Below are 131432 nucleotides of genomic sequence, written 5' to 3' on the forward strand. Positions count from 1 at the left end.
GGATTGGAACTCATGGTGCTGGAACGGCTGGGCTACCTGCGGGAGAAATCTCTCTGGGACTACGAACGCTCGTGAGTTACTAGTGATATCAGCTCTGGAGAGGTTTTTGCTACCCTCTCTTTCTCTCTCTCTGGGTTACCACGTTGGCTGCTAGCCGTTGGAGGTGTCTTGATTCGCGCCAAAAAAAGTGAGCGTTAGTGACTCTCTACAGCGCTGTGCTGTGATTCCTACTGGCTCGAAATTCAAATGACACCCGTTTGAATTTCGCGCCAAATGCAGAGCGGCTGCGGCTCGCAGCGCTTCACTTTCCCCGTAGCGAGGCTAACAAGCGGCTACAGACGCTTCTAACTATTTGACTCAGACCGCTTTCTCTGGCTGCGGATCTGCGTTTGCTCTTTTTGATCGCTCGTTTCGCTAGCTGACCGCTCTCTCTGGCTGCGGATCAGCGTTTCCCTTGTTGCCAGCCGATCGCTCTCTCTGGGCTGTAGATCGGTGGCTAGTGACTCAGCGGTTGCAAGGTGCTTCTGGTAGCCATCCCACCTTCGTCGCCAGTGTTAAGTTTGAGCAATGAGAGGCTGAACCAGAGCATGAGTGCAACAGTACTTTATTTACAAATAAAGGGCTGACCGTGCTTGCCAAGCCTGGAACTGGCTCGCAGCAATCAGCAGCCAGTTGGACCCCGCAGCCTGCTTTTATAGCTGGCTGCTGGGGAGAACTGACCAATGGGAATGGGGGAATAACGCCCACACAAGTGAGTGGACCTGAGTGAGAACTCCTTGAGTCCTCAGGACATAACACTATTACTATTACTATTAATCTTTCCACCCTTCCTTTCACCCATCTCCTTCCACTTATGACTGTATGACTGTAACTTTGTTGCTGGTATCCTTATGATTTTTTTTAAAAAAATTGACTGTTTCCTAGTATGATTTGGTTGCTTATTATACATTATAACTGGGGATGGGCTTCAAAAAATTTAGCAAAGGGTTCTCTGCCCAGTTGCTGGGTGAGTGTGGCCATGGTAGGCATGGCCTAGTCGGCCTCCTGCACCATGGCGGTGGTGTGTGTGTGTTTTTGCCTTCCCTGGGCTTTGGAGGTTTTCCTTGAGCCTCCGGGAAGGCAAAAACAGCCACTCCAGGCTCCGGAGGCTCTCTGGAAGCCGGAAATGGGCCCATTTCCAGCCTTCTCAAACTTCCAGGAAGCCCGTTTTTCACCCTCCCTGAGCCTCTGTGCATGCCCTGTACTTATTTGCATCTAAAACAGGCCGTGTGGGGACTCCAAGGAGGGGAAGGATGGACATGGCCAACCAGGAGTGGGATTTGGGTCTTCTCTGAACTGCACAGAATCTTAGCTAGGAGCTTTCCTGAACTCCTGCGAATCCCCAGCAGCCCACCCCTGCCTATGACTATTATTAAGTATTGAACCTTATGATTCTTGACAAATGTATCTTTTCTTTTATGTACACTGGGAGCATATGCACAAAGACAAATTCCTTGTGTGTCCAATCACACTTGGCCAATAAAGAATTCTGTTCTATTCTATTCTAAAATGTGTGTGTGTGAGTCCAGAGTCTTACTTGCTATTATTCTGTTAAAGTAATATACTCTAATAATAGAGATGCAGGAAGAACATTAATTAATTAGAAGTGTGTATGTATATGTGCCAAAAAAATTGCAGTTAAGTGAGCTGTCACAATTTAGCCATTACCACTTCCAAAATAAGCTGGTCATTGATGTTCACTTCCTTAAAGAATAAGCATATCAGAACTTAATATTCAATGGCATATGTAACTCCAAAATGGGTCTCAGTGAAATAAGTAAATAAACATAAAATCACATTTTTAAACATGGACAAAACACATTTTGTAGCATATTTTAGTTTGTCTGTATATTAATGTGGGAATCAGAGAAGAGCCATATGGGGGAACATTAAGAGTAGCACACACTATAACTCATTGAATTGTCTGTGCTAGTCATAACAAAAAGTTCTAACATTTGCAGGCTCAGAACTAAAGGATCCCACAGTTAAAGATAATGCAGCTCAGGATAATAAAAAACAATAATTAGTTGGACTAGGTAGAAATAAGCCAATTACGGCAGCATTTGATAAATGATTTATTTGAATCATTAAAAATCAGAATAGTAATGAAGCAAATAATTGTGTTAGTGTACTAGATAACTGCATTGGTCATTCTTGATGAGTATCTATTGTTCTTATACTTCTCAATGGCTTCTTATCCCATCAACCATGACAACTTTCTGGCAGTTGGAGGTATTGTCAGTCAGTCTTTTAAAGTAGCTATAATCAGGTACCATAAACTCTGTGTTAAAGAGCATAGTAACAGAAAATTGAAACAGAGTGGTCTTGAATTTTGTTCTTATTCACTCATCCCTTTTAGGATGAACCTGATGTTTATGTAATGTTGATTTCCTTCATCAAGACCATCTCCTGTACAGTATTGTACTGCAATGATTCTAATTCTAGCTGAGTGGGCAATTTCAGCCAACAGAAATGGTATATGAATGATTAAGCCCTATGGTACTCCTTTATAAGGTGCCAAGAACTGAAACTTCTTTCCTCTAATATCTATATAAAGCTTCTGGGAGAAGTCATTTGTGATGAGATATCATCGATAGACAGATACTGAGTTGTATATCTCTACTTCAGGAGGAGTCTTGACCTAGATAAAATAGAATGACTCATGCTGAACTTAATCCTAGGAAAACTGAACATCAAGACATTGTCTTGTTCTCTGGAAGGTCCCATTTGGCTTCTCCTGAATGAGTCTATGATTTGGGGTTTTTCCTAGAGCCATTATTGGTGTGACAAATGTAGCAAATATGAGCCAAAAAGTTCTCACAGCCTTAAGAAAAACATTACTAGAAGATGCGGGTCTTATAGTTAAGCCCAGATTTTTCGTAGAACTTTGGTCAGTTTTATAGGACAATTTAGTTTTTAAACTTTGCAGCTTGTTCATTCTACTGACAGAATCTCATCAACTGTTTATTGGAAATCCTTTAAAACTCTGTTTGTTTGGTTTTTTTGCTTTTATCTATGGCATGTTACATATGGGTCATTACCAGAATTCATAGACACACTTCCAAGAATTAGCAGGTAAAACAGGAAGTATATATTTAATTTTTCCGTAAATTACAAACTCAGCTTCATGGATGTTTCATTGTACCAGCATTTCTCAAGAGTTTTAAATGTAAGCACCTTTATAGTTCATCTCTTCAGGAAATCTATATATCATAGAGATCAATTTGATATTCTGAAATGATTTTACAGTCGGCTGTTGCCTTAGGAAACTGATTAAGTTTTCAAGTACACTAAAAGTAAAATTATGTTAACACTTGTCAGTCCTACTGGGTAAAGCAGACAGATAGATTAACTAATTGTACTTTATTGTAAGGCTACATTAACAGAATCTTGCTTTTAACTGCTTAATGCATTAGGGTGGGTTCTTCCTAAGTTTCTTTCTCCAACTGTTAAGCCACTAGGGACTCCTGCCATCTTTATTTATTTATTTGGCAATCGCTTACAAGATAATAGGTATAAGTATAATCATGAGTAAGAATACAGGAAATAAGTATGAATAAATGGGAACAATAGGACAGGGATGGGAGGCATGATGGTGCACTTACAGACCTCTTAAGAATGGGGTTAGGTCAATAGTGGTTAGTTTGAGGTTAGTTTGAGTCGTACTTTCTGCAATTGAGTTTGAAGCGGTTTACATTGAGTTTGTATCTGTTGTGTGCTCTTGTATTGTTGTGGTTGAAGCTGAAGTAGTCATTGACTGGTAGAACATTGTAGCAGATAATTTTGTGTGCTACACTTAAGTCTAACTATAGGCAGTGTAGTTCAAGGTTGTCCAAGCCCAAAATCTCAAGCCTGGTGATATAGGGTATTCTGTTGCGAGCCATTTTCTGTTGCAATGTTGTCTGATAGTTTCCTAGGCAAGATTCCTAGGAATCTGTAAACCAGTGGACTTTTCAATTAGCATATTGATGAATTCTCAACAGGTCACAATTCATTAATTATAGAACAAAGTTCTAAAATTGTTATTGAGTGAAAAGTTGTTTTAATTTTTAATTCTATGAGAATTGTAGCCAAACATTTTATCTCATTTAGCTATCTGAGAGTGACTGCTCCAGAAGTTTGCAACTGTTAGTGCTGACTCGTGTGTCAGTATATCAAACTAAGTTCAGCCATTTGAAACTGAAGCCTTTCAGCTAACAATTCTGGTTTGCTATTAAATTGATTTCAAATGATTATAGAAAGATTCAATTTTTTCATGAACCTTATTATTAACATAGTAATCATCGTTTTCTTTGTACTTCTCAATTTTTTTTTCTGATTAAATAAAGTGAGAAAATAGAAAATAACTTTTCTATTGTGAGATGAGCATATACTGTATTTAGATGTTACAAAAACTCAAAATACTTGTTTAAATATCCCTCCCTTGCCTATCTCAAAAATAAGGCTACCTGGGAACTATTTTGAGAATCATCTTATTAATTCTAAATTTGATGCCAAACTTGATATCTGTATTCCCTTATTAGACTTCCACATTTAGTAAATAATATAAGTGATAGTAGTTCTAGTAAGAATTTTGAGAAAGAAAATTAGTAAGAATTAGTCAAAATTAGTAAGAGTCAGGGCCACAGATGATGCACCTAATCCTTGAATACATACCCTAAATCCCTTCAAATTTATCAGTCTTTATTTTTTGTGCATATTTATTAAGTCCATGGGAGTAATTGTATTTATTCTTTTAAGTTATACCAAATGAAGGGTTTTTCCTTTTTCTGTATTTTTTTATATCTAGCAATTTTTATTTCTGATCCTACCCACATTTTTGGACTATAAATAGTGAGACATCACTCAAAGGTTCAGGAAAGTTTATGAATTCTTTGTTCAAAGAACTGGTTGTTTCTTCAGCTTCACATTTGGTGGCCTCTTTTTGGAAGATACATTTTTGCTTTTTCTTTATCCAAAAGGAAGGCAGAGTCTGACTCTCAAAAGCAGCACAAATGTGCCAGGCAATGCATGTTTGAAATGCACATCCCTGAACAATAACCCTGTTACAATAGGAAGGATGACAATGTTGCCTCTTCTGTAAGTTTTAGTAAACCAAAGAACAGAAAATCATTTTCTGTTTGAGGTATCTTTTTGTTTAAGAATAGAAAATGCATAATAGTAAAATTTGAAAAAATATGTTTTATGAGTTTTGTTTAACTATTAAAATATATAAAACATCTGGTGAGTAAAATATATAAATTGACTGACCACTTACATAAAATGAAAGATTAGAAAAATTATAGACAGATTGTGTTTATTTTCAACATTAAACACGACTGTATTGGCAATACTGACATTTATGCAATCTAAGCACTATTCATATTAGTGTGCAAAACATAGTAATGCATGCATGTATGTTTGCATATACATATACCTACATGCACAAAAAGACAGACTATTTGCAAAATAAAATATATTACAAACTGCAAAATCCAAAATTCCACATAACAAAAATATGTTTAAAAACACTTAAAAAAATTCCAGAAAGATGTGCAACTGAGAACAGTCTTCTGAATCTAGCCATGTACTTGAATGATTCTTTCCTCCCGTTATTCCACTATACATCATCTCATTTAAGTATAAAATCATACTTGCAAGGACATAGATGGTTCCCTGTGCTGTGTTGGCTAAACTAGAAAAAAATATTTTAAAAAGGCAACCCCATCAGAAGTGACAAAGAGCTTAGCTGTAGCACACAAAGCTCAAAGCAACACATCATCAATTAATCAAAATATATTCCAAGAGTGAAACAAAAAAGCATATCTTGATTCAAACTCAAAATACTTTAAAAACCCCTTTGAGGTTGGGATGGCTTAAGATGGCTTAAGATCAAAGCCTTTTACTTTATGTAATATCTCCTTCTGCATCACCACTGCCAGAATCTGCTAATTTTTTTTAAAAAAAACTATTGGTTATCATTAGATGAATATGCTAATAAGAGAATATTAAGTGTTAAATTACACAGATTATATTCAGAACAAAGAAAATCAGACTGTTAGAAGCAGTAGAACAGTGCAAAGGAGTTATATAATCAAGGATGGCCAATATGATATTTCAGGAATTCTGGATAACACTTCATTTGGTGACCTTCACACAAAATGACCAACTGGTCAGGATATAATAATAATAATAAAACCACAAGTCTGGACAATTTGATTAGTTTTTCCTAATTAAAGAGGTGAAGAGTGTCAAGAAAGACAAAAATCTGTGAAACTTAGTCCCCAAAAATAATAATAATTCAAAGAATCAGTACATGTAGAACAAGTTATAATATATTTAAGACTAAACTTTTGTGATTACAGAAAACAATAAAAATATAAAACAGAATGGCCATTTAATTTCTAATAATCCAAATTAGGCTGTTGTATCCAAAAAGGAAAAGGTCAGTTTCTTGTTCCTTAGCATCTTTTGATCAACTTTTACTAAACATATGTAACCATCATGCTCTTCTTACTTTTGTTGGTCACATTCTTTGCTAAGTAAATTTATTTTGTTTCATTCTAAGTATTGGTTAGCTTCTATTCAGAGATGCATGAGCTTAAGATGGCCTGTAGATCAGAAAGAATGAGGAGACTGTCCTGGATAGATAAAATTGGATTTTCTCCTACATTCCAATTTTTCCTTTTCTTGCTAAGCAGTGGGTCACTCTACAAGGAATTTTTTAAAAAAAATCTGTAAAAATAATCTTCATTCAGTAAACCTCACACATATAAAGTTGCTAAAGTCTCCTAAAGGTATGCAATTTATAAAAGATTTTATCCTCATCACTTGACAGTATTATGTGCAGGGTTACCAAACATATTAAAAATCCTCCTGTCCTAGAGCTTGATAGTGGATAAGAAAAACCATGGGTTTTCCAAGAAACATAGTCAATGAAAGCTAGCATGCCAGCTCTTTCAACCAGAGCACAGCTTTTTTCACTAGAGAAACAATCTGGAAACATTTTTTAAATGAACAAATGAGGCCTCCCACAGAGTAATTCCATTGGGAATTACAAAGAATTATACAATAGGAGACCCCCAAAATTGAACTATTATTGATAATCAATAATAATTTATGTAACAGATTTCAGTCTATTAGAATGTAAAGCAACCAAATAACCATTTCATGCTCAATAATATTAGTGAACACTTTGTAAGCTAATGCTGAGATCTTAAGCTATTAATGGTCTGTGGTGATTCTAATGCATTCAATTCAATGAGAGAAATGGCTCTAAATGGCTAAATTAGAGAAAGGCAGAGTAAGCAGAGGATTTATTTTAATGGAACATACAGAGTTCAAGGAAAGACAAAGAAAGCAGAAAAATAAAATTAGAAAGGTATAGTTTTAAGGCTTCCTGCTTCAGCAACAAATAGTTGTAAAGCATAGACTTCAGTCATTAGACTAAGAAGTAGAAAAATGAAAATAAAAAGCATGGCTTAAAACATTTTACACAGTGAAGAGAGAAACAAAAACCTCTTAAGATTTTTTTTACAGACAAGAAATCAATAAGGATACAGCTATAAAGGCCTCTTACCATAGCAAGTTATATCACTACAGATAGTCCTTGACTGGTGATGGCAATTGGGACTGAGGTTTCTGTGCTAAGCAATGTGTCCGTTAGGCAAAAAGTCACAGAACTGCACTGCTTACCAACTACACTTTCAGTACTCTGAATTGTGGCAAGGGCGATGCTGTCATTAGGTCAGGACTTCATGTTTCTCCTGACTACCAGGCTCATGTTTGTTTCAGTTGCCCCAATCTACCTAACTCCTTCCCGTCTCTGCTCTTTTGGATGCCCTGCACTCTGCCAGTAAGCCCTACAGCCACCACTCCTGCTGCTGGCTAGGATCCAGGCATTGGGCAAGGGTGTAGCCTTGAGATGTTTATGATGAGCACGGTAGGGTGACAGAGCCTGCACCCTCACCTTTGCCTGGATCTCAGGCCAATTGCAGGAGGAATAAAATGGCAAAAGTCAACAATGGGCCGTGTGAGCATTGGCAAGGGGAAGTAGCATTATGTGGGTGGGATATAGCGCACCCAAAAGTCAGAGAAGGGGTAAAGATAGGTAGGGGAGAGAATTGAAGTACCTCTGCAGTTCTAATTCTGGTTGGGCTGCCAAATTTTGATCAGATGCATGAGGGGGGAACTGCAATAGCCATTATTTGGGAAACAAGTCCTAAGTCCATTTTTCCCCATTGTCATAACTTTGCTCACTCACCAAATTGTCATAAGCCAAGAACTAGTACATTCACATACATACAAAATGGATGCTGAAGAATATGACAAGGCATAGCTTGGTTTAGGAACAAGCAGAAAGAAAGAGATTGCTTGCTTCTTAAGAAAGATGAGAAGGCAGAGAATTTTGATATTAAAAAAGGCACAAGACAAGGGTGTCCACTGTCTCCTTACAATTTATATTGACATTGGAAGTATTAAATAGAAATATTAGACAAGATATAGAAATTAAAGGTATGGATATTAAAAAGGAACAATATAAATTACAGGTATTTGCAGATGGTTTGGTTTTTATCTTGGAAGACCCAGAAGAAAATAGACTTAAATTAATTAGGAAAATAGAAGAATATGGTGAAGTTGCAGGACTAAAATAAAGAAATAAAAAAACAAAATAATAGTTAAAAATGTTACAGATACACAGGATTAATGAAGAAAATAGGTACACAGATAGTTAAGAAAGTTAAATATTTAGGAATTCAATTAAGAGCAAGGTGTGGAGAAGACAACTAGTATAAATTGGTGCAACAAATTAAAATGGATTTGGAGAAATGGGAAATTTTACAATTGTCATTGATGGGAAAAGTAGCTACTATAAAAATGAATATTACCAACAATACCAATAAAACTGGGGAAAGTATTTTGAATACTTAAATAAAACAATATTAAAATATATTTGGCAAGGGAAAAAAAGCAAGGATGTCTGAAAACATTGCAAGACTCTAAACATAAGGGTGGTTTTGGGCTACTAGATTGGGAATTGTATTATCAGGCCTCAACACTGGAGGAATGGATTGAAGGAATGAAGGAATGGATTGATTTGAGGAACAAAAGACTACTGACCTTGGAGGGAGACGATCTTGAACTAGGTTGGCATGCTTTTCTATAGTAGAAAAGTATAGTATAGTGGAAAAAACAAAATACATAGCTATTTTCAAAGATATTATATTAGGAATGCATTATTAGTATGGGAGAAAATCAAAGAACAATATTATTTGAAGATACCGTGTCAACTCATAAAACATTTTGCATACACGTTTTATAGCTGACAACAAAAAGAAGGGAGGGGAATTTCAAAGAGCAGGCAACATGAGATGGCTGAGGCTTCTGCTGTGAAAAAATCTAATTGGCAAGCATGACTGATGACTCTTGACTATGGACATTTTTTGTTGGATGATAAACACCCAGAGGGGTGGGGGAGAAAGCAGGATAAAGGGTGACAGTGAATTATATATCTCAGAGTTGGCTACACCTAGATTAGTGCCAGACGTAGAATGTTACCTTCAAATAAATCCTCTTTAGTTTTGGGAGTGTGGCTCAAGGTTTAATTGGAGTAACTGCCGGAACCCTGACAGATAGCCCCTTACACACCCTAGTTCTTTAGAGAAGCCACGATGCCAAACCAGCAGGCCACTGTGGTTTCTTAAAGACTTTACACTTGGCTTGGAGGCAGCTCTGGTGGCCTGGCATAAGGAAAGATGTAGACAGTTTTGTGAATAGTTGCACCATCTGTGCCGCAATGAAAAAATGACCAGGAAAACCCCCTGGACTGCTACAAACAATAGTGGAGCTGATGAGGCCATGGGAGGAGATTGCAATGGACTTCATAGTGGAATTGCTGAAAAGTGGGGGAAACACAGTGATCTGGACTGTAATAGACTTATTTTCCAAACAGGCGCATTTCATACATTGCAGCAGACTACCCTCAGCCCACCAGTTAGCCAAGCTGTTCCTGAAGCACATCTACCGCCTGCATGGAGTACAACGGAAAATTATCTCAGACAGAGGGGTCCAATTCACAGACAAATTTTGGAGGGAGTTCCTGAGGTCTATTGGGTCATACCAGGGTCTTAGCTAGGCCTTTCATCCAAGCACCAATGAGGGGGAAAAAAGAGATTGAATGCCATGGTAGAGCAGTATCTGAGGTGCTATGTGAATTATCAGCAGTCCAATTGGGTGGACCTTTTGGCCTTTTGTGGAGGTTGTGTACAATAATGCTGTTCACAGTAGCATGGGACTACTCCCTTCAAGGTAATGAGTGGCATGGACTTTGTCCCAATGCCTGAGTATCCAAGGGACCCCCCGCTCCTCAGTCAGCCTGACCAATTAGATGTCAACGCTGAAAGCAACTTGGGAGAATGTCAAAAAAGCATTGGCAAAAGCAGCACAGACCTATAAGGGACAGGTAAACAAACACCGAGCCCCGCAACAACCATTCCTGTTGGGGGAGAAGGTCTATTCTCCACCAAATATCTGAGGTTAAGACTCCCTAGCAAGAAATCAGGGCCAAAGTTCCTAGGACCATTCCCCATAGTAAAGATCATCAACCCAATCATGGTACAATTGAAATTGCCCCAATTGTTAGGGAAAATACACATGGTATTTCATAGTAGCCTATTAAAACCCGTGGTTGGATCAACGCTGAGACCCCTACCTCATGAGCCCCAGATCCCATGGTCATAGGAGGCCAAACCCATTATAAGGTGTAGCAAATCCTTGATTTGAGGTGGCACAGGAGACAACTCCAATATTTAATCAAGTGGAAGGGCTACCCCTTATCAGAGGCATCATGGGTAAAGAGTAGGAATGTCCAAGCCAATCGCCTTGTAGCAAGGTTCCATGCAGAACATCCAACCAAGCCTGGGGGGTGGGTGTTCATGAGCATAAGCTTCCATATCTGCAATCAAACTAATTGTGTGTGTGTTGTACAGGTCACCTTCAAGAAGTGAGGGGAGCCGAATGTCAACTCAGGAAAAAATTTGTATACACGTTTTATAGTTGACAACAGAAAGAAGGGGGGGAGTTTCAAAGAGCAGACAACAGGGTAAAATTGAAAGTACATTCCATTCATATTTTCTTCTAAGACTGATTAGTTGGCTGAAGCTTCTGCCACAAAAAAAATCTAATTGGCGAGCATGATTGATGGCTACGGACATTTTTTTGTTGGATGATATATCTGGGGGGTGGGGGAGAGCAGGATAAAGGGTGACAGTGAATTACGTATCTCAGAGTTGGCTACGCCCAGATTAGTGCCAGGCATAGAATGTTACCTTCAAATAAATCCTCTTTAGTTTTGGGAGTGTGGTTCAAGGCTCATGATTTAATTGGAGTAACTGCTGGAACCCTGACATAACGGTCTGGCTCTCCACAATGGAGGCATTGATTTATCCAAATGTTATTGGTATAGAGAATGTAACCAGATATAAAGATATTTTAAATGAAAAAGGGAAACTAAAAACTAAGCAGGAAGCGAGTGATCAGGGGATTGACATAACACAGTGATCATATTCAGTGGTGGGCTGAAAAATGAGTGGGGGCGGGGCTAGCCAGTGATGGGATTTGCCAGTTCACTGAACTGTGCAAAATCTTAACTACCACCTGAACTGAGTGAATCAGTACTTAAGATTCTGTGCAGTTCAGTGAACCGGCACATTCCACCACTGGTTGGCCCTACACCCACTCATTTTTCAGCCTGTTTTCTGGGCAGGTTTCTGGCCAGTTTTTGGACTGTTTCTCAGCCTGAAAAATGGCCTGAAAACGGCCAAAAAATGACCCCAAAACAGGCCCCCAAAACGGCCTGAAAATAGCCAGAAAAATGGCCAGAAAACAGCCGGAAAAATGGCTGAAAAACAGACCCAAAAATGGTTGGGATGAGAGCAGCCAGTGGTGGGATTAGCCCCAACTGGCTGAATCCTTTCTCTGTCTTTGAGGCAAGTGGCCAGGAGGTGGGGCTGGGTGTGATGAGTGACATCTTTTAAAAATCAAATACATCCAGAAACAAGATTCTCTCAATTTCTTTTATTATCAAATTATTGAAAGGGGAAAGGTTTTCACTTTTAGGGCCCATTTTTATTTCTGAATGTGCTAGGGTGAAAACATTCACTTTTTACCAACCCTTTGTTGAACAGTACTGTTAACCATCCATTTTCTAGATAATAGAAATATTGTATATGCAGATGAGAGAAGAAGAAGAACTTTATTGTCATTGTACAAGTACAACAAAACTGTGGATGCACCCCAGCAACTGTTTGCAATACAATAAAACCAGAGCACTTAAAGATGAAGATAAAAAAAATAGAGTACCTGCGTTCTGAAGTTGTAAAGATTTCCAAACTGCCCTCTTCTTTTAGAGTACTAAGAAAACTGTAACAGCTACAACTGAAATAGAGGGGAAGGAGCTGAGGATGGAAAAAAGATACCCCTACTGTGAAAGAGAAAGTAATGGGAAGAGAAAGAGAAACTAAGTCTTTAAGAATTTACACAAAAGAAAAAATGTGCCACACAAAATATGAAATAGAGTAGACTTTTATAGAAAAGCTATGACCTGAGGCATAGTATTGCATCTTCAAGAGAGCCCAGGAATAATGGAAAGGTGAGAAAAATATAAAGACAGAAAGACCCTTTAGTGTGTATTTCATAAAACCAAAATTGAACATGAACATTATCTGTGGTATATTACAATGCTGTCCCGCTGAAAAGCACATATGATACTACGATTCCAGCAAATGGCATCAACAATTAGACTGGGTCAATTTCTTAATTATCCCATATCAGTAATATGGGATATATACATAAGCAGATTAGAATTGCCTCTGTAAAATGGATAGCATAGAAGTTTAATAATAAATAAATAATATGCAATTACACCATTGATTCAAGGACATTATAGAAAAAGTTATAGTACGTCCTATTTCCCCACGTTGGCATGTTTAAAATTTTGGAACTCCTCCTGATAGGAAAATCATGTTGGCTTGATTAAATTCGACAAGAGGATATCACTGAAAATTGGCAATCTTTGTTGCTAAACAAGCTTTTATCAAAAGCTCCTAATATTTTCTATTATTTTATCAGCTGTAATAATACTCCTTACTGATTTGTGCACATTTTAATGGAATTTATTAATGTTTTGCCACTTATATAGGTTTTATCCAGTGATCAAAACAATAAATAAATATTTTGATTGAAGAAGACAGAATGGTGGAAATTATGTCAGGTGATTGTGTGTTTTATGGTTTTTTCTTGCAATAAATAAAAGGTTGCAAAAGCAATACACCAACTACCTACCAGCCAACTTGCTGTTACAAAATGACTTGCCCAAAAAGAGACATTCCTATGCAGATGTACTTCAATTCAGTCGTTCATCATTTTATCAATATCCAACAATGTACACTTTGCTAGAGAGAAGTTCCCTGAGAATGGGCTCCAGCATGAGTCCAAAAACTCAGAAGAATAAACCTTTCTCCCCAATGACTGACCCAGATTGGATCCTGGACATGTATAATTGCCTTCATTCGTAATGTATTTGTCAGCCCTGGATCCATTTTTAGATGGACAAGGTCTGCCACAGTGAGGGAAGGGCAAGCTGTGGGAATGGGAGAGTAGCAAAGAGAGTATAGTCACAATAACATTCTTTCAAATGAGATCAAGGACAGGCTGCTGGCACCTGGAGAGAAGTGACTGAAGGTAGCTGAGGCAGGAGATTGATTTAGTCATGTGGTATGAATGTCACTGGACAGGGCAAGGTGTGAGTTTTAGTGTGGGTGGGGGAAAACACAGGATTTCAGATTTGGGTTTTCCCCAGATATGCCAACATGATTTCTCTAATAAATTCTTACTTTGATGGACTTTGTCTCAGAGTTCTGAATTGCAATGAGGGTTTACTTGGAACACTGACAGTATTTGTATCTTTGGAAGCATAGAGCTATTTGAAAAAAACTACCAAGGGTTTGCCTTGATATTTTATTCTACAAAGTTAGCAAAGGGTCATAGAGAGGGCCTTGAAAGCACCCAACTCTACCAGACTAGGAATCCTTTCAAGATGGTATTAACATAAAGCTTCTTCTGGATTGTAAAGATGCCAGATTTCTTATAACAGTGAGATCTTGGGTGCAAGTCATGGTTTGGACTCATTTCTTATCCAGAGCATTGAAACTGTGTAAATATTGAGCCAAATTTGGAATGCAATTCAGGAAGACTGATAGCAAATCAAAGCAAACTGAAGTATCCCATGGTAATCCTGTATTAAAACTTTGGAAATTAAAGCTACAATATTTCACCAAAGTTTCATTTAACAAACGTAGTACATTACATTTCTTTTTCTCCTTACTGAAGAACGTGCCTATAATTATAAAAAGAAAAAAGGAATGAAGTTTCTGATTTTTAAAAATACTTACATTATCAAAACGGCATCAATTCTTCCATTGATGTTGACTTAACTGTACAATGTTTAATAAATCATTGTCATATCACATAGTCTATGTACATCTGGCTAAAATATGATCAGTGAGACCAATTAAGTTCAGTCTATCATATCTTCTTTTTGGTATCTTGTATGAAGCTCAATGGCTAAGATGCTGAGCTTGTCGATCAGAAAGATCAGCAGTTTGGTGGTTTGAATCTCTAGCATTGCATAATGGAGTGAGTTCCCATTACTTGTCCCAGCTTCTGCCAACCTAGCAGTTCAAAAGCATGTAAAAATGCAAATAGAAAAATAGGGACCACTTTGGTGGGAAGGTAACAACGTTCTGTGTGCCTTCAATGTTTAGTCATGCCAGCCACATGACCACGGAGATGTCTTCAGACAGTCTTTGGCTTTGAAATGAAGATGAGCACCACCCTCTAGAGTCAGGAATGAGTAGCATGTATGTGCAAGGGAAACCTTTACTTTCATCTTATGAGATTGCAGTTTTAAAGTGCAATTTTTTTTGTCTTAGCAAAGTATTGCAGTCGTAACTCCAGACTAGGGTTATTTGACTGAAATTCTAAATATCACCCAGAGAGATTATGTCAAGTGGTGGGACTGCCAAGAAAAATAAAATCAATATTCTATGCATTTTAAAAATGCATTGAATACTGTTGCTTCCAATTCCTCATCCAATAACTCTCCTAACTATTTCTGAATCTGCTTTATTTTCAGCAAGCATATGTAATCCCCCAGCATTTGACATTCTTACATTCTTACAATAATTTAAACCATTTGCCCCTAGACATCAGCTCTGTCATATTTCAAAAATGTATGGCTATATCACCTACATAAAACTGTATTTCTTAAAAAAACAATATGATCCAATGAGAAATACTCATGAGCCAAGTAATCTAGGATCTGTAATTTGGAATGTACCATTGATCACTTTTGAAAATATGATGGTGTATAAGGAAGTAGCTGATACTCTGAAAAGCAAAGAAGTATTGTACAGAAACTTGCAATTTATAGTCAGGAAAATTAAAGAAAAATGAGACATCAACAAAATTGTTAGTTTTATACTTTGGTAGCTGTAACTTGAAAGACTATAGCTTGCTTATTGAACTAGAAAGCTGCAAACCCTATGAATACAGCATACTTCTGTTTTTAATTGCCAAATGTGTAAATTATATTTTAAATATATTAATAGCATGCTATTTATTTATTTGTTTGTTTAGGACCTTTTAATTTTAGACTTTATTAGAATTCTTTTGCATGCTTATGTACTGTTTGCCATTGGTTCTATCTCACTGTTCCCATTGTTCAACTCCAAATCAACTCGCAGTATTTAGCTGAGCCTTTCTGTTACACATTTATTACATGTTTTATACTTTCCTTGACCACAGAAGGAAAAAATGCCTTCCTTCCATTTAGCATTAATGCAATTATACACAGAGACACAGAAAGAGGAAGAGGGAGAGAGAGAGAGAGAGAGAGATTTATAGAACACACAGAGTCCCACTATATCCATTAGTGATTATTTGCAGGTAAGTAAAGATAAGACTCAAGCATTAAGTTCAGGAAAAAAATTCTTGCTATCTTAGTTTTCACAAACTATTTTGGGTTCACCAGGGGTGGGGTGCAAATATTTTTACTACCATTTCTGTGTGTGTGGCTAGGTAGGAGTGGCTATGTGGGAGTGGCCATGTGACTAGGTGGGTGTGGCTTCTTTTTTTCTGCAGCACCCCACTGCACCTGTGCTCCATTTTTTTTCCTCCTGGGCCTCAGGGAAGCCTCCTGGGAGCCCGTTTTTGCTCCCAGGAGGCTTCCCTGAGTCCTTCTTCTTCTTCTTCTTCTTTTTCTTCAGCGTTTGTCTCGCGCTCGGGCGAGGTCCGCTAATGTCCTTGAGTACTGCTTCCACACCTCTCTGTCTGCCACGTGTGTCGGGTCTGCCTTTGCGATCTCTAGATCGGCCTTGATCGTGTCCATCCAGCGTTGTTTAGGTCTACCACGCGGTCTCGCTCCTCCGACAGTCACCTTCATTCCCTGAGTCCCAGGAGGAAAAAAAAAAAATGGAGAGAAGGGCATGCAGTCCTCCGCTGCATGTCCCCTTTTGCCTCCTGGGCCTCAGAGAAGCCTCCTGGGTGAAACAGTAAGTCAGTGAGGGAGATCCTGGTACAGCTGATTGTCAGAAGAGCTGATTGTCGAGAGGAAGGAAAAAAAAGAAATACTGGTTCAACCGAAACAGTAGCTGTTTTTTTGACTACCGGTTCAGCTGAACGGTAACATTTTTTACTATCAGTTTGCCTGAACCGGGCCAAACTGGTAGAATATCGCCACTGGATTCACGCTGAAAAAGAAGATGGAACATATTATAATTCCATTTTTGTTTGTTTATTTATTTTCTGCAGATGTGAAGCTAAGTGGACCCCAACAATTGAAACCCACAAATTATCCTTTTGCACTACTGCATAGAAGAGCAAACTAATTCTGCATTCTTACTGAAGAAGCATCTCCTGCTGAGGAATATTTTTTCCTGTTATTCATATCTAGCTTTGAAACAGCTTTCTATCAAAGAGCAAAACAAAAAACCCAGCACTCACTTTTTAATTGTCGTTCTGGCATCTGGAATGAAGTAATTAAATCAGGAAATTGGCATCTCAATTTGAAAACCATCAACATTGCAGAAATATAGGAAATAGCTTTTAAGGAAGACTTCATGGATGCTTTTTCTTAATTTTGAGCAATGAACTCAAGAGATGGTTTTAGTAAGTGGGAGAAAAAGGTTCTGTGGTAAATGTTAATAATACAGTAATGTCTTTTTTCTCAGAAGGCAAATGAAGAATCAGTCAACATGCATTAAGAGCATTATTAGATCAATATAGTATAATAGTGAGTTGCAGAATGATTTTTTTTATCAACTTCAGTAGACATAGGAGGGAACTATAGGAAGGAATATAAAGATAAAGCCAGATGATTCTTTTGACAATAAAGCAGACAGCATAGACTTTCCTTCATATGATAATTTGCAAGTTTTGTTGGTAAATTATATAGTTTTTTCATCTTCCTACAATTTTATAGAACAGTTTTTCAAAGCAAGAAAAGGGGAGGCTTTTACTGAGAACGACATGGACACTTTGGACAAAACAACACAGTGAAAGTATACAATATAATAAATTAGTTGAACCACTTTCTAAAAGCAGATACTAAATACTTCACATTTATTTGAAGCAGAGCCAATTCAACACAGACAGCTTGGTCTAGTAGTTCAGGCAGAGACTAGAAAGTGGGAGACTGTGAGTTCAATCCCTTCTTAGCCATAAAAGCCAGCTGGGTGACTTTGGGCCAGTCACTCTCTCTCTCTCTCTCAACCCAGCCCACCTCACAGGGTTTCTATTGTGGGGCAAAACAGCAGGAGAAAGTGTGTTGGATATATTTTCTGCCTTCAGTTATTTGTAAAAATAATAAAATTGGTGTACAAATAAATAAATAATGTTTATAGTCCAAATAATGTAATTTAGACTAGATGTAAACTATCCCATGATGAGAAGTGCTTAGTAGTACAAACAGAAAATAAGTGTGGCCAAGTCAAATTAAACCTGCAGAAGATAGCAAATCAGAATTCATTCAGGATGTCTATGCAACTAAAGCTGTTGAGATTTCAGGATGACAAATGCAGTAAGATCCTGAGTCTACTCATAGTTTTGTGGTATTAATAAAGTGGAATAAGATTCTCAAAATTAAATCTGGCTTTATTGAACTCAAATGGATATGAAATCTATTTTTTTTAGGGATATCACATATTTAATCAAACTACTGTGAGTCAATACAAATATGCTTGTCTCAAGTAGCTTGAGTTTGAATGGAAAAAGTGGACACTTGAAGGGTTCTGTATAACGTACACGCTATACTGCAGGCTTTATATATATGGATTATGTGCTCTGTGATTCAGAGCTATTCTCAATTCCAATAGATTTTAATGTCTGGCATTAGAAAAGTAGGGCAAGAAAGGCTTTTAAAAACAATATTTTAGTAACTGCAGTTCAAAGTGTAACTTCATGCTTCAGTGCTGTTTTGTATCTCAGTTGGAAAAAGTTAAAGAGCAAAATAGAATATCAGGAATAGAGACTTACAAAGAAATATCCACATTTGTTTGCTTTTCTTTTGTACATGAAACATCTTTATAAATTAAAATTCAAAACTCTTCTTTATTCTGGGATTATACATTGATTTCAATCAAAAATGTATAGCTTGATGCCCCAGGACTACATACAATATCTCGATGCCTTGGACAAAATCTTTAAATATCTCCAATAATTGTTGCTGACATGTCTTCAGTATAGGTGTTAAATTCATGACTGAAAGTTTATTCAATTTAGTTAAAAAATAGGTGAGAATGTTCAAATAACTAATCTTTTCCACAAAAATCTGTATATGCATCTAATCACCTATATTTATCTTATTAAATATATATGACTTAACAATTATTGGATCATTTTAAATGATTGCTTTCTATTTTCACTAATATGAATGCTAGAAAACTCAAGCAGAGAATGATTTATGCAAGACCACCTGATATATGCATAATGAATATATGAAGAATCTTTGGTGTTCTCAGAGCTTGCTTGTTTTCTTGCAGCTGTTTCATTACCCTAACTAGATAACATCATCAGTGCTTCAACCCTGAGCTACAGATATTCTTCTTTATTGATAATGAATACATCGTTTGATAAGTATAGCATATACTTGTGTATTATGTTTCATTAAGATAATTATTTGTCGTTACATGTTAAGTTTTGTTTGTTTACTTAATTCGTTTGCCACCCATCTCACTATAATTTCCCTACTGCCCAATCTTATGATTCTTGGCACTAAATAAGAATCTCAAAAGAAATATTATAATATAAAATTGCATCATTAAAACAATCATAAAAGGAACAATTGAAAAGGACCACCTTCCTTCATATATTAGTAAAAATGAAGATGTTAGGATATATGCAAGCAACCTTAAAATTTAATCTTTCTTTTAATATTACAAAAGAATGTTGTATTGCCAGATAATTAAAATAAACTTTCAATAAACCTAGAAGTATTTTTCAAAATAGGAAATAAAGTATTTTCTATTCCTTTCTAAATAGTACTATAGTCCATCCCATTTTATGTAAGTCTATAGCGTATAAGTGTATAATTGAAGAAATACATTTTCCCTTTTAAATAATCATTAGGATTTCCTCTGCAGCTCCAAGAAATAAGATCTAACTTCTTCAAAATTAAAATTTTCAAACTACAAGAGGGAGGAGATAGACCTAAACACTATTTTTTTGTTTAGTATTATTACACTTTTATATTGCAAGTCAAAAATCAAATCAATTGCTTCAAATTTGCGTTAAGGACTCTTTATTTGCAACCTCATGAAAACAATATATCTATATCTTTCTATTAGTTCCTGATGAATGGTTTCAAAAGTATGGCAATCTCCTAGGATGAATAACACCTCTAAATTCCTGCTACAGGAAACTTAATATGATATTTTTTGGTAGTATTTTATTAGGAATGAAATGGGAACAGGGAAAGGAAAGGCTCCTCTAGCAATTTGCTTTAGAGCTGAAAAATTCATACAGTTATAATAAAAAGTTATAATAAAAGCACATCTGTAAAAATGAAACCTAGCATGGCTTCTTACCAATCTGCTCTTGGCTTACTGATGCAGGGATAGCAAATTCTACAACCATTTGCAAGAACTAGGATTGGGGACAAGGGGTAGTTCTTATCCTCTTACAGTGGATAACTTAGTCCATCCTTTCCAGTGGTGGGATTCAATTTTTTTACTACCGGTTCTGAGGGAGTGGCTTGGTGGACGTGGCAGGGGAAGGATACTGTAAAATCTCCATTCAGAGGTGGGATTTGCTGGTTCTCTGAACTACTCAAAATTTCTGCTATCGGTTCTCCAGAACTGGTCAGAACCTGCTGAATACCACCTCTGAAGCATGGCAATATAGATTAGGCTAGAAACAAAACCAAAATGTTTCCTTCCTGCCATCCTTACAGGATTAGCCCTGTAAAGTGGGAAAAAAAACACAAAAGATTTCTTCCAACAACTGGTTCTCTGAACTGCTTATAAAATTAACAACCGGTTCTCATGAATAGGTGTGAACTGGTTGAATCCCACCACTGATCCTTTCCTCTACCATTGAATATAGATATAATTTAATCTGAATATTGGAAAGAAAGAAATAAGTATAAATGGAGTGTAATTAGAAGGGCCATCAGATCTAGACTTCAAAAAAAAAAAAAAAAAAAAACCCACCAACCCTGAATAATCTCTTGGAAACAGGAAAAAAAATTAAAGATTTTCCCCCTATATATCTATGTTGCCATCTAGTGGAATCTATATTTTTTTTACAGCCCAGATCTGCTAGTCTTCATTTTCAAAGCAGGTACAGATAATTTTTTGTGTATTTTTCAAAAAAAATCATTTGTATTGAAAATCTTAAAATCTACAAAAGTACATTTTTTTAAAATTACAAAATATGTGAATAAAATTTAATATATAAAAATAATATAAAATATATAAAATTAATATATAAAAATGGAAAAATTGAGGGGGAAGAGGAAAAGGTGGGGAGACAGTGAAAATTTGATAGTGGTCTACTTTTCTGCAGTACAAAAATAGTACTTTTGTATTTATACAATTACTACAAAACAAATTATAAATATCAAATTAAATTTAGAATTAACAAAATTATTTTCTTTAACCTTTTCTTTCCATTAATAACAAGTCAAAAAAAGAGTTTAAGATTTCATTAAGACAGTCTTTGAAGTATGGTTCACACATGCCCTTCCAGAAATAGCTAATCAGTCCAGGCATAATATGTCCAATATTTTCTATGCTTTATATTACTAATAGGGAGGGAGAGGGTAGTTAGTGAATACGAAAAAAGAAGGGAGGGAGGGAGGGAAGGAGGGAGGAAGTGAGGGAGGGAGGGAGGAAGGACATATGAATAGAAGTGAAAGAGAAAAATATCTAATTTACCTCTTGAAAAGGTTACTGTTTTGTTCTCCCAACAAAAAATGCAACTAAAAATGTATATACTGACTGAACTAATAGAGAGTGCAAAATTAACTTGTCCAGTTAAACAAAGATGAACAACTATATTTATCTGTGACTGTAAACTGCTTATGGATTTGCTAAACAAAAAGAGAAAAATGAACTTGTGATTTATGGGATTGAAGACTAGAAAACATAGCTTTTGGAAATAAATAAATAATGATGTAATCTTACAAGGAGATAGTAAGTCATAAATGCACTTATAACCACTGTCAAAAAGATATTTTTTCTTCTTCTCTAATTCTTTTTCTTTCCCAGTTTTTTTTCCTTATTTCCTATTCTGTCTTATTTCACTTGTTTCTTTTATATTGTTTGTATTGTTTTTCTCTTCAGTTAAAATGTCTTCAGTAAAATTTTATTATATATACATATGTGTGTGTGCATGCATTTAAATTCACAGAATGATCAAAATATGGAGGGAACTGTACACCTTCTCCAGCCCCTATTCTTTCAACAGGGAGCTGATTAAGCATAAGCACACGACAGCCTAGTTTACAGGGAGAGCTAGAGTACAAATCAATGTATCTGCCACTCAGATTTCCTGACTGAATGTAGGAGAGAAGCCAGAGTGGAATTCTAGCTCTTCATGCAATCAAACAAATATCTGAAAGGCTCAAGGTGAGTTGATGTTAACTGCAGTTGCCCATTGAATAGACAGCAGTAGTGAGATATTCAATAGGCATTGAAAGCTGCGTGTTGCTGCTATCTCAGCTGTCTGTCACACAGTCATTAAAAAAAAACAATGAAAAAACAGAATCCTTTTTCTCTTCGCTTCCTTCTGCTTTTTTTCCCCAGATGATCTTTGCCTGAAAACAAGGAAGGGAGGGAAAGGAAGGGAAGGATAGGGAAGACCTGGCAAAATTATATATTACTTGGAAGCCAGAATGATCACATGAAAATACAATATCCTTTGCTTCTTCCCCTTCCTACTAATAAATAATTTTCTATCATATAAAGAAGAAAGAAGTGTATCTATATAACACTGAAAGATTTGAAGGTAATATGATGGAATTACTGCTCAGAATCAAAACTTTGAAGGGAATTGTGGAATTGATTTGCAGCCTCAAATTGAATCTAGAACCTTTAAATAAACAACAATGTTTTTGTAGTTCACTCATCTTGATTCAGACTGAAAACTCTAATAGGATTGTGTTCTACTTCAAAATTTAAAGAAACAAAATTCTTGGTATGATCAGAAGAATGCATAATGTACCTGTTGGTAACTTCTGAAACCAAACATGACATTTTCCAGCAACATGCATAGAGAATCTATAAAATAAGCTCTGCAATTCATTGAAAAGATACAGTTCTAATTAAAAACATTACAAGTATCAATTTCCAAATTATTTGTAAAGGAAACCTCTGTTATAATTCAAAAGCGAATTCAAAGGCATGAATAACAGAACATTTGATGTTTCACACACTTCAAAGTTTAGTTCTCATTTAAATTGAAATTAATTTTATTGAAGCAAACTTTGTATTCTTTTGACAATTTTGCACATTAGAGAGAAAGTAAAGGTAGCACTGATGATGTTACCTAGTTGGGTAATAAAATGTCTGCAAGGCAAGCAAACAATCAGATTCAAAGAGCACCAAGGACTCCACATGTAAACAGGTACCTTATGAATTTGTTATCTTTCATCCACATTGTTATCCCATTGACTGGATATAGAATTGTACACTTGTAGAATGTTACGTTGATCTTATTTGTCATATCCGAAGTAACTTTAGCTAGTGTGGAAGGTTCTGTAGTGTATCATCTCATGAAGTATTTGTCAGATGTTTGATTCTTAGCTTGGCCTGACAGTTTGTTTAAAGGAAGTATTACCCTCTCTGTTTTACTGTCTAATCAAATACATTGCAACAGACATTTTATGTAATCAGGTGGGCTAAGATGCCATTCTTTCTAGTCAAAAGCAGCTGTGCACCTACTGTGATTAAGCAAGTTCCTTCCTTTTGAATGGAAGAATCTGACATTTTCAGGCTGAAAAGGCACAGATTGTAATCTCATATGAAAAACAATAAATCATCAGTAACAAATGCAATCAAAGAAGAGTCACTACGTGAAAAACAATTCCACTATTCTTTGCTTGAACCTGCTATTGGAACTTGAACAGATACATTATCCTTGTCAAAAAGGGCATATGTGTGAAAGTGACAAACAATTTCTCAAACTTTTGGCCTTGGGATTACCTTTTGTGATATTTCAATGTTCATGTGCAAGCCACATTTAGCTAGACCATTTGCTTTCTCCAAAGCAACTGCTGCTGATATGCTATTGCTTACACCATCATTAGCCTACAATTAAAGAAATCAAGTGAATCACCTAGAAGAAATAAAATCTTAACCATTGAAATTTGTGCAGAAAAAATAATTTGCTTTTACAGTAATGTAAATTGGGCTGGCAAATTTATAATTTGGCCTAACCTCTCATTCCATAGTCTTCAACTCTATTACCGCTGAATAGAAGCTCAGAAAATAAAGCAGATGTATAGAAGGAAAGCCATGGTTTCTCTCCTTTAAAACCAATATTAATATTTCTAATAAAAAATATTTTGGTAAAACAATATTGATCTAGCTCTTCAATTTCCAGTTAATTAGAAATGAGCTCTTCCATCTATTTATTTATTAGCGCTTGGGCCATATCAAAGTGCAGAGTCCCAGAAACAAATTATTACTGAAATTTGATAAAAGCAATTTAAAATGGAATTGGATAAGATACAATTTAAAATGAAATTGGAATAAAATATAATTTAAAATGGAATTGGAATAAAATACAATCTAAGATGAAAATCATTACTAGACAATTCATTATTGCTTTGGTCCTCCTTTCAGACATATTTTCTTACCAGATTCCTCAATACTTTCAACAATGGTAGAACTTCTGATATACTGTTTTCATCAGAAAAGTTGGTATACATTCAGTGATGTATCTGCCTTGAAAATAGGCAAAGTTGAATCATATAGCACAAACATAAGTAAAGGAAATGTTTTATGACATTTTGTAATATCTCATGTTTTGTAATAATTTTATGCCATAAAATGTTTTATAACATTTACCAAATTTCAGCTCCATGGGTCTCAGAGGTCCCAGATTTTGGATGTGTTCTGTAAGTTAGCCCATTTGAGGTACTTTGAAAGAGTTTTGCCCTGTGATGCACTGTTTCACCCAGTTAAAGGTTACAGGAATCAAAATTGTAATAGTATATAGATGGACAATTCAATTTGGGCTCCTGATATTTTTTCAGTTTCTAATATATGTTTTATATATTTAGACTGCTCTTTTCAACCATTCAACAGTTTGCTTACAATGCTAACAAATCCAATAGACAGTCTCGTGGCACCTAGAAGATAATTTTATTTATGTTAATGAATATATAAAATACTGTACATTCATAAATTTTCATCAAAAATCTTCCATAATACTGTTTGATATATTTGTTTGATTTGTTGATATGTTAATGACTGAACAAAGTAATATGTATTCAGAATGCACAGGGAATAAATTCTCAAGTAGTTCTAAGTGTTCTTTACTTAATATATTGTAAAACCTACAGCTGGTCACAAGAGAACTGTGTGGACAGAACCATGATCTGGCTCAAAAGAAGGCTGTTAAATATATCCATAAAAGAGCAACTATAAATATTTTCAGAGAAAATGAAAATATATTCATTCATTGCACAATTATGGATTTTCATCAACAAGCATAGCTACAACTTGTTTCTTGCATTTGTTTCTTGTAAATTTAAAGAAAGGAAAAGAATGAGAGAAAAGAATAAAAGTCAGAGAGAGAGAGAACATAACAAGAGAGTAAATGAATAGAAGAAAGAAAACAAAAATAAGAAAAAAGAAAATATACCAAATATTGGGTTCTTACCTTCTTTACAAGCAGTTACAAATAAATTTATTGTTTATTCTTCCACTTTAAAGTTGTCCTAATTCTCTTCTTCCCATATTTTCCCTCTACAATAATCAGATCCATAAATCATCAGTTCATTTTTGTTCTGTTTTCATTAAACAGTCCATAACAAAAAATTTGTCACTAATAAATATATTTACTGTTTATTCCCTAATCAAACAAGTCAATTTTGCCATTTCTGCAAGTTTTACCATTTCAGCAATCATTCCTCCATCGTGAGGATTTCAGAATGTCTCCAAAAGAGAGCGTTAGTTGTTATCTAAGTGTGATGACACGCATGCTGGAAATGGCATACAGAGCCATCTCTGCCGGCATGCAAGCTGTCACCCCAGCTCAGTTCTACTGCACATATGCGTGCATCTCCCAGCAGCCAATTTTGGGTATCTGCCACGCATGCATGGTGGAGCAGGGTGCATGTGGGAGACACGTACAGATGTGCAGGGGGCAGGGCAGTCATGCACACATGTGCAGGGGCGGGGACAGTGCGGGGAATCATCTGTGCATGTGCAGGGGGTCACGGGTCATGCAGCAGTGGTCATGCGTGCATTGCATTATGGGTGCAGGCATGTGTGGATGTGCACGCACGCGCATGTGTGCACTTTCAGGATGCAATGACAAAAAGGTTAGCTGTCACTGTTATATTTGATTTAGCTTAATTTACTTTTTACCTGGTGTACCAACCAAAATTATTTTTTAGTTTTGCTATTACGGTTGAGCAAAACAGCAAATATATTTTTGCTTCAAATAAATATTCTTGGGAAGTCATTTTATGACTCAATGCCCCCACACCTGCTTATAAAGTTACAACAAATGCTTGATGGACCCTAATGTGTCACAAACCAAAGCATATAGCAGGAGACATATTGGGGACAACTTTCATGTTTTAAGAGTCAGATATAAGCTTATAAAGCTTATTATTCACCAGTCTACACTCTTCCCTTACAATGGATTTTGAATTGCAGTTCTTATTGATGAAATATTTTGAGACACTTTCCTTCTTTTTTTTACCTGCTTTGTCTAATATATTACCCTACTATGGATTTTGGATTCTTAAAAAATATTATGACATTGTCTGTTGCCTGGAATAATCCAATGACAAACATTTACACTAGTTCCAAGAAAACCACATGGATGTATCTATAGAGTCACTAGGTATCAAAGTCATCTTAAAACACACTTTCTCTTTCTGCTGTTATAATTATTTACTTCGTGTTAGTGAAATGCCTTTCATTTTCAAGCAGTGCTTGGATCATTGTGATAATGCGGGAGGGGTGCCAGTAAAAAAACAACTCCCTTTTTAAGACCCTATAAACCCTATTAGGGTAAAATCTATATAATTATTTCTAATTTTAACCAAACTGTAGGTTCCATAAACAATCTTCCATTGTGGTATGACTTATATAAATGATTTGGGGATGAGGTTCTTATTTGTTTGTTTATTTGCATCCCACATTTATTTTTTACAAATAATTCATGGTGGCAAAGCTATGTAACACATTCTTCTCCCTCTTATTTTCCCAACAATAACCTTGTGAGATGAGTTGGGTTGAGAGAGAATGACTGGCCCAAGGTCATCCAGCTGACTTCCCTGGCTAAAGCAGGACTAGAACTCTTGATATCTCACTTTCTAGCCTGGTGCCTCAACCTCTAGGTCAACCTAGCTTGTCTCATTTGTAGTTCAATGTGGCAAAGAACGAGTAGCAATGTTGTTGTTTTGGTTAATATTCCATAATTGGAGAACATCTTAGCTTGGGCTATTGTATTAAGAATTCAGGAAATTATCAAAAAAGGTAAGCCCTATATCAAAAAATAAATATGTGAGATACTGAAATTGGCTTTAAAGAAAGCTAAGGAATAAGAGACATTACTGTTGATGTACACAGGATAATCGAAGAAACCAAGGAATACAAAAAATAAGTTAATTTGTATATCATCTATTACATTCAGATGTATGATATATTTACACCACCAATAGTAAGAAACAGCAACCGAGAAGTCATGAAATGTGTCCCAGACTAGCACTAGCACCAACATATGGCAAACTTGAGTGACTTCCTGGGGGAAAGTTGTTGGTTCTGGGCTACATCATTGATTTTTTTTTTAAGGGAAGGTAGATAACTTAACATTAAACCAAGAGCACATAAGTAGAAAAGGAAAATATTAGAATGTACTTGTAAAGTGTCACATACATAGATACAGAACATAAAATAGGCAAAGCAGAGAAGTGTTTGTGGGGGGGTATATTTCGGGTTCTGCAAGATATATTGAGGAGGACATTAAGAGGTGCTGAAGAGGACATTACCTGCTTTAAGTGAAGTGGAGGAACAACCCAGCCTGCCAAGTCCAAAAATTCCAGCCCTAGAAAAGGAGAAAGGAGGAAAAACTTGGAGGAGCTTGTGAAAATGTAAAAATAATCTGATGATTTGGGTATGGAGAGTTAGATGCTGACAATGGAAGTTGGTGAGTTAAAGGCTTTGTTGGCTGCAAGACAGTAATGATCATACTTTGGGATGTTATAGTAAGACCTAGCTGGCTGGAAAGATCTATAATGCTAGGGAAAGTGGAATGAAAGAAAAGGAACAGGCAACAATCAACAAAAGGGAAGGTGTATAGTTGTAATAACAGCAGTGCTGATTGCACCTTTGTAAGACTTGAAAGGCCAGCTTAAGGACAAGATTGCCATGGAGAAAATCTGTCCATGTGGTTGCTAAAAATTCACAGCAACCTGATGGCTCACAATGGATGATATGACCATGTTATTGAATTTTAATTTTAATTGTGTATTTTATTGTAATCTGCCCAAAATCAGTTGTGTTGGCCAACTCTATAAACTTGATTAAATAATCTACAGAAATTTGAATAGTAGGCTGAAAAAAATAAGATGGAAAATAACAGAGAAATGTAGAGTTTGTAACTGAATAGGTAAGATGTAAAGAAAAGTATGAGATGGGACAGGCATGGTTTGACAGTACATATGGAAGGTGTCTAGTTACCTTGGTAATCCTAAATTAACCACGAACAAGGAGTAAAATGCAGCTGCTAAAACGACAGTTCTATTTTTGCATACATTTACAGGAACATAGAAACTAGTCATTCTTTAATGGTGTTCTGTTCTGTCAGATCATATTTGGAGTATTAGGTCTTATTCTGGGCAACATACTTTAAAAAACACACACAACCAATTGGAATAAGTTCAGAGGAGGGCTACCAAGACAATGAACTGTCTGGAAATCAAATACCATAATTAATATTTGAAAGAATTTCAATATGTTTAACTTACATAAAAGATTGAGCAATCTTCAAATATGAAAGGTTGTCACACAAAAGAGGGAATGGAATTATTATCATTTGTTCTTTTGTTCTAGAATGTAGGATAAAAAGGAATGAATTAATAATATAAAGAAACAGGTTCAAGCTAGATATTAGGAAGAAATCCCTGACTACATGAGCTGTGAATGAGTGTATTTGTTGCTAAGAACCAACCCCAAGTTAATGACTCATCATCTTCATTATTATAAAACAGGAATGTATATTTGTTTTTATCATCATTGAAATCAGTGGAATCTGAATGTCAATTGCAGTTGAACTGTGTTTTTATATTCTGAACAATTATAAATACTTTATTGATTTACAATCAGAGGCCAAATGGCAATCATAAGACTCATAAATGATCCCCCTTTGTAAAAGGCATTAAAAACAGCAAGAATATTAATGCTATTGTGTCTGTAAGCATGCTGATTAATTATTATTTCCTATGATTATGAGAATATAAACAGGACTAAAATTCCAATAAACTGTGAAAAAGTTTATTGCTCACAATACCACTCTAGCATTCTGTGCTAGAATTTTCATTAAATGCTTATAAATAGTTTGCATCTGTTTTTTTGCTCTTTTGGAAATGTGTAGTTTTTTAAACAAATAGTTGGTATTTACTGTTATTTAAAAGCTGCTATTTTCCTAACTAAAATGCCTTCATTTATACATGTGAGTCATATTCTTTGGGGAGATTTCTAATCTGATACTCATCTTTCTACACTACATGTTCGAGAAGTGAAAAATTATAAATATTTAAAAAGTTATTGCTGCCTATTTTTATGGATAAAAAAGAAAATGGTGCTTGTAGTATCATAAGAAAGATACTGACCAGATGTCTTAGTGAATTTAGGAGTTTCAACTTTCAACCATTTCAATTATCTCAATTATGCTGCTTCTAGGACTGTGGAGATTTCAAATATGATTAGGGGTAAAGGCTTTTGTTATGTCCTGAGGACTCAAGGAGTTCTCACTCAGGTCCACTCACTTTGTGTGGGCGTTATTCCCCCATTCCCATTGGTCAGTTCTCCCCAGCAGCCAGCTATAAAAGCAGGCTGCGGGGTCCAACTGGCTGCTGATTGCTGCGAGCCAGTTCCAGGCTTGGCAAGCACGGTCAGCCCTTTATTTGTAAAATAAAGTACTGTTGCACTCATGCTCTGGTTCAGCCTCTCATTGCTCAAACTTAACACTGGCAACGAGGATGGGATGGCTACCAGAAGCACCTTGCAACCGCTGAGTCACTAGCCACCGATCTACAGCCCAGAGAGAGCGATCGGCTGGCAACAGGGAAACGCTGATCCGCAGCCAGAGAGAGCGGTCAGCTAGCGAAACGAGCGATCAAAGAGCAAACGCAGATCCGCAGCCAGAGAAAGCGGTCTGAGTCAAATAGTTAGAAGCGTCTGTAGCCGCTTGTTAGCCTCGCCACGGGAAAGTGAAGCGCTGCAGCCGCAGCCGCTCTGCATTTGGCGCAAATTCAAACGGGTGTCATTTGAATTTCGAGCCAGTAGGAATCAGCACAGCGCTGTAGAGAGTCACTAACGCCCACTTTTTTTTTTGCGCGAATCAAGACACCTCCAACGGCTAGCAGCCAACGTGGTAACCCAGAGAGAGAGAAAGAGAGGGTAGCGAAAAAACCTCTCCAGAGCTGATATCACTAGTAACTCACGAGCGTTCGTAGTCCCAGAGAGATTTCTCCCGCAGGTAGCCCAGCCGTTCCAGCACCATGAGTTCCAATCCAGTATTCCCGGCATTTAAACCAGACGAAGAGAAGTGGGAATCGATAAGAACCGCTTTCAATCATTACATCGATGCGGTCGGCCTGTCGGATGCGGAGAGCATCGGAAAAATCCTATTTCCTAATCTATCGCGGAGCCACCGCTTACGATACCGCTGCAGCACTCGTGGCGCCGAGAGAATTAAAAACGTTCCGTGGTCCGAGTTGCTTGAGATCCTCACAAACCACTATGCTCCCAGGCCTTCACAAATTGCCAGGAGGTTCACGTTCCGAATGAGGAAGCAATCTAGTAAGGAGACCATCAACCAATATATGGCGCCCTCAGAACAGCAGCCCTGCACTGCGGGTTTGGAACATACCTGGAGGACATGCTCCTCGATCAATTGGTTTGTGGGGTCAAGGATCTCAACCTACAGAGGCGACTGCTAGCTAAAAAAGACCTCAACCTCGCAAGCGGTAGAGGAGGCCCTAGCAGCCGAGCTAGCTACGAACTCAGCCGCCGAAATTCAGGGCCCAAGCGCCAAGCTACAGCGTTCCCAGTCCATTCGAAGAGGTGGAAGCGGAGGAAGGCTACAACGATGAGAACGATGTCCATCGCCTCACCAATGACAGACGGTCGCAGGTAGGGGCCAAACAAGAATACACCGTCCACCCAAGCACATCACCCTGTGCCTAGCCTGTGGGGATCACATCAAAGGGCCACCTGCAAGTTTAAAGGAGCCGTTTGCAACAACTGCCATAAGAGGGGGCACATTGCGAGAGTCTGCCAAGCCCCCAAAGCGCTGCACAAAGACCCCGTCCTCGCACTCGGGACCACAGAGGCAAGTATTAAACTTCAGCACGCACCGCCTTGCCAGGCGTATTTGCCACTCTGTTAGTAAAATTTCTCTCCGTTTCCCTAGAAGGTAAACCGTGCCACATGGAGGTTGACACAGGGTCAGCGCTCTCAATAATCTCGTGGAACACCCTCAAGAGACTCCACCCCAGCCTATCTACTACCCGGCTTCAGAGATGCCAGTTCGGTCTGAAGGACTACCAGGGGAAGGCCATTCCCGTGATCGGCAGAGGCAAGTTCTTTGTCAGTTTTAGAGCTTTTAAAGGCCACCTACCTCTAGTGGTAGTTAACGGCAATCTACCCACCTTATTGGGGCTCGATTGGTTTCCCCACCTCGGCCTAGGGTTAACAGGAGTCCATGCTGTCTCAACCTCAGACACTGACTCCTTATTCGCTGACTACGCAGATGTGTTCAGCGAGGAGCTGGGGTGTTATAATGGAACCCCATCTCGCTCACCGTTGACCCCAGGCAGTCCCAATCAGATTAAAACCACGGAGAGTTCCATTTGCTATTCGACCAAAACTAGACGCTGAATTGGATAAACTACTAAAACAAGGGGTCATTGAGTCGACAGATTTCGCCAAGTGGGAGACGCCCATTGTCACACCCTCAAAAAGATGGTAGCCTGAGAATTTGCTCGGACTACAAGACAACAATCAATAAATATTTACAAGTTAGCGCCTATCCCGTGTCCGTCATTCAGCACTTATTGCACACATTCGAACCGGGCAGTATTTTTGCTAAATTGGACATGTCTCAAGCATATCAACAGTTCCCTGTTGATAACCAAACAGCAGAACTTCAGACCATCGTCACTCACAGGGGTGCCTTCCGATGCAAGCGTCTCCAATTTGGCGTGAAGTGTTGCCCCGGGTATTTTTCAATCCCTCATGGAGCGGATTTTACAGGGCCTCCCTGGTGTAGTACCCTACTTCGACGACATCTTGGTCTCGGCCAGGGACAGACCCCAACTCTTCCAGAGAGTGCGAGCAGTGTTAGAGAGGTTCAGACAGCATGGCCTCAAGTTAAAAAAGAAAAATGCGCCATTGCCACTAGACAGGTGGACTTTCTGGGTTATAAAATTGATGCCTCTGGCATTCACCCCTGGAGTCCAAGGTCAGGGCGATCCACGAAGCTCCCACACCGACCTCCAAAACGGAGCTACAAGCTTTCTTGGGACTCCTAAACTTTTATGCATCCTTTTGCCCCATAAAGCCTCAGTAGCCGAACCCCTACACAGATTACTAGACAAAATGTCACCATGGCACTGGGGGCACAAAGAAGACCAGGCGTTTAATGCCGTCAAATCACTACTTACGCCAGAGGCAGTGCTCATCCAGTTCGACCCCAACATTCCTTTAGTACTGGCAGCAGACGCATCCCCTTTTGGAATTGGGGCGGTCCTTAGTCACCGACTCGCCAATGGCGCCGAGGCCCCCATCGCCTTTTTCTCCAGGACGCTCTCGGCCACGGAGCGAAATTACAGCCAAATAGACAAGGAAGCCCTAGCAGCTGTTGCAGCCGTGAAAAAGTTTCACGAATTCCTTTTGGCCACTTCTTCGAACTGGTCACCAACCATAAGCCCCTCCTGGGCCTACTGGCCGGCGACAAACAGACACCTCAAATCCTCTCCCTCGGATGACAAGGTGGACGCTTTTCCAGCGGCCTACTCATACAAACTTATCCACCGCCCGGCAAAACTCTATCCCACGCTGACGCACTCAGTCGCTGCCCCTTACCCGCTCTGGCTGAAGACCCAGCTCCTGTCAATGCCATTTTTGAAATCACCGCCCTTGACATCGCCGCCAAAACCAAGGCAGACCAAACGCTCGCCCAGGTGCTCGACTGGGTGAGGAGGGTGGCCGGGAGGCAATGTTGATAACAAATTCGCACCCTTTAAGACTCGCATGCAGGAGCTGTCCAGTTTGCAGGGTTGTCTACTGTGGGGCACTCGAGTGGTCATCCCGACCGCTGCGTGCACCCGAGTCCTGGAAGCGCTGTACGAGGGACACCCCGGCATTGTGAGAATGAGGCGCTTGGCACGCAGCTACGTGTGGTGGCCGGGTCTAGACGAGGACATTGTCAATTGGGTAAGTTCCTGCAGCATTTGCCAGGAATCCCGTCCTGCTCCCCCCATCGCCACACCTACCAGATGGGAGAGCACCAGCGCCCTTGGTCTAGAATCCATATCGATCTGGCAGGCCCGTGCATGGAAAGATGTTCCTAGTGGTCGTGGACGCTTATTCCAAGTGGATAGACGTGGCGCAGCTATCCACGACCACCACACTAGCAATCACCAACGTGTTAACGCGCCTGTTCGTTACCCATGGACTACCCGACTCCTTGGTCTCTGATAATGGCCCACAGTTCGCATCAGTAGAATTCAGCCATTTTGCAGCCAACCTAGGCATTCGCCACATTTTCACAGCCCCATTTCACCCTGCGAGTAATGGGTTGGCTGAAAGGGCCGCCAGGACCACCAAAGAGGCCCTCGCTAGGTTTGGCAGAGATGACTGGCACCACAAACTCTCACGGTTCCTGATGAGCCAGCACTCAACCCCTGTGCAGTCACCAATAAGTCCCCAGCGGAACTTCTGATGGGCCGGCGCCTGAGGACTGTATTAGATAGACTGCACCCACAATACTGCCCTGACTCTCCCCTCGCTTCCACTTCGGGGTTAGACATTTTATGTTACAGGAGCCGATATTCGCAAGGAATTTCGCTGGGGACCCACTTTGGATTCCGGGCGTAGGTCATCGCCGTCACCGGGCCGAGATCATATAGAGTCAGGCTGGAGGATGGTCGCGTCTGGAGGAGACACATAGACCAACTCAGAAGGCGCCTCAGCAACCTCACAAACAAGAATCCAGAGTCTCCAGTCGAAGGGGAACCGTCCCATCCGCCACCCAGCCACACCGCACCCAGTGACCAGTCTGCGCCAGCGGTCATTCCGGTCAGCCCAAACTCGGACAACAGCGCCCAGAGAGTTGATCAACCGGATCCAACCCACGAGAGTTTGACTCCAGAAACCAACCCGGTGGTTTCCGAGGATGCCCAGTCCAGAGAGAGTGTTGGCGACACTATGCCAGCTCAACCGTCACAGACTGATACCGAACAGTCAGACAATGTTCCCGAGTTGCGCCGCTCCGGCGCCAACACAAACCCCCATCTACCTCAAGGACTATGCGTGTTCGCATCTGGGGGAAGGGGTGTTATGTCCTGAGGACTCAAGGAGTTCTCACTCAGGTCCACTCACTTTGTGTGGGCGTTATTCCCCCATTCCCATTGGTCAGTTCTCCCCAGCAGCCAGCTATAAAAGCAGGCTGCGGGGTCCAACTGGCTGCTGATTGCTGCGAGCCAGTTCCAGGCTTGGCAAGCACGGTCAGCCCTTTATTTGTAAAATAAAGTACTGTTGCACTCATGCTCTGGTTCAGCCTCTCATTGCTCAAACTTAACAGCTTTGATCCTTAACCAGATTCAGTACCTCTCTTATTAAAACAGTCCATAATTATTCAGGCTTCTCTGTGAGTCTGGGAAATAAATGTGATCACTTTAAGAAATGAATTAACTTTAAATTGTTGAGCATCTTTTCTAGATACTGAAGACCATGTATCATGAGATACCTCTGAAGTTAAAGGCAAATGATATCAAGGGCTTGTTCCAATTATCTCACAACAAAAAATACTTTTAAGCAGATGAGGAAGTTGAAGTCATTTGAGGCTTAAGTCCACATTATTTCTACCTTTAAATAAATTATGTAAGAAGTACATTAAAACATGGACAAATCATCATTAAAGTCTGAGTGAGACTGAAAATCTCGCTAGACAAATTTGAATTAATTGTTAAAAATGTCAGCTTTGATCAATGATAGCACTGGCCCATCTTTTCTTCAAGTCCATAGAGATTATGTAAGCAAGTGATTTTTTTTTTCCAGGAATGTTCACAGCATAAATATTTAACAAAATGCTGAATTAACTATAACTCAGATTATTCTGATCACTGGAGCCATGGTCTCTCTTGTGTGTCTCATGAATAGCTATAATTGAAAGACTTCAGCACAGAATTTTAGTAGGCTGAATGTTTGGGTGTCTCGAGTGGACTAAAAAGAACAAAGCAATGAAACTATCTTTCAATATGAAACTCTCTCATTAAATCTTCAGCATGTTGATTAATCTTGCTGGGTACTTAAGATATTGGTAGCTATTAAACAGAGGTTATTGGGGCAGAATAAGACTCAGCTTTAGGGATGGATAAATCTGTGCCAGTTTACTTTTTTTCTTCAATGTTAAATATTAAAGGAATTCACATTAGCACCACTGTAAGAGCCCAGAGGCAAGACATTGTGAAAACTACTGAGACAGATATGCAGAAATATATACATTTCTTCAACAACAAAAAAATTATGGTAAAGTTTCTTCAATTAGAGACAGACCTTGAAAACAAAAGTGGAGGTTGAGCATGGAAAATAAAAATAAAAATTGAAAACCAATTTATAAATTTGGATGAACAAATCAATGTACAACAGTGTACAGTGTATATGATGTGATTGAATTTTATATTAGTTACCTGAATTATGTCCAAAATCTTTTTGAGTCAGTAGAGACAATAGAAGACTACAAAAACAGTTCAATAGAACAGTGAGTAAAATATTTAAAATAATGGATTGACATAGCAAAAATACATTTCTTTTGAGAAATTATTGAGGATATACTATTTTTCTTATCAGAAAACCTATTTTTTCCATGTGTGATATTAATATAGAAAAATATTATTTTTATCTTTTTTTCTAAATATTCTTCCTCATTACTGCTTTCTCCCACTGTCTAATACTCTGCTATAAACTTTTTTTAAAAAATCCCACCTTTCCTGTACCAGGATTTAACATAAATCCATGACATAAAAATAATCATGTTCAATCAAAATTTGTTCAGGTTTATCATAATTTGCTCTCTTGTAATATTTCTTTAAGAAAAGAAAAAATATAAATAGAATTTATGTACGTACGTATGCATGTATATAATGATTTACAAAAGAAACAGATTTGTAATCATAAATTCTTCAGGGCATTATCTAAGTATACACATATATTTCTCTGTTTAGCATAAGGGGACCATGCTTTCCCCATGAAAATAACTGCACCTCTGATCATTATCAAAATAGCTTATGCTGTAATGGGCATAGTTAAGCAATATAGACAGAAATATGTTTGTCTTTATATTTCTGCATATAAAGGCAGAAAGGGCTGGATTTGAAAATATTTTTTCAAAGTAAAGAATTGTACAAGTAGTGTATCTTCATGGTATGCTTGGCCAGTAAATTCACCTTAGGTCATTCATATATCTAGCAAGGTTTTGTTTTGTTTTTTTGCTAATCCTTTTGTAAAAAAAAAGATTTTTTTTCAAATGAAACATGAATACTTTTAATAAATTGTTATTTTGGAGACAATTTTAACTATTTAGAAACAGAAAACAGCATTTTTACTAATGGGTTAGACAGATGTTTCTCAAACTTGGCAACTTTAAGATGAATGGGCTACCAGTCCCAACAAGGATGGGGAATTCTGGACATTGAAGTCCTCCCATCTTAAAGCTGCAAGGTTGAGAAACACTCAGTTAAACTGAAACAATTATAGTAGTTTATCTCCACCCCTCTCATGCACTGTTTTCATATACAATTCTATCCAGTTCTCTCTGCTGAGAGTGGTTTAAATGGCTAATATACAAACAATTGAACAAATTCTTAATTTATCTTCAACAATGCAATCCCTCTTAAAAAAAGGAATACATTAAATCTTCAATGAATACTATCGGGTTTTGCCAGATCATAGGAATGAAGACACATTTGCAGTGTAATTTTCTATCACAAAGCCTTGCTTTGTGTTCATAATTTCTTATTAAATACTGTAAATATAATTGTGTGTGTACATTATTTCTGAATTCCAATGTATCTTTTGTGGAACTTTTTATACAAGTTTCATCTGTAACTAACCATTTTAAATAAATGAATTTTATGGGTCAATATTTGGTATTGCATAAAGTATTAACATCTCTTATGTCTGCTTTTATAATATGACTGTGTTTGACATTTTTACTGCTTTATATTTTTTTTGCTGTACACTGCCCAGTCACCTTTTTATCTTTTGTCTATTTATTTATTAATCAAATTTACAATGTGTGTGTGTGTGTGTGTGTGTGTGTGTGTATATATATATATATATATATATATATATATATATATATATATATATATATATATATATATATATATATATATATATATATGTGTGTTTTCTGAGGTTCTCATGTGGTATTTGTATGTGGATCTTTGGTTGTTCGGATTTTCTCCTGCGTAAGATTCAAGTATCTAGGCAACGTTCGATGAAGTCTCATTCATCATCTTCAGGCTTCTGTCTCCAGCTCTGTGCTTCTCAGAGTGATGTGAGATTGCAGCTGCTTCTTCCTTTTAACTGCTAGTGGGGTGGGACTTGATTGGGTGGGTGGGGCTTGGCTGTGTTCTGATTGGGTGGGGTGTGTTCTCATTGGTAGGGGTTTGGCTGTGTTCTGATTGGTTGGGGGTTAGCCGTGTTTTGATTGGTTGGAGGCGTGTTCTGTTCAGGTGGGGCTTGGCTGTGCTCAGGTTAGTCTTAGTTGCTGGGGGATTTGAGTTGGTGAGCTGTGATCTTGCTGTTTGGCTTTGAGTTCGTGGTCGTGCTGCATCTTCATAGTGGGTGTCGGTTTGCTTCATGTATGGCTTGGAGGGGTTTGAAGTGGGTAGTGATGCAGCTGCAGTGCAGCTTCTGGTCCATGGTCGTGTCTCATCTTCTGAGTGGGTGTGAGTCTGTTTTCTACATGGAAGTGTGGTGGTGGCATCTTGTGTGGCTCTCATGGGTGTGGGTCTGGTGTCCTTCTTCATGTTAGGTACTGCCTGTTCATGAGGGCGGGTTTCAAATGGCTGGAAGGCGGGAGGTGTCATCTCGTTTGTTCATGCTGTGTGGGCGTTTTTCTATCTCTATGGCTTCTCTGATTATTCTGCTGTTGAACTCGAAGCCAAACAGCAAGATCACAGCTCACCAACTCAAATCCCCCAGCAACTAAGACTAACCTGAGCACAACCAAGCCCCCACCTGAACAGAACACGCTCCAACCAATCAAAACACGGCTAACCCCCAACCAATCAGAACACAGCCAAACCCCTACCAATGAGAACACACCCCCACCCAATCAGAACACAGCCAAGCCCCACCCAATCAAGTCCCACCCCCACTAGCAGTTAAAAGGAAGAAGCAGCTGCAATCTCACATCACTCTGAGAAGCACAGAGCCGGGAGACAGAAGCCTGAAGATGATGAATGAGACTTCATCAAACGTTGCCTAGATACTTCGAATCTACGCGGAAAAACCCGAACAACCAAAGATCCATATATATATATATATATATATATATATATATATATATATATATATATATATATATATATATTACCTATCTATAATTTCTATATATATTCAGGTTTGGTGAGCTTGGGTCTTTTCCCGTGTAAGATTGAGAGTATCTTGGTGATGTTTCGATAAGGTCACAAGCATGAAGCTGAAAGCACCAGCCTGAGTTGGACCTCATCGAAATGTCGCTAAGATACTCTCAATCTTACACGGGAAAAGACCCAGGCACACTAAAACCTGCATACCTGCACATGTGAAAATCTATGAACACACACACACACACACACACACACACACACACACACACACATATATATATATATTTGATGATTTCAAGAGTTTCTTTTATCGGGACTTGCAGCTTCACATGTAAAAAATTCATACCACTTCTTGGAAATGATCAAAGATCTACATGTGGAACAAGAAGATCTGCTTGTAAGTTTTGACATGGTTTCACTATTCACTCAAGTCCTGATAAAAGAAACTCTTGAAATCATCAAAAATAAATACCAACCAGCTAAACACCTCATGGGACTAGCAGAACACTGCTTAACCAACACATATTTCATATACAAAAGACAAAGATACAAGCAAATTGAAGGAGCCCCTATGGGATCACCACTGTCACTCGTCATTGCAAACCTGTCCATGGAAGAATTTGAATCCAAAGCCCTGGCCAATGCCATCCACAGACCCAAACTATGGTTAAGATACATTGATGACACATTCGTGATTCGGCCCCATGGAAAAGAAAACCTAAACAATTTCCTAACACACCTAAACAGCACACACCCCAAAATCAAGTTCACCATGGAAACGGAAATAAACAAACAACTACCATTCCTAGATGTACTAATCTACAAAAAAAAAAAAAAAAAAAAAACAGATGGCACACTAGGACACACCATATACCAGAAGAAAACATACACCAACTGCTACCTCAACACCCAATCCCACCACCACCTAGCACCGATAAACTCCGTGGCCAAAACACTAATCGCCAGGACCAAATGCCTGGCAGACGAGACACACATAAAGACTGAACTATGCACCCTGATTAAAGTACTGACAGCTAACGGGTTCCACAAAAGCAAAATCACTGACTTCATCCACAAAAACACACTGAGACATAATGGAGACCTAGAAAATGAACAGACCTATGGAACAGCTGTCCTGCCCTACATCAGAGGTACTACAGACAAAATCAGTAAGATACTACACAGGCATCACATCAAGACTGCCTTCAAAACAGACAGAAAAATAGCAGTCATCCTAAGAAACCCCAAAGATAAAATTGACCTGGAAAACCAAGGCATATACAAAGTCCCCTGTGCATCATGCCCTGCCACATACATTGGACAGACCAATAGAAGAATAAGTACCCGCCTGGATGAACACAAAAATGCAGTAAAAAAGCTGGAACACACTTCCTCACTAGTCCAACACATGAAAGCCACAGGTCATAGCATCGACTTCAATGGCACCAAAACCCTAGCCACTATAGAAAACCCCAGCCACAGAAATATCAGAGAAGCCATAGAGATTGAAAAAAGACCTGAAAGCATTAATAAAAGAGAGGATTCCACCAGACTGCCAATTATTTGGAAGCTTGCACTCACAAACAAAAAAATCTCCACACCACAAGCCAGGCAAATACCTGGGCACAAACAGATCCCCCCTGATACCTCCAGCTCAAACACACCCCAACCAGGCACCCAGATGAAACCTAGCTTCCTAATAAATGATAGCCATCCATTTACTCGGAGCCAAGCTGCACTAAAAGCCTCCAATACAGGAACACAATGTTGCCATCCAATCAAGACAAAAAAAGCCACAAAACAGACAGAAGATATTAGAAACACCAATCAAGCAGAACACAGCAAACTCCAAGACCAATAAACACAGACCAAGACTCCCAACCAATCAGGATGAAGAAAAAACCATTCTGGCATGGCAGTAGGCTAGCCCCAAATTCAAAACTGAAACGGCTGAGAAAGTCTGACTCACAGATGAACACAATACAGAAGCCTGATGATGGCAAATGAGATTCTGCCGAAACGTTGCTACAACTTTAAAAGTACAACTATACTGACGTGGGAAACTACCCGAACAAAACTGAATGCCATACATGTAAGTACCCATGAAAACTTAAGAATACACACACACACACACACACACACACACACTAAAATGATTTTGTTTTAATTTATAAGATATAAACGTAAGTTCTTTTAAACTAGAGAATAGAGGACAATTTAAAACATCCTATTTTAAAGTAAACCTGGGGACAGGATGTATAATTTATCCATCAAAAAAGAAATCTTTGACATTGCATCATAGAATTTCAAGTGCTGACAAAAAGTTCTGAAACTTTGAAATATTTTGGAAACAGCAATTATCTAAATTATGTTTTCTGTTTGGCAGGTAGAGGAAAAGAAAGGGTTTGGAACAAAACAGAATTCAAATACCTTGCTTCTATGTTCTAAATTTTTACATGTATTTTTGCTTGAGGAAAATATGTGATAATGCTCTCATTTTATTTCTCATTCTACTAAAAGTACATAACCTACTGTAACAAGATCCTTTCCTTTTCATATAATTGATCCAAATTTAACTTGGGATAGTATTAAAGATGTTTCAATCCCTTGACTGAATCCAGGATGTAATTACGCAAATTTTGCTTCATTCATTATCCCCAAGTGGTGTAAAGAGAAAATCCATTATTGGTAGAAAAATTCCATGCATACAGCAAAAATCCATCTCTTGGGATTTATTGGAAATGTATGACTTATCTGAACTCACTGATTGAGTTTTTATGCAAATCCTGCATACACTTTTGGTACTATTTTAACAGAGAACCTAAATTGGGCTTGATAAACTGGAAATCTTTTAGCAAGGTCCCCTGTCCTCTTATCTCTCCATGAATACAGTATGAATCTAATTAAGGCCAGCTATTCAACTGTTAAGGTTATTAGGTTAGCATAGAGCAGGGGTCTTCAAACTTGACAGCTTTAAGACTTGTGGGCTTCAAATTCCAGAATTCCTTCTCCAGTCATGTTAGCTCAGGAATTCTGGGAGTTGAAGTCCACAAGTCTTAAACTTGCCAAGTTTGAAGATCCTTGGCATAGAAGGAGAGTTTTACTCTCATCATTGGGATCATTCATAACCCATCCAGGCATCATACTTCTACCAGCAAGGAAAATAATTCAGCATGCCTATACCTACTAGAATTGAAAGATAAGCTTGGAATCCTTGTAGTTCAGGCGGAAAGGAACTTCTCTTGACAACTTGGAAGAGCTTGATAAAAATGCTGACCTAAAATTAAATCAGCTGGAATCATTTAAAAGGTTCATGTCTGAAAGAAGAAGAAAAATCCTTCTTCATATGAGAATTCAACCATCAAGTTTGAACTATTGCTGGCCTTTTATATAATAATATATATTGTTTATTTAAATCTAAAGGGGATTTAGCACGAAAGAAACGAGATATCCACATGTACTTTTGGTTTTGGCTCTTCTATGTATGTGCATCAGTCCTATTCAAAACAATATTGGTCTAAAACAATAGGGTCTAAATGGTAACATTTAGAGTTAGAAGGGATGCCTGTTGGTAGATCTTACCTTATTCCTATCGATAATTTCTATCTTGTTCAAAATTGTTGTCAATGGGACCACTGGCATTATAAAGAATAAAGGTAAGAATGAGTCCCCTTGAAAAATTCTACATTTCAGTTTCTCCTAATTTTTCACCATTAACTATCAGCTTTGGTTTTGGTATTTGTTTTTTTACTATTTGAAGTAGAAAGATATAATTGGCTATCAGCAGACTATAGATGAATTATATTATAATGGATTAGTTTAGATTTTTTTTTAAAAAGTCTTCCTTACATTTTAGTCCAATTAGAAGAGCGTATCAGACAATCGTGGATATCTACTTTAATGCCTGCCTACCTTATTTGCTCTTTGGGACTTTTTAAGGATAAACAAAGTCTGTTTTGAACCAAGCTTCTCCTGGTTACTTTACATCCATGATATTTTCTCAGCCACAAAATAGAAATGGCTATTGTTTATATCCAGTTTAACCTACATATTTGGGGATCCTTGTGGTTTCTCATCCAATGCTAACCAGGTTTAACTCAGGTTAGCTTTTCTGAGATAATACAAGGTTGTATACAAGTGCTGGAATCTGTGATGACTTGTATGAATGGCAGTTTCACATAGCAAAGAAGGCTGGTTATTGAAGCCATGGCAACAACCGCACATTTCTACTATCCTAACATGACATTTTTCCAGAAAATGCAATCAGAGAAACAAATGCTACTGTCACTAATCTGTAATAATATCTTATGTGGAAAATGTTCACTAAACATATAGAAGGAACTTCATCATTGCAAATTCAATTTTAAAAAAATCTATGGCTCTTTGGTAAATGGCCATTTCAGAATTTAATTATTGACAAGATCTGATGCTTCTCTAAAAAGTCTGTTCCAGTTCTGTCAACAGGGTAAAGATATCAATTATGTACTTTGAAAAAACTGAAGTAAATTAAAATCCATATTAAAATAGTTACCTTAAGAAGATTTAAAATAACAAGAAGGTTGCATTTCACTTTAATCATTAGGAAATTTGGGAGGGAGGCATGGGAAAAACACTTCTTCATTAATTCTAAGACTGATTGGATTACAGTAACACAATAACAATCAACTAGTGTTTATGTGCTAACAACAACAAAAAAGACCACTGAAAACTAGAGCGGGGTATGTTATTAATATTTCCAGCTTTCTGTTTCTTCCCAGTTTTGCTGGTGTATTGGGAATTCCATTGTGGGAATCATTAAAAACTATTCCTTCTCCAGTCTGATTTGGATGCTAGCATGAAAGTATGTGTTCCTTTGTCTGTCAATATTGTTTTTGTTTGTGTTTTTATGATGGATGAATGACCTGCAGGCATCTAGCCAGTTTTACTTGTACGTGAGATCTATTTGAAGCTCAAACCTGTAGCAATGACTAAGTTCAAAACATTTCCATTTTCTTTCCTTCAGAGGTTGTTATTTTTGCTGTTGCTGTTCTTTTCTTCCTATTTCTGTCACATTAAATATCTCCAATGTTTTACAACTTCCAGTTTCACCTCAAAAGACATGAAATGCAAATGGGAATTATATCAGCAATTTTAGTACAATGTGTGATATAGTGTCTTGCTGAATCTTAATTCTCCATAGCTTCTGAAGTGGCATTGATAGGACAGTGTTCATGGATTGGAAAGCTAAGAATTAAAGAAGGAAGCTATAATGGTACATTACAAATTTTGGAGGTGGATAAGTGAAATCAGTTATTCATCTCTTTGACTTATTTCTTATATTATAAGTGGAGGTAATGTATTTATTATTTTAATAATTTTATATGTTACCCATCTCACTATCAAGCAACTCTGTGTTGCTTACAATCCCATAAGTAACAATATAAAACAACTAAAATGGTTGTTTTATAGTAAATATTGGGCATTAACAATTAAAACATTAAAATTAACAATGAAGTGGTTAAAAATAACTCATGTGTAGATAGAATGGAGATGGGTTCGTCTCCTAATATACTAGTCACTTCCAAAATTGGAAGTTCTCATTGGAGCCCCCAGCCAATTGACAGAGCCAGGTTTACAGGCTCTTTTGGAAGGCCAAGAGGGTGGCAGTGAATCTCACCTCAAGGGACATAATTTTCCAAAAAGCAGGAGCCATGGCAGAAAATGGTCTTCTCCTGAAGCCCACCAGCAGCAATTCCTTGGCCAATGGGTTAATGGAGCCTGCCCTTCTGCTGTATGATATATATTTGTATAATAGCAGCTAATGTCTTAATGAGGTATAACATCTTTCCTTATATTAAAAGAGGAACCTCATTGATGGGACAAAATGAGGCATGTAAAAAACATAATCTTTCTTTGATCTGATTATTAGACTTAGTGCTTTTCCCTCAGTTCCCTTTGTCATCTTATGCCATTGTTTGGAACAGCTAAGTATTCTTTAAAGCTTGGTCAAGTCAAATACCTTGCAACTATATCTGCACATTTAAATCTTGGTTTAGAATACTTTATTAATCAAGCCCATTTGGCTAACTTATGGTTCAGACTATTATGTGAACCCACACAAAACAGGTTAATTCAGTAATCAACCTTACTTTACGATTACAGTCAATCAAATCAAATGTTGTAAAGCTAAAACGTTTTTTTTTTTTTAAAGAAAATTTCTCAAAGACAGTAATGAACTAAGGTAGGGGTGTCAAACTCAAGGCCCACAGGCCGGATCTGGCCTGCAGGGTGCTTAGATCTGGCCTGCAGGGCCAGCGTGAAAATAGCAAAACCTCCCCCCACCCACGCCCTGTTTTGGCTGCCAGAGTGCTGCAGGAGGCTGTCCTTGATCAGAAGGTTATAAAAGGGAGGAAAAGTGATATATTGCACCTTTCAGGCTTGCACAATTCTGCTACTATAGCCTATGTCAATAATTTATAGTTCTAGCCTTTCAATGGCATCAGTTTCTTGATCTGATCTCTTTCTCTCATAGTGTGATGAAGTAGATCAAGTATGTATTAAAAACAAAATCATAGAAATGTATACCTCTCTATTTTTATAAGGGTGTAAAACCATGTGTATGGAGGTGCAGTCCCGCGTCATGCCCACCATGGCCACGCCCACCCTTGTCATGACCACCATAGCCATGCCTACCTTCAGTCATGACCCTCCACACACCCTAGCCATCCAAGGTCAAACAACCCTGATGTGACCCTCAATGAAATCAAGTTTGACATCCCTGAATTAAGGCATAAAATTCATAGGCAAAAGCATTTTGCGAAAGACGAAAAAGTCAATGAATGCAGGAAGCTGGTTTATACTGAGCCAACCTATATCTTCATAAAATTCAGTAATGTTTAATTACCTGCAATGTTTTCCTGGATTTTAGACCAGGTTTCTTTCCCAATACTATCTGCAGATGCTTAGACTTCAACCTAGGGTTTCCTGCATGCAGAGTGAGCCACAAATGTTTCTCTTTACAAGTACACAGATAGAATAAAAGCTGAAAGTAGGTTTTCTCCTCAAAATTCCGCATTTTCTTCTTTTATGGTGGTTCATACATGTTTTCAAACTTGATTTTTTTTTTTTTGCATGCATGGTCTTATTTTTAACTGATTCTTTGGAATAAAGATATTTATTAAATAGAATAAAGAAATAAATACAGTAGAATAGAGATTAAAGAGAATAAATGTAGTTAAGAATGTATTCCCCTATGTCCTGAGAACTTTTGAGATCCAAGAAGTTTGCTTCTTTGGTCATTGTGCCTGCTTTTTGGAGTGAGACTGCCCCTGAGATACAAAAAAGTGCTGGGCAGTTTGTGTGTGTTTTTTTAAGCTAAGCAGTAGCCTTTGCTATTCCCAAGCTTGAATGACAAATAAGTAAACAAAAAAGTCAATACTAAAATAGAAATTTGTGTGTGTGTGACTTTTTCACCTTGCCTTAATTTAAATTCTTATTTGTAAACAGATCAGAATCTGGCACCATATTTTTTTACTGGTTTTTTCACTACTGGTATTTCACACTACACATTAAGATTATTTACAAATTTAGAAGCTTCTCTTGAAAAACTGCACGACCCTGAATTTGTCAGTAATCATACAGGTATAGCATTCTAGGGATGATGGTTAAAGCATGATTGATCACAGGGATATAATTCCAAAGGAAACAACTAACAAGAAAATATTCATTTCATGCCTGTTTTACTGTTTGTGTACTGCTCATGGATACCAAATAAATCATACAGATTTCTAAGGCACCTAACAATCTAACAAGCATTTTTCCTTGTAGAAAAATAGCAGTTGCCTTCAATTACACCTTATTCTCTTTATTTTTAACACAGTGCTCTAAACCAGGGGTCCCCAACCACTGGGCCCCGGACCGGTACCGGTCGTGGATCATTTTCTATCAGGCTGCCGGTTTGCTGGGCACCGCCATCTTGTTTCATCACAGACATGATATTCTTCTGACTAAAATCAGAATTCTGATTTTTTGGGGGAATCAGCCCCACCCCACCCTTCCCCCCCACCCTTTCTTCTCCTCCTTCCCCTCCCCTCAGAGGCCCCCTGAGTCAGGAGTTGCTACTGCCTGGTGCGGCTCCACGCGGCTCCAGTCCCGCATTGCCTTGGGAAGGGAAAAGCAAAAAGGAAGAGCCGCGGTGGCACTTTGCAAAGAGGACTGGCAAAGGCAAAGCAGCTTTGCAAATGATTCCTGGCTGCCCAGATGTAAATAAATGGTTTTGCCCGGGAAGCCCATTCTCACGAGTTTAAAAGGCTCAAGTAATAATACGCCTTTCTCTCTCCCCCCCACCCCCCCAATGGGGCACGCTTCAACGACTCCTCAGGCCGCTCTCGCTCTTTCAAAAGTGTGAGGCGGGAGTCAGTTGCAGGAAAAACCGAGCCAAGGAGTGGGGACACAAGTCGCAACCACAAGGCTAGTGGTGGGTGGAGGGGGGGGGAAGAAGACTATTATTCCTGTTATTCTCGTGCTGTGGGGATTTTGAGTGGGTGTTCTGTGTGTGGGCATGCGCGCACGCTGATGCCGGGTGAGAGCTGCCTTTGGGGTTATAGAGCCGCCGCCTCTCGCCGAACTACCCGCACCGGATGTAAAAAAGTTCTCCGTGGGGAGGAACGTGGACCCACATCACGCCCCGGGTCTCTTCTCCTTCCCCTCCCCTGCAGCTGTCAGGTGCCTGTGCGATCAGCCCGGAGAAGCCCTGCCGCCTTTAGCCCACAGCTAGGATGGTTGTGTGATAAAGCTTTCAAATTTTCAGAAAATAATATTCTTCTGAACGACGTACTCAAACCCTGGAATTTGACTTGTCATGCGTGCATTTGACTTGCAGCTTGTCATGCATGCTGATGCCGGTACCAGGCCTCGGATCATTTTCTGATACCAGTACTGGGCCGTGGCACAAAAAAGGTTGGGGGCCACTGCTCTAAACCATGAATGTCCAACATTTTGGCTTGCCACATTGAGTAAAGAGGAACTGTCTTGCACACATTTATAAAGCATATAGTATAGTTAATGTATATACATAATGAATTTCCTCTATTTCTTATATTTTTATTGTAACATTACAACAACAGAGGGGGTTCCATTAATAACTGTCCAGGGCCACATACAGCCTCTGGGCCATGAGTTGGACAGTCCTGCTATAGATAGAATGGTTTATTCTTAACTATTTTTCTGCTTTATTTTTCATGTTTGTTCCTCTGGTCACCTTCATTTGAAGCTATTTGGAAGAGAGTAAGATACACAGTAAGACTCCCTGAAACTCAGGTGCATTGAGGTGCCAAGAGAGAAAAGTCTTCCATTATGGAAGGAAACAGACAAAAGCTTTAACCTTTCACTGTCAGGAGGTAGAATAAAAGTGTCACAATACAAATAGAGGGGAATTGTGCTGCTGAAAATGTAACTGTGCATGTGGAGGGAGCACTTATAGAGATATGCAAGCAAATCTACCTATTGTATATAAAAGGAGATGCAACAGCGTATTCATTTTCAGCACAAGTCTAAGCTAGTGTCAACAAGTAATTTAAGACCCTATACTGGCAAGTTTAGTTCTGATTATGAAAAATGACTGTTTTTCACATACACAGATATCTAAGAAGTACTACCAAGCAGCCATTAATTCCATCCTGATAGTGGAGTTTCACAACCAAGAATGAATAAGAAAGATTAACTAACTTGCAATGTGACAAGTAAGATGGAAAACTGGTCTTTCTTTCTTTCTTTCTTTCTTTCTTTCTTTCTTTCTTTCTTTCTTTCTTTCTTTCTTTCTTTCTTTCTTTCTTTCTTTCTTTCTTCTCTCTCTTTTTCTCTTTTTCTCTCTCTCTGTAATATATTATATAACATACACACACACACACACACACACACCAACACAGAGAGATGCCAAGCACAATCTGGTGAATGGGCTTCAATTTGCTTCTAGTTAAGTGCTGGCACTATCTGCAGCATAGCTTCAACAAGTCAGCTATGTGTAAAACAAAACAAAAAACAACAAGAGATTCAGGCTTGAGGACAGTAATGAATATTGTAGAGTTATATACCTCTTATCAACTCCCAAATTGCCACTTCTGATATCCTAGATAGCAATTTTACAATGACAGAGATTCCATTTGTCCAAACAGCATCAGAACAGTTAAGCAGATGATAGCATGAGGAGTCTTAGGTGACACAGACAAGAGAAAGAAGTGAATTGGCACAATGGATGGGGGGTGAATACCCAGATGGACCTAGAGGGGAGGAAGAGGAAAATGACTACAAAAAGGACTAATGAAGAAAAGATGTCTCCTATTATTTTAGTGAATTCTAATAAACCGTGCACCCAAATTTAAAATTGTACTATCTACATTCAATTCATGGCTTGCTACTGCCACCAGCTGTGGAATAAAATATTGTTCAATATGTTGCAGAACAGAATGAAAATGAGTTAATAGCTACATTGCAATTCAAGACAATATCTTCTCTTATATAAAAAGATTGACTTGGTTTAAAAGTCAACAACAAATAACTCTGTAGGAAAAGAAAACCACTTCCTTTGGAACAATCTGCCAATTCATCAACCATCACAAATATGAACAAGAATTGGGAGAATCTAGACTAGAGTATTTTTATTTCCTCTGACTTATAGCTTCATAGCACAAAACTGTTTTATCATTCCCATTACTTTTAAAGCACATTGTTTGCCATCACAGAGTAACATGATTATCCTCTGGAAAATATATTGCTTCTCATAGACCTTTTACAACAATTGATATTTCCCATCAAAACAAATCAATTTTCAACAAATCTATACACTTAGGATTTCCACTGCAAAAATATAATGAGTTGAAATTTTAAATGGTGAAAGTAATAGAAAGTGCATTCAGTTTTGAAAGAGATTCTCCTGTTACAGTTTTCACTGAAACAAACATCTGATCTCTTTTGAATTCAAAGCATCTATACAATTATGAAGCTACCTAGACAGCATTTAAACAACATGTTTCTGTACACTTACTTTGAATTCGGACTCCTTGAATTTAAATGGGTAGACACCATTCAGGTGCTCAAATAATCCTCCAGTTCTCTCTTATCAACTCATTCTTGTGATGTAATAGTAATCTGCAATTATCACATATTTAATAAAATGATCTACAGGAGAAATCCTATAGCAACAGCTGGATCCTGGCTGATGTGGAAAGCTATGCAAATATAGCATGTATGCTCTTTCCTTTCAGCCAACCATGCTGAATATACAATGTTTGCAGGGAGCCAATATCATGAGAATTATATTCGTACAGCAAGGCATGGAAACTTAACTGAAGCTTTCACTTGTTGAGCATGCTGAATGTAATAGTGAGGGTCAAGTATTTTCAACAATTGAAATTCTAAGCCCTCCACATGGCTATATTTTATTATTTTCAAACTAGGGTGGTCATTGGCATCAGAACAAATGAATTTAAATTAAAGAGAAATGAAACGAGATGCCTAGAGAATTGCAAGTGCTTGATAAGGGACACAGTTGACCACATACATTATTAAGGCCTATCTTGTGGCAGAAAGGGCAGCAAAGAGCAATATTATCTCCCCTGATTGCATCTGCAGATAATTATCCTGTAGGCTTCTTTGAGGTAACATGAGTAGAGATGGCTTGAAGATCCCCCTACAGAGTCATGCAGAAGAATTTGCACAGCATCTGTCAGACAAAATCAACCAAATTTGATGCTGGCTTTTTGGGGGAGATGCCCAGGGCAGTCTTGGCCTATTATCTGAGAAAGATGCATTTGTTGCCAGTAGATTCTGAGGACCAATCAAAGTCCTGGTTTGGACTTTAAAGCCTTTCATAACATGTGGCTGGGTTATTTGAGAGATCACTTCTGCTTCATTACATTTGCTCAACCCATCACAAGAAGTAAGCTATAGTCCCCATCTATGAAAGAGTTTTACCTTGGAGTTTTTCTGCCATGCCACCTGCCCTATAGAGCAGGGGTGTCAAATGACATTGTCATCACAACTTTTTTCCCTTCACTAAAATGGGGGTGGCCAGCATGTGATGCATTTGACCCATGGGCTGTGAAGTTGACACCCCTACTGTAGAGCAACATATGTCCAGGTGAGATTGACTCCGTCTTTAACATCCTTCCAGAGATCCCTTAAAATATGGCTATGTCAGCAGATTTTCTTCCAGATTTATGCAGCCTAAATATGGTCCTAGTTTTACAGCCTTTTTGAGTAAACTCTTTTGCAAAATTCACCCAATCTTTTCCACTATGGATAGATTATAGTGGAATCTATGGCAGTATTCAATGCTATCATCATTCTTTAGTAAATATGTACTTAATCCCTATTGTGGGATTTATTGTTTTACTGTTTATTGCCAATTTAACGAATGTATTCAATAGTCTGGGGGCAAAGTGTATCTTGCCTTTCTTGTTGATTGATAGTTTGATTCAGTTTATGTCCCATCTTTCTACATAAAACACCTAGGGAGGGAGAGTGGTCTTAAGATGAATAATAAAAATAAAATGCAGCAAAGCAATTCATGCATCTACAAGAAAATGATATAGAGAGCAGATTAAAACAAAAGAAATAAACATTCAACCATAAAATACCAAATGAAGGCCATTAAAACATCTTATGGTAAACTGTGAAAGAATAAAATCAGTGTATTGAGAGTAGAAGTGCATTTCACTAAAAGTCTGGCCAACCTCTTACTGTACATTTTAAAAAGTATATTACAGGTCTGAATGAATCTCTAGAGAATATTAAAAGGTTCTGCTCTTCAAGATTTCAACTAATTTCCCTAAGAATGTTTGGACAGGGTTTTATATTTTAAAAGCAATGCACAAATTTTTAATCGATATATTCTCCTAGTTTGAAAATACAGGGCGAGTTATCCAATATCTGTTGAAATATTTCCACAGATGAAAAGTCCAACACATCTCAAGATATTCTGTTCTATGTTGAACAGTTCTTGCCACTAAAAAATCTGGTTCTTTGTAATTCAATCTATTTCTTGTCCTTCTTATATTTTGGAACAACAATGAAAAATTATTCTAATTAATAGCCTTTCAAGTACTTGCAGAGTCTTATTATATCTATCTGTAATCTTCTCTTCTGCAAACCAAACATACCCAACAACTCCAACTGATTAAATTTTTCCTTCTAGGTCCCTTTATCATTTGAGTTGTTTCTTCTGAACATGGTCCAGTTTCTCACAGTAATTCTTAAAATATGTTGCTCACAACTAGATGAAATATATTAAGTGTAGTCTGACCAGTACATAGCCAAGACAAATAATGACTTCCTTTGATCTTAATGCTTTGCTTCTGTTGACACAGCCAAGGACTGTGTTCATTCTTTATAGCAGCAGCATTTCTTTTGCTCAAAACCCAGATCTTGCTGTCCAGTATGGTTGTTCCCATCCCACGCTTTTGCTTTTAGTTGGTAATAAATACACTGAATCTTGGAATGAATTCATGAAATATACTTGACATCTCCTTCCACTTAACAGGGGACTATAGATGTAGATTCGTGGATAAAAATGTTCAAATTATTTTTATCCTTTAGTGTAGTCCCATCGTTGCTAACTTCTGTACTAGAATCTCATAGAAGATTTATCAAATCTTCTGCAGAAATAGAAATATAATGCTGTATATCCACTGCATTCCCATGTCCCACTAAACTATATACTCTATCGAAAAAGGAAATCATGACTTCTTTCTTGATAAACTCAAGTCATGCATTATTTTCTAAAAACCAATTGTTTCATATTTGTTCCACAGTTTTGTTCAGGAATGATATTTATCTGTAGTTACTTAGGTTCAATCCTCTGGCAGTACAATCCATGATTTCTCAATGATCACAGAAAGAAGCTGATAACAACATACTTAGGAGTACTGTATACAGATTTTAAAAATTAGATGACTAGTTGATGGCAGCAAAGTGCTAGAATATTGCATTTCTCTTTTCTGCCACCTAGTAGTTATTTTGACTTTGATTTTGGTGGGCCACAGAGAAATCTCACCCTCAGAGCACCCTCCCAAAGCAATTAATCCAGGATGCACAGAAACACAAGGCTGCGCTGCTCACATGGCCCACGGGAACCCTCCCCACCCACTCACTCCTTACCCAGCAAACTTACCTGCTAAATTGCTATTTTTCCTTTTTCCAACCATCAGCTGTTCTGCTGTGCCAGGAGATTTAGATTAGCTAGAAAACAGGAAATGGTTGGATTTCTTGCTTTCTAGCTAGTCTTTAGATCTTCGGCTCTGCTTTTAAGCACAGCCGAACCTCCCTTAGGACTGAAGGTTCTATTATTCAGGGCAGACTCATGGCAAGCAAATTTGAGAGACTGAGCTAGCCAATGGCAGATAGATAGATCACTGAATGATTCTGTGAGCAACTCAATCTGCCTGCCTGCTTTGCCTGATTTTGGGTAAAAGTTTCTCTTTTTTAATAAAAAATTCAATATTTACATACATGATGTGTTGTGAGTTAATTTTATGAATTTGCTTGCAAGCAAATTTTATGTGACAGACTGAGCTAGCCAATGGCAGATAGATCTCTGAATGCATCTATGATTCTGTGAGCAACTCAATCTGCCTGCTTGCTTTGCCTGATTTTGGGTCAAAGTTGGCCTTTTTTATGAAAAAATCAATTTTTATATAAATATTTATAATATTTACATACAAGCCATGCCCAGCCAGTCATATGACCATTGAGCGACACCCACAAATTAGGCCCTGCCCACAGAACTGGTTAGTGGTCCCTGGGATTTAAAATTATGAGTTTGATGATCCCTGAGATCCAAAAGGTTGGCGACCCCATATTAAAGTATCTCCTCCATGAAGTATGATACATATAGCATGTTGCTCTGTAATATTTTGCTATTCCCAGGATCAACAAATTCACTAATACGTACTTGGCATAAATACAATTTCAGTATATAGATTCTACATGAAGGGATAAGCTATGCTCAATAGTTTGGTTGCGGCACTACGCAGCCTGACTTGAATGTCAGTACCTGTTAAAGTCTTGGCTGATCGGAGAAATGACTACATTGGAATCTATCTTGATCAATTGTTCTAACTTATTTTAGTACTTTGTCTCTCACAGCAGTCATTTAATTATCATACGCATTCTGTCTTGCACATACATTTTGTTAACGTTTGTCTCTTAAATAAGGGGTAAAGAAAGAGGATAGAAGGAAAGTTTCTACTTAGTTTCATTAAAAAATAGAACTTGCAGCTGCCTTCAACTGAATGGCTCTTAGGATCACCAACTATAAGTTCTACAGCTATTCTGTTTTCCTACATAGAAGATTTTTATTCATATAAGAAAAAAGATGAAAATTATAAATGGAGGTTATTATATAGACTCCTCCAATATATGACAAATAGGACCTATCCTGACAGGAGAAGCCCTATCTGGATGCAGCCACTGAAACAAATGGAAGAATTCTTCACAGATAGAATGATCAGAATCATAAAAGAAATTCCAACAAAGTATGGTGGTAATCATAATAGACACACAATTAAAGTATTTAAAACTATCAATGAATAGCATTGACAAAGGATATGTATTATCTCCATAATCAGAAAATATCATCAAAAGATAATGCATCAACCATTTTTGTTCTTCATCAGCCATGGTGGTGTAGTGGTTAGAATGCAGTATTGTAGGCTAATTCTGCTGACTGCAGACTGCCAGCAGTTTGGCAATTCAAGTGTCACCGGCTCGAGGTTGATTCAGCCTTCCATCCTTCCGAGGTCAGCAAAATGAGGATCCAGCTTGTGGGGGCAATATGCTACTACCTCTGTAAGCCACTTAGAGAGGGCTGTAAAGCACTATGAAGCAATATTTAAGTCTAAGTGCTATTGCTATTCCTAATTTTATTTATTTATTTATTGAATTTATATTGCTGCCTATTTGCGCATAGCGACTCAAGGTGGCTTACAGAATACAAAACCCACATTTAAAACAATAAAAACTAACAAAAAGAATCAAATAAATTAATATAGTACAATATAACAAAATCACCCCTAACTCCCATCCTCCCACCCCAATGACAGATCACATGAGCCATTTAATGGGCTCCATTCTGCTCTGGGTTCCCCAGGCCCCCTGGCAGAGCCAGGTCTTCAGCGCCTTCTGGAAGAGTATTAGAGTGAGGGCCATTCTAATCTCTGGGGAAATGATGTTCCAGAGAGAGGGAGCCACCATGGAGAAGGCCCTTCTTCTGGGTCCCACTAGTGGTATCTCCCTCAGGGATGGGACCTGCAATATTCCCTGCTTCCCCCCTCTAATAGGTCAGGTAGATGTGACTGGCATTTACCAGGCTTATAATCTGGGGTGGGATTCAAATTTTTTTAACAACCGGTTCTGTGGACATGGCTTGGTGGGCATGGCTAGGTAGTCATGTGACTGGGTGGGTCAAAAGAATCTCCTTTTAACAATGCTCATGAAACAGGAGGTTGGACTAGATCGACCTCTGAGATCCTTCCAGCCCTGGATTGCTGTGCTATTTCAAAGCATCCTCTGAAGCTGTATCTAGTGCCAGAATTTGTGGTCCTTCCTTCCTCTCCTTTCTCTCTCTCTCCCTCTTTCCTCCCTTCTTTCTCCCATCTCTCCCTCTTTCTTTCTTTCTTTACACCCCCACGCCCTGTTTTGGACCTAGGAAGCCTCCCTGGAGCCCCCTGGGAGCCAAAACAGGGCATGGGGGGAGTGTCACATGCCCGTACCTCATTTGGGGCCTAGCAAACCTCCCTGGAGCCTCAGGAGAGCCAAAACGGGGCATGGGGCAGGATTCACTGTGCACGCACACCGTGCCCCATTTTGGGCCTAGGAGGCCTCCTTGCACTTACCTGGGAGCCAGAACCAGGTGGGTGAGGACTCCTGGGAGGGATGAGGTGGGGCCAGCTGGTCTTCAGAACTAACAGTTCACCAAACTGGATGTAAAATTAACATCTGGTTCACCTGAACCAGCCCGAACTGGCAGAATCCCACCCCTGCTTACAATGCCTATGGAACTCTTTGATATCAAGTGGTTAAATAAAGGGTTTTAAGATAGACATGAGCCCAGCAAAGAAGACTTTATCAGACTACCTAACCATCTAGGCAACAGCAATTAGGGAAATGACCTTGTTAAGAATTCAAGTCATAAGTTCCATGAACTAAGACTTTTTGGGCAGATCTTTTGAAGTCTATTGCGGCAAACATCTTGAAGTTGCTTGTCATAGCTATCTCTGCATATAGACCTTGCAAACAGCACCAACACCTAGTAAAATGTGTACACGCATTCAGGCAGGCAAAGCAGCACGTATTTGCTCCCAGCTGTATTCAGAAGTGGGCAAGACTATACAAACAGTACACAGGTGTTTGGGAATGTATTGTCAACAGCCTATCTTTGAATGCTAATGCTGGGCATTTTTTGTCCTTGTGATGTGTTTTGGTAGATAAAATTTAGATTACAAATACATGGCAATGACAAATTAGAGTTATTGTATTTCTTTGCAGCTATTTAATAGTTACATTTAATGGTTATGTGAGTTCTTCCACTTCTGCAGCCCAATATGAAAGTCTAAGTCATTCAGTTGATCTCCGTGGTCAATTGGATCTGAGATCATTAGGAAGGTCTTGGCATGGAATTGTTGTGGCTAAAAGGGTCATGAGTAGCTCTCCTGAATTATTTCATAACAGCTGTTTAAAATAGGCTGTTACTTGAGACTTCTGCAGAGCTGTAAGATGATCATTCTAAAAGGAATGAATTAATATTACACCCTTACTTACACAGAAACATTCACACCATGAATATATGGCATGTGTATAAATCATGCAACAGGAGAAATAAAGGTGAAACATCCATCCATCCTATCAGCTGCTTCCTAACTTCTGGGATCTCAAGCACAGAAGTTACAATAGGCTGTTGTAAAAAAACATGTTTTATGTAATCCTATATTAAGCCATCCTGTTCTTTGCTCTCTGAGAAAAATACTACTTAAAATATTTTTCTAATCTTGAAATGATAATAAATAAATAATAATTTCAAGTGTTCTATGCATGTTTACCTGATCTTAAAGAGGTATGCCCAGAAGTTTTCTTAGGAGAGCAGCAGAAACAAGGCAGAGCTGGTAATATTAAATCAGTAGGAAAAATGTCATTCCTATTACTCTACAGAAACTGGTTATAGCAACTTTACCCAACCTGGCAACTTCAAGATCTGATAGATTACAATTATACATTATCTCCAGTTAGTGATGCTAGCTGAAGAATATAGGAGGGATTGTCCTTCTTATGTTGACAATATGAGAATGCATGGCTTTGAAACATAAGGCCAAGTTTCTTCAAGGTATTTAACACTTCTATGATTTTTTTTAGACATACACAGGTAGCCACATTACAGAAAATACAAAGCAATCATTTTTCACTCTTTTATTTTTAGTTTAAATGTAATGGCATACAGTTCTTGATGATTATTGACTGGGCTGAGGAAATTTCCTCCTTGCCTGAAAACAGAAGCAAAACATATTTTTTAAAAAGCCATCTTGCTTCAAGGTTTGAAGCAGTTACATACATTATTACTATACATATGTACATTACGAGTATATTGTATATAAATATAATGTATGTAATCTTGTAACCACAATAAATATTAGGAAGAGGGGGGGTGTATGTTTGTTTTAGGCACACAGCTTAGAAAAATGCAGAATCTGCACAGTTTCGTAAGAGTCTCAGAGCGACTCATGCTTATATCATTTTCACACTGAAAAACCAAATACAGTATGTAAAATACAGCCACATCATATGCAGTTCCCCAGAGGCTGAGGAATTCTGTGTTTCCAGCATAATCATACTTGGTAGTCTAATACTACTGCTCTATACAGCTATTATGTGTAAGAAAATAATCTGCAGGGTAAATGTTGTTTCCTTTTCTTAAAACTCAGCAAATAGCCTAAGCAACTGTGATAGCTTAAAAAAAGTATAGGGTATCTACAAAACATATGTACAAATAAGTGCAGTAAATACAGGCTTGGTGAATTCTTTGGAACTAATTTTTCCAATACACAGAAGGGGACTTAAATTGTGGGAACAAAGGAAGAGTTTCCAATTACAGCAGTAGAGAAATATGAATTCACTTAAAAAATTGCTACAAACTGAGGTAACACCTGTACTTTAAAGATAGAAAAATTTCAAATTAAATGCAAAAATAATTTTGTTTTAAAAATTGGCATTTTTTGACAAAGCTAGGCCATCACTAATTTATAGATATGTGCATTCCCTTCAGTACAAATGGAAACCAGAAAATCAAGCCAAAGGGAATTTTTTCAAGCTTTCTGTACCACATGTCATGATATTTTGAAGGATGCAGTCATGGGGCACCTGAGATTGCACTCTAGGAAGGGAAGTTGATCACTTCTCTGAAGAGAACAAATGTTCAGTAGCTTAATAGAAGCAGAGACATCAATACTGCTTAGCAGCTACAAGTCAGACTCTGGCATATCTGACATGTTTGCCATTATGTAGCCAATACCATAACGACCGTTGGGGGCAGTGTCCACTACTGGAGAGCCAGACTGTTTTCGGTAAATGTTTTTGCCAAAGGTTGGAAAAGGCCCCTCGCTTGGACTCTTTCCATGTATCAGGCTGGTATCATCTCCCTCAAGATTCACTGGTTCCTTGATAATGTGCCCTCTTTTATAGGAAACAGCTGCCAAACTACCTGAAGTGTCATCAATAAGGTTGCAGCGGCGAATCAAGTAGACAACTGGGACGGGGAGCATTGCCAGAGCAATTAGAGAGAAACAAACAACCAGCCCCCATGTTGGGTAGTTCTGCAACTCCTTGCTTGCCTGCATGGTCCAAGAGAAGTATCATTAGCACATGTTTTCATAAGCCAACACTTACACTGCCCTCTCTCTTCAACTACCGTTTTATCAATGGTTTAGCCTCAATTCTAGGAAGCAACATTGACTTTTTAGAATGGAAAAGGTGAGGTGAAGTGAAGCTCAAATTATGACTGTTGTCTTGGAAAGGCATATGGGCAAGGCTTTGAAAGAAGATTTTTGAGTGAGTAAAAATGCCTCATAACCTGATCCTACTTAACCTGATCCTACTGGCTAGAGATTTTTCATCATGGCTTAAACATGGGGTCAGCCAGAAAAGCTTACCTTATTACATAGAGTAAGAACTAGAATCCAATCATACTATGACTCCTTTTCAATGAAGAATTTTTCAACTGCTAAACTCCACTTTAAATATGTTTTTTGTTTTTTTTTAAGGCTACCTTATGGTCCATTTTCTGAGAATTTTAAACAGAGTTCAGAGAACTCCTGAAATACACGCATGCAGTAACTAAGTATCCTAAGACTAAATAAGAGGCACTGTGTGATGACTAGCTATTGTTTCAGTCATATAGTGTGTTCAATCACAAATTAATCCAAAGAATTAATTTTATGATTAACCCTAAAAATGTTTCCTACTGTTTGAGGCATTTTGAATATTATAAATTTTAAAAGCCTTGTCTTGAGACTGTGTGAAAAATAAAATGGTGCTTAGGAACTGCCTCACATGCCTGTATGAGTGGAAGTTCTGTCTACTGACACTATAGCAGTAGTCTCCAACCCTTTTGTCACCAGAGTCTGGTTTTGTGGAAGACATTTTTTTCAAAAACCAGGTGGTAGGAGAAGAGTGCCACCTAGACCCCTGAATGCACAATTTACAGTAGGGTTTGGTATGCAGTCTGGTTTCTAACAGGTCACAGACTGGAGATTGGGAACCCCTACACTAGAGCATCTCTGCCCCATCCAATTTATTTTACTAAGAGATTTACTAAGAGAGTTGTCATTGTTGTTGTCATTATATTTATCTTCATCTACAATTTATACCCTTTCCTCCTGCCCAGAGGACAATCTTAAGGACTTTCAGCTGGTTCTCAGTGAGGAATGTGTGTGTGTATGTGTGTGTGTGTGTGTGTGTGTGTGTGTGTGTGTGTGTGTGTTATTGATGTTCCATGTTCTTTCTTTCTCTCTCTGCCGCTCCCTCCCTCCCTCCCTCCCTCTTAGGCATCACTCACCTTGTCTTCAATCCATGCACTGTAACTAGGGGGACTTAATACCATCTGGATAATACTTGCTACCAGCAAAGATAATAAAACAATAGGGGAAATATATTTCCATGTATAATAATAGAACTGATTTGGTGAAAAGCCAAGCATGTCTTTTAAATCTTCCATAAATCTGGAAAACAGGAGAAATGGTTATTAATTCAAAAGCTATTTTAGTCTTTTCCCAAAATTCTAGTTTCCAATGAATAGCCACATGGATATTCTGAGAGTTGTCACCCTAACATACTGTATAAGAAAGACTAAAACATATGAATTAAAGCAAAACATTCTAGTTAATTTAAATTTTAAAAATATTAACAATGACATATACCTTTCCCATTAAATATATAGTATATGTGGATAATTTCAAAAACACAGTGCTACCTTCACAAATATGCTTCTTATCTAAGTGTTCTTTATGATGCCTGGCATGAGACATAGGAAATTATGTCACTGTGTCTCATAATTAACTCATCAACTTCAGCACAAATGTTTGCCAGCTATTATGGTAGTTTCCTGAAGGAAGCTTTAAATATCCAGAAACCAAGCACTAAGTATATTTGAATGGAATGTAACCTCCATGCAAATTTGTTCAATAAATTACCCTTTCTGACAATTCTGATGGATAACAAGGTCAACAAATGCAGTATATATCTAGTACAGTTTTAACACTATCTTAAAGAATAATGTACCAAAGATCAGAGGAAGATAAAAGTGAACTTCCATTATCAAGAACTACCCATGACCAGCTCAACCTTTCTCCAAATTGTATTCTGAATTGTAACACAATTCCATGAAAGATTAATGAAAGCCAGTTGGTCAGAGTCTAATACTTTTCGCTTTCAAAATAAGAAACATAAAAGAGCTCTCTGTGAAATGGACAAGGGTGTGGGTGTGGTAAGATTGTCTCAATTGTATAGGTTGACAGTTTGTGTGTTGCTTTTTGCGTGCTATTTCTCCCATTAACTTTTCTACGTTTCAAAATATTTCTGGATGAAAAAGGCAACAAGACAACTTTTGGTAAGTATTACTAATTTAATTGGCCTCTCTTTATTATACTTGACAAACTCATGTCAATTAGTGATATGTATCTCCAATATAAGTTGGGCTAGAATTAAGTAATATATTAGAGGGATAACTACATACAAGCTTTGTTTCAATAAATCTATGTAATGTTGGTCTTGCAAACAGTTTACTTCTATGGTATTTGTGCCTACCAGAGACAATGGTCCTTAGAGGGAAGAAAATGTGTTCTTTATTCTCTCATTTTCCCTGCCTTCTGCCACCTTCTACTCACTCCCATAAAGCAGGACAACCCTGTCCTTTAGAACAAAATTTCAACCTTCAGAATTATTAGTAGTGTTGCATATTAAAGAATGTAGTATGTGCACTTACTTGTCTATTCCATAAACGTAACTCATTGCAATATTCTCCAAAATGACCACAATAAGTAGAGGCAGTGTAGCAGAGTAGTCATCAAACATTGTTACAAAGTAATTACCAGATCGCTGCACAAATATGAGACCAATGCAGAATGCTAGAAGACAGCAAGTGACTAAAAGAAAACAGAAAGAAAAGAAAGAGTAGAGGTTGTATATCCATTAATCCCTTTGATATTATTGTCATTATTTCTTTCTGAGATGCAATTACACCTTGGCTATTTTTCTTTTTGTTTATCCCACTAAGATAACAAGACTTATGACCATTTTGCCCACACAACCATTGCAGCATCCCCATGGCCATGTGATCAAAAGTCAGACACTTGGCAACTGACCCATATTTATGACGGTTGCACTGTCCCAGGGCCATGTGATCACCTTTTGCAACCAACTAACAAGCAAAGTCAATGGAGAAGCCAGATTCACTTAACAACCATATTATAACTAAATAACTGCAATGGTTCATTTAACAACTGTGGCGAAAATGGTGGTAAAAGAGGGCCAAAATTAATAACTGTCTCCCTTAGCAGCAGAAATTTTGGACTTCATTGTGGTCATAAGTCAAGGATTACATGTATTTATTTTTAAACCCTATTATCTGTTCTGGGTGTTTATCTCAGTAGATACACTCAGAGAAAACCAGTAAAATAACAGTAATATAACTTAGGCACTATTATGTTTAGAAACACCTTTGGCCTTATTGGATAATATCTAGAGTGATCTTTATTGAAAATAATACTTATGATCTCCATAAGTATTCTTAGACTATATAATTATGAGTCATCACAGAGGCTATGTTTACTTGCTCAGAAAAAAAGAGGATTTTTTTTCCTGTTGATATCTGTCATATCAGCTATATTTTAATTAGGAAATTTCCTAGAGCACCTATTTTTAAGAGCACTTATAACAAGCACTCAACATCACAAATGCACCTATCCACCAAAAAGGATACCTACATTTGTGCTAAATACTTGGAAAAACTGGTTCTAATATTTAAAATTTCAATGGACGAGTACTAATGTTAAAAAAAAGAGAGAGAAATTTGCATAAGATGTGTGAAGAAAAAAAAAGGCAAAATTCTGTTTTAAAAGAAAGCTCATAGGATTGTGTGATAAGCTATCTTCAAAAATTGGATTCATGCTATCCTATAGGAAACTTCTTTATCCCCAAAAGAGCCTGTGACACTTTAAAAGATTCAGTGCTGCTCACAAAGTCAGTTGGATGACTTGAGTCATTTTCTCTCAGCTCTAGAAAGAAGACAATGGCAAATAACTTCTGAAAAACCTTGTAGAGGAAACTTTAAGGACTTCTTTAGGCAGTCGCCCGGAGTGAGCTCTTACTCAGAGGCGTACTCATTTGCATACATAAAGAAACGTTGATTTTTATACTAATTCCAAAGCACCTCTTCATGGCCAGCCGTGGTAACTAAATGTTCAGAACAAGGATTAACAGAACCTAAAAGTATGTTAAATAATTCCCATATGAATAATTTGACTTTCTGAAATTCCCCTTTTGTCTTCAAGCAGCTGTTCCATATTTGAAATGGACTATTCCATCCCCATAGGAAGTGTTCTATTACTTTTTCTGACCTTGCTAGTAAATGCTAGTACGAGCACTTCCTTTGAAACCAGAACAGCCTATTGAAAATGTTGCACTTGAAATGCTTTGCACACCTCTAATAAAATCCATGTGGTTGTCTGTTGACAGAATCACATCGATCATCAAAGGGAGGCAATTTTATCTCTGCCCTGCAGTAACTGGCACATGCTTCTAATCTTTTCTGAACAGTCCTGTGATAGGAAGGGTTTCAAAGAAGAGTAAAAGCACCTTTTTTTACTGGTAAAAAGCATTCCATTAATATAAAAACAGATTAGGAGGCTACTTTGTAGAGGCCATTTTCTTGTAGACAACTTCAAATACAAAGAAAGAAATGTATGCCAACTCACCAGTCAGAATTTCTTTTCTCACTTTGAAGGTATCAACTATAGGTGTAGTGATTCCTTCAATTGTTCCAAACATGCTGCCAAGCCCTAGATTTACCAGCATCAGGAAAAACATCACTGACCAGAAAGGAGAAGCAGGGAAGTGTGTCATGGCTTCCGTGAAGGCAATGAAAGCTAAACCAGTTCCTTGAACAGCCTGTCAAGGAGAAATCTCAGTGATTAAAATTGGTCAAGAAGAGGAAGTTTGAAAAGAAAGTAGAGACACTGAAACACACTTAGTGAAGAGAACCAGGAATGGATGCTACTGCTTAGAGCAGTTATGACAGCTAGACTGAATCAGATGATTGTCTGATTATTGTTTTATTCCAAGAGTTTTCTTTGTTCATTACTGCCATAAGCCTGACATAATGGTTCATCCCACTTTCATTGGCAGAGGAAGTGTGCTGGGGGTCCTGTCGACCTGATTATTCTGGCTGGCGGGATCCAGGAGGAAGGCCTTCTCTGCTGTTGCTCTTGCCACGTGGAATCAATGTGAGGTGAGTCCCAACCGCTCCTTTCATAAGGACCTAAAGATGTAACTCTGCCAATTGGCTTGGGGCCCCAATGGTGAATAGCACAGTGGAGGTGTTTGATCAAATAACCACAGATTCCAGCACCTCTACTCCTTCCCCACCTTCCCCATATTCCTTACAGTTTAATGTTTATTTATTTATGTTTTAATGTATATGTGTAGATATATATTTATGACTGTAAACTGCCCTGAGTTGCCCTATGGTAAGATGGGTGCCAATAAATTTTAGTAAAAAATAAATAAGTAAATAAACAAATAAATAAATATAAGCCCCTAATGGCTTACTGCATTGAAAAATTAATGTACCAGCTATGGATTCTGTGTGCTCCTTAACATCAGCAGTAAATTGTTCCAATTATGAAGTGGATAGGTATGGGAATGGATAAAACATAGACAAGGAAACTTGAGGCAAAGTTTTGATTCAGTAAATTCCTTGGAAATGAAAAGCAAAGCTATTCTCAAAGGGCTAGAGGCTTATTAAAACAATTGGTCATATGTAAACTTTGAATCATGGATTGAATTATCAGTCTAACCTTATTAAGTTCATCTTCAATTTGACATGGTTTCAAACCCAGAGGAAATTCATCTTCTTTAACTTTCTGAATGATATCATAAATCAGATTATAATCCTCTGCTGTAATACTTGATAAATTAATATGATGAGGTATGATAGCCTGGCTGAGATTTCCACTATTCAGAAGGCTGATAATTTGTTGAGAATTTCTACAAAACAAACACAAAAACGCAAAGGCATACAATCACACAAAAGAATAAGAATGGAAATTCCCAAGAGAAATATTCTACAAAAATTAATAAATAAATATTCATACTGGACAATGCATTTCTCATTTATGATGTTTGCTTTGAAGCCCAGAACAGCAAACACCACTAAAGTTGCCAGCACAGAAGTGAAAAAATTGATGAAGGACACCAGAACAGCATCGAAATGGCAGTTGTTGTCTCTCTTGTTGTAGCTTGAAAAGGCAATGACTCCACCAAATCCAAGTCCTAAGGCAAAGAACACCTGAGTAGCAGCTTCTCTCCAGACATTAGGCTCCAGCATTATTTCAAGCTGTTTGAAATCAGATACAATATAAGTCAACTATAAAATGCAGCATTTCTGTTAAACAGAGGCAACAAATAATCAGGAAACATTCTAAATATCACTTTCCAGTGATAACACACAGTTCAGCCCAATTTGATAATGATCAGTATTTGTCAACCTCAGAAGTTTTAAGATAGGTGAACTTCAACTCCCAGAATTCACCAGCTAGCAAGAAGAATTCTGGGACAAAGTCCACACATCTTAAAGTTAAGTTTGACAAACAAACACTGCACTAGATAATCAAGAGTATATTCTGTCCTCTATTTGTTTTGAAAAATAGCTAAAACATAAAGCAAACATTAAAAATTTGCCTAATGTTTTCCATTTACAAACATAAAAATTCCAATAATACTGTTAATATGGTTCTTAAGGATAACTGGAATTTGCCCAGAGAAATAACAAAGAACAATCCAGCAGAATTAAATAGATAAAAGACTGATTTGAATTATATATTATTAACTGCTGCTTAATCTCCAAATCAAAATCACAGTAAAATTATGATTCCTATATAAAGAAAATCTTTTTCAGGGTTTTGAGAAAAATGTGGTTTTAATATATGAAAGATTTATTCAACAATATGTTGAATTTCTTGAAAACCCAAGATTTGGGGAATTTTTAAAATTATTTTTCACTTTTATATCAATTATAGAAAGTACAGACCTTGGACAGACCTTGAACGGAAATGTAAATTTTACTTTGTGAAAACAGAACAACTCATTAACTAAAGCTAAAGCAGGACTTATGGCCACACATCTGTGCCTGTCAAATCTGATGATCATGTTATTAGTTCGATGGCGTTTATTCCGCTGAAAGCGGATCTAAGATCACAGCTTATGGAATTTGACGTATGCCAAATGTCAGTAGTATTATCTAGCAAACAGAAATTTTAAAGTAGCCCATTATTTCATTATGTTCTTTTTGAACATAATGCACTCTTATAATAAAAGCAAATTCAAATATTTTTTCCAAGCTATTAGAGCTCTAAAAATGCACATCTCAATAATAGGAAATGCTTTCTATCTAAATACTTATATTGAGATTTATCACATGTGAACTAATCTTTCCAAGTTGACATACCATAGTTGGATCACTAGATGGCACTATATGCCCAATTTTTATTCTCACTTTCCAATTGCTTTTAATGCTTTTTTCGGTCATGTAATCTTACCCTAGAAAAGTTCTTTCTAGTTTTATTTCCCCCCTCAACATGTCAGTAATCACATTTCTCTGAGTTTTTGGGTTCAAGTATTGCTTTTTTTACTCGTTATTTGATGAAAAATGAATTTATGGACTTAAGGACGCAACTATATGTTCACTTCCTTAGAAATTGCAAACTATGATAATTACCTCTAACAGGATGGAGGATTAACAGGTGTTATCAGTGAAAAATTATCAATTTTGCCACAGACAGATAGAATTATACTAGTCTTTGACCAGAATAAAGATTTGATTTGACTCAAGTAGGTTGGCAAAGACCTGAAATCCAAGGGATTGGCTGCTTGTCAATATAGACAATACTGAACTAAGAATGGCTCAGAATTTACTTTTATAGAATCATTTCGTATAGTGAAAATACTGGGATGGTAGCTCAGTTCATTGCAACCATTATAAATTATCAGATATGACAATGAACTGCAAGTTTATAACACAGAGTTTTCTTAGACTTGATATAGCTCTGTTAAATGAAGCATCTGATTTAAAGCTGAAATACATGGAAATAGCCATAATGATTCAAAATATTCCATTTATTGTAATTGAAACAAAAAAATTGTCAGACTGGCCCCTCCTATATTATAGATGTAACCTATTCCAGCCCTCAAAAAACAAGCAATGAAGGCTTTATTGTACACCTCTGATTTAGTGAAACATATTGTGTTCTATCCTAAAAGTATTTTTTCAAGAGGCAACTGGACTTTCTGATTTTTCTTTGAAGATGTTTCGCTTCTCATCCAAGAAGCTTCTTCAGAGCTGAAGAAACTTCTTGGATGAGAAGTGAAACATCTTCAAAGAAAAATCAGAAAGTCCAGTTGCCTCTTGAAAAAGCACCTTTGGGACAACCATGACCTGGATAACTGACAATCTCCCTAGACAAGGGCTGTCAAACTCCCGGTCTGCAGGCCGGATGCATCACATAATAGTCATGCCCATGTCTAGTATAGGAAAGAGGGGGAAAGGCCTGATACATCATGTGACGTTGCTGTGATAATGTAAGTTTGACACCCCTGCCCTAGTCAAATGGTGTTCTGCATGGGAAGAAACCTGACTTTAAAATAAGAGGTAGTTGAGAAAAATCCAGCCAAATTATTGCTTCCAAATTCTGAGGAAATATTCAGCTCCTACCTCTCTGTATATCTGGCAAGGCAACTGATCTGGTTAAGGTAAGTGATGGGCATAAAGGAGGGAAATAAATGACTGTTGGCAGCAGAAGATGAAGAAGATTACTGCAAAAATATTTAATACAAGGGATATTTGTATCTGACTGTTCTCAAAATGATTATTACATGTCTAAACAAGCTGCTCATCTAAAATGGACAGCATGTAGAATTCCCAGCTGCAGAAAGTGTACAATCACTGAGGGTCATATATAAAGGGATTACATAAATCTTAGTTCTCTCCAACTGCTGTTTCAGACTTCCCGGGTGACTTTTCCTAAATCTTTTCATCATTCTCTGGTTTACTTTATAATCATTACATTTTGAATAATGCTTCCAGGATTCTGCTACAACTTAGTGTTCAAGATAGATTTGTAATTGTCTTGTACAAATCAGAAGTATACATTGCAACATGTTAATCACTTTTCAAATGTGTACTAAGATAATTTAGATTATGTAATAGCTGCAGCTGTGAAGGTCTTCAAAGGGGGCATTTTGCTTTGATCAAAATTTGATTGAAGTGCCCATTTGAAGTGGTACAACAGAATGAAAAAGCATTTTCTTTTAAATGTTGGGTTATTGTGGCTATGCTGTTTGGAGCTTTACAATAAAAGATGATTCCTGGTTTGGGCAGAGTTAGTTAATTGTTCAAGTTGACGCATCACTTTGAATCGGATTGCTGTAGCCTTGAAGCAATTCCCCAATGTGGAGTTCGGCCACTCCTCACAGCTTTATTAAATATCTTCCTTTAAGCTTTCGCTCCTTAACCCTATGAAAGAGAACGGGGCATACTGCTGAGTCCTATCTTCTTCTCCACATTTGGATCAATCCATGCATTAGAACATGAATACTAAAAAGGGAATCAGATGAGGGTATATGTGTGTCAAGGATTTATTTATTTAATTTTGAAACTTACATTATAAGAGTAATATAAATTTGTTATCCTGTTCCAGGCTAAGCTATCTTCTTTTCTTTCATCAAGCACGCCAGTACAATGTTTTGGGTCCCTTTCTTACTGCTGTAAACTCAAACCACTGAAAGTGAGTATGAATCAAGAATCAAGGACAATACCTATTAGATGGAAAAGTCCTAATCCTGAGAGAAATAATGTAGTTTAAAAACATAATAATAATGACTTTATATATTTGAGCTAGAACTATCTTCCACAGCACATGTATCCAAAAGCAGTAGACTTCTAACTGATTACAAGTTTATTAAAGCTATTGAAAGGTAAACAGTACGTGGTATCAGAAGCGATCAAGCATTACCTTTGGAGTAAACATATGACGAATCCCATCCAGTGAACCTTTTAAAAGCAGCCCTCTGATTAGAAAGCACAGAAGTACGACATAAGGGAAAAGAGAGCTAAAGTACATTACCTGAAAGATATTAAAAGCAAATCATTTTAAAAACAAAAGAAACTTTCTCAACCATCCTGCCCTGACTGACAATAGCAATGGAACTAGTCAGAAATATAGGTTTTTAGTGTTCATACTCAACAGTCAATTCTGCATTGTCTTAAGATAATAAATTCTCCAAACAGTGGATATTGTTGTGTTTAGTACTTTCTGAAGTCCAAGCCTTCTTGCCCTATTGACTCACTGAGTAAAAAATATTCATTTAGGACATCGGTATACCTGGAAACCATAATTTAAGAATAGCAAGTATGTTTCTTGCCCATCTCTCTACTGTATCCGTGCCAACATGGGCTAACATGAACTGTCATCTTGCTCAATGACACAGACTGCAAAGGTAGGCCAAAACTAATTTTGATTTTATTTTTATGTTTAAAAGTAATTATAATCAAACATAGTTGCCATTTAATTAATATTTAGTCCAATTCATGCACCGGTGAATCTCCTGCCATGCTAAAATCATATAAACTAGTTGATTAGTAAGGGCTGTGATGGTACAGTGGTTAGAACACAATAGTGCCGGCTACTTCTGCTGACTGCCAGCTGCCAGTAGTTAGGCAGTTCCAATCTCATCAGGCTCAAGGTTGACTCAGCCATCCTTCTGAGGTTGGTAAAATGAGGACCCAGGTTGTTGGGGGCAATATGCTGACTATGTAAACTGATTAGAGAGGGCTGTTAAGCACTGTGAAGCAGTATATAAGTCTAAGTGCTTTTGCTATAAGCTATCGTAGTAAGACCTTCTGGAGGTTTCTGGGGCTACCTTTGCCTGTTTACCTTTCTTGTGGGTGTCTGGATATTAGATAATTGGAATATGATATCAGGGATAACACAAGAGATTTGTTCCTGAGAAAGAAAGAAATTCTACATTTATAGACTGACAAACAGAAGTCTGGTTCAAATCCAATGATTTGCTCCATCAGAAATGATGGTTTCCATTAGAAAAAAGGCAGCCTACTGGAGAAAAGGAAAACAAAGTGTATTTGTCTCAGAATGCTCTCTGGAAATCTTTCTGAATTTTGTCAGAACACTTCCAAGAAAACCCTTTTTTTCTTTTTCTCTTTTCTCTTTTTCTCCTTTTTCTTTTTCTCCTTTCTTTCTTTCTTTCTTTCTTTCTTTCTTTCTTTCTTTCTTTCTTTCTTTCTTTCTTTCTTTCTTTCTTTCTTTCTAACAATTGTTATAATTTTAACAATACCACTCCATTTCAAGAGATAAACAATATAGTTTTAATTTGATGGCCAAGTTATTATGTTTGAGGAAAATACTCTATGAATTTTTAAATATAGGCCTGAGAACAACAACCATGCCCTGAAGAGCAGGTAATGAATTATTAATATAAAAGATAAAGCTCTGTTTTGAGTGACTTTTATGATCATGTCCATTTAATTTTCCTGGAATAATATGGAAGTGATTGGCCTTTCCCTTTTTAAAAAATGAAAACATAACCACCCTGTCTAGTCTATAATCCAGTGGTCTCCATTTCAAGTCCAAATCCATTAAATTTTTGATGTCAGCTGAAGTTTGTTGAAGCTACGAATGTTATAGCTGAGAAAAAAAATAAGTAAAAGCCATTATGAATAAGCTAATTTAGGAGTGATTGCACTGAATGACAACCCGCCTTTGAAACAAAATATTTAAAGCAGAGGTGGGGAACTATGGCCCCTTTATGACTTTGGACTTCAGCTCCCAGAATTATTGGTCAGGAATTCTGGGAGTTGAAGTCCACAGGTCATAAAAGGCAATAGTTCCTCACCCCTGATCTAAAGTATAATTTTCTTAATAAGTGGAATTGCCAGACCATATTTCACTACAATCAAGATTTTTTTGCCCACAGGAAAAACACTCATGAGAATTCCCATATGCATATAATTGCAGAAAAATAAAACAACATATGAAATATATATGAAAATGTTTGTTCAGTCTAAAGGATGGCATATAAAAGGCTTTATTAACTACCTCCAAATACTATAAATAATATTGTCTTCCTCACTTCAGAAATAAAAATATGCAATCTGAATTTTAGGCATATTATTGAATGGGTCAAATCAGTTGTGAATGGCTCAAAAGAAAAGAATAGAGCACTGCTGGATTAGAAGCTGGTCTAGCCTAGCATTATGGGCCAAAAGTAGACACTTAATGGATCTGGGAGGTTTACAAAGAAGGGTGCAAGGGCAATTAAGTACCTAGTGTCATGAGGATCACTTAGTATGAAAAATATCCTCAGATGAAATCGATCATTTTTAGTTTGATAATTCATAAATTATGGCTGCATAAAAATGGGTGGAACTCTGAAATCAACCAATTATACTTTCTGGATGTGCTACTACTGTGTTCATCCGGAAGAAAATCTACATGATCACTAGGAGTCAACGCCAATGGCACCAACATTTTTGCTCATTTTACTTGATTATTTGCTTCCCCAGCATGGTTAATTAGGTGATTAATTTTAATAATTCTATTATAGCTCTCTTTTCCACTCTCTCTATCTTCTTCAAATAAAGCCATGTTATCTTCTATACTAGTGGGGGCTTCTATTCTGAGCCCCAATTGCTCAGTGGTCTCATTTTACATCATCTCCAATCTTCTTTCAGTGATGCAAAACTGTTCAGCTCTGTCTGTTCACTCAGAGTTCCCTTAAAAGATTGTAAGTCTGTCTGAGCGATCTTTTTCTTGCTGTTAGAGTCTTCCAAATGATTATATCACAAATGTTTGATACGTGAACTTACTGTTTCCCTATTTCTCGGACTTAGTCAAAATCAAATTAATAAAGCAAACTGTGCTCAAAAATAGAGCTGGTAAATCTACTCCATTCTTTTTAATTATGTGCTGAGATGTAATTATAAGTATTATTCATAGCAAATGAAAACAGATCAAGGTTCTCATGCCATGATAATCCTTTCTTTTGTTCAGAGATGGTTTTTGTTTTTAGCAGACTATAATTTAAAAATTATTATACCAACATTTTTCTACTTGAAAGGATAAAGAAACATACACACAATGAGTCATATCTTCTAGCAAACTTTGGTAAAATAGGCAAAGGGGTGTGGTGAATAAGAACATAAGTGGTAATACTCACTTTGCCTGAAGATTGGATGCCTTTAATCATTGCCAGGCACACCATAACCCATGCAGCTAACAAGCAGATGGTCATTTTCCAATTCAGACCTCCACTCTCAGATATAGAATTAGAAATATTGAGTGCTTCTCTGTACCAGTAATATGTTGTAGCTGAGCTTTTTTCACATTCTGGCTCTACAACTGAGGAGAGAGGAGAGGAGAGGATTAACTTCAATTAGAAAATAATACAAAATTATTTGTAGTAGTCAAAAGCCTTAAGGCAATTGCTGCAATTTGCTCATCTATATTTTGGAAATATTTAGATATTTACCTTTAAGAACTCAGAAATGTGAGCCAAACTATAAATATTTTGTTGGCATGTTGTTCTAAACCTCTAAAATGCCAATAATTACAGTTAATCCCATATTGTCTTCAAAGCAGTTCAAGACTTTTTAAATGAACACCATGTCAAACTCTTTCTTCCAATTTACCAGATGGCTTCTTCTCCTATGCAAAAGGTGTTTATTTTCCTCCACTAGTCTCATATTTTTTTTATATTTTGTTTCTGTTGGTGATATTTTCAGCTGTAACTCTCTGTCTCTGCTTCTTCATCTAGGAAGAAGGCCCCAGTTTCTTTCTTGGTGTCTTCTCTTGGATTTATTGAGGTGTTGGAAGGGGTAGTAGCCATGGCCACTTTTTAATTATCTTTTAACTAAGGTAACTAACAAGAGCTCTACATCTCATAGCTACAAGAGCCCTGCACCTCATTCAGAACAATTGTTTTTCCCTTCACTTGAATGAGAACAATGAAAGGGATTTTGAAGTACAGTGCTATTTTAAACAGTAGCTGTGAAATAATCCAGATTCAAAGGGAAAAATAAGATTCAAAGAGTATTAAGTGCCCATGTGAAACCTGTTGGAAATACCTTAAACCAAACACAGTGAGGGTTTTTTTCCTAATTTGCATGGCAGCTACAAAGCCCAGTGCTTAAAAATATTGTTTTTTAAGGTATTCTAATACCTAAAAGCTGGAGATCTGAGTGCAACAGGACAAGGTGAGTTCCCATTCTCACCCCAGCTGCTGTCAAATAGTAGTTTGAAAACATGCAAACACAAGCAGATAAATAGGTATCACTTTGATGGGAGGGTAACAACATTCGTGATGTCATGCTGGTCACATGACTATGGAATGTCTTCAGACAGGCTCCTGGCTCAATGGCCTGGAAATGGAAATGAACACTGCCCCTTATAGTCGGCAACAAAGTAGAAGAATAAAATGTGGAGGAACTTCTTTAACCAGGAAACAGTGGTCCAAAGTCACTAAATGGGAGATGATTTCAAGTTGGGTCTCTCTGATCCTACTTCAGCACATTAATTCAACATACTGTATTTCAATATGTGATGGATGATGAAGCTATTGGACAACATGCTGCAGTGCCTTCTCTAATCCGCCAGCCAATTACAAATAGACATGTCTTATCTAACTGGCTCCTCCAGCTCTTAGTCATTCTTCTGATACTTAATGATGGGATACAGGGATTGATTAAAAAAATAGTTTTATTGTAAAAACTAATAATGGTGATGGGACAAATCAAATTTATTTAACAATGCTACCTGATTGGAATATTGTGAACCAAATTATCTAGGCCTATTTATTTTTCATTTTGTTCTTTATTTTTTTTTAAAAAGATATCTTTTACAAGACGTCAGTAAAAAGTGCATTATTTAAAATAGAGAGAAAAAAAAACACATTACTACATTTAACACTTACAGGTATGTGAAGAATTTTTCACCAAGGGACACTGATCCCATGGCAATGGATGCTGAAAGGATTGAGAAAAGTAAAACAAACTCCATCCAATGATGACATTGTAATACAGGGCCACAAAAAAGCATACCTGTGAAAGAAGCAAACATTTAAAATACAGTTTTCATAAATGCACGTTAGTTCTGTGCATGTTTCAGAAGAACTGCTCCAGTGCATAGCACTTTTCTTAAAGCTAACATATCCACGCTGTTCCTTCTACTGAAGAGATCCGCTCTGGGTTGGCTGTTTTTGGCAATCCCTGTGAAGTCTCCAAACTTCTCCTATTGAGGATGTGCCACATTGTCTTAGAAGAACATTTATACCTTTTTCAGTCATTGGTTAGAGCTGGGCATAGGAAAAGGACAATCCTGCTTGATTTATCTTTGTTGGGGACTTAGTTGACACCCCTCCTACTCCTGTTTTCCATTTATCAGCCTTCGATACCATTGCAATGGCATCTTTCTGGGCTGCCTGAACCTGATCAGGGATTGGAGTCATTGTTTTTCAGTGGTTCATTAATGAGCAATTTCAGTCAGTGGCAAGGCAGAAGAGATTAATTCAGTGGCCACTCTTTTGTGAGTACCTCAAGGTTTGGTCCAATCTCCACTGTTTTTTAATATCATTACAAAGCCACTGGGAAAGCTACTGTCAGTTAGGGGATGAAGTATAATCAATATGCAGGTGAAATTCAACTATACTTTGCCATCCCAGAGATGGCAGAGATACCATTAAAGATAAATTCCCAAAGACTGTTGATTTGGAGGGGAAGAAACAGGTTAAATGGGAACCCATGTAACACAAAACTGATATTTGTTTCCTGTCATACTTGACAGAGGAGCAGTATCTCTCAAAGAGCAATTCTATGATTAGGAGTTCTCTTAGATGCAAGGCTACTGTTTAATAAGTAAGTGGAAAGTAAGTGGAAAGTTTAATAAGTAAGTGGAAAGTGGTAGCTGTTGGACAATTCCTTGGCTCTGGATGGTGCAGTAGTTACAGTCCTATATGGAACAGAAAGATGTCATAATAGTGACTCATGTCCATATATATGCACATATATATATATGAAAGTAAGTGGAAAGTTTAATAAGTAAGTGGAAAGTGGTAGCTGTTGGACAATTCCTTGGCTCTGGATGGTGCAGTAGTTACAGTCCTATATGGAACAGAAAGATGTCATAATAGTGACTCATGTCCATATATATATATATATGACAGACAGCCCATAACTATGTTAGGTTTTCATAGACCCATTAAGCTCCAACAGATCCCAGGAATGACATCAGAGCTTTCTCTAGAACAGAGGTCTCCAACCTTGGCAACTTTAAACAAACCTGGCTGAGGAGTTCTGGGAATTGAAATCCACAAGTCTTAAAGTTGCCAAGATTGGAGACCCCTGCTCTAGAAGAGTGCAGTACTAGGAGGAGCTAAGATCCTGCACACAACCCTCAAACTTCTCAGCTCTTTGGTTAGGTTTTAATATTAATCAAAATACAGGAGTATTTTGAAGGTCTGCAAGTTTTTCTGAGTCAGACATGAAAGGTGGTAGCTTTGCTATAAGTCTAGCAAAACAAACACTTGGATCATTGCAATGCAATTTATGTGAACTATATTTGATACAGAGTGCAGCAGCCTGTTGGATGGATGATACTCTCCACCATGAGCATATGACCTGCATTGCAGCTCACAGACAAATCAGAGACTAGCAGGTTTCTGTATTAATTCAAAGTGATGCTTTTGTTTTAATTTAAGTGCCCTTCAGAACTGCTGTTCCCAATTAGAATAATCTATCCAATACCACACCGGAAGAGGAGACGAGGTAAACGAGCGGGAATTTTAAACAGACTAAGGAATAGGGGGGGAAAAATGTCTCTCCCTTCAATCTTTCTGACTAATTTACTCTCACTGGCTAATAAGATGGATGAAATTCATCTCTTAAATAGATGGAATTCTGATTTTCATAATTCAGCCGTTCTTTGTTTTACTGAAACCTGGCTTAATCCACAAATTCATGGGGACAACAGCATATACATCCCAGGATTTCAGACATTTAGATCAGACAGAATTGAAAAGTTACCAGGGTAGAGGATTATGTTCATATATCAACAACAGCTGGTCTCAGGATATAACTATAATATATAAGTTTTGTGATAAAAACTTAAGAGTCTTTACACATCAACTGCAAGCCATTTTACTCTCCACATGAGTTCTCCTCATTTCTCCTAATAGCTGTGTATGTTCCTCCACAAGCCTGTGTAAACAAGGCATTACAAACTCTTGCTGATCAAATTATGGAGGCTGAAGCCGAACACCTAGGTTCCCTTCCCATCATTTTAGGAGATTTTAATCAAGCAAATTTAAGGAAAGAGCTCCCAAAATATTTCCAGTATGTAAATTGTCCCACCAGAGGCAAAAAATACTTTAGACAACTGCTACACAACTGTAAAAGATGCTTATAGGTCTTTACCACAAGCAGCTGTGGGACACTTTGACCACTGCATGATTCACCTTGTACCTGCCTACAGACAAAGACTTAAAACCATTAAACCAACAATTAAATCAGTGAAGACTTGATGAGGCAAAGCTGAAACTCCAGGCCTGCCTTGATTGCACTGATTGGAATGTTTTTGAAGATGCCTCTGCAGACCTAGATGAGTTCACAGATACTGTAACATCATAGGTTAGCTTCTGTGAAGACTTGTGTGTACCAACAAGGAACCTGAAAATATATAGTAACAATAAACTTTGGTTCACAGCTAAACTTAAGCAGCTATGTCGTCCCAAAGAGGAAGCCTTCAGAAAAGATGACAGAATGCTATACAACCAGGCCAGAAACATATTAACAAAAGAGATCAGAGCAGCAAAAAGAAGTTACTCTGAAAAGTTAAAGAATCAATTCTCAACAAATGAACCAGAAAACATGTGGAAAACTCTTAAAAACATCACTGGCTTCAGCAAACCTCCTTCCCAGGCAGAAGGAAATCAACAACTAGCAGATGACCTGAATGTGTTTTACTGTAGGTTTGAAAAGAAACTACAGCCACCACCTATCCTCACAAACCACATCTCAAACACACCAACAACAGCCAAGCCTCCTACAACTGGCCCTAATCCATTGGGCTCACAACCTCTGGTGATCACAGAAAAAGAAGTGCAAGATCTATTACACAGACAGAAGCCAGGAAAAGCACCAGGGCCAGACAAGATAATTCCTTCTTGCTTAAAAGTCTGTGCTGACCAATTGGCCCCCATCTTCACCCGAATCTTCAATAGATCACTAGAGATGTGCTACGTTCCTTCCTGCTTCAAACGTTCTACCATCATCCCAGTGCCAAAGAAGCCCTCCATCAAGGAACTGAATGACTACAGACTAGTTGCTCTAACATCTGTAGTAATGAAAATCTTTGAAAGGCTTGTGCTGATCCACCTGAAAACCATCATGGATCCATTGTTAGATCCTATGCAGTTTGCCTACCAAGCAAATAGATCAACAGATGATGCTGTTAACACGGCTCTGCATTACATTCTACAACACCTTGAATCTCCAAATACCTACGCAAGGGTCCTCTTTGTAGACTTCAGTTCAGCATTCAATACCATCATTCCAGATGCTCTTCTAAGTAAATTAAACCAACTAGCGGTACCTGAACACACTTGTAAGTGGATCATAAGGTTCCTAACAGACAGGAAGCAACAGGTGAAGCTAGGCAGAATCACATCCGATACCTGTACAATCAGCACAGGGCCCCCCCAAGGCTGTGTGCTATCTCCACTTCTCTTCTCCCTATATACCAATGACTGTATCTCAAACGATCCATCTGTTAAAATACAGAAGTTTGCTGATGACACAACATTGATTGGTCTCATTCAAGACAATGATGAATCTGCATACAGACAGGAGGTTATACAACTTACCTCGTGGTGTAACCAGAACAAATCTGGAACTGAACACACTCAAAAGTGTAGAAATGGTGGTAGACTTTAGAAGAAACCCTCCCATACTACCACCTCTTACAATATTAGACAACACAGTATCAACAGTAGAGATCTTCAAATTTCTAGGTTCTACAATATCACATGACCTAAAATGGACACCTAACATCAAAAACATCATCAAAAAGGCACAACAGAGAATGTTCTTTCTGCACCAACTCAGAAAGTTCAAACTGCCCAAGGAGCTGCTGATAAGTTCTACAGAGGAATTATTGAGTCTATCATCTGCACCTCTATAACTGTCTGTTTTGGTTCTGCAACCCAACAGGACAGACACAGACTTCAGAGGATAATTAGGACTGCAGAAAAAACAATTACTACCCAACTGCCTTCAATTGAGGAGTTGTATACTGCACGAGTCAAAAAGAGGGCTGTGAAAATATTTACAGACCCCTCACATCCCGGACATAAACTGTGTCAACTCCTTCCCTCAAAACAATGGTATAAAGCACTGCACAGCAGAACAACTAGACACAAGAACAGTTTTTTCCCAAAAGCCATCACTCTGCTAAACAAATAATTCCCTCAACACTGTTCAACTATTTACAAAATGTACACTACTATTACTGTTAATCTTCTCATCACCCCTTGTCACCCATCCCCTCCCACTTGTGATTGTAGGACTGTAACTTTGTTGCTTGTATCCGTACAATTTATATTGACTGTTTCCTAATATGATTTGATTGTTGATTGTACCCTATGATTATCATTAAGTGTTGTGCGTTATGATTCTTGATTCTTAATGAATGTACCTTTTCTTTATGTATACTGAGAGTATTTCCTTGTGTGCCCAAACACACCTGGCCAATAAAGTATTAAGGTTATAGTTGTCCCAAAGGTGCTTTTTCAAAAAGCAACTGAAAACTAACTCTTGGCTATTATCTAGCATGTACAGTACCTGGTTTTTTTGCAGTCTAACTATGGAACCCTTAAGCATTCTGTTATTCATCAACCTAGCCCAATTTGTTTTCCAGGTTTTTATAGTTTTTAGGGTATCTATTTTTAAGCTAATGCAGTGCTTCCATTGAGGGCAAAAAAGCCTTGAAAAATGATGAATCGGTTTGAGGAATAGTCAAGAATTGCAGTGTTTATACATGGCCCAATCATTTTTGAGTTCTCAGAAAGTCTATTAGGCTTTTTTCTTCCAGCACTACACATCCTGTTCTGACAGAGCTGCAAATAATGAAATCTCATTGTATTGTTCCCAGATAGATTCATCTCTTCAGCTATGTTCTGTGACTCAGTACATAAAATTTCACCCTGCTCTGTGGCCCATTTAGTCTGGATCAATTATCTCCTGAATTGATGAAGCAACAGGTCCAGTACAGATCAAGAGTAAACAGATTTCTTTTCCCAAGGATTGGCAGCCATGCCTCATGTATTTATTTTTTGATTCCAGAAATTTCTCAGATCACTTCACCAAAATCTTGAAATAAAATGATAATTTTTGGTGAAATGTTTTATTCTTTGTTTCAAAGCAACTTTTATCTGTAGTGTGCACATTTGTATATATGTTTGCGCATTGATATAACATATATTTGTATATATGTAAAATATATACACATATATGTATCTCTGTCAGACCCTGGTAATTTTGATCCTTTGTATTCTGGGAATATCATTTTGTTAACTTGTCACTTCTGCGGCTTCTTGAGGACTCATAAAAAAAAGCAAATGGGAAACAATGCTGTTTTTTCTCCAATGAGAAACAGCTAAAATGTGCCACCAGGTGACAAAACTGTACAGCATCTTTATCAGCTGAGACACTGAGATGGGCAGCATATAAATTTAATAAATAAATAATAAATTGCAGGGTTATTTCAGGATTAGTTCATCTTGTGATTTTTGAATATAAGACTGATCATTTGACAGCAGAACAACTTAAATGTAGTTAAAAGTGATTGATTCCCGGCCTGTTTATTAGGACAAGAAGGATGGTACACTATTTATTTATTTGTTTGTTTGTTTAGAATGTGGGCATGCTGCTACACATTCTGGTTGTTTCAGATTGTTCAATATGGAGAAGATAGTACTCTGCATAGGGAATCACCACCTCTGCACTGCTAAAGCTTTGGAGAAGATATCAAATTGCCCAGGAAGAATAATGATTTTCTCCTACTTGATAGAAAGAAATTAAGTTCTACATTTCAATATGTCCTGATTTTTATCTCTTATAAAACCATAGAGATATAAAGAAGCTACTTAAGCTATTCAATACAATCCTGATCTATGTAGGAATCCAAATTAAATTGTTCCATATAGATACAAACAATCTAGCTTCTGCTTAGACACACCCAAAGAATGAATCTCATTATTTCTTTGAATAATTCAACCAAGTTAGAACTGATACTAAAAGCTTGACATCTTAAGATAGCAAAAAACCTAAACATTCCATTATGTATTAAGATTTGGGAAGCATGTACTCTGAAATCACTTACTATGCAACTTGCAAATCCAATTCCACCAAGCTTGGGGCTGATATAATTCCATACTCCAATGCTCCCACGGCGGATTCTTTGACCCACTGAAAGCTCCAGGAAAAAAAGTGGTATTCCTATGATCAGCAGCAAGATTAAATAGGGCACAAGATAGGCACCTGTCAAACAGAGGATGAGTAATATTCATATATGGAACAATCTTTAGAACAAAGTCCATGTGATATTATGACATTAAAACATAGATGAACATATTTTATATAATTGTTTTCAAATTAAACCTAATTTTGCTATATTGTGGTTATCTTTAGGGTCTTAAACAAAAATAATAATTCTCATCTACCTAACCATCTAACATTTATTATTTTTATAACATTTTTCTTCTTTAAAAGTACAGGAGATGAGCAGGAAGGGAATAGATTTTTCTCCCTTCTTTTGCATCAATTAATACGTAAGTCTTCCTATATAGTTTGCATGCAGTGATTACAAGATAATTACATTGCACAGCAAACAACTTATCATATCAATAAATATCTCTGCTAGCTTCAGTGTTGAACAATTCATTAATTACATGAAATCTAGTAACTGTGAAGAGCAGTAAGAAGCCATTGATGGTCTCTTTTGCCACTGAAGGAAAAAGTGCCTGTAGTTTGCCAGGTGGATGTTTATTTTCAAAAAATGGTGAAATAAATGCCAGCTAAAAAGATTCAGTCATTTACTTGGGGGAGGAGAGAATACATAGTATTTTTTTAAAAAACAAATTAAATTAAAATGTTTAACAAACCTTATAACTGTAACTCTTAAAAATCTGACAAATTCAAAATTTCTCTTTTTCTCTTATTCTTGTGACTGATATAGGGCTGTAGTAAACACAAATAGCTGTGTAAACAATTCATGAAGTTAATTATGAATATATCTATATCAGCAAGTAGTTCTTCTATCAAAAGGATTAATATTGCAATACTACATAAATACAATGAAGCTAACTTTTGAGTAAACAGAATTATTTTTCACAAAAAAAGATAGATGTTAAGTCATGGCCCCATCAATAATGTTTTACATGATTTCTATCTCCCCCTTAGAACATATTACAGGACAGGGTAGCTATAACATCTCTACACACACACACACACACACACACACACACACATAATGCTTGTAATGGGCTCTCATAATTTTCATGTGAGGAACTTCAATACTTTCACAGTTTAAACCATGGAAGCCTCTAAATCACAATGAACTTTCTTTAGTTATTTAAAAGAAAAAAATACATAACTGTGAGAGATATAAACATTCAGAGATCAAACCAGATAATGTTTTTCATACAACTATTTAACATGCAAACTTGTAAAAATAAAAATGCAAACAACTGATATTGGATGGACCACTTATTATCCGTAGTTCAGCTGGCAAGAGAGTTCAAGAGAGTTCAACATTTATCACTGCTGAATTTCTGCTGAAAATTGCTCTTTTAAAATTGCTCTTTGCATTGATGAGAAAACTCCTATAGGCACCAGTGGGGCATTTTCTCACCATATAGTATCAACTACAGAGGTGAGATTTTTCTTAGGTCTTTAACATAAAACAATTTGCTTGCTCATCTCGAAGGTGCTTTTTTCAGGAGGCAACTGAATGTTTCTCTTCTCATCCAAGAAGTTTCTTCAACTCTGACTGGATGGTGGGAAATGGAAGGATTTATATTCCTTGTAGACAAGTGGTCATTTGCATTCTTTTAGAGAGTCACTGAGAAACTTGGAGGTTTGTCTGTGTCCTCAGGGTCATCTATGTAGTGAAAATGGGTGTGGACCCTTGTTGGCTGCAGGATGTTTTTTGCCCTGTGTCCCTTTCCTGTGGAATACAGCTGTTGGGGATGAGTCTCTGTTGTCTGCATCTCAAACTGAAGTGCAAAAGAAAAAAACTTCAAAGAAAAAGCAAGAAAGTCCAGTTGCCTCCTGAAAAAAGCAGCTTTAGGACCACCATGACCTGGATGACTGAGACTCTTCATAGACAATTTGCACAGAAAATCATCAATCTCTCTCTCTATCAGCCAGTGCTTTTGGAATGTTTAAAAGAATCGCTTATTAGCAGTTTGAATACCTCAGTGCTAGGAATGAGATGGGAAAGTAACAGAGACCAATAATATTGAACTGCACAGAAGCTACCTCCATGAGTATAACAGACTTACCGCCACCATTCTTTTGACACAGGTATGGAAAACGCCACACATTTCCCAAGCCTACAGAAAATCCAACTTGGGCCAGAATATACTGAAGTTTGCTATTCCAGGCTGGTCGCTCATCTTCTACATCAGATCCCTCTTCTACATCTACATCTTTGTCCTCAGGATCATTAACTGACAATTCACTTTTTTTAAAAGCATCCTCAACAGAATCTTCATTGGATAAGAGGTCCTTGACTGATTCGATGACATCATCATCTATCTCTCTTTTTACTACTTTGCTGTTCTTAGGCATTTGCAATAAGGAAATGGAAATTCCAGAGGAGATTTGGTTTAGACAAGCCGTCCAGCTTCAGTCCAGATAGAATTTTGCAAAGTCTAAACTTCTTGAAGAAAAGGTCCACAGTAAGTCCTTTATTCAACCAGATCAAAATGTTTGTTATTGCTTCCTGTTTGTAATGGCTTGCTGTTAGCATAAATAGCTGCATGTAAGAGAGAGAGAGAGAGAGAGAATGTTATTATACAACAGAAAATACAAATTGGCCACGTGGTGTAGGATGGAAACTAAGTGACTGTGAACATCTCCTGTTCTTATTTCTATTTTAAAATCACAAATTTGAGATTCTAGAGAGTCAGTGCAATCTACAGCCATTTGCTTGAAAAGAGTATAAGATATGACAGCCCCTATCATTATTTTTTCTACAGCTGCACTGAACTGCAATCATGTTTTTTTTTTAAAAAAGCACAGGTTAAAATGGAAAGACCAGAGAAGAATAAATTGCTTTCTACTGATAACTCAATCAGATTGGGCTACTCTTGTATGGTTGTCTGTGCAAACATAAGACATAGAATGAGGTGGCAGCTACAACTCAGGCCACTATAGTTAAAGAGTAAAACTTAGTCAGAGTGCTAACATATAAATATTATTTTATTCAGCATGTTCTACTCAGTGACAATTCACCCACTCAAAAACAGTATAATTTCTCATCATGGAGATTTTCTTGGTATCTGTTTGAGAGGTCAGCTCTTGGAAAATACAATCAACGTTCACCCACAAAAAAAATAAGTGTTTCTTCACACTCAGATTGGAGACTTGTGGCAATGTATTTTTTTATTCACCAATACACTGCTCATAGTATGTGAGGAAAAAGTGCAAGAGCCATCTTTGATGAATGTCCTCTTCCCCTCTGAACTGACCTGTGTAATGACTTCTATGATTTACCTTGTAATAAGGCTTGGCTTTCCAACTCTACTTGCTGGAGTTAAGCTCTGAGAAATACATATTTTGGTTTGAAACCTATAAGCGCTCTTTAAAAAGAATACACACACCCATACATAAGATTGCAAGTTGCAGCCACATGACGTCTCCCTTAATGACCAAATGGGAAGTGACAACCTAACTCTATCAGGGTCACACCATTTTCTGTTTAGTGATTGTGGCATTTAGTCATAGATTTGCTGGTCCCAATTATGGTCACTAAGTGAGGATTACCTGTACTCAATCTGCATTGACCATTTATTCCAATTAGTACTGGCCCAATCAAAAGGTTAAACAGGGATAAACTATTATTGATCCCGTATTTGGGGGAAGTTCTGGAGGCTGAGGCAAGAAGGTGCTGCGCTGATGTTGTTGAACATTCCTGGTTGAGATCAGGTTATTCCTTTCTTTGTTAATATTTGTTTGTGATTTCAAGTCAGTTTCTTTTTTTACTCCTGGCATTTGCCTGGACAAGTCTCTGCAGTTTTCATAGCAGGGGTTTTCAGAAATGGTTTTCCATTTGCCTGCTTTGCAGGGTTGAGAGACAACGATTGATCCAATGTAATCCATCTGGCTTTATGCCTAAGGCAGGACTACAACTCACAATCTCCCTGTTTCTAGCCTGAAGCTTTAACTGCTAGGCAAAACTTGGTGGCATCAATTATTTTAGATTATTCTGGAAACTGCAAGTATCAGCTCCAGAAAAGTTCTTGTTTATGATTCCATAGGTAGCTTCTCCTGTAAAAGCAACAACTATGTACTTTTTAAATGTAACAGATATCCCACTTAGAGTATTAATTAAAATCTGTTATGAAAATCTGTTACACACAGATCTTATTCTCCTATATTCCAGAAACAAATTGTCCCTCAACCTACTAACAGATGAAGATCCAAGCTGTATGCAGCTCGAACCTTCACTAACTATGTCAACTGATCTAGATAAAAACAGCACTTCTTGGATCTGCTAACAATTAAAGGCAATGTTGTAAAAATTAATTTTTTAGGATCTTTACAATTTGCAGTAAACTTATAATCCTGAACACTTTTAGATGAAAGCCTATATGCATGAGTGACAATTTAAAAGAACCATTTAAAAATGAGTATGCATATTTCACTATTAAATTTAAATGATTGCCAGTTTTCTAGCCAAATAAATGTTGCAGTCCTTGTTTTATTAATGGTTTGCAATTTCAAAACACAGAAGTTTTTGTATACTAGTAAAAAGGCTATGTGAGTATAATTCTGGATATTCCTGTATAAGCCAGTTTTAGGTTCGCCCCAAGCAACAGCCTGATACTAGATCCATAGTGTGGACAAGGGGGAAGTCCAAGTGATGCAATCGACATGCGCCCAAGGGGGCAAAGCTTGTGGTCTGATGTGACTTTCATCACTGTGATGAAAACAATAAGATCTTGCAGGTGCTGCTGCTATTACCAAACCAAGAGATGAGTGGGAACTGTTCTCCCTCCCAAACGAGATGGGCTTATGGCCCATTATATTGTGTGGGTAGGAAAAGAAGCATGAGAATTTAATCTTGATTTCATCATAAATCAATCCTGCATTTGTTCCACAGCAATACCTGGAATTGTTTCATAAGGTGTTCTTTAGCTTCTCTACAATACAGGTAGTCTTCACTTAACATCTACCCATTCAGCAAGTTATGACACTACTGAATAAGGTATGATGGGTAGATGCACCCACTGCAGCATTCCCATGGTCATGTGATCACAACTCAGGTGCTTGGAAACTAGCTTGCAATTATGACATTGCAACATCATGTGGTCACGTTGTCACCATTTGTGACCTTCACTGATGGCTTCCAAGAAGCAATTAATGGATAAGCTGACAAGAGGTCACAGGTGGCAACCCTGTGACTATGGGTGCTGCAACTATGTGGGTTCACTAACAATGGCAATTGGGATTACTCAAACTGCCACCATAAGTTGGCACTGTCACTTGACATTGTATCTTACAATTGCATTGTTTTAGTGACAGAGTTCCAAATCCCAATTGCTATTGGTAAGTGAGGACTACCTGGAAATCTATTTTCCTGTATTTTTCAGTTCCTCTTTAGTAATTACCAATTCATCTTGGCGGGAGACCCCTGACAACACCTCCAAAAAGTTATTATTTCCAGAATGCCCAATTTAGGGATTTTGCAATTATTCTGAGGTTGTAAAATACTGTTTTATTACATCAGTTGTTAAATGTTATTTATAGAGATATACAGAGCATTTCAATCTCAAAACATTCAAATATCATTTTTCAGTGTTCTAAACATGAATTAAATCATGAGCATTTTATTTTGATATCCAAAAACACATGAAACAAAGCTAGACTGTTTCAATAGGCATTTTTGAATGTCCAACTCAGCAAGGCAATTGGCCTCTGTTTAGTTACATTGATTTGGCTGCTTTTTCTCAAATATTTTCCACTCAATCACAACAAATGGTTACAATCTTGCTGTTATTAGTTTGGATGGGCTTGAGTGGAAATAGACTGTTGAGACCAATACATATTCAAACAGAGAGGTCCGATTATGTTGTATACTTTCATGCCCAATGAATTACTGCTTTAAAAATGCTATGGAGAAACAGATTGTAGATCAAGGGTCTTCAAACTTGGCAAGTTTAAGACTTGTGGACTTCAACTCCCAGAATTCTTGAGCTAACGTGACTGGAGGAGGAATTCTGGGAGTTAAAGTCCACAAGTCTTAAAGCTGTCAAGTTTGAAGACCCTTGTTGTAGATAGATAAATTGCATGATCTTGTGTCCTTTTGATTTTGGACTTCAGGATGTATTTAAAATACAAAGACAATACATTATGTCAGTGTGATTCTCGAACTTTAATGTATAAGTTCATGCTATGCATATTTTTCTGCCTTGTAATGTTAATGTTATTCATGCAATTAATCAACATCAACGTCTTTCTTTCAGCCAGTAATCCCTGTTGGATACAGATAAAAACACTAATGTAGGTACTTTTGCTAACTTGCACCTGGCAAGTGGACTGCCAAAAAAAGAAAGACAAATCTGTTGCTTGATCTTGGGAAATAAGTGGGATGTTAGTGCCTACAGAGAAGTTGGCTAAGAAAATGAATAATAATTATTTTAAATCAAAACTTTAAGGAAATATGAGCAAAGAGATCTGCTAATTGAAAGGAACATAGAAGTTATTAGTTACTGAATTGGTTTCATTCTCTACAAACTGAAATACCTATTGTAAGAAACTGACAAGATTTCTGTCTATTCTGAAGAGGGTCCCACACCTCATCCTATATCAATTTAGCCACCCTATGTGGCTAACAAAGTCATTACAATATCTATTTAGATGGAAGTCAGAACTGAATTTGTTCTTATTACTTCTCACTGAGATTTGTTTTAAATGTTTAAAGAAAATGAAAAAGTCATCTCCTCTGCCAATTTAATGGTGGATGCTCAGTGGTAATAAAATATTGCAGATTAAGTGGAAGGGAATTTAAAAAAAATACTCAGAATTTAATACACTCTTTCTTTAAAGGATAATCAATAAGAAGAAATAGGTGAGTACAAAGCCTACTACATAAATAAACCAGAAATAGTATATTCCATTCCAGCAGCAACGCGGATGGACTCAGTTATAGTGGCAATGAGCACACACATTGGAAGATTTTGAAAGTATAGGTCAGAAATATATCATCATGGCAAAAGTCTATCTATGTGATTTTAGGGAATGAACTTGATGTGATGGCACATAATGAATCAAGTTTATTCCATGAGAGATTTCTAAATAAATGCTGCAATTATTGGGAGAGTGGATAGGCAGTCCTACAAATATGAAAGTCTTGCAGTAACTACTGAGCAGAAACAGAATTAAAACGTTAGTATTTAATCAGAGAGTCATATTAGCCAAAGGTGAAACTCTAAGTAAGTGTGAGCTCCACAGTTCCAAGTATTTCTCTGAATCTTGCATTGTATTTTACATAAAAATAAATGGGGCATACTTTAGGAGAATGAAATTTAGTAAATTATGTCTTTGACAATTGATTAAGGGTATACAAAATACTTCTGAGATTTCTTCCAATCTTTTTTGAAAGTGGTTTGAATTCAAAAGGCTCTTTGGATTTTAAAACTTGCAGACTCAAGATGGGCAATTTCAAGTTGTTTTTTTTAAACGATTTTATTGATTTTCAAAGACAATACACAAACAAACAAAACGTAAAACATAAAAACATAAAACATCTTTTCTGAAAGCTGCTTGATCCCGGGTTACAACTCTTCGTACAGACACAAATTCAAATTCATATTCATTTTACATACCATTCCATATCTTATTACCATTTTCAATTTTCTATATATCTTCTCCCCTCTTTTAACTTTCTTAATTTTATTTTATTTATCTCATCTCAGTTCAAATCATAATACTTATTATTCTTTGTCTGTTCTGTTTCCAGCTATCCATCTATCTTTTCTCTTTAAACAAAACTTCTCCTGTACATTGATTGGAGTATGACGCCTTTAACTCTTTCCCCTAAATTTATAATACTTAATATAATACATAACTTGCATTGGGATTCTGTTTAGTACATTCTAAAATTACACAATGTATTTTATAAGAAAAACAAACAAAAAGAAAAGAAAAAATTTATAGGTATATGATGTAATTAAAACAACTATCAATGCCAATACAAATCTAATCATAAATATTAATATTCATTTATATCTTAAACATTTTAGATATTACTTTTCAATTAAATATCATACTTTTATGGGAACACTTATACTTTCCATAGTTATTTCCCCCCCCACATCACATATTTTAAATCATTATATCATTAAAATGTTCCCATTACTCCTACTTCAATTCTCTCCTTTATTTCATTACCTTCTTCCCCCCCACATCACATATTTTAAATCATTATATCGTTAAAATGTTCCCATTTCTCCTACTTCAATTCTCTCATTTATTTCATTACCTTCTATTTCTTCACAAAGATTTCACTAAATTACATTATTTCTAAATACAAATATACAATCTTATGTACCTTTACAGAATCCCTTTTTCAATTAAATTTACCCATTGTCTCTAAATGAATTTTGTTTCTTTACATCTTGCTCCCCACCATTGAGGCTTCTCATCCCTTCCTTTCTCCCTTGCTTATTCTTCTTGCCCTTTTTACCCCCTTGTCTCTCCACCTCCCTTTTCCTCATCTGCTTTGCCCCTTTCTGTTATTTTCTAACATTGTATCCACTTTTCACCTTATTTTTCTCTTTTTTGGTTGTTTTTTCAAATCTTAAAGTCCCCTTTTTCTTTTCCTCTTTCTCCTTTCCTTCCCCAAATAGAGTAACTTGTTCATCAAAGATGGCTTCTCCTTTATCCCAGTCATTGTGCTGCGCAGTCAGTTTTTCATAAGTACAAACCATCATTTCTAGAAATTGAAAAAGAGTGCCCAAATAATCTTTCCCTTCTTGTTCTTCTTTGTTGTATTTTTGGTATTCAATTTTCAATTCATCCACAAGTGATGCCATTGTAGAGAGAAAAAGTTTTTCCAAGACAACTACCCAAGTGCTTTTAATCAAAAATAATTCCCAAATGTTCCAAAGTCACCAAACAATCCAAATAAGCTGTTTCTTTTAGTACTTTTGTCTTTCTTCCATTTCTCTTTCTGGGGTTGCTGTTTAGTCACAAAGTTCCAATTAAAGTATATCTTTTAGAAGTCTTATTAATATTTAATAGCTCTTTAGAATTCTAGGCAATCTCCTCCTTATTTTCAAATTCTGCTCCAATTTTTTTTTCCTCTCCCTTCCCACTTACAGCAAAAAAGATTTTTTTTTAAGTATTCAGAAATCCTTATCCCTTTAGCATTTAATTACCTCCAATGCAGGTTTTCTGATTTCTCTTGCAGTTCCATTCGCTGTCACGTTAGGAAGGAGAGTGAAAAGAAAAAAAAAAACTTTTCCTTTTAGTTTCCATTCGCCGCTTGTAAAGCTCTGGAAACGATGTATCTTTAGCAAATTTTAAGTTCCAGGGTACTTTCGTTACTTTATCCCGGTCAGCAAAAAACACTTTCACTTCTTCACAGCTCCTCCTGCACTTTCTTTTTCCAGCTGAGCTCTTCTATGTGGCGGCCATTTCTGAGCGCCGCTCAGCTGCCTTCGGAAAAGGGGGTTTAGCCGGCTAGGGAAGAGAGGTGCGGTATCTCTCGACCCTGCCAGGTCCCCTCTGTCTTTGCCACCTTCTACGGAGGTGGCTAGCCCTGAAGCCGTATGGCTCGGAGCATTCGGGCAATGAGCGCAGGCAGAAACCATGCACAATTGCGGATTCCTGCCTGCCCCGAAGTGCTGCAAACCGGAACTCGGCAATTTCAAGTTTTAAACAGTGCACATTTGAAATGTTTGTAAGCTATTGTGTATATCAGTGTTTACCTAGCTGTATAACTTTTGATTTATGATTCCCACCATCCCTTACCCATATGGTTAACATCTAATGATAAAAGTGATTATCCAAATTATTTAAAAGAATTCAAGTTAAGGTCTCTAAACACCACTTTTCAGAATATGACAATACTCTGCCTCTAGGAAAAGAAAATAATCATACTTATAACTTATGTTGAATATAAAGTATATTTACTTTGATGCCTGCATTCCTTTGAGACAGACTCTTAGAAAGCTAATAACAAGTGATAATAGCTTCTGTGCAACCTAAGTAAGTATCAATTTACAGGAATGAACAAATGAGGAAAAAATAAATTAATTAATATTTCTTGTGCAAAAGAAACGGTATCTGACAATTAGTAAGGATGCCAAATGCATAAACACAGGCCTGGGCTGGGTCCTGCTGGGTTTCCATTCTTACTTGCATTTATTTTATGGATGAGCTATTAACTATATTCTACTACCATTAACAATTTTAAAAATACACATAAAAGGAGGGAGTCTATAATTGCAGGCTCTCTTGGCAGAAAAAAAGACTAGCAGATTGGTTGGATTATTTTGAGAGGCTAGGTATGCCAAGATATCAGAAATTCAGCAATTTAACTTCTAATAAAGGAGTATTTTGCAACTGACCATACCCTGTGACTGCCATTTTATGAAATTACTATTGTATACATTGTGCACTGAATGTTACATTTAAGCACCATTAAAAAGCTATTTTGACATGCACAGAACTCTTTCATCAGATAGTAATAATAGCAATCTTGGACTAGGAAATCTGAAAATAAAACCTAAAAAGAAAGGTTTATGTATATACACACACATATACATGCATACATATTACATTGTGTGTGTGTGTGTGTTTATGGTGTGCTTCTGCAGTTCTGCTCACCATGTTTTACCTATGAAGATAATATCAGTTGAAAATATACTTCAAAGAGTTCAAAATCAACTATTCAGGCGCAAAGGGATATGGCATATAAATAAATTTTTATTATATTATTTCAAAAAATTTAAAGCATTATCAATTATTTTTGAGTTGTCAATAATTACTGTATCTATTATTACTTTTTAACTGAAATAATATTGACCATCTATTTTACTGAATAGATTTGTTCATGTATCAGTAAATAGGTAAATTGATGATCTGCTGATGCAATTGAATATTATGTTTGCATCATACTTCCTTCATTCTAAGTTAGTTTTTTTTTTTGTTCAAGATAGTTTCTGTTTCAAGTTTTGCATTAAAAGATAATGACGGATGGAGGCTAAAAACTTACTGCATAGTCATAGCATAAAATCTGATGAAATATCTCAATGCTCTATCATCAGTTTGATCACTCAAGTTCTAAATAAAACACATCAGAGAATGAACTAAATTGTATTTTTTTTCCATCAGTTTTTATTTACATATGAACCTCATCCAATCTCAATGCACTCAGAAAAATTAAGAGCTTAGCAATGCAAAACCGTGTCTGAAAGTACAACCAATTCACCATTACCCATCTTGCAAACTCAACACCTTAAAAATGAAAATGCAAAATCTATCTACAATTAAACTCTCTTTATTGGGAGTTTATTGGGGCCAAACCTTGTATAATAGGGCATTTTTGAACCAAGGTATAGTATCTCAAATAGGTTAACTTACAGAATGCCTCCAAAATCCAGAACCCATGACTCCCGAGGAAAATTGTGGCTGATTCAATGCTACTGGCTGCTCCTGTGCTAAGGAGCTGCTGTGGTCACATGATCCTCATTTAAAATAACCCGTGACAATTTCCCAGCCAGATTCGCAATTCCTCACTCTATCCCCCACCCAGCAGAAAGGAATTGACTCATCATGTGACTCTTAAAGAAGCATCACATTTAAAATGCTTGAAGAAAGGTGAGATATTTTTATGACTCTATGTACCCCTTCTCTGGCACACAAACATGCACATGTATTTATAACCTATCTTTGTTCAGGAACTCAAGGCACATATATAATCCTCCATCCTGCTATATTTCTTCACAACAACTCTAGGATGGGCTGAAAGTCACCAAGTGAGCTGCTGTAATATACATGAAGTGTGCTGTCCAGCCAGCGTATGGGAATTGGATAGTTAGGTAGCAATTGTGAGCTGTCCCCTTAAGGGAATGTATCATGGTAAATGTAATTAAGGTATCCTGGGATATCTAGTCCATATCACATGATCACATCTGTAATCCTGATTAGTCACTAAATTGACCCTCGAGGGGTTGGAGGAATTTTCCTCACTCTTGGCTGAACTCACGGATTCGTGGTAACTGTTCTATTTCTACCGCTACGAGATGAGAGAAAAAGGATAGCAGATAACCATATTTTTACCCACAAGACAGATATGTAAAGGATTGGTCATTAAAGACGAACTTTGTCACAAATGTGAGTTATGAGGATACCTGATGAACCAATAAAAGTACTTTGTTATGGGTGTTTTGTGGAGTTTATCTATCTGCATCTGTACAGAAGACAAATCTACCACTGTACAGAATACAGAACATGAAGTATATAAACTGGATCTCTCTGGTGTCAGTCAAATACATTAGCTACTATGTACCTTAAGTCATTGTCCATTCAGTTTTATTTTTCAATTGCTTCCTACCCTAAAACTGTGTATAGATCACCCCCTTCTTTGGCCACTAGGGATCAGGTAAACCAATCCTGCTCTAGCACTCAGGGAATCACATGATCTTATTTTTAAACTGTCTCTTCCTATATGTCTATGGAGGTTCTCAGATATCTAGGACATGGCTGTCCCCAAGATGCTTTTGTTTAAAGGTAACTGGACTTTCTTTGTTTTCTTTTCTTTTTTTTTTCAAGCAAAACAAAGAAAATTCAGTTGCCTTTTGAAAAAAAGCATCTTTGGGATGTCTCTTCCTACAATCCAACAGAAAAGTTGGCAGGGATTCTAAACTGTACTGAGATGCGAATGGCAATGTACAACATTGTGGTAACATAAAGTTAAAAGTTCCCCTCGCACATACGTGCTAGTTGTTTCCGGCTAAATTAAAATATTATCTGCATAATTATGCCACATGGAAAGAGAAGGAGGATGATCAAGAAATGATATCAAACATTGTTGGAATACAGCAAGGAGGAGGAGATTGAAGAAATGGAGGATGAAAGGCTGTACATGTCCAGAATCACAAGAAAAGGTACAGAATAAGGAGATAAGAAACACTGGAGAAGGAAAGAGAAAATCAACTTGAGAATATTTGGTAAACACTAATCACCGCAACAGTTCCTTAACATGATAATAGTCATCTTCAACAACAAGACTTCAACAGAGAAATAGTAAGGCAAAATGCACACCTTGCACGATGTTGGTGTCATTTGCATTTATGGCCACCAATCAATCTTTATATTTTGTTGTAATTCTTGTCTCATTTTTAATCTTCCTTGTGTGTCTAATAGGTCTTTGCAATTCCTCTTTTTTCCCAGATCTATTGCATTTGGGTATATTTGTGCTTCCATAGTTGACAACCAGTTCAGTATTTTAGTATAATGATTCTTTTCAATCTTGTTCCATGTCCGAATCTCTTATCACGTGTCTCTGAAAATCTGCATGCTGTTTACATTTCCCATCCCATAGGAAACTATGTCACCCTCTCTGCAAGTCGTGACCCTCTATCAACAATACTCTTCTATTTTCCAGGTTGATCCAATCTTTAATCCATACCATAGCTGCAGCCTGATAATACATTTCTCAGCCAGGGAATCCAAAGCCACGCCTTTCTCTTTTGTCCTGTAACAATTTATCCTGGCTTTTTATCCTGGCTTTTTTCCCATCCCAAACAAATTTACTTATTATTCGATCTAATTCTCTATAAAAGGTTTTATTCAATCTTACTAGTATAGTTTGAAAAAGATATAGTATTTTTGGAAGGGTAGACATTTTAATTGCTGCAATTTTCCCCAGTAGTGATAGCTGTAATTTCCCCATTTCCAATTCGTTTTTGATTTATATTATTAATTTGTCATAGTTATTTTTTTTGATTGAAGAGCATCTTGCTGTTAACCAAATGCCTAAATATTTTACCTTTTTCACACTTTGCATTCCCAATTTTCCAATGCCTGTACCTTATAATGCTCCTTTTTAATTAAAGCCCCTTTGATTTCCACATTTTTCCTAATGTTTTCCAATAAGTTTTCTAAGGTAAGAATAAAGAGAAGGGGTGACAGTGGGCATCCCTGCCTTACTCCCTTGTTGATCTTGAATGTTTCCTTTCTGTTACCGTTCATTATTACACTGGCCGTCTGTGTTGTATAAATTGTCAAAATCAATTTAATAAGTTTATTGCCAAATTGCATGCTTTTTAATTGTTGTATCATGAACTGCCAATTAACATTGTCAAATGCCTTTTACGCATTGAGGAAGACCATTGCCAATTGTTTTCCTGGGTTTGCTTCATAATATTCTATTATATTCAATACCATTCTGGTATTATTTTTAATTTGTCTATTCAATAAGAATCCATTTTGGTTGCTATGAATGATCTAATTAATGATGGGTTTAATGATGGGTTTTCTAATGCTTTACAATAGAATACAGATGATCATGGAAGAACTCCACAAGAATGACACTGTAGCAAAGATATACATTGGAGCATTCAAAAGTGACATTGCCGTGATTCTAAGAATTGCACTCAATTTATTAGAAGATAAAAATATCCTGCTTCAGTGGACACAGTTCACAACATAAACATGTTTTGCTCGCACTATACATAAAGCACAAGGGCAAACAATGAGGAATGTGTTGATTTATCTGCAAAAAACAATATTCCAGCATGGTCTGTGGTATGTCATTTTAAGCCAAGGAAAAACAATTGAAAATATTAGAGTATTCTTAAAGAATGACAGATCAACCACAAATGTTGTCATCAAAAGTGTCCTTTGTTAAGCAAAAGACATCTATATTTTTCTTGCTATGCATCTTCCTCCTTTAATAAAATGCTTTCTTCTGTAATTTTAAAACCAAAACAATAGCAATTTGCCCACAGTCGTTCTGTTTCTCCATTTAGGAAAGGAAATATATCTAAGGACACTCAACAGGTCATGAGTTGTCTAATAAAGAACCCAAATTCTTTTCCATGTCCTCAGTTTATTAGTCAGTTGAGTGTGTAACTCCAGTATCTATTTCAAAGTAAGCGAAATTGTGTTCAGCAAGAGTTATTGTTCTCCAAGTCAGCCAAAATTTGTGGTGTGGCTAATCAGTGCAGGAAGAGGTGGACAGTGGAGTTTGACTTCAGTGCCTTTGTGTTGAATGTATACACAGATAAGAACAGATATGGAAGTGCATCATATGCTGTACAATACATGTAAATACACTATTATTTTATGTAATTTATATATTTGACTGTTGCTGTCTCTACAATATACAAGTGATCAATTAACCTCAAATCTTCCTTATGGAAATAATATTTGCAAATAAGTTAGATAAGCCTAGTAGACATGTCACAAAGATGTCTAACGAAAGGCCTTTCATTTGGTAACTGGGAGGGGGGGTAGAGTCAGGAGGGAGCAAGTGCTGCAGACAATGAGAACTACTCATTAACATACCTACCCAAACATGCTGATGTCACTATGTACCAGGATCACACCCGCCTCTCCATCCCTATTCCAAGGCAGGGTGGAATTAGGGATGCACAGGGAGCTGAACCTTGGGTCCACCCCATACTGTGGATTGCCATTGGACAGCTCCATATGATGAGCAGCAACAGCAGCAACATTCTACCTCCCCTCCGTTGTCAACCACCATACTGAAGTGGGTTGTTTTTTTCCACGGCACCTTTTGTAGACATTGAACGAGCCAGACTCGTGTTTTTATTTTGTTTTTATTCATTTTTTTCTCACACACACAGTTTCCCGCTCAGGGTTAATCGAAAGGCATCCTAAGCGCTGCTTTCTCACGGTCAGGATCTCTTTTTAAAGTATTAAGACCCGTTTGGAACTAATACGCTGCACAAACGACCCTGCGGCGAATTCTCAGGTCTCACCTCTGATAATGGGGAGAAGCACCCGGAGACAAGGCGAGGGGACACAACAGACACAATAAAGGTTGCGAATGCGGGGAGGGAGGGGGGAGAGCAGTTAAACCAGCACGCCGGAATCGACAAGCCATGCTTTCTCCTGATGCAACATCCCACTATGCATAACTGCATGAAATGCCGCCTTTCTTCCCAATACCCCGATCGGCCGCGAATTAAACCTTCCGAGCGTGGAAGATTTCCTCCAAAATAGAGAAGCCTCTTAAAGGAGCGCCGATTCCCCGGACAGCTCCCTCGCGCTAAGGATAAGGATGTGCAGAATGGGCCACTTCGCCTTTACCTCGTACTCGCCGAAGAATTCCCGATTTTTCCCTCTCCCCCACCCACCCACCCATCTCAATTGCCTTTCCCTTCCCGTATCGGTTCCCCCCGTTTGTCTCCTCCAGACTGTCCCGAATTCTTCTTCTGTCTGACCTACAGGGTGTTGTTCCCTGCCGGTGGTTTTGGTGCCATCTGTTTGCTTTCCGTAAAGCAGCCAGAATCGTCGATTCTCTTCCTTTTCTTTCTGCAATGTCATTTTTTTTTAAAGCCATTTCGATTTCAAGCGCGAGGAAGTTTACCCCGATGGGAAGGTGGGGAGAGGAGGAGGGGGATGTAGACAACGCTCAGCACTGATGGGAGCGTCCTGTAATTATCGATTCGTTCCGCTTTCTTTCCCTCCTGCGGGCAAAAGCTGAGGAGACCTGAGATTTAACTACCTGCCCATCCACTTCTAGGGATTGGCAGAACCCCAATGCTTCCTCGGCTAGATCTCTAGTCCCTAATTGGGCGAGCGTGGAGGTCAGCTTCTCGTCGCCTTGCTCACTTTCCCTTTCGAACCGCACCCATGTCGGAACGCTATTTTTTGTGTGGGGGAGATTCTCCCCCCCCCCCCAGGCTTACCTGCTCTCGGAAGTGAGGGGCACCCAGCGTGCCTCGGGCGGCTCTCCCTCGCGTCCTCCAGCACCTCCTGCAATGTGGCGCAGGTCGGCGCAACGAGGAATCAGAGAGCGGCTGCACCGGCTGGCGGGCGAGCAAGCGCGCTGGTGTGTGTGTGTGTGCGTGCGTGCGCGTTAATGTGCGAGGCGAAAGGAGACATGTGCGCGGCGCTTCCGAGGATGGGCGTTTAAAGTCGGGGGGAGGGGGGAGGTAAGAGGGGGAAGGCAGGGCAAGGAGAGCCGCACCTCCCTTGACGCAGGCAGCCTGCAGCGCAGGCGGCAACCCCCCCCCCCCGGAGGAAGAGACAGCGTAAGGGGTTCTCCCTTTGGCCTAAGGACGACCCACGCTCCTCTTCCTCGCTCCCCTAAGATCCACCTGGTAGCAGACACGCCGAAGTGTTTGGCCAACAAAGCAGCGATTTTGCAACCAGCCCCGGTTCTCATACTCCGCCGCCCGGCTAAGTACCCCAAGAACCCCACCCTGCTGCGCGTCTTTCAAGTGGGACGTTGCGGCACGTTTCGCCTTCTCAGGCTTGCCATGTGCTCCCCGTAGAAATGCGACTGCTTAGCTGCCTCATTGCGCATGCCTGTCTTTGCTCGGCGCCGTCTTCCTCCTGTCAAACGAGCGGATGAGGAGGGGGACGGGGGGGGGAGGGAAGAGCCGCTGGTAGAGCCCCAGAAAGTGGGAATGGGCGTGAAGAGAAAGGCGGTAAAAAGAAGAAAGGGAGAAAGGGAAAGGGAAGGAAAGTGCTTAAGGCTTAAAAATGGGTTAACGACGCTTGGCAGTAGCCTAATTGATACCCACGATGATATTTTCACCCGGATCCCTGTTAGGTAGGAAAGGATGGAAGCAAATAGCAGGAAGCTAATTCATTCTGCCTCTTTATCTACAAGACAGGACAAAAGAATTTCGACGCTTTTTATTTGGGAGGGTTTGTAGGTTTCTTTAGGCAAGTCTACATGCCGAGACATAAAGTTGGTGGAAAACTTCTAGTAATTAGAGGCTCTTGTGGCATCACAATTTATTTAAATTATACTCAAGATCAACCTTGCTGGGCTTAAGGATGGAGCTTAAGCCTGACTAACAAGGAAGGGATGCAAAATGCAAAGTGGCCTCATCATCAATGAGAGCATCCCTTCTGACCTAATGCTTTTTTTCAGGAACTGACAGCACTGAGCTTTTTTGCTATTAAAGAATCATCAAAGGACTTCTAAACGCATAAAGAATTGGACATGTGCAACCCAGGTTAAGGTTTAGAGACCCCGTATTCAAATACAAGGAGAATTAGAACTATTTCCTTAGACTGCAAGGAACACTTTTAAATTGTATATTCTTGAGCTAATAGAATGGCATTTAGAAATACAGAAATAGCTATGCATTCTTACTCCAAGAGAATATTTTATTTTTCAAAGACATTTTACCATGTCTCATTCAAGATCCTGCCAAGTGCACATAACCATGCTTACTGCTCATTCCATGCTGTCCATTGACCAAAGCATCAGGATCAGAAAGTGTTTCAGAAAAGTATGGTCTTAATGATCACTTTGAATAAATTAAGGCATCGTGGACAATACAAGTCTCTAAAGTATGTGCTGGGTCCAAATATCTCATGATTTGGTTGAGGAAGATACAGAAAACTCCCGTGCCATCATACTACATATGACTGTGTTGCCTACAAGATCTTATCTTGAAGTCTCCTCATGTAAGTAAAAGTGAGAGAACTGAAAGGAGAGAGTGAAAGGAGAGAGAGCACCAATTAATCCTTGTGTTTCTTGACCTCTTGACAATGCCTTACAAGTTACTACCATGGAAAAAGGAACAATAGAAAGTTCAGCTTTTACTCTTAATACCATGTTTTGTAAATGACATGGATGTGTCCATAAACTAGCATTTTCTAGGCTTGGCAATTTTCAATTTTATGAATGTAAACTCTTAGAATTTTCAGTAATAACTAGGCTGGCTGGGAAATTCTGGTACTGAAGGAAGTTATCAAGAGTGGGACATATTGCTTTAAAGGAACTAGGACTCGAACTTGACTTCAAGAATATTTTCATCTTTTCCTCCATTCTTCCTTCTTTCTACCGAGGCCTGAAGCCTTTTTATTCAATATTTTATAATAAATAATATGCACATTTATTAAAGTAAAAAAGTTTAATCCAAGGACCTTTTTAAGCATTTACTGAAAAAGCAAATCACTGTGACCCCTTTGTCTCTTGACTGTTTCAGGCAGACTAAACTACTGTACCATCATTAATCTAAACACATTTTATCCTTTAATGTTCCAAAGCAATTCATCCAACTTTTACTCCGTCAGCATTTTATAAATTCTCAAATTGTTGGTTCTCAAATTGATTAATAAGCCAAAAAGAATTCAGGCAAAGTTAGGGGGAGATTAAATAAAGAGATTACTGCAGCAAAAAGAAAAAAAAAAACCTTGGAAAAGTCTAGCCAATTCAAGAGGAAAATCATTGAAAAATCAGGATATAGTTTGTTTGATAGTCTGTTCTGATGCCGAATAATTCTGTCCTGAAAATGTTTTAGGAATGATCAGTTTCACATTATATTTTCGCAGCTTATAAAGGTTTTTTTGGGCAAAAAATAAATATGGTGTTAATATATATATAAGCTTGTAACAGTTTATCTTACAGTGTCTGTGAACCCCTACATAGTTGGCAAATGCAAGAAGTGAGAACCACGTGGATTTCAGAAATGCTACTCAGGGATAAAAACATAATCTTGAAAACTCTAAGAGTAAATTCCCAGGCAGACTTATAACAAGCCAATTAAGGCAGAGTCTATTTGAAAGTTTCCTTCCCACAGTCTCAACATCTGAGATGTGTTGACTCTTCTCACATCATTTTAACTCCTCCTTCCCCATTTCCCTCCCACAGACTCTTAAACTATGAAACCTAAATGAGTAATTTTTGAAGTAAAGGGTAAAATTGAGATACCATATGTGGAACACAAAAATTCTGATTGTACCATTTAATGAACCTAAATGGATATGATACTGCCATCTAGTGGTCATTTGGATTTTGGGTTGTATTAGGTCATTTTAATAAAATGTTCCTAACTACCACCAAAATCTGGATCATCATAAAAATATCATTAAAAATTGGTTATAATTAGTTATAACAGAATGTTGAGCAATCTAAATTTCTCCCTTGGTCTAGAATTTCCTCTTGCCTTTGACCACTTAAAAATAAGTATTGATTTTTCTGTGTACATGAACTTGCAATGGTGAACAATAAGTAAGCCCTACTACCACCACAAAATATGACTTCAAAGAGTGCTAGACCATATTTGATCCAATTATTTTAAATTTGCCTGATAAACTAGCAGGAAACTCTTCACAGCCATCAGGAAATTAAGCTGGTTATATGGTGATATTGATTTGATCGGTGCATTCAATAATATCTGCAGGTTGATTTATGAAAGATTATGGGCTGATTCCCTTCCATCCTTTTTCAGATTAATCAATCTTTTATTCACAGAAGAAAACCATAAGAAACTGGACAACACTCTACCAAAAATTCCTATTGTGTTTAGGAACCATTTAACACATGAAGAATGGAACTCTTTTAGAATATGTATAAAGAGATAATTAGTATGGAATTTAACCAAGAATATCAGCAGGGAGGCTGTTCAATTAGTGTGAACATCTGTTGATTTTGTGGTTTCTTATCTCTCAAATGCAGCAGTCTGTGTACACAGTGAATGCCCATCATACAACTGTAATTAATTCATAAGAATGTACAGTATATTGAAATTGTAAATTAACAAAAACAAGTGATGACCAATATTTTTTTTAATTAAATGAACAAATATATCTGGAATATTTTATTATTCATTGCTTCCCATACATGGTAACCACTAGTAAATAAATATTTTGACCCTGGAAACAATTTGGGCAATACTCTATAATAAATAAATAATTTATTTTTAAAATGGCTCGTAGATTCAAGCTCTCAGCATTTGAAGTGTGAAATATTTGTTTTGGAAAACAATCAGGATGTTATCTGTAATTTCCAAATCCAGATCTGATATGAAAATTTCAGCCTAGATTACATCTGGCTACTACTCTACGTAAAAGCTGAAATACAAGATAAAGCAAATACTGTGCCACTAAGTCAATGCAATACATTGAAAAAATAAATGTTTATCCCAGGCTGTTATCTATTGAGGGATGACACCAAAATCAATTCTAGCTTAAATGAGTATTAACATACCCCTCTTATATGTTTCCCAACGTGTACATTTATCTGGGGGCAGTTTGAGTATCTGTAGGGTCATTCACTATTTTAATTCTGGTGGACTTCCCCACAGTGACACAGACCAAAACTAGATCTGGGGAACTGGAGCAATTCAACAGCAGCAGGCACAGCATTCTACCTGATGCTGATGCTTCTCGGTTGCTCAGGGTAATTCTGTACTACAGCCTAAGCTGATTAACTCCTATGCTGCTCCATCTGTTTCTCAAGCCAATTTCAGTAATTCCAGTCCAGATCAAATTCCATTGGCAATAAGGCCAGGCTGGCACTCAGCTGGCTACTACATGTCCTGATTGGCCATTCCTCTGCTTCACGCCTTTCTTGATTGAGAGGCATGGAGAGTGCTGATTCATAGAATGGCCAAGGGTCAGACATGACTGAATGGCTGACAACGATGATGACAATGGTCTGATCTTATGTAATGGAGTTGATTAATGTATGCTAGAAATTGAAGATATAGACTTAATGAAGGGGTAAACATAAGGTATAAATTGGCATCATCTAGTTGTTGTGTGTGACTATAAAAGTAGTGAATGGTGATAATAGAAGAATGAGTTTGGGACAACATCGTGCAATGTTTTGAATGAATGCTGTTGAGCGGAAAATATGAATTAGGTGATACAAATAGATGGGTATAAATGAGACAAAAGATTTCAGAAAAACAAAGCTATTGATATTTGATGAATGTCCAATCAGGAAAATGTCTGTTTTTCTGTTTAACGGGGAAAACAGAGTGAACAATTTCAAATTAAAATATAAATGGTGAAAAATTAGAACTTATTACATAATTTGCATCCTTTGCTAAAATATTTATCAAGGTTGGTAAAATTGATGGGAGAAATTTCAGATGTGCAAATGTGGTTAGAAAGATAGGTAGAACATAGGTTATTGCAAGAAATAAATCTATGTCACTGAAGTGATTTGACCATATAAAGTGAACAAATGGTGCTAGTGTGAGGGAATCAAGAACAAGAGGTGGATCAAGAAAGTGATGGCTGAAGAAAGTTTATTCTAGATTTGTCTCTCTTTTCCCAAGACTATTGTCTGGTGACTACACAAATTCTGGTTTGAAAGATTTAATCTTGTTAAATTCATGCTGAACAGATGCCAAAGATCTATATATCATTAAAAAGATGGATAAGATGTGTGAAATATTAACGATTGTTTAACTTGTTCCTATCATCATTTAACTTGACTTAGTAGCTGCTTTTTGTATAAGAAAAATATGTGATAATTTAGTTGGAAATAAATGTTCTGACATTTTTCTATAGGAAAGATGACAATGTTACCAAATCTCTGTTAAAATGAAAAATACCAGTTTCTACTCTGTCTAATAAAATATTTATTTTGAAGATGTGTCTGTAAAGTGTTTTGTTCCCAGATAAAGATATAAATTCCACTGGAGTTTTGACTGAAATTCTAATACCAATAATGTCATATTCTTCCATTACAGATATCAAATGAGATATTAGAATATAATGAAATATTTTTAAAAATGATTTTTTTGAACACCCTAAAAAACGCACATTTTTTTAACATTTATATTTTTATTTCTATTCCAAAATATAAATGGAAGCAATTTGGAAATGAAAACAATTTATTAGAAATAATTTTATTTGCAGAATTTGAAATGGAGATCATATATCAATGAATAAACTTTAATTAATTTTTTAATTAAAGATTGTTCATTAATATATGATCTGCATTTTTTAGTTTCAAGATTCTTTGCTGCTGTGTTACTTTTTCAACCAATACCATGGTTTTCATTTTTAAATACTGTTCAAAATGTAATACAGGTAGTTCTTAACTTACAACCAGTCATTTATCAACTGTTCGAAATAAAGCATGCATGAAATGTATGCTTTATAGGCTATACAGCATGTCATAAGGTGTGAAGTGGTCATGTGACTGCATTTCAGGTGCTTGGCAACCAGATCATCTTTACAACCAGATGCAGTATTCCATGAACATGCGACCATGGTTTGTGATTTATTTATTTTTACCAGTTTCCAGTATTTTTTGTCAGTTTCTGGCAAAAAGTCCAGTTGCCTCTTGAAAAAGCATTTTGGTTCATTGGATGAATAGGTTTACACTTGGAACCATGGAATGTGCTTAATGATCAGTGTTTTGCCTAACCATCACAGCAAAAAATGTTGTAAAATCAGATGGGCACAATCAGATGGGTGCATTGAATTATGACTATATCAGCTTATGACCATAAGTACAGCCCCAGTATTGGTTGTAAGTTGAGTACTACCTATAGTATAGTTTTTCAATTTTTTTTTACAATAGTTTTGGCAGGTAACAACATAACTTGAACTAATTTCTTATGTTGCACTACAGCATTTATTAGAAGAGAAATGTGTAATAAAAATACAAGTATTAATCATTAAAGAGTATTATGAACATTTTCCGATTCTTTCAAGTATCAGCTGAACTGAGTGACTTAAAGTGCATTGTCATCACAAACGACAAGCTGTCATAGACTTGATTGCAATACTTACAACGCAATTTAAAAAAACATTGGTTAATATGATGCAATTTTTAATGGAGCAAAATAGTGGAAAAATTTTCATATTGTTAAGAAAGATACATATGTCCATGAAGTCAAATTTGACTCAATCTGCCTTTTATTATTTAGCAATCAATTATAATCAACTATAGCTTGCCAAATAGATTAAAAATAATTTTACACTATAAAGTGTTTCAAGATGAGTCAACAAGTATACTTGTTGTGTCTACATCCCATATTGTTTTGAAACATTTAAGAGAAGCCATTGAATTTGATACTTTTTTTGTATAATATTGAGGTCTGTGCATTTTCCTGTTTATCTGAGCTTACTATATTCTTTCTACTTCAAAGGATATGGAATTCATTTGTCAACTCTAAATAGGAAGTTTCATATAAATTATGAAACCCAATCATTTCAGAGAACACCCATGGTGGAAATGTCCATGAGATTCTAAGTTGTTCCCTTACCAGTACAGAAAACCTCAAAGGACTTATAATACAGTTAGTATAATCTCATTTTCATGACTTTAAGCAGCTTTGATTTTCAACTGCAACCTTTCCACCACAATTCTTTAGTTCTTGTGAACTGATGCATTGTCTTCTAATAATATAATAAAATATGTTCATATTCCTTAGCTTTCCTCATATATTTTAAGAATGCTTGTCAAGGCTGGCCAAAAAACTTTATAAAGACTGGGAGAAACATTTTTGATCTTATTAACAAGCTTTCTTAGAAATATTTAGGAACACATTAAATGAATATTCTTATCAGACTGCTTTAGATCCAGAAGATAACTAGATAGTACAATTATATTATGTTTATGGCATAAACACAGCAGAGCAGAAGCCATCAATCCAAAACCCTTTCCCCCAGAACACACAAACATGGATAATCTTTATGTCCCCATTTTGTTTCTCCAAAGAACTATGCCACTGATTATGCCTTGACCATGTGGCCAGCATTCAATTTGTGTTTAAAAAGTGAACCATCTTCTAATGAAACCTTATTTTATACATACATTTTTTTTATTATCAACATTTGAAGTCTGCTTATTCATATGACTCTGGACAGCTTCCAATATACAGAGCCAAAATATTTATAATGTAGCATGTTAAAATGAGATCAGTTGCTGTTCTCATTAAAATATTACATTTTCAAATGCCATGCGGTAGAGAACTGTCGTCACCATTTTCCTGGAAAACAAAAAGATAGGAAACAAACTGAATTCAGAGGGCATGCTTTTTTTGAAAAGATGGGATGAACATTCAAAAATGAAATTCTCTGAGTCTCAGCCACCTTGAAATTCTACCCAGAGATGATTCTGGAGGTAAAAAGGACTAAGCTATATAACATGTGATGGAATGTCTAACAGAGCCGGTGAAAGCAAAGGAAGTATAGGACCATTGTAAAAGATGAATGAAGGATATGGAGATTCTATGGTTCTTTTTAATGAGCAGCCCATTAATCACAGCATTTCTACAGGTCACTGATATATATTTTGTTGTAGCTACCAGTATCGCCAATTGCTTTGGTTCCTAACTGAATGGGCATTTTTCCTACAACAAGGATGAGATAGAAACTCAGAGAAATTCCACCTTAGTTATGCTTCAGCTTCTGAATTATCTTCAAGGGCACCCAAATAAAAAAATGTTACAGTAGTCTAGTGTTTGGTAGCAATCTAGCTGAAAGATGAGCAAACAAATGAGTCATTGTCTTCAGAGCCACTTAGTTCAAGAGAGGATGCAATTGGCAAACCCATTTTTGACTGATATCACCTGCTGTTTCAGAAAGAGTCATGAGTCCAGAAGGATTCCAGGATCCACATCAGCTTCTTTAGGGAAGTGCAAGCCATCTAATGTAAGAGATGGAATACCTGTAAAGCCAGGGAACTTCTGTACCAACTACCAATTGCCTTTGCTGGAGTTCAGCCTCGTCCGTTCCTCACCATACAATCCCTTACAACATCCAAGAAACTCATTCTGGACTTCTATTACAACTCTTTCTTGCTTGATTTTCCCACTGATTTGGAAAATATAGGTCAGTATTGTAATAGCAATAGCACTTAGACTTATATACCATTTTATAGTGCTTTACAGCCCACTCAAAGTGGTTTACAGAGTCAGCATATTGTCCCCAACAATCTGGGTCCTCATTTTACTCACCTCACAAGGATGGAAGGCTGAATCAACCTTCAGCCTGGTGGGATTCGATCTGCCAAATTGCAGGCAGATGGCTGCTAGCAGAAGTAGTTTGCAGTACTGCAGTCTAACAACTGCGCCACTGATGACATCTGACATAATACATATAACTGACTTCCTCAGTAGCTTCACAATTATTAAATAAAAAAGAGGAAATATCTGGGCGTATCCTACACTGGAATGTCCAGTGTTGAGTTTGACCTCCCTTCCCCAGTACAACTAAGAGACTGGTAAAGAGATGAAACACTGCACAACAGGGCCTCCAAATCCTAACTCTTGGAGACGTCCCAAAGAGATACCATTGTAAAGTCCACTTTACTGTTTTTTTATTTCTTTTTAATAGTTTTCTGTATACTTTAGCAATTAAAACAATAATAAAGCTTTTTTTAAAAAAATTATATCATTGAAATTTAGCAACAAACTATCAAAATTATAAAAGGTATTTTCCACTGATTATCATTAGAAGATGAATAAAATAGTTGTGGCAATCTGCCAGTAGGTTTACCATATTGATACAACTTAAAAATACTTGCTAATAAAACAATAAAGCAAAGGAGTAAAAAAAAAAAATCCCAGCCTTGCTACACATCCTACAGCAGTCTTCACAGGATGAAATCCTCCTCCTCCTCCTCTTCATCATCATCATGTCTCTGAACGCAAAGACTGGTCATGCCTTAGGTAAAATACATTTGGAATTAGTGAAAGTATCTTAACTTTTTTTTTTAAAAAAATCACAATTTGAAAAGAAATTGAGGAAAACGAAAGACCACATAGGCAGTTTTTTTCTCCTAGTACATAGTTTACATTTCTTCCAAGTTTTAATTAAATTTTGTCTGAGCTTAGGAATTTAAACACAGTGGGTTTCTTTTTTCTTACAGTACATAATTGGCCTGCCAGATAAATGTTTACAACTGCATAAAGCTGTAAACAAAGAAGTACACAGTGAAACAGTCCAACGAAATGTCTGAACAAAGGGCTGCTTTACATTTTATCAGACAGCCCCTATCCTTGGCTCTTGCTCTTGGCTCTTACATTCTGCTAGTCAAATCCAATAATCCAAGTAAAGTGTGAAGGAACTTTGAAACACCCGTTGTTCCAGCACACTGTCAAATTCTTCACCAGTATCAATACTAAACCTAGAAAGTACACAAGAATGCTAGCTAATATACCTGAAATTACATAATTAATATTACTTATCCAAGTTGTTCCAGCACACTGTCAAATTCTTCACCAGTATCAATACTAAACCTCGAAAGTACACAAGAATGCTAGCTAATATACCTGAAATTACATAATTAATATTACTTATCCAAAAAAGATGAACAATCCTCATTGTAAGACAGGGCAAAATTATCATTTCTGTTTTAAGATTCTATCAGTCTTTAACAGCCTGATTTAAAATGATAAGATGTTCAGATTTCATTTTCAGCTAGCAATATTTGGATAGAAGACAGAAAGACAGACACAGCTTTTGTGGAATTCTTGAAATCACAAACAGTGATTCCTCAAGTGGTTTGGGAATATTTTCAAGCCACTGTTTGATTATGTGCCATCAAGTCAGTGCTGATTCTTAGTGACCGTATAGATTTTCTCCAGGAGGATCTGTCCCCAACCCGCTCATTTAAATCTTCCAAAATTGTACCAGAGGTGGTATTCAGCAGGTTCTGACCATTTCTGGAGAACCAGTAGTGAAAATTTTGAGTAGTTCGGAGAACTGGCAAATACCACCTCTGACTGGCCCCGCCCCCATCTATTGTCTGACTCCCAAGTCTCAGCTGATCGGCTGGGTCTTCTTTTGTTGTCTTGCACAGGAGAATGGAGCTGGAAAGCAGGTTATTCGGGTGGGAATGGAGATTTTAAAGTAACCTTCCCCTGCCACGCTCACCAAGCCACACCCACCAAGCCATGCCCACAGAACCGGTAGTAAAAAGATTTGAATCCCACCACTGAATTGTACCCATCACAAGTATAGTCCATCTGCCTTGCTGCCATCTTCTTCTTTTTCCTTCCATATTTCCCAGCATTATTGACTTCTAAAGAGGGCTTGGTCTTCACATATTGTGTTCAAAGTATGATAATTTGACCCTTGTCATTTGTATCTTGAATGGGAATCCTGGGTAGATTCAAAAGTGCCAATCCTTTTTCTGTACTGCTTCTTCAAAATCCAATTTTTCCTTTCATAGTGTCATAAGGGAAAATATTACCTGCATAATTCTGGATTTTTGTAAGTATAGACACATTATGGCATCTGAATATCTTTTCCAAGATCTTCAGGGCTGCTTTGACAAGTGCTAGCCAATGCTATACAGTATATCTTGATTGCTGGTTCCTTTATTATTAATTTTCATTGTCAATTCTAAGGCTGGTTGCAGTATCTGTTATCATTGTATATTTAATCTCTACATTTAATCAGTCATAGTAAATGCATCAGCATAGCAGGTTTTGATATTTCTTCCTCCAATTTTATAGCCATGTTAATCTTCTTCCAACCTAGTTTCTCCTAAATATACAGTAAGTGAGTTAAATATAAGTTGATTAAAAGGTTGAATAAAGGAACAAAACTGACTCCTTTGCAAATTTATTCTGCCATGTTCAATTCAGGCAGTGGGATTTCCATTTTTCTAAGCACATTCCATACTTGACTTTGTTGGAATGTGGGAATGGATAGGAAAAAAGGCTAAACATACAAACACAGTGATTAAAGATAGCGCTGTTTATTAGTATACAAACATAGTGTAAAGTGTGTTTAGAAGACTATGTGTGTCCCTGAAAGGAGCTAATGGTAAAGACTGCAATGACGACACTATTAAAGCCAGCCTCTTTAACACATTCTTTGGCTCAGTATTTGTAAACAGCAATGGATCATGCACAGTATTTTCTAGTTGAACCACAAACCAACTACAATGATCTAATACATATCGATTTTACAGTAGACAATGTTGAAAAAGCGCTACGCAATCTAAAACCATCTCTATCTATTGGACTGGAGGGAATATGTGCCTACTTCTTAAAAAAGCTATCCACTGCCACCTCTAAGCCACTGAATCAAAGGCTTAGAAATCAAGGCTCAAAAAATCTTTCAGGACCAGCTCCTTGCCAAAACTATGGTCACAAACCATGGTCATCCCCATCTTCAAAAAGGGAGACCCCAGCCTAGTTGAAAATTAAAGACCATCTCTTTATGCTGCGTCACCTGAAAGTCCATGAAAGTCATGGAATCAATTATTAATCAATACATCATCCTCCACTTAGAAACAAACAACCTACTCTCTAATAAACAATTTGGTTTCAGAAAAAACTATCCCATAATCTGCAACTCTTACACTGCAAAAACGTATGGACTACACAACTCGATCAGGCAAAGCAATAGGTGCAATCTACATAGACTTCGGTAAAGCCTTTGATTCAGTGGTACACGACAAACTAATCCTAAAACTAAAATCTTATGGTATCTCTGGACACCTGCATAACTGGTTAGAAACATTCCTGTCAAACAGATAACAAATGGTCAAAATTGGGAGCGTCCTATCAAATTCTGTACCTGTCAACAGTGGTGTCCCCCAAGGCAGTGTTCTAGGACCAACTCTCTTCATACTCTACATAAATGACCTCTGTGATCATATTAAGAGCAACTGCGTTCTCTTCACTGATGATGTAAAGCTATTCAACACCACAGACAATACTGCTACCCTTCAAAAAGACCTTGACTATGTATCAGAATAATCAAACAAATGGCAACTTCAAACCTCAACAAATAAATGCTCTGTCCTACATATTGGCAAAAAAAAAAAATAATAATCAGAAAATAAAATAGAGGCTGAATAATCAAGACCCTGTTGATGATCCAAACTCTGTCAAGGATCTTGGAGTACTCATCTCTAATGATCTAAGTGCTAGAGCCCACTGTAACTACATAGCCAAAAAGGCATTAAGAGTTGTTAACCTAATCTTCCATAGCTTTTTCTCTGGTAATATTACACTACTAACTAGAGCTTACAAAACATTTGCTGGACCAATACTTGAACACAGCTCATCAGTCTGGAACCCACGTTACGTATCTGATATTAACACAGTTGAGAAAGTCCAGAAATATTTCACAAGAAGAGTTCTCCACTCCTCTACTCATTGCAGAATACCTTATGCCACCAGACTTGAAATTCTAGACCTAGAAAATCTAGAACTACGCTGCCTTCGGTCTGATCTAAGTATAGTACATAAAATTATATATTGCAATGTCCTACCTGTCAATGAATACTTCAGCTTCAACCATAACAATACAAAAGCAAACAATAGATACAAACTCAAGGTTAATTGCACCAAACTTGATTGCAGGAGATACGACTTCAGCAACAGAGTGTTCAATGTCTGGAATACTCTACCTGACTCTGTGGTTTCTTCCCCAAACCCAAAAAACTTTAAGTAGACTTAAAGTAGACTTTCTACTATTGATCTCACCCCTTTCCTAAGAGGTCTGTAAGGGGCGTGCATAAGCGCACCAACGTGCCTACCGTCCCTGTCCTATTGTTTCTTTTATTTTTCTTGTATATATCCATGTATTCACAACTATGTTTTTACTTATACCTATTATCTTGTAAGCAATTGACAAACCAAATAAATTAAAATAAATAAAATTTATGCATATTTTTCTCAATCTCTATTATCATCTGTAACTCTATCTTTGTATTCTACTTTCAAACTTAACTTAATAAGGACTTAGCTAAATTACTTAAATTTGTACCAGCACCCTAGCACAGGTAGTCCTCAACTTACAACAGTTCATTTAATGAGTGTTCAAAGTTATAACAGCACTGAAAAAAAAAGACTTCTGCAGTGGTGGAATTCTATTTTTTTTTACTACTGGTTCTGTGGGTGTGGCTTGATAGGCATGGCAGAGGAAGGATACTGTAAAATCTCCAGTCAGAGGTGGTATTTGCCAGTTCTCTGAACTACTCAAAATTTCCGCTACTGGTTCTCCACAACTGGTCAGAACCTGCTGAATACCCACCTCTGAACTTAGGACTGTTTTTCACACTTACAACAATTGCAGCACCCCCATGGTCACATAATCAAAATTCTGAAGCTTGGCAATTTTATGACAGTTCATATTTATGACAGGATCATGTGATCACCTTTTGTGAGATTCTCACAAACAAATTCAATGGGGAAGCTAGGTTCACTTAACAACTTTATTATTAATAACTGCAGTGATTCACTTAACAACTGTGACAAGAAAAAAAGATCATAAAATGGAGCAAAACTCACTTAATAACAACAGATATTTTGAGCTCAATTGTGGTAGTAAGTCGAGGACTACCTATAATTCAAGATGCTTCACTGCTGGTATCTTTCTCCTTACATTCTTACTTACATGCAGGCTTAGGAATGCTAATGTTAATGCTAGTTTCTTCCCTTAATATTCTTTTGTCTAAAAGTCTGTAGAGATTCTCAGTCATCCAGGTCATCCAGGTTGTCCCAAAGGTGCTTTTTCCAGGAGGCAACTGGACTTTTTTGTTTTTTCTTTGAAGGTCTTTCACATTTGTCTAGTTCTCTAGCATTTGACCCATATGGAGTTCACCCTGTCATTGTTTAGAGTCCAGGGCTGTATGTTCTTTCTGCTGGCTTTTTTCTACACTTTCTTCTTTCTTCCAGCTACTGTCAGGCACCTTCTTGGATTTTATCCCTGGCCATGGATCTTCTGCCTTCTGGTTCATCCAGTTGTTACTTTCTCTTCTCCATGCCTTATCCAGCTACCCCTCACTCCAGCAATACCTTCCAACAAACTTAGAAGAAAACCCTTCCCTTTTCTCTTCCTGTTCTGGATTCTTTCTTTTGAAACATACATGTCAGCTTGCTGGTTCTCCTAGGGAATTAAACACCCCTCCATCCCTCCCCCACTTTCTCAGCAAGTGCTTACATGCCTAAGTAGAGCAGCTGTCAGTAAAATCAGTACAATGAAAAAAAAACCTGTGACCTTGGTAATTGCATGTACCATTCTTCTATTTCAGAGCAATTTGTGCTGCCATAGAAATGCTCAAAACAATTGAATATACAGGCATGCTACTATATACAAAACTATTCTCTCAGTCTTATGTGATATTTAAGAGCTTAATTGCAAGATGCAATCACACAGATAAAATGCATTAAAGGAGAGCAAGGCTCCTGCTAATTGCCCACATCAGTCAGAAGGCTAGCAGATTCATGTCAAATTGGCAGCAAGTCTACTTAAACATTAATTAATAAGTCATATAGTGATAACCAAGTGCTGTCATGTATGGAAGGAACCTTTTTTTTTTTTTGCTTGAGGGCAGATGATAAGGCCTTCAACAAGAATGGCCTGATCTAGCAATGGGTAGAGCCAGAGCCAAGAGTGAATTGTGATACCCTGATCTGTGATTGAACTGTGTCTTAAATTGGTGCCCAAAGAATTGCTTAGACAAATTACTTTATTTGCTTCATTTAGACAATTGTTTTCCTGCTTTTGTCTTAACTAGGCATGCAATATTTGCTAGCACTTAACAATTAAACTAATCCTTGGTAATATGTAATCTTTCTTTGCTGATGCCTAAAGAATGCAATTATTTCCTCATGTATTTTCCCCAAAAGAATTTAAGCAATTCCAGAAGGGATAAAAGTGGGGAGAGAGTTGAAAGGTTATAAAACTTGCCCAATGAAGACAACCCTTTATGGGTGGTTTGACTATGGCATGTTTCTCCATCTTTGCCTCATACTCTTCACAGATGATAAAGAAATTCTCTAGAATTATTTGATAAAGCTGTGTTAATTGCTTTTATTATCCATTCATTCTTGTATATGATCTGCAGCTGTTTTATCCCTATTTTCTAGGAAACCCAAATGTTAATTTTTCATTGCTTATGAGATTGTTTAATCTCACTAACTAGAGTTCATATGACAACAATTGTCAGCACACCATATTCCCTTGAGCTAGCCAATGTCCAATAAGGCTAATTCAGCACTGATTAATTGGTTTCCAAGCCCAGTGGAAATACATATATTTGTGTGGGTATTACCTCCCACTCAACTGGGCTTAGGAAAATGAAGCAGGTAGATGAATGTTTGTGACAGAGCCATGCAGCACTTGGAAAGGCAATGGCATATCTTGCCTCCTCTATAGTCCTCCCCAATATTCCAGCTGAGGCAGAAGAGTCATTCTGTCACAAAGGTGAATCACCTTTTATATCAATTGAAATAAATTTGCAGATCACTAAATCTGTGTTCTTGGTTGTGCCTCAAAGCCTATTATAAAGAGATTGGCCTACAATTTTCAACTAGGCTGGGTTCTCCCTTTTTGAAGATGGGGATGACCATGGCTTGTGACCATAGGTTTGGCAAGGAGCTGGTCCTGAAAGATTGTTCAAAGATTATGCTTAGAGGTTCGGCTATGGCAGCGAATAGCTTTTTTAAGAAGTAGGCACATATTCCATCCGGTCCAATAGATAAAGATGGTTTTAGATGGCATAGTGCTTTTTCAACATTGTCTTCTGTAAAATGGATATGTATTAGATCATTGTAGTTGTCTGTGGTTCAACTAGGAAATTCTGGGCATGATCCATTGCTGTTTACAAATAATGACCCAAAGAATGTGTTAAAGAGGTTGGCTTTAATGGGGTCGTCGTTGCAGTCTTTAGCATTAGGTCCTTTCAGGGGTGGAATGGATCTTGAGTCTTTTACTTTGTTGTTCACAAAATTATAGAAAGCGCAGGTGGAATTGGTGTGTAGAAGGTTTTCCTCTTGTTTAATGTGATAATTGGTGCATTCAGTCTTTATCTGGTGGCATAAATTTTTGTATCGGCTTTTGAAGTTGGCAACGTGACCAGATTTGTTTTCCTGCCAAAGTGATTTTTTTTGGGGGGGGGGGGGATTGAAACTTCCTTACTGTTATGGGTAATTTGTTTTTTCTTGTTTTGGGAGTTGTTATTGGTACATATAGTTTGATGACTCTTTTGACTTCAAGTAAAAATATGTTGTAATGGTCTTCAGTATTGCATCCAGTGAATAGAAGTTGTCAATCAAGAGATGAGAAATCGTTGTCTATAAGATCATGGTTGCCTTTTTTGAAGTTATAATTGGGGATTTTGTCATTGTGATTATTTTTGTGTGGACATATGTTGAAACAAAAGTCAATCATGTTGTGGTCACTGTTGGAAAAGGGTTCTTTAATTTGTATTCTGTAAATTAAATTCAAACTATTGCAGAAGATGAGATCAAGGCAGTTGTTAAGTCTAGTATTGTTGGTTACTAGTTGTTCCAGTCCCAGATTTGTTACAGCATTGTAGAAGGTTGCATGTATGGGTTCAGTTGTACAATCGTTTAGGATCCAGTTAATATGAAGTAGACTGAGGTCACCAAGAAAGATAAAAGTGTGTGGGCAGGATGTTGCCCATGTTAGTAGTGAATTTAGCTTGTTTACATGTTCGATGTCATAATCAGGGGCTCTAGAAGGAATCAAAATGTGACAATTCACAGACAATAGTAAATATTGCTAATCATAGCAGAGAAAGATTTATTTGTTGGATTATTTCCAGTCCTTCCTCTACATGCCTAGAGATGATATTAGTTCTCAATAACCATATTTTAACTAGATTTCCAGTAACTGAATAATCTACCCTGGATTGTTTCTTCTATTCCAAATTTTACCATCATTAACAATGATCAGGAACATAATTCAAATGAATAATAAATATAAACAGAAAGTGTCAAGTTTGTTTATATTTGTAAACCATGAACCTTAATCCAGCAACAGACAACCTTTTGGATTTCTTCTGATTCAGAGCCCTGGCCTGGCCTGCAGCAACAGTATCTACCAATTGGCCTGGGTCACCTTTTCTATCCTTATCAGTTTATTAAACTTACTTCTTTTAAAAGATTTTGCCATAGAAATCTTGTAGCAAATTTTTATACATGCTTTTATGTCCAGCAAGAAGAAGAATTTGCAAACTTGATTATACAGTAGTCCCAATAAGATGTCCTAGCTATTCTCTTAACAGGGATTCTTCTTTGATTTAGACAAAAAAGGATATACTTTCAGCTATAGGAGGTCTTAGCAATGTATCTAAATATCTCACAGAAAAGAACAATTTTAAATAATAAAAGCTTTTGGATGGTGCTTTCAAAATTGCTGTTATAGGGATGCCTGGCTATAAAAATGCAAACAGATGGATGTTCCCTATCATTCTCATCTTACTTTTTTTTTTCAGGTGTCAGAAAGGACACTATTCTTCTGGGTTGTGGCTGCATCAACTTTTTATAAAATTCAAAATACATACGAATCCAGTGTGAAAATTTATATTACAGAAGTTTACTTTAGTTTAGTTTCACCGGTGCCTACATAACACCTGTGTTCATTTTTAGTCATTCTAAAAATGAAAATGTTCACTATATAGAGAAGTTAAGCCCTCCTTTCCACACTTTTATCACTGAAATATCTTCCTCTAGTGACCTATCATTCAGTTAGTTTGAATTTTGCTGGAGAGAATCCTTTGTGTTGCAATTTTAAATGTGCTAGTTTTGATAACCACATGCAGACTCTGTATATTAGTCTTAAGCCATAAAAGAGGGACTGAAAGGTCCAGCAATATAGACACAATAAATGACAGAAAGATTTAGTTGAATACATATGAACAAGGACAATTGTAACAATCTCATTTCCATTCATTGGGGAGTGAAGTTAGAGACTGAACAGAAAGCTGCAGAAATTTGCAGACTTAGCTAAATATGAAAAAGATTAGGTTCTTGTCTACAAATCTAATCTGCTAAAAAAAACACAATCTAGTACAAATAAAGCACTTTGGATTGTATCTTCTGGGGAGAGATGTTTGACATGGCTATTCTGTTTAATGGTTTTTTGTCGACATTACCAGTCCATTCTGTTCCAGTAATATGGAATAATCACAATTTCTGGCAGTCATATATTCATCAAGTCAAGAGATGCAATCATTTGATAATAACAAGATATAAGCCAACTAAGAGCAAGCTGTCTGAATGTATTAGATTTTTCAATCTGTCATGTGACTGGTGGCAGCCAGTTCTCACCCTTTTCCCTGTAACCAATAGCAACAGAAAAGCATGTGATGGTTCTTATGCAGTACAGTGGTCCTGTAATTGGGAATGTAAATCTGTAAGCCAAATTAAGTACACAGGAATACTGTTTTGAGTTATAGGAATGTCTCAGTGAATTTTACAAAGATCTGAGAATAACAGCTGTCTTCAATATATAGCCTGTTGTTCAGCAAGGTATAGTAGAAGGAATATCTCATTGTAAAATAACAAAGTGACACTCAGCAAAATAGAATATTTTATTAATAGAATAGTGCTACTTTTTTCAGTAAAGGAGACATTCTTAATATAAGGTTATGCATAATTAGAGAAAACAGGTTCTGGTTAACAGGTTAATAGCAATAAAGTAGCAAAGAATAGGCATTTGGAATAAGGAAAAAATATATTAAAAGGTAATTGATGTTTTAATTGTTTTAGAAAAAAATTATCTGCTGAAAATTAGTTGTCATTTTATTTCAATCAGTCTGATAATATGGGTTATCTATAGCTCCCTGCACATGTAAGTGAGATGCAGATGAGATCTTAATTTTAAAAAAAGAAATGGCTACACAAAAGTGATATGCTCATATACACAGTTGTTGTTGCTCTTATAAGATTGGCTCCATACCTTCTCTTTCCTCCTTTACCTTCATTTAATCAAAGAGTCTCTGCTATTAGAGTTTGTTTATTTGAAATACTACATTCTGAACTTCCAAACACTTCAAGTCAAACACTAATAACAATAGAAATACAATATCTAGAAATTATTTATATTTAGGAGTCATAACTGACAGAAAATGGATCATAAGGACAGCAATAAAAATTGACGACTGAAGTCAGCAGTCTAGAGGTGGGAACACTCCAAAGTCACTGGTCAATTTCTCCAAAAGTAGTATAAGATTTTTTTTTTCAACCACAGTCTTAAAGGCAATATTGTCCCTTAGCAGTAAAAATAACACAAGTACTGAAAAAGCCCAGTGAGAGGTCTTCCTCCACAATACCCTTTTTTGAGACTAAATTCAATCATAGGAAACCAATCTGTCTATAAACTGCTGAGGGAAAGGCTGTACAATGAGAGGCAGGAAGTTTTCATATGCCTCTATCTATAGGTTACTTCATAACCAAATAAGGGTAAAAAGATTTACTTTGAAATAATTTTAAAGGAAATTCTCTTTCATCAAGTTGAATGAAAAATGATTATAAAGCACAGGAGAGTTTCTCTGCCCAATACATGTTGCAAACTGCACACCAGATTGCTGAGATATAGACCTTTCTTTTAATGCCCAAGTTGTGTCATCCAAGAAAACTTCTGGGACAGAAAGAGAGATATAAAACTCTACAGTAAAACATATCCAAAAGAGATGGGTGTAAATTTCCATATGATTTCTTGTTTCAACCTTACTCTTTTAAAATGTTTTTGCACTGCAGAAGGTTCTGGTTGTCATGAATACAACATTCATTCATTGCCAATCACTGATGAACTGCATGAAGCTGACTCCTATTGAAATTCTGAAATTCTACAATTATTTTCTTTATTTTCTCACTTTATCTCACTATTTGTTTCTTATGAGAGCCAGCATGGACTGAACTTATAACTTCCAACATAATGTTACCTCTAAATTACAGCTTCTGCTTACAAGCCATTACAAAAATCTGCTTTTGTTTGTTTCCTCGTGAACCACAATACTTCCAAACAGATGTCTTTCTTCTAACCATACTAATGTGCAGAAATAGAGGTGAGAAGTCTTTATTCTCACATATTCAAACAGAATTAATTTGCACATGTTCACTTAAAATGCGCCTCATCTTTTATTTCAGAAAAATGGCTTTCAGAGAAAAAAATAGTAAAAGACATAAACAAGAGAGAGAGAGAAAGGGAGAGAAAGAGAGGGGCGGGGAAGAGAGAGATAACAAAATAAAACACAAATGAATAAATAAGGAATTAAAAATATAAACATAGTTTTAGTGTATTATTATGAAAATTGAACGTTATTTTAATGACCAAATGTTGCTATTAAGTTCTAGGAATTAAAACTTAATTAAGTTCACAGTCAATACCAGAGATGGTATTCAGCCGGTTTTCACCAGCTCTGATGACACAGTAGCAAGAATTTGGCATGGGTCGCGGAACTGGTAATGACTTCTGTCTGGCCATGCCCCCGAACCGGTACAGTCGCCCGATGGTCATTCAACCCTTCCGGCTGCTTGCTCATCTTTTCCAGCTGCTTGATGCTCGCCCTGCCCACCCCCGCCCTATATATGTTGCCTTCGCCACATGGTCCAGCTAATCACATCGCCAATTGCCTTGTTGATACCTGGTCAGCTCACCAAAGGTAAGCAATGCATGCTGCCCCCTGACCCTTCGCCTTGGGTCGGGGCCTGAGGCCCCAAGGACGTGCACTATTGCCTGAGTCCCTGGAACCTCCAGGTGCCTCGGCTGGGTCAGGAATGCATGATTCCCCAGCTCCAGCCTTGCCCCGGAGCTGCAGCCCACTTACCACACACTCTCCCTTAAGCACGATGCATTGCCCATTTTCCCCTCCTTCAGAGGCCCAGGCCTGAGAGCCACTGGGTTCCCTGCCAGCCTGCATCTCACCCCCTTTGCCATGGCAGAAAGCGAGCGGTGGGAGCGGCAGTGCTGCTATGTGAGGCAGCCCCGGAAGTCCCCACATTCCCTTCCGAAGCACCTCTAGCCATGGCATTGGACAGACGTTCCTCCCATGTGGAGTCAGCTCCTGCACAGCCCCACTGCCCCAGAAGAGTAGCAGCAGCATCAGGCATGGGGCGAAAGGCAGGAGTGAGAGCCGCCACTTCCAGGGTCGAGGGGGTGGCAGTGGTTCAAACATGCAGCTCCGCTGCCCTTGAAGAGCAGCAGCAGCAGCAGACAGGGGGCAAAAGGTAGGAGCGTGAACCGTCACTGCCGGGGCTGAGGGGAAGTCGGCTGTTCTCGCTCCTGTCTCTTGCCCTGTTGTGGCTGCCACTGCTGCTCTTCTGGGGCAGTAAGGCTGTACAGAAGCTGACTCCACACAGGAGATATGTCTGTCCGGCACCAGTGTAAGAGCCATGCTGACTGGGAAGAAGTTGTGCTCTGGCAGAAGTGGTGGTAGTAGGTTTCTGCTGGCTTGTTCTTGGTGGTGGGTTGGAGAGGAGTGCTTCATCCCAGCCAGAGTTGGGGTGAAGCTCTCCCAGCTGCTCCCCACTCAAACCCAATCCATGGGAACACTGATGCCCCTTCCTTCTGAGGCTGGGAGGTGGCAGAGCCTGGAATAGCAAGGGGAACAGAACTGCCAGCCAGAACAGGTGGGCCGGGGCTTTCCTTCCTCCCCACCTGAGCAGGCTTCTTGCTGCTTGCTCTTTAGGGAGGCAGGGCTGTGCAGGAACTGACTCCATGTGGGAGGAATGTCTGTCCAACACCGCAGTAAGAGGTGTTCTGAAATGAAAGGTAGGGACTCCTGGGGCTGCTTCTCACAGCCGCGTCACCACCGCTTCCCACCACCACCGTTGCTGCCACCACCACCCATGTGCTCCAAAAGGGAGGCTTCCCATAGCTGCACCCCCTCGCCCTGCCCCCGCTGCTGCCATCATCATCCATGTGCTCCAAAAGGGAGGGCAGATGAATGTTTTGGGGCTACTGCTTTCTTTGTTGTCCTGCCGCTTGCTGCTCTAGAGTTTGCCCAATAAGTTCTTCCCAGACCAGGGGTGTGTGTGTGTCTGTGTGTGTCATGAGAGAGAGTTTGGTGTGTGTCAGAGAGATAGAGGGAAGGAAGGAAGGAAGGAAGGAAGGAAGGAAGGAAGGAAGGAAGGAAGGAAGGAAGGAAGGGCAAGAAAGAAAGAGCAAGAAAGGAAGAAAGAGGAAGGGAGAGAAACAAACAAAGAGGAAAAGGGAAAGAGACAGAAAGAAAAACAGGAAGGAAGGAAGAAACAGCAAGAAAGAAAGGAAAGGGGAGAGAGAGAGAAAGAAAAACTAGAAAGAAAGAAGAAAGAAAGAAAAGGAAAAAGAAATGGGAAGGAAAGGGGGAGAGAAAGAGAGAAAACTCTGTCCTATTATTTTTAATTGTTCTATTATTTATCATATATTAATATTTTATTCTGTCCCTACACCTAGATTGGTTTTACTGCTTTTCTTTTGCCCAGGTATTTTTCAGGGTTTACATGTCAATAGTCCAGAGCATAAATACATGTGTGTTTAACATAGCTGAAAGGAAGTTTGGAGGTCTTCTAGTCCAACCCCTTGCTCAGGCATGAAAAACTGAAGATGCCAAACTCTGAGTAGAGGTCCTGGGAATGGTGTCAGAATAACACTTAGAAGGGACCTTGAGTGGAACCCTATACTATTTCAGAGAAATGGCTGTCCAGTCTTTTCTTAAAAACCTTCAGCGTTGAAGCACCCAGAACTTCTAGAAACAAGCAGGTCCACTGGTTAATTGTTCTCACTGTCTGGAAGTTTCTCCTTATTCCTAGTTTGCTTCTCTCTCTGTTCAGTTTCTATCCATTGCTTCTTGTTTGCCTTCTGGTGCTTTAGAAAATACATTGCCCCCCCTCTTTCTGGCAACCCCTTAAAAGCCTGTTGCCTATCACCCTCTTGGGCAAAGCATGTGAGCCATTTCCTCCTTTCAGTGGTCCATGAAAGTACATCTATAGTATGTAGATAATAAAGTCAAAAAAAGATGAACAACATTTGTACAGAACTATAGATATGTTGAGGCTGGGTGTGACAAGGAATGGCTGGGAGGGGAGGGGCCAGGTGAGGCACCCCTTGATGTGAGTGACATTGAGATTGCCCTGCCCACCCAGTCACATGATCACCCGGTCACATGACCACCAAGCCATGCCCAACAAATAAGCCATGCCCAAATTTTTTGAATCCCATCATGGTCAATACATATAAATCACCACATAAGATTCAAAACTACAGTAAATTCAATTAATGTTCCTGAGAATTTATTTTGATTTGTATATCCCGTGAAACTGAAATATATTCCACACATACAGAAACTCTCATTTTGGTAAGCTATAAATACTTCCATTAAACTGTAGTCTAGGAATAGTTTCCTGTTTGAATTGAATTCTCTGTTAGATTTGTTTTTAAGTTATGAAATCATTCTAGTGTATTCTAGCTATTCTAATTGTTCTCCCAAATTAGCCATTCTTTTACTGAAGGGCTCAGACAGCCTTTACAGAAAAGGGTACATAATATCTTTGCTACAAAAGCTGTCTCCATAAGTATCTTGAAAAATGGGAATGACGAATAAATTATGTGTTGTGGCATTAATGTTTAAGCTCTGTCCCTTAAAAAGATGTCAATAGTCATCTTTATAACTTAGATTCAATACTCTTTCACAGAGCTAATGAAAAGGAAACGCCAATATCTTCTTGTTTAGTTAACCTAGGGGTTTTTTTTTTCCAACACTACTATTTTGTAAAAAAGTTACTAGGAAATTCATTGCTAAGGGAAAATAAGGTATGAAGACACAACATCATAGAATAAACTTAGCTGGATCAAACTAATGGATCATTTAGTAAGGCAATGGGTCAGAAATAAATGATCTGTCACAAATGTTGATATTTTTGTTTTAATTCCTATCAACTTTGACTAAAACAGTCAATGGCAACCTGTGGCTTATAACAATCTCTGTTGCTGCCTTGCATGATTACAGGTTATTAAATACAGACATGCAATCATAACTGGTAGTGGAAAAAAGATTAGCTAAGCAGATACATTGTCACAAACGAAATTCTTCTATGACTTTAAGATAAGATCTGGATAAAAGCTCCTCCCCTCACAAATAGCTTTATTTCATTCCAATTTTCTTTCTAGAGATCATATTCATTCCTGGAATTCTGAAACATCTAACAATTCTATATTCTACCTAAGAAACACAGATCTTTAAGAATTATTCCTTCAGAGCTTTATAAACAGACTGTCAATTGAATAACCACTCCTTGCAATATGGTAGTCTTATAGGAGGATCCTTGGTAGCTTCTGCATCTGGCAGTTTTCTTGCAAACTTTTCATTACCAATCCTTGGTAGCTTCTGCATCTGGTAGTTTTCTTGCAAACATTTCATTACCAATCCTCAGGGCTAGAAGGGAGTGGGGTTTGCTCTTGTTTTCATATACTCATCTGAGATCCATGTTGGTTGGACTGTTCTTGATGGTTCCTTGATTAGGTTGTTTACTGTTAGCTTGTTCACTTGTGTTGCTAGTTCCTTGAATGGGGTATTGTTCACTTGTTTGTTGGTTTAGCATTAATCTTGGTGTTAATCTCTATTCATATGGACATTGGTTGCAGGTGGAGGGGTGTTTTGGTCTTTTTATTTCCTTTTGTGCTTTTTGATTGTCTCTTTTGAGTGATTTGTAGATATTGTTTATGTTCCTGTTGATGACCAATTTGTCAGAGTGCCAGGCCTCCAGGAATTCTCTGGCACTTTTGGACCTGGTTTGATCTAGAATGTTCACAATTTCCCAGTTGAAACTATGGTTGGCTCTGTCCATGTATTGTGAAACAAGAGTTTTCATCATGTCTTTTGATTGCTAGTTGGTGTTGTGCTCTGCCAGTCTTCTGCCTATTTGTCCTACATAGTAGTTGTCACAGTCCTTACACTGTATGATGTAGATCAGTGGTCACCAACTGGTGGGCCGCGACCCACTGGTGGGTTGTGAGAAAATTTTGATGGCCACAGAGAAATCTCACCCCCAGAGCACCCCCCAAAGCAATTAATCCAGGCTGTACAGAAACACAAGGCTGCACCGCTCACATGGCCCATGGGAACCCTCCCCATCCACTCACTCCTTACCTGGTAAACTTGCCTGCTAAATTGCTATTTTTCCTTTTTCTGACCATCATCTGTTCTGCTGTACCCGGAGATTTAGATTAGCTAAGAAGCAGGAAATGGTTGGATTTCTTGCTTTCTAGCTAGTCTTTAGATCTTTGGCTCAGTACAGCTGAACCTATTCAACACCACAGACAATACTATTCAACACCACAGACAATACTGCTACCCTTCAAAAAGACCTTGACTACGTATCAGAATGGTCAAGCAAATGACAACTTCAAATCTCAACAAATAAATGATCTGTCCTACATATTGGCAAAAAAAAAATCAGAAAATAAAATACAGGCTGAATAGTTAAGACCTTGTTGATGATCCAAATTCTGCCAAGGATCTTGGAGTACTCACCTCTAAGTGCTAGAGCCCACTGTAACCTCCCTTAGGACTGAAGGTTTGCTTGCAAGAAAATTCACTCACGGCAAGCAAATTTGAGACTGAGCTAGCCGATGGCAGATAGATAGATAGATCACTGAATGTTTCTGTGAGAAACTCAATCTGCCTGCCTGCTTTGCCTGATTTTGGGTAAAAGTTGCTCTTCTTTATAAAAAAATCAATATTTACATGCATGGTATGTTGTGAGTTAATTTTGTGAGTTTGCTTGCAAGCAAATTTTATGTGATAGACTGAGCTAGCCAATGGCAGATAGATAGATCTCTGAATGAATCTGTGATTCTGTGAGCAACTCAATCGGCCTCCTTTGCCTGATTTTGGGTAAAAGTTACTCTTTTTTTATAAAAAATTAAATATTTATATAAATATTTATAATGTTTACATACAAGCCATGCCCAGCCAGTCACATGACCACCAAGCTACACCCACAAATTAGACCATGCCCACAGAACCAGTTAGTGGTCTCTGGGATCTAAAATTATGAGTTTGGTGGTCCCTGAGGTCCAAAAAGTTTAGTATTTTTTTTTTTAGTATTTATTTGATTTATCAATCGCTTACAAGATACAGGTATAAGAATAAACATAGTTTTGAATACATGAGATAGATACTTACAAGAAAAATAAAAAGAAACAATAGGACAGGGATGGTAGGCACAATTGGTGCACTTATGCATGCCCCGTACAGGCCTCTTAGGAAGGGGGTGACGTCAATAGTAGACAGTCTAGGGTTAAAGTTTTTGGGGTTTGGGGAAGAAACCACAGAGTCAAGTAGAGCATTCCAGACATTGATCACTCTGTTGCTGAAGTTGTATTTCCTGCAATCAAGTTTGGTGTGGTTAACCTTGAGTTTGTATCTATTGTGTGCTCTTGTATTGTTATGATTGAAGCTGAAGTATTCATTGACAGGTAGAACATTGTAATATATAATTTTATGTACTATACTTAGATCGGACTGAAGGCGGTGTAGTTCTAGGTTGTCTAGGTCTAGAATTTCAAGTCTGGTGGCATAAGGTATTCTGCAACGAGTAGAGGAGTGGAGAACTCTTCTTGTGAAATATTTCTGGACTTTCTCATCTGTGTTAATATCAGATACGTAATGCGGGTTCCAGACTGATGAGCAAATGTTCTGTATGCTCCAGTTAGTAGTGTGATATTAACAGAGAAAAAGCTACGTAAGGTTAGGTTAACAACTCTTAATATCTTTTTGGCTATGTAGTTACATTGGGCTCTAGCGCTTAGAACATTAGAGATGAGTACTCCAAGGTCCTTGACAGAGTTTGGATCATGAACAAGGTCTTGACTATTCACTTGTATTTTATTTTCTGATTTTTTTTTGCCAATATGTAAAACAGAGCATTTATTTGTTGAGATTTGAAGTTGCCATTTATTTGACCATTCTAATATATAGTCGAGGTCTTTTTGAAGGGTAGCAGTATTGTCGGCGGTGTTGAATAGCTTTACATCATCAGCGAAGAGAATGCAGTTGCTCTTAATATGATCACAGAGGTCATTTATATAGAGTATGAAGCGATTTGGTCCTAGAACACTGTCTTGGGGGACACCACTGTTGACAGGTACGGAATTTGATAGGACACTCCCAATTTTGACCATTTGTTGTCTGTTTGACAGGAATGCTTCTATCCAGTTATGCAGGTGTCCAGAGATACCATAAAATTTTAGTTTTAGGAGTAGTTTGTCGTGTACCACTGAATCAAAGGCTTTATCGGAGTCTATGTAGATTGCATCTATTACTTTGCCCTGATCGAGTTGTGTAGTCCATATGTTTTTGCAGTGTAAGAGTTGCAGATTGCAGGATAGTTTTTTTTCTGAAACCAAATTGTTTATTAGAGAGTAGGTTGTTTGTCTCTAAGTGGAGGATAATGGAATGGTTAATAATTGATTCCATGATTTTACAGGTGATGCAGCATAAAGAGATTGGTCTGTAATCTTCAACTAGGCTGGGGTCTTCCTTTTTGAAGATGGGGATGACTGTGGCTTTTGACCATAGTTTTGGCAAGGAGCTGGTTCTGAAAGATTTTTCAAAGATTATGCTTAGAGGTTCGGCTATGGCAGTGGATAGCTTTTTTAAGAAATAGGCACATATTCCATCTGGTCCAATAGATAGGGATGGTTTTAGATTGCACAGTGCTTTTTCAACAATGTCTTCTGTAAATTTGATATGTATTAGATCATTGTAGTTGTCTGTAATTCGACTAGGAAGTACTGGGCTTTATCCATTGCTGTTTACCAATACTGAGCCAAAGAATGTGTTAAAGAGATTGGCTTTCATGGTGTCATCATTGTAGTCTTTGCCATTAAGTCCTTTCAGGGGTGGGATGGACCTTGAGTTTTTTAGTTTGTTGTTTACAAAATTGTAGAAAGCACGGGTCGAATTTGTGTGTAAAAGGTTTTCCTCTTGTTTAATGTGATAATTAGTGCATTCAGTTTTTATCTGCTGGCATAAATTTTTGTATTGGCTTTTGAAGATGGCAACGTGACCAGATTTGTTTTTTCGCCAAAGTGATCTCTTTTTGGATTGAAGCTTCTTTATTGTTATGGGTAATCTCTTTTTCCTGGTTTTGGGAGTTGTTATTGGTACATATAGTTCGATGACTCTTTTGATTTCTACTCAGAATATGTTCTAATGGTCTTCTACAGTATTGCATCCAGAGAATAGAAATTGCCAATCAAAGGATGATAGATCGTTGTTTATAAGATCATAGTTGCCTTTTTTGAAGTTATAATTGGGGATTCCGTCATTGTGATGATTTTTGTGTGGACATATGTTGAGACAAAAGTCAATCATGTTGTGGTCACTGTTGGAAAAGGGTTCTTTAATTTGTATTCTGTAAACTGAATTCAAACTATTGCAGAAGATGAGATTGAGGCAGTTGTTAAGCCTAGTATTGTTGGTTACCAGTTGTTCCAGTCCCAGATTTGTTACAGCATTGTAGAAGGGTGCATGTGTGGGTTCAGTTGTACATTCATTTAGGGTCCAGTTAATATGAGGTAGATTGAAGTCACCAAGAAAGATAAAAGCCTCTGGGCAGGATGCTGTCTATGTTAGTAGTGTATTTAGCTTGTTTTCATGTTCAATGTCACAATCAGGGGCTCTGTAACATAGTAAGGACCGAAATGTGATATTTAAGGTCAGTTCACAGATAATGGTCTCAGGAAGAGCAAGCTCTTGGGTAACTTGGATGTTTTTTAGATGTAGTTGTAGATGACTTTTGTATTTTCATCTGGGGCTGCTGGGCCTTTTATGATGTTCTGAAAGGCTTTATTTGGTTTGAGTGCTATGGTGATGCAATGTGGTTGTTAATAGTCTATTGGTGATTTCTGAGATGTTTTTGACATAAAGCAGTCTTAATCTTTTACAACCTGTATTGGTTGTATTACAGTATGTTGAATGATCAGGCACTTTTTGATAAAGCTATTTGAACATCCATTTTGTTGGAAGATATTGTATAGATGGTCTGCTTATTTTTCTGATGTTCAGGACTGCCGTGTGTTTTTCTAAACAGTGTTCTTACATAGCTTCTCTTGCAGGGGGTTGGAGTGTTACTTTGTTGGTAAAATACTTGGTTAGCGTAGGTAGTTTTATGGTAGACCTGTCTTTCTAATATGTCATCACTGCCTCTCAAGATGAGGATATCTAGGAAGGGGTGTGTTCTTGATCCCTTGTGAATTTTATTTCTTTGAAGATGATAGTGATAGTGTTTTCTCTAGTTGGTCTTTTCTATTATGACAAAAGTGTCATCTACACACTGGATCCAAACTTTGGGCTATATGCATGGAATTATTCTAGATTCTAGATGTTGCATTATGTATGGTCTCACCTATGAATCCTGAAAGTGGTGATCCCATGGGTGTCCCTTTAATTTTTTTACCTATTTGTCTATGAACCTGGATATGTGTTCAGTCAAAAATTGATAAAGTGCATGATCCTGGGTATTTGAATCCTGGTGTATTTAGTTAGTTCAGGTGTGCTGTATAGTAGTACTGTCATGGATTTTTTTGCAAGTTCTGGGTGTACAGAAGTGAAGAGTGTTGTGATGTCAAATGAAATGACTATGGTGTTATCTTTGTCTGTGATTAGATCTTTGATCCTTTGGAGGCTTTGTGGTGGGGAGCTGATGGAGTAGTCCTATAGTCTTGTGGTTGTTTCCAACATCTTGTATTCAGAAACATTGCTTCCTCAACTTGAAATTCCATTAATATTTTACATCCAATATTTATAAAAAATATATCATATGTTTTAAAGCTACCAAAATCACAGGCTATTAACATATTTTATTATGGGCTGTATACTCTTTATTCCACTGGACAATCTTCTGGTATTATAAGGAGCGCAGTAGTACATTTTTCATATCAGATTTTTCACAGATAGACAGACAACAGACAGACAGACAGACAGAGATAGAGAGTCACCCAGCATTATGATTTCAATTACAACAACATGGTATTCTTTTTTGTAAATCTGTATTATGTTGACCAACAATCTTTGCTTTATAGCAGTCTAGTGCAGTCTTCTGGTCTGTACATAGTACATATTAAATATATAAAAGTAAAAAGTTGAGGTTGTAATGTTATTATTTTACTCTACTGCACTAAAAAGAGTCAGCAGTAAATGCTTTCCTTTCTTTTTCCTCTTTACCTTACATTCTTTTTCTCTCTCTTTCTCTTCCCCATTTTCTTGCTATTTTCATTTTCATTTGTATTTTATTCTTTGGTGAGTTAAATAATTATTTTTTCAGGTATGTTCAGAACAAGATCACTATTTTTCATATAATAGTGTGCATTTTGGCTCTCAACTCTACCAAGAGTATTAAAACTGAAGCACTAATACAGTGTTTAGGATTAACAGAGTCATTCTATTTATTTAATGATCAGTTGCTAGGTGAAAGTGAAATGAACCACATAAGCTCATTTGATAGTCTGTAAAGCAAAAAAAGTCAGCCTGGTTATACATGTACTTATTCCAGAAATTTTTGCAATTTCACTGTACACTTAAAAGAATTTCAAAGATTGCTTGGATTTTCCAGAATTTCTATTGGCTTTCTCTTTCCTCTGGTTCATACATTAAGCCTCCAATAGCTCCTACCCTCTGGCTTAGCAGTGCTGCACCTTCAAATCCATCCAATCAATTAGGTGTTTTGATCCAATATCCTAGAAAATGTACAAGAAAGGAGATTCTGCAGTTCCTATTTGGATATCCCTATTTTTGTCATATGCCTTTGCCTGTTAGCTATATTTGTCAGTGGTTAGCACCTGCTCCAGAGAGGAGAGGTAGGATAATTGAATTCCTCAAAACTAAAGTAGCCACATATTAAATTCCACTACTGAGCCATTATGTTATTGCTTTTAGTACTAATCTGAGGTGATGTTTGTATATAGAAATTTAAAAGTCTCTGGCAGATCAAATATAGACACACTTAAATGGGGAAAAGCAAATCCATCAAATTATTATCATTACTCTTCTATTCTAACACGACAAGAATTAATTTTTATTTTAAAGATTTATACCATTGCCCTTCTTAAGTAATTCTGGGACCTTAGAACACCATTCATTCTTCATGATTAAAAAGAACTACTAACAACAAACCTGATTCAGATGTTATACAAAAATAAGCAGTCAAAAGCACACTTAGCTCTTTAAATACTAAATATTACAGTTCACATATCATGATTGCTATAATACCCCCATGAAATGCAATTAAAGTTCAACAGCTTAAAATCCAACCATCAGCATGCTATGTCCACTTCAATTAATGACAATGTTTCTGCCTTCAACCAGAGAGAAAGGAGTTTATATATGGATCTTTTGTTGAAATTGCCTTCATCCAAACAAAACCCAGACAGCTTCAGACAGCAGATCTACACAATGATTAGACCCTCAATAGTAAAGCATACTTAGAAAGCCCCAGGTTTGGATAGCATCTCTATGTACATTGCCAAGGTATTTTCTGTCAGTGCTTCTTTAATGTTGTGTTGTTAGAAATAAATATCAGTTGTTAGTTGCCTGAGGTGAAAAATAATTTGCTGAAAAATCACATGAGGGAAAAATGCAGGTCTTAAATATATTTCATTGTTAAAAAATTGAAATTTTGGATTATATTGTTTACTTCGCATACCTGATTCAATACTGGGCTACATACATGTCCCATTAAGTCTGGTTTTGTCAGGTGCCATCTAATGTATCATTTTTATATATATAACGGGTAAGAGATAAAACTCTGAAATGTATTTAATTGCTCTAAAATATTTTTTGAATTATAATTTGTACATTTAAAAAAAACATTGCATACATATTTCTTTTGGTAAATGAATAATTGTCCACAAAATATGACACTCAGAAAAAGTGATCGATATCACAAGAATCTGGGTGATGTATCCCACTAAAGAGATAGTAACCTGATGCTCGCCAACCTGCTTGCTTTTTATGTTATTTATTTTTTAAAGATATGCATAGTTAATAAAATAAATGACACAAGTCACATCAGCTCTATTTCCCAGAACATCTCTGCCCTCAAAGCATATTTCACAAATAAAAGTGCTAAGTAGCTGCAGTTTTCTTTGGAGGTATGCCCAACTGCCTAGGAAAAAGGCAAAGGTAACTTGGGGTGATCAAGAATTTTGTGAGAAGCTTACAGAGAAGAGGAAAAATAACCTCATCAGGGGGTGCCTTCTGGTAAGTGTTTTGTGAGACATAACCTTGACACCCCCCAATATTAACTTTATAAACTCCTTTGAACAGAAACCTGTTTCATCTAATTTGTAAAATGTTGTAAATGTAGATATCTTTGTGCTGCTGCTGCTATGACTTCACGAGATATGTACATATTCCCAGTTGATTACATGACCTCTTAAGGAAGAAAAGAGTCAATTTAAGCTCTCTATGATAGCCAAAAACTTATCATTGCTTCCTTTTATTACAGTTTGAGCAAGTCCAGCATAGAGGCTAACTGCCTGGTAAGGAGCAATCCTATTGTACAATACATGTAGCCATGACAGAACTAGTTCAACTCAGGAATTGCACTAAGAACAAGGAAGCATACAAAAGTATAAGCACATTATTTATGTTGATGAAAAAAATTGCTCATGTTTTCATTTAATATATATCAAATGTATCAAATACACAAACATAAATAAATGAATATGGTTATGTATATATATTACAGCGACCATTATTTTCTTAGAAAAAATAAAGGAAAAACCTGAAAAATGGATAAAATCTGAAAGTGGTTCGTAAGAATATAACAATTAATTGTTTATAACTTTGCTTTACAAAGGAAACCAAGAAAAATAAGTAATTAAATTAATCCAAAGGACAACTATCTGAAATAAAGAACTGTCCTGTATAAAAAAAAAGGATGTACAATCGCTCTAGTATAAACAAGGGGGATTCTTAAAGTTCATCTGATTTTTCCAGTTTTATGTTTTATAAATAAAATTTTGTTTCTTTGACTGTTTTAAAGATGCTAATACCAGATTATTTTTTCTCCCCAGAGCAAAACTTTGATCATATGTCTCCATGAGTTTCATTTTCAAAATGTGAATTTCCAATGATACTAAAGGAAAACTGAGATATAATCATGTTATTTAAACCAAGCCAAAATTGATGGTGGGAAATCAAACATGCAGGCTTTGTCCTTCAAATGACACTTCCTACCCAGACTTTTTTAATCACCTTATTGTCAGAAGACTTCATTTCCATAACATTTGTGATCAAAGCACCGAACTAGACTAGAAAGTTGTGTCTGCAATGAAAGGAAACTCCCTGCTGTTGCGGTGTTGGTTTGCTGCTTCGGACCTGAAACTGAGATGACATAAAGCTAGTTGTCTGTTTCTTTAGTTAAAACCAAATCCTATGCAGGTTGGAAAGTATAGTATTAGGAAAATTCATTCCTGATTTTAAAGTGCTGAGACTTATTCATTGTTTTCAAATCCTGTTTATAATGTTTTTATTTCTGCAAGGTTGGTTGCACTCTTTTTTATATTTTCTACTACTGCATGAATTATGTTTTAAAAAAACCAGTTTGTGCTCTGTTTTGTGTTTTTATTAGATGATTATCAATCCATTTTTTCATGACTGCCAAGTTGATCTTAAAACAAATGTCTTATTCTTTGGTTCCAAAAAAGAAGAAAGAAAAATTAAATGAAATTTTAAAAAAATCTAAATCATACTGGTTTCAATAATAGACAGCATGAAAATAACTATTGTATGGTATATAATTGTGTCAT

At 37.4% G+C, this 131432-nt stretch overlaps 1 protein-coding gene across 1 annotated transcript; it reads right to left on the reverse strand.

Moving 5' to 3' along the window:
• Positions 1-57534: 57534 nt before the first annotated feature.
• Positions 57535-97093, reverse strand: SLC6A15 (solute carrier family 6 member 15). Its single transcript, XM_026699016.2, has 12 exons — positions 96896-97093; positions 82283-82758; positions 80101-80258; positions 73640-73766; positions 71888-72069; positions 68668-68778; positions 64753-64994; positions 64456-64645; positions 63355-63547; positions 61365-61524; positions 59940-60102; positions 57535-58716 (listed from the first exon to the last, which is right to left on the reverse strand). The coding sequence occupies exons 2-12, from the start codon at positions 82569-82571 to the stop codon at positions 58345-58347; spliced, it is 2187 nt and encodes a 728-aa protein (XP_026554801.1). The 5' UTR covers positions 82572-82758; positions 96896-97093; the 3' UTR covers positions 57535-58344.
• Between the last annotated feature and the right edge of the window lie 34339 nt (positions 97094-131432).

The sequence above is a fragment of the Pseudonaja textilis genome, chromosome 5, assembly GCF_049901715.1.
Source record: "Pseudonaja textilis isolate UNSWEBS1 chromosome 5, rPseTex1.2, whole genome shotgun sequence".
Classification (NCBI taxonomy): Eukaryota; Metazoa; Chordata; class Lepidosauria; order Squamata; family Elapidae; genus Pseudonaja; species Pseudonaja textilis.

Excerpts from the sequence above, each read along its gene's own strand:
- SLC6A15 (XM_026699016.2), bottom strand. The coding sequence starts at position 82,571 with ATGCCTAAGAACAGCAAAGTAGTAAAAAGAGAGATAGATGATGATGTC. Across the intron at positions 73,767-80,100 it reads TTGGATTTGCAAGTTGCATA|GTATGCTTTTTTGTGGCCCT; the intron begins GTAAGTGATTTC and ends CTTCTTTCACAG. Across the intron at positions 68,779-71,887 it reads GCATCCAATCTTCAGGCAAA|GTAATGTACTTTAGCTCTCT; the intron begins GTGAGTATTACC and ends AATATCTTTCAG.